The sequence below is a fragment of the Leguminivora glycinivorella genome, chromosome 27 (assembly GCF_023078275.1).
Source record: "Leguminivora glycinivorella isolate SPB_JAAS2020 chromosome 27, LegGlyc_1.1, whole genome shotgun sequence".
In the NCBI taxonomy this organism is placed as follows: Eukaryota; Metazoa; Arthropoda; class Insecta; order Lepidoptera; family Tortricidae; genus Leguminivora; species Leguminivora glycinivorella.
Window position 1 is genome coordinate 624,490 of NC_062997.1, and position 144,179 is coordinate 768,668.

Sequence of the window (144,179 nt, forward strand, 5' to 3'; positions counted from 1 at the left end):
CTCGTGGTTCAACTATAGAATCCTTTCACTTGCTCGTTTTTCAATTCCACACTCGGCGTTAAAATACAACTTTGCCCCCTTGTATAACAAATAACTATATCAGCTTTAGAACATGACATTACTTATACCATTTTTTACATTTATACTTTCGTACAAGATTTTAAAATGAAATGTGAAATGTTTTGCTCAAATAATTTTAAGTTTAATAAAGAATTTATTATATAACTATGTTTGATTTTATTTAAAACTAGCTTTTTCCCGCGGCTTCGCTCGCGTTAGAAAGAGACAAAAAGTAGCCTATGTCACTCTCCATCCCTTCAACTATCTCCACTTAAAAAATCACGTCAATTCGTCGCTCCGTTTTGCCGTGAAAGACGGACAAACTAACAGACACACACACACACTTTCTCATTTATAATATACTAGCTTTTGACCGGGGCTTCGCTCGCGTTAGAAAGACACAAAAAGTAGCCTATGTCACTCTCCATCCCTTCAAGTATCTCCACTTAAAAAAATCACGTCAATCGTCGCTCCGTTTTGCCGTGAAAGACGGACAAACAAACAGACCCACACACTTTCTCATTTATACATACATACATACAATCACGCCTGTATTGACGCCTGTACAGTGTTTGACGGTGTATGATTAGTACCAATAAATGTATCTATCTATCTATCTATCTATCCCATAAAGGGGCAAGCAGAGCACATGAAACCAATAAAGCCTCAGTGCCACTCTTGGCAAAGAAGGGGTTGAAAGAAAACGGAACTGTGACATTGCAGTGACAGGTTGCCAGCCTCTTGCCTACGCCACAATTTAACCCATATCCCATAGTCGCCTTTTACGACACCCACGGGAAGAAAGGGGGTGGTGAAATTCTTAACCCGTCACCACACAGGCACATTACATTCTCATTTATAATATTAGTATAAGGAATTAAAACAAAGTATACGAAGAAGCGATTTATATTTATAATTACAACACAACATATATAAAACCACTATATACAAACAAGATATTTAGACTTATTTTGTACAATCTACATCATATATTACTGTAACTTATATTTCATCATAGGTACTGAAAACAATAAAATATAAATCCGATCAAAATATTATTAACACAAATAAACATTAGTATTATTATTTAGCCAAAATCATAATAAATGAAATTGTTTTGAATGATTCACGGTTATTTTCATTAGACTTACATTGACCGGGATATAGACCGTGATTACCTTTTTGACCTTTTTGTCGTGGGAGCTCGACAAAAATCAAAAAGGTAATCACGGTCTATATCCCGGTCAATATAAGTCTAATGAAATTGTTTTTTCCCCTCACTAGCTCGGAAACACGTGTTTTGTCCTTTAATACCAGCGGGTAAAAACGCATTTTATCCACTAGTGGGTAAAGTAATTTGACCTTGAATAAAGTTAAAATAACTGCTTTAAAATTGATAAAAGTTGGTGAATCTCGTAATAAAGATGACTTACCACCTGTGGAACTACTGGAAGCAGTGATTAAACGCATTTTTTGTGTTGTGGTTTCCTCGCTATAGTGAGGGGAAAAGTTTTGTGTTACACTCGAGTGCAAATGTATTTTACTTCTCGTGTGTTAAAAAACTTGCAAGTTCAGGATTCTATTCTTGAACCACTCGCTTCGCTCGTGGTTCAACTATAGAGATTCCTTGTGAGATTCCTTTCGAGACGAGAGAATCCTTTCACTTGCTCGTTTTTCAATTCCACACTCGGCGTTAAAATACAACTTTGCCCCCTTGTGTAACAAATAACTATTACAAAACCATATTAGGTTAAAATAAATAAGTAATAATATTTTTTTCATAACCATAATTGAGCGAAAATGTTGACGATAATAATATATAATATAAGTAAGTATAACATAAATTAAAACCGGCCAAGAGCGTGTCGGGCCACGCTCAGTGTAGGGTTCCGTAGTTTTCCGTATTTTTCTCAAAAACTACTGAACCTATCAAGTTCAAAATAATTTTAATAGAAAGTCTTTATAAAGTTCTACTTTTGTGATTTTTTTCATATTTTTTAAACATATGGTTCAAAAGTTAGAGGGGGCGGCGCACTTTTTTTTCCTTTAGGAGCGATTATTTCCGAAAATATTAATATTATCAAAAAACAATCTTAGTAAACCCTTATTCATTTTTAAATACCTATCCAACAATATATCATACGTTGGGGTTGGAATGAAAAAAAATATCAGCCCCCACTTTACATGTTTTTTTTTTGCACTTTGTCGGCGTGATTGATATACATATTGATACCAAATTTCAGCTTTCTAGTGCTTACGGTTACTGAGATTATCCGCGGACGGACGGACGGACGGACAGACAGACATGTCGAAACTATAAGGGTTCCTAGTTGACTACGGAACCCTAAAAATGATTATACGAAGGCTACATATATACATGAATTGTGTACAGTCAACATTAAAACTGAATCTAATCCCCTTATTCATAAACGTTGACTAAAGTCACAGTACAATAAAGACTAATACTATCGTACAGTATGGCCACTCCCTCTCCCCGCTGAAAGTGCCGCCCACCCCCTCTCGATAACCTCACAGTTACCGCCTGTCAAAAACGCGAAAGGTCGACCTGTCATATCTCACTCATACAAGCATGGTACGCGTTCACCTACACGAGCTTAGACTGTGTGCTAGGAACGCGCCTCTTTCATATATTTGATCGCCAGTGTCCAAGGTGTGCTTAAGTTATCAAGCCGATAAAGTTCGTTTGTCCCTTTCTATCACAACAATACGTTGGAAAGGGACAAAAGAACTTTATCGGCTTGATAACTTTAGTGAACGCTTACGAATAAGGGGGTAAATGTTTTGTTGATCTGTGAATATTTTTTTTTTATTAAACTGAGACTAATCATACAACTTAATAACTTAGTCTCTGGAGACATTGTATCAAGGATGCTGGCGGCATTTCCTCGCTGTACCGCAAAGCGTTGTGCGAGGAACCTTTTTTTTATACCACATAGTGGCAAACAAAAGCATACGTCTCGGTTAATGGTAAGCAGTCACCGTAGCGTATGGACAACATGTCTTTGGACATGTGAGATGTTTGTTAGTGAATCTAGACACCTTTGAGGTGTAGTTTGGTGTGATACTTCTGTCACGCCTCGGACACTGGCGATCAAATTCGCGTTCCTAGCACACAGTAAACGATGCGGTGTGCTGATGACGGGAGGACTTACGGAACTGACTTATTCCGTCTATTGTCCTTTGAGTCGTCGGCAACCCGAACCCGCCTTGGAACTTGTGCACTCCTTTTTACTGTGTATTTACACAGCAAAAGGGAATGTACAAGTTTCTAATTGGGTGGCAAAGCGCATGTGACACTCTTTGAGTTGCGCAGGCGTCCATAGGTTACGGTGACCGCTTTCGATCAGGCGGGCCGTACGCGTACCATGCTTGCATGAGTGAGATATGACAGGTCGACTGTTCGCGTTTTTGACAGGCGGTAACTGTGGGGTAACCGAGAGGGGGTGGGCGGCACTTTTAACGGGGAGCGAGAGTGGCCATACTGTACGATAGTACTCTGTATTATATTTATTTTACTTATTTATTTATTTAAACTTTATTGCACAATACAAAAAAGTACAAATGGCGGACTTAATGCCAGATGGCATTCTCTACCAGTCAACCATGGGCTAAACCGAAAGATTAAGTAGGTGCAGGGTCCTAGTACAGTAATGGAAAAGAATTTAAGATACAAACAATATCCATATATGCTGCATATAAATATATATATACAGACCTAATATTATACTGTACTTTTGTTGCCGACCGTACACAATAATAGATAGCTTTTCTATAATAGATAGATTATATTATTATACTTGGAATACATAAATTAGGCCACAATTTTTGATAAATATTAGTGCGAAGGCACAGAGATATCAATTTAGACCTATATTTATGACAGAATATTCAATTTTTTATTCAATCTGTCAAATTGTCTTTGAAAGTCATTGAAAACTCTAAGATTAATACCTATTATTACAAGTAAGGTCCGACCGAGAACGATATTTTTGTCTCGGCCGAGAACGAGACCGAGACCGAGATTCAATTTGATTCTCGGCCGAGACCGAGACCGAGACCGAGAATTTATAAAACAGCGAAAAACATGCAATTTTTGCAAAAAATGTTTTCATAACCGAAATTCGCCTATTAATCAGGAATCCAGGAGCATGTCGGGCCGTGTTTAGTGTTTGGTTCCGTAACTACCCAAACCTACCGCACCCCTTAACTATCTACCGTAGCAAAATAGACTACATCAGTGATAAACAAGTATACGGCTCGCCTGATGGTAAGCAGGCGCCATAGCTTATAGAGAAATATTGATAAAGAACCTACCAAAATCACTAAAATCGGGATACCAAACGGGCGAGGTAATCAAAGGGTAGCTAAAAACCGATTGGACGCGAGTGCGCAATAAATTCAAAATCTGAGTCTCGGTTTCACCGAGAATCTCGGCCCATTTGGGCCGAGAGCCGAGACCGAGATCTCGGCCCGATTTTCGGCCGAGAATGCCGAGACCGAGACCGAGATCTCGGTCGGACCTTAATTACAAGTGGCTTATTTCCACCACAAAATAATCCATATAAAGCCTAACCAGAAATATATGACTACTAGTTTTAGCCTGCGACTTCGCTCGCGCAAAGAGGATCGAGTATTATAGAGAGTTACTGTCGAAGTAAAATGTGTAATCACAGTGCACAGACTGCCATCTCTCGACACAGGCTTAAAACTTTTGAACCTCAGTTTTGACAATTTGGCCCATATTATTAGCTTGATATGTGTTAAAATGTCAAATATTTTTATTAGCGCCATCTAGCCGAGCGTTCCCCAAAGGCGTAACGCCATCTTGGCCACCGTACCTTTTTCTCTATGGCTTTGAGGCACGTTTTTTCCTTAGACCTTATCCGTTTATACGGAATTACATATGTCTTTGATTCGCGCTAGAAAGAGACAAAAAGTAGCCTATGTCACTCTCCATCCCTTCAACTGGAGATATCCACATAAAAAATCACGACAATTCGTTGCGCCGTGCGTTTTACCGTGAAAGACGAACAAAGAAACAGACACACACACTTTCCCATTTATAATACATGTTCGGGCTACGGGCGAGTAGCGCAAACGGTCCGGCGTTTAGGTTGCACGGAAATAATAAAGCACCACGTAAATAAATATATTATTTATAATATTAAAGAAAATTTGTTGACATGACAGTCGAATGAAAAATATTAAGTAGGAAAAAAAGAACACGTCAATGTCATAGCATAGACTACTGTAAGTAAGGCAGCCAGCAAGAAACCTTGCTTTTGGTATAAACCTCAATAATACATATCAGTATGGATTGTCAAGAGGGCGCTGCTGTTATTCTGATGTGTGCGGTCACAGTTCAGTTTAGTCTGAAGATAACCCAACCACAAAATTAAAATTTTGAAAAAAACCCCCTACCGCGACATAGTGGACCGATTTTCATGAAACATGGCTAAGAACACTCCCGACTAACTCAGCTTTCAAACAAAAAAAACTAAATCTAAATCGGTTCAACCGTTCGGGAGCTACGGTGCCACAGACAGACAGACACGTCAAACTTATAACACCCCGTCGTTTTTGCGTCGGGGGTTAAAAATAGTTCTTAAGGAAATGAAATCCATAACATGGCGCGTTGTCATATATTTCTGGCCAGGTACCGTAGCCGAATGGCAATTCTGCGACGCGGTTCTGTCGCGCCAATAAGCAAGAGCGATAGAGATGGATGTCTACGAGCGTTTGCGTTACGCACCCAGGCGTTACATTGTGTTGCCGTCACAAAAAGGAACTTATGGATAGGTACCAGTGGCGGAGCGTCGATACAACTCGATTCCCAACGGGTTCCCTAGAATTCTCTACTATCTGTAGAAGTCCATACAAAACAGATTCCAAAAACTCCTCCGGCTTTGCCAACGAAAATTCTCACGCCCCGCCACTGATAGGTACTTACTTATTCTAATATTAACTACTAAAATTGTTCTAAATGATGAACTTTCTTTAAAAAGAGTATATTTTGAATAAATATTAAACAAATTTTATTCAAAATATACAATATTTTGTAACTTAAACATGTAAAACAACAATACATACAGGTTATTAATTTGTCACCTGCAATAATTTATAGTGTAAATGCATAACGAAAAGAAATTACTATCGCTATAAGAACTTAAATTTACACAGCAAAACAGTATAAAAAAATGTATGGAGCTGGTTACTTAGTAAAATTTGCTCAGTACAAACGGTCAACAAAATCTTGGCACTAAAAAAGGCAGCGAATTTGATAAATGTAGGTCTCACCGGCCAATTGTCTTCATGAAACGCTTGCCTGCCTAAACCAAACTGAAAATCAGCGCTGGACACCTGTTCAGCACATGCTGAGTTTGGTACCCATTGCCATGCTTATGTTATACCGAATTTATTATAATTAGATTAGATAAGTTATAAACAAATGTAATGTAAAGTAATCAATAAATTAATCATAGTATACTAGAGGTAATATTATGTTTATTTTATTTATTTATTTAAACCTTTGGGAAACAAACAGGCAAAACAATACATCTAGTAAAATCAGATTACACATTCACAAGCCACACAGTTTCCACTAATGAATAATAACAGTTATGTTGCTCAGAAGTTGACATTGTAACAATTAGTTAAGTTTAAGTTTATTTTAATTGTAACTTGTTTAAAATGTAAAATATAATGTACCTACCTACTTACAGTTCGTGTATTGCATGTGAATTATAGCAATAAATGATTTTTAATTATTTTTTTTAATTTAAACCTTGACGTTGGCGGAATCATCGACGAGCCATAACACTTAAAAATTGATTGAAAATGTAGAGGGCGAAGGTTTAATTTTGTTAAAATTTGAACTTCGTACCTTTTTTGGTGCTAAGATTTGGTTGACCGTTTATATAATCGTACATATTATCGACACTACTTTTAAAAAAACTTGTATCTTCGTCTGTCAATGAAAAAAAAATTGTAGTATGTATGGAATGCATATAGACTTACTGCGTTTTAACTTTGAGGAACAGCGTGAGATACGAGATTTTTTAAAAGTAGTGACGATATTAACCTCTTAAATTTTTGCAAGTGATTAAATAAGCAACCTGTATGATTTCGACTAAAATTGTAACTACCCTGTAATAAAAAATGAACCCAGTTTATAACCTCGTCCTGCCCGATGTGATTTATAAAGGACATATTCCATTTTTCGGAAGTTATGAATTAAAAGCATGAATAAGCAAAAAATATTACCTAAATCGTGGTACAAAGAAAAATCTACCCTATTTATTCTCTAATTTGGCTTAAATTTCAATGTCTCAAGCTGTATATGGGCCTTTTTTTTTTAAAGTTGTCCAGCCCACTTTTTTGAAACATGGGTATTTTTTACGCGATTCATACTCGCGAATCGCGAGGTCTTTCGATCCTGATAGGAGAAAAAAAAATCCAAAAAAAAAAGTGGGGTGGACAACTTCGAAAAAAAAGAGGCCCATATGGTGGGCATGACGAGTAATTAGAAAATTGTCTACGAAAATGCATTGGAATATAGACCATACTTTTTGTCATTAGGTACGTATTTTTTTCAAAATTTTGGCAATCTTCTTTAACCTAGTCCGCTTTCCTGCTCAGCCTTCTCCGCTTTGCCCGGTCTTTGGCATCCTGTGGTGAGAGATTCTCTTCCATGTCCGCTGTCACGACGTCCAGCCAGCGCTTCTTACAACTAGTAAACTAGTAAACTCATTTTCAGTACAAATGGTGTTTTTTTTACGCACTAGTGCGAGAAGTCGTTCATTAATCATTATATTATGTCAGGCCGAAACTTCGGAGGGCCATCTGTACTGAAAAGCGTCGTACGATACACGTGCGAAAAGGAAATTCGTAACTCGTGTCGATTTAAAACACGACTGAAGGAGAATTTATCGCCACTCGTTTCGAACTTCTTATTTTCCGCACTTGTATCGTAATGTACTACATATTAATAATGATTATTTCTACTTTTTTATTCTTTAAATCAAATATACATCACATGAACACGTTGAACCAGCGACGCGATTTCTTTTTTGTCCTTCGGTTGAAAAATGTCACTTACGTCCCGCTAAGCGAAGTTACCAATTCTGGAAAGAAAAATAGAAAATAAATCACCGCCAGGGATTATAATATTGACTAGCTTTTGCCCGCGGTTTCCCGTTAAATTCGAAAATTGCGGAATGCTCCATACAAGCTTACCCCCCCCCCCCCCCAAATTAGGGAAGTGTGGGGTTAGAAAGGGACAAAAATTTGCCTATGTCACTCTCCATCCCTTCAACTATCTCCTCTTAAAAAAACACGTGAATTCGTCGCTCCGTTTTGCCGTGAAGGACGGACAAACAGACAAACACACATACTTTCCCAGTCACACAGCTGCAGGCCGCCGAAGCCTTTAGGGACCTCTCCTACTAGTGCTGGCTCTCTCACTCTCACCGCGGCACTAGCACTATCTCTGTCACTCTTCATTGTAAACATCTCGAACGAACAACGAGTGTTCTAAATTCAAAATCTCAAACAAAAGACGGGGAACTTCAGAGCGTTCTCGAACGCCGAAGAACAACTTGAGAGCGTTCTATATTCAAAATCTCAAATAGCCGGAAAACAAAAGCGGAGCGTTCTAAATTCAAAATCTCAAACTAAAGATGGACAACTTCAGAGCGTTCTAAATTCAAACATTGGAACGCCGACGTGACGAGCATTTTTTTTAAATCTGTCCGATTGTCAGTTGTTATTAAAAACTTAATTCATTCTCTTTAGTGATATAGCGTGGAACCAAGGTAACTGTGCACGGACCACGTTAATTATGCACAGTTTCCAATTCTAGTGTAATAATGACGTCAATAATGACAAATATTACTGTATTATGACACTCTGTTGTCACAGTATAAAACCAGTAATAACTCTTCTTACAAACTTCACGCCGCGCGGTGTGTCCCCCTCCCTCCCCTCGCATGCGGCGAAAACATGCGAAACTGGTGATTATTGGGCTGGACAGTCGGGGCCGCGTTTGCGCGCTGTGTTGACGTGTTGAGTTCGGGAGAAAATGACGTCAGCACCGAAGACATATTTTCGTTACTGTAGTGTTTATGGGTGTATGGAAAGTTCTCAAAATGCGGAAATGTCATTCTTTAGAATTCCTAGACACCCAGAAAAGTAAGTGGTTGTTATATATTTGCAGTGTTAGGTACATTATTGCTTACGTAAATGGCGTAAAAGTGAGATTTAAAGCTAGAATGACACATTAAAATCAATAAGGATTTATCTGTAACGACATTTAGGTAGATGCTGCGATCTATCTAGCTCGAAAGTTTGGTACCTACTTAAATATTGTGCAAACATCTATTCAAACATTTTATGTAAATATGATTTCGTCAGTATTTAAGAAACAAATACGTACTTGAATCTTTATTAGATAAAAAGGTAGAAAGAGCGTTGGTACTAGCATAGCGCCATACACAGTTACTAATACGAGTAGGACAGTAGGTACCTACGTTTCTAGTTCAAACGAATCTTTTTTTTATTGTGATGGATTGGGTGTATTCTAGAGAAAACATATAAAATGAACACTTAAATTAACGCTTTTGCAATTATTGTTACACAATCTACTATTGCGCGTATGAGAGTAATATATTTATAATGATTTTTTGTATCTTCAATACTGACTAATGTGGTGTCATGACGTGGTATTGTTATACTAAAACCTACTTACAGTTAATAGTACCTATTAGATTTACAACAACTTACATTGTACGAAGTCGATTATAGTAACGTTGTACAACCCTGCGTGACCTTGCGCAGTAGTAACGACCGCGCCGCCGCTGCCGGAGATTAACTACTGATATATCCTTATACTGTGCTGTTGTGGTCAAGTGGGACCACTTTAACTATGCACCGTTTCCAAATTTTCATATACCGCCTTGTGCTTCGACCAGGCTATCTCTGCACGGTTTTGTACGCACCTAATGTTCGTGTCCCATGGTGAGTAGAGCCGGTAAAAGGACTGTCAGTATAATCACTTCGCACAGCTTCAGGCAGCCGAAGCCTTTAGGGGCCTCTCCTAGTAGCAGTGTCTCTGTCACTCTCACCTCGGCACTAGCGCTGTCTCTGTCGCTCTTCATTGTAAATATCTCGAATAAACAACAAGTGTTCTAAATTCAAAATCTCAAACAAAATACGGGGAACTGCACGGTTTTGTACGCACCTAATGTTCGTGTCCCATGGTGAGTAGAGCCGGTAACAGGGCCCCGACTGTCAGTATAAGCACTTCACACAGCTGCAGGCCGCCGAAGCCTTTAGGTAGTGCTGGCTCTGTCACTCTCATCGCGGCACTAGCGCTATCTCCGTCGCTCTTCATTGTAAACATCTCGAACGAACAACGAGTGTTCTAAATTCAAAATCTCAAACAAAAGACGGGGGACTTCAGAGCGTTCTCGAACGCCGAAGAACAACTTGAGAGCGTTCTATATTCAGAACCTCAAATAGCCGGAAAACAAAAGCGGAGCGTTCTAAATTCAAAATCTCAAACTAAAGACTGAGAACTTCAGAGCGTTCTAAATTCAAACATTGGAACGCCGACGTGACGAGCATTTTTTTAAATATGTTCGATTGTCAGTTGTTATTAAAAACTTAATTCATTCTCTTTAGTGATATAGCGTGGAACCAAGGTAACTGTGCACGGACCACGTTAATTATGCACAGTTTCCAATTCTAGTGTAATAATGACGTCAATAATGACAAATATTACTGTATTATGACACTCTGTTGTGGTCAAGTGGGACCACTTTAACTATGCACCGTTTCCAAATTTTCATATACCGCCTTGTGCTTCGACCAGGCTATCTCTGCACGGTTTTGTACGCACCTAATGTTCGTGTCCCATGGTGAGTAGAGCCGGTAAAAGGACTGTCAGTATAATCACTTCGCACAGCTTCAGGCAGCCGAAGCCTTTAGGGGCCTCTCCTAGTAGCAGTGTCTCTGTCACTCTCACCTCGGCACTAGCGCTGTCTCTGTCGCTCTTCATTGTAAATATCTCGAATAAACAACAAGTGTTCTAAATTCAAAATCTCAAACAAAATACGGGGAACTTCAGAGCGTTCTCAAACGGCGAAGAACAACTTTAGAGCGTTCTATATTCAAAATCTCAAATAGCCGGAAAACAAAAGCGGAGCGTTCTAAATTCAAAATTTCAAACAAAAAACGGAGAACTTCAGAGCGTTCTAAATTCAAACATTGGAACGCCGACGTGACAAGCATTTTTTAAAAATCTGTCCGACTGTCATTTGTTTTTAAAAAACTTGATTGATTCTCTTTAGTGATATAGCGTGGAACCAAGGTAACTATGCACGGACCACGTTAATTATGCACAGTTTCCAATGTTAGTGTGATAATGACGTCGATAATGACAAATATTACTGTATTATGACACTGTTGTGGTCAAGTGGGACCACTTTAACTATGCACCGTTTCCAAATTTTCATATACCGCCTTGTGCTTCGACCAGGCTAACTCTGCACGGTTTTGTACGCACCTAATGTTCGTGTCCCATGGTGAGTAGAGCCGGTAACAGGGCCCCGACTGTCAGTATAAGCACTTCACACAGCTGCAGGCCGCCGAAGCCTTTAGGTAGTGCTGGCTCTGTCACTCTCATCGCGGCACTAGCGCTATCTCCGTCGCTCTTCATTGTAAACATCTCGAACGAACAACGAGTGTTCTAAATTCAAAATCTCAAACAAAAGACGGGGGACTTCAGAGCGTTCTCGAACGCCGAAGAACAACTTGAGAGCGTTCTATATTCAGAACCTCAAATAGCCGGAAAACAAAAGCGGAGCGTTCTAAATTCAAAATCTCAAACTAAAGACTGAGAACTTCAGAGCGTTCTAAATTCAAACATTGGAACGCCGACGTGACGAGCATTTTTTTAAATATGTTCGATTGTCAGTTGTTATTAAAAACGATTCATTCTCTTTAGTGATAGCGTGGAACCAAAGTAACTGTGCACGGACCATGTTAACTATGCACAGTTTCCAATTCCAGTGTGATAATGACGTCAATAATGACAAATAATACACTTTGCTGTGGTCAAATGGCATATAAAGTAGGACCAAATTCACTATGCACAGTTTTCAATTCTTAATATACCTATATACCTTGTGCTTCGACCAAGCTAACTCTGCACGGAGTACGTACCTAATGTTCGTGTCCCATGGTGAGTAGAGCCGGTAACAGGGCCCCGACTGTCAGTATAAGCACTTCGCACAGCTGCAGGCCTCCGAAGCCTTTAGGGGCCTCTCCTAGTAATGCGTGGGTGTGGGAAGAGTGGGTGAGCTCGGGTAAGACGTGTACCGTGGCCACGTAGAGGAATGTACCCGCTGAGAATAACATCGCTATACCTGTGGAAAAGGGGGGTGGGTTAGTATTTGCAAGGATGATTTATACACCGTGTTTTTATTGAATTCCGTTAACTACGGCATATGAATGAATGAATAAAGCTTTATTATATTCCATACAGATCATTTTTACATAAATAATTTGAGTTTTTTATTTTTATTTTTTAACTAACATGCTTTGTTGTACATAACAAAAATTTCGTTAATTAAATTTATTGATAAGTATTAATTTTTTTTTTTTAGAGAATGTAATTCGAATATAAATTAGTAACACATTTGAATAACAGCATGCAATATATGTTTTATATGTGATATTTCAATTGGGTATGTATTTTACTATAGATTAACATTTTAATTATGTATATTATTATGTATATGCTAATTATTATTCTTATTAATCTGTGTGGACCCCCTTCGGGTGAAAGCTACTACGGCATATAGTAAGGTCCAAGTCCATTATAGGAAACAGAATGGCATAGTTAGTTTTCTTCAATTCGTTTTTTTTTAACCATACACCTGCGATCGATGTTAACTTCGATTGCTCCTGAGATCCGTATCTCAGGAGCAATTGACTTGAGGAGGTTTACAATTAACTCAAGCTAAGTAAGTGTCAAAACTATGACATGTCAATCGCATATCGAATACACAAAGCCCGTTTCTTAACAGAAATTAACATAACATCTATCGCAGGTGTATGGTGTTTTTCAGAAAAATGTTACGAATTGAAAATATAATGGACCTAACTAAATGCCGAAGTTAACGGAATTAAATAAAAACACTGTGTATAAGATTTACAATCTTGATACTAAGAATCGCACCTCATTTTTAGCGCCACCTATTAACATACATACATACATACAATCACGCCTGTATCCCATAAAGGGGTAGGCAGAACACATGAAACTACTAAAGCTTCAGTGCCACTCTTGGCAAATAAGGGGTTGAAAGAAAACGAAACTGTGACATTGCAGTGACAGGTTGCCAGCCTCTCGCCTACGCCACAATTTAACCCATATCCCATAGTCGCCTTCTACGACACCCACGGGAAGAAAAGGGGTGGTGTAATTCTAAACCCGTCACCACACATGCCACCTACTAAATACTATCATAACTACGCTGATGTTGCCTACACATTATTATTTTTGTAGCGTTGAAGTCGTTAAGCGTTTGTTTGCTCTCGTTCCCTATTCCTAAGTATGTGAGAGAAGATCCTACAAACGCTCGGAAAACGCTATTAGTGTGGCGACTCTCATACTAACCAGTAGCGTTGAAGTCGTTAAGCGTTTGTTTGCTCTCGTTCCCTAGCCGAAGTATGTGAGCTGACGCTCGGAAAACGCTATCAGTGTGACGTCTTTCATACTAACCAGTAGCATTGAAGTCGTTCAGCGTTTGTTTGCTCTCATTGCCTATGCTGAAGTATGTGAGCAACGCGAGCAGAGATTAAGTGCCAACGCTCGGAAAACGCTATCAGTGTGACGTCTTTCATACTAACCAGTAGCGTTGAAGTCGTTAAGCGTTTGTTTGCTCTCGTTGCCTATTCCAAAGTATGTGAGCAACGCGAGCAGAGATTAAGTGCCAACGCTCGGAAAACGCTATCAGTGTGACGTGTTTCATACTAACCAGTAGCATTGAAGTCGTTAAGCGTTTGTTTGCTCTCGTTGCCTATTCCGAAGTATGTGAGCAGAGCTAGTAGCGGGGCCGCGCACGAGAAGATTAGAAGATGCTTGCGAATACGATTTCTGAAACGAAAAAATATCGTTAAACATTTTCGAAGGGTCCAGTGACCCTGCCTGGTAAGTCGCGGTCCCGGGTTCGAATCCCGGTAATTCCGTGCGATGAGCACAGATATTTGTTCCTGAGTCATATATGTATGTATTTATCTATTGAAGTATGTATATCGTCGCTTAGCACCCATAGTACAAGCTTTGCTTAGTTTGGGGCTAAGTTGGTCTGTGTATGGTGTCCCCCAATATTTATTTATTATATATATATCGTTGTCTGAGTACCCACAACACAAGCCTTCTGGAGCTTACCGTGGGACTCAGTCGATCTGTGTAAGAACATCCTAAATATTTTTTTTTTAAAGAACCAAAGAATATAATACTCACTAGAAGAAGAACGCCAACTCCAGACAAAAAATGCCCCCTTCCAATCACACACACACTTACACACCTTCACACGTTTATACTAGTGGCGGTCTCATCAAATTCCAACGGACATTAATGGAACTAAAATTGACAACCGGTTTAGCGCATGCGCCCCTCCCCCGGAAGCCTAGATTGGCCATACAAATAGACCACGTGACTAGGGTTGCAAAGAGAAAAAAAAACATTTTTTTTTCAGATTTGTGAAAAAAAAAACATGAAAAAAACCGAGCTCCATGGTTTTTTTTTCTAAATATGGTTTTTTCTTTCAGGTGAACAAATAATTCGACAATAACGGTTTTTCGTGAGTTGTAACGTGTTTCAATAACAATAACGTACATTTTAATTCGATTATCATTCAGTCAGTATACAAACGTTTATTGGGGAACCCCCGATGCGGCGTGCAGCGTGGAGAGGCGGTGGTGTTGCCAACAGAAAATAGTGATAACTAACAACTACAGATTTCGTAAAATATTACTTTTATAAGACCAGAAATTAAAGTTATTTGATTAAATTCGTTTAATAGTTAACATTAAGTCTAAAAAACCGTATAAAAGTATTAACTGCTTCACAAATTTTGAGATTTCGTACTAAACTACTAAACATACTCCAGAAAAAAAAACTGGTTTTTTTTTCATGTTTTTTTCAAGCCAGAAAAAGACCGTTTTTTTGCAACCCTACACGTGACTCCCCGTGACTAGTTACACGTGCGAAAAGGAAATTCATAACTCGGTTCTATTTAGCACTCCCTTCGGTCTTGTTTTAACACCACTCGTTTCGAACTTCCACTTTTCCGCACTGGTACCGTAATATATTACCTGTCCAAGCCAGCGTGTAGCAAAAATGTCACCAGTCCGAAAGCCGCAGGCGCCTTGTGCAGCATGATGGCTAGGAACACTATAATTTCGACGTCTCGGTGAGAAGTGGTAGCGGCGGCGCCTAAGGCCACACCGTCAGCTAGAAAGACAAGTTATTTGTCAGAATATTGTATTGTATTGTATTGTATTTATTGTCTACATGTACAGTACAGTTCCATCTATCTCCCGTGGAGATGGAACCTGGAGGCGCAGGAGAAATAGAGAGCTGGAAGAGCTTATGGCGGTGCCTAATATAATTGGCGAGATCAAAGCCACACGACTCCGCTGGCTTGGCCACCCGGAAAGGATGGGAGAGGATCGTGGTGTGAGAAGAGCATATGTGGGACGCCCAGGTGGAAAACGTCCGCGTGGGCGTCCCAGATATCGCTGGTGCGAGGAAGCCCTGAAAGACCTGTCCGCACTTGGTTTACCCAACTGGCGTGAAGTGGCGCAGGATAGGGCAGAGTGGCGATCTCTTGTGTCGGAGGCCAAGATCCTTTTTGGGTCGCTGAGCCAGTGAAGTAAGTACAGTACAGTGATGCATCAAGTTACATGGTATTGGGAATAATGTCTAGAGATAGTACATGTTACCCTGTGAGGGCATTACAATGTCAATTTAAATCTTAATCATTTAGGAATTCATCTATGCTATAATAGCATTTTCCAATTGTCATTTTTCTTCGGTTAACGCGAAAGTTAACCCTTAAATGCATGACCTTGACAAAGATTTATTCAAAGGAGGGTGGGCTAATTGGCCTATTGACCAATAAGGACATGCGATATGTCACTGAATAGCTTATTCTAAGTTCTAAAACTTTTACTATGACAGGTAATCCCAAATCTTTGTGTGAAAAAAGTTATCGCTGCATAAAAATAGTTTAATGAGTTGAAACGTTACTATGTAACTTTTTTGATACTGAATATTCCTATATCGCTTATTCCTATTCGTATTGGCATACGTAGGATAGCACAATATTACTGCACTTGTTTGACAGGGCGTCGCACTATTGGGAGTTGTGCACATGTAGTATCTATAGTTTGGTACCTTGGTGCAGGAAGACACGAACTATATATTCTTCCAGCTGGGCACTTAACACGGCTCATAATTGATGAACCTTTTGCTTGAAAAAAAACCGGCCAAGAGCGTGTCGGGCCACGCTCAGTGTAGGGTTCCGTAGTTTTCCGTATTTATCTCAAAAACTACTGAACCTATCAAGTTCAAAACAATTTTCCTAGAAAGTCTTTATAAAGTTCTACTTTTGTGATTTTTTTCATATTTTTTAAACATATGGTTCAAAAGTTAGAGGGGGGGGACGCACTTTTTTTTTCCTTTAGGAGCGATTATTTCCGAAAATATTAATATTATCAAAAAACGATCTTAGCAAACCCTTATTCATTTTTGAATACCTATCCAACAATATATCACACGTTGGGGTTGGAATAAAAAAAAATATCAGCCCCCACTTTACATGTAGGGGGGGTACCCTAATAAAACATTTTTTTCCATTTTTTATTCTTGCACTTTGTTGGTGTGATTGATATACATATTGGTACCAAATTTCAGCTTTCTAGTGCTAACGGTTACTGAGATTATCCGCGGACGGACGGACGGACGGACGGACGGACGGACGGACGGACGGACGGACGGACGGACGGACGGACAGACAGACATGGCGAAACTATAAGGGTTCCTAGTCAAATACGGAACCCTAATAGTGGTCATTATTTGATGGCATATCGATATTTAGTTGTTTTCTTATGTTTATTTATATGATAACACGTTTAAAAACCGTTGTACAGAACAAAAACCCTATAACAGTAAAAAAAAAATACTTATTGATGGAATGTTTTTATTTTGCCATAACTTGTTTCACACAGCGATTTAAGATATCCCGCCATACAAAAATTTGTAGAATATGAAAAAACCTTTCAAATGACATATGACTTGTCATTATTGGTTTTTAGGCCAGTGTCCATACAAAACTGCCCATCCTCCTTTGAATTTTGACATGCTGTCAGTAGAGTGAAAAGTACATGATGCATATATACATCACTATGCATTTAAGGGTTAACCTAGGAACATACATTCTTAGTCTTTAAGAATAACCACTGTACACTTATGTTATTCATAATAAATGATTTGTATTTGTTATTTGTATACTACGCGGACGTCCGCGACCGATCATTGTGCACGGTCTTCGGGACGTGGCTTCGGCTGACCAAAACATCCAGCAGCGAGCCAGATTTTGATCGGACTTCCGTGCGCTCAAGGCCACGTCCACGACCGACGACCGATAGTTTGCACGGTTAAGTGTATATTCATTGTCTAGATCCGCGTCCGCGGTCGCGTGACGGCGGACGTCCGCGTAATATGTTCCTAGCTTTACTCATGAAATAAAACTATGGAAACGGATCAAATCGCGTATAATGAATTTTCAATTCATCTCGACGTTTCGTTCACTTTACAGCGTTTTTAGAACACTACAGCGTTCGTGGTGTCACCCGTTGACCACGAATGTTGTAAAGTATTCGAAACGTCGGGATGAATCGCAAATTCATTATACGCTATATCGTCACTACTTTGAAAAAATCTCGTATCTCACGCTGCTCCTCAAAGTTAAAACGCAGTAAGTCTATATGCATTCCCATACATACTTACTACAATTTTCTTTCCATTGACCGACGAAGATACAAGTTTTTTTAAAAGTAGTGACGATATAATCCGTTTCTATAGATTATTTAATATTTTTTTTATCACTTTTTAAGTTCTTTACCTTAGACGGAATAACCGAATCTTTAAGTGTGTTTTCACAATTATATTTCATTCACATGATATCGGATGTCGGATGAATTTAGAAAGGCTAAAATCAAATATGAATTGTATGCAATATAATCCGTTCCCATAGTTTTATTTCTTGTAACTATCGCGGTAACCGAAGATAACACACATACATACATACATACAATCACGCCTGTATTCCAAAAAAGGGTCGGCAGAGCACATGAAACTAATAAAGCTTCAGTGCCACTCTTGGCAAATAAGGGGTTGAAAGAAAACGAAACTGTGACATTGCAGTGACAGGTTGCCAGCCTCTCGCCTACGCCACAATTTAACTCATATCCCACAGTATACGCCTTCTACGACACCCACGGAAGAAAGGGGGGTGGTGAAATTCTTAACCCGTCACCACACAGGTAACCGAAGATAATATTAATAAATATTATAGGACTCTAAAAATGATAAAATAAAATATTATAGGTCTTGCACCATAAAAATCGAACCTTTACAATTAATAATTAATTAAGCAACGGTGCATTTGGAGTAAAAACATGACTAATCGGAAAATCCTTATCGAGTGTTTCTTAATTCTTCAACATGCAAGCCTTATCGCCATTAAGAACGCATTAAACGAATAAATGAAAACTATTATTGTTTAAATGTCGGGAATTATATACTAGCTTTTGCCTGCGGCTTCGCTCGCCTTAGAAAGAGACAAAAAGTACACTGAGAGAAAATACAACCAGTTTTCATGTTCGTTCAACAAGTTTTTTGGTTAAAATAGCGCCTACGTGCTCTTTGGTTCAAACAACAAGCTACTTACTTGTCATTTGAATCGGCAATATATTTGAATCAACAAGTCGATTTTATAAAAACAACCTGACACATATTGTTTTAAACATACGTTTGGCTGATTCAAACGGATAAACCGCAACAAGTCGAACTTGTTAAATTCACAATGCAAATTTCTCTCAGTATAACCATGTCACTCTCTATCCCTTCAACTATCTCCATTAAAAAATCACGACAATTCGTCACACTTTTCCATTTATAATATTAGTATGGATAAATTGAAATAGATATCATACACGAAAGAAAAAACCGGCCAAGAGCGTGTCGGGCCACGCTCAGTGTAGGGTTCCGTAGTTTTTCGTATTTTTCTCAAAAACTACTGAACCTATCAAGTTCAAAAAAATTTTCCTAGAAAGTCTTTATAAAGTTCTACTTTTGTAATTTTTTTCATATTTTTTAAACATATGGTTCAAAAGTTAGAGGGGGGGGACGCACTTTTTTTTCCTTTAGGAGTAATTATTTCCAAAAATATTGATATTATCAAAAAACGATCTTAGTAAACCCTTATTCATTTTTAAATACCTATCCAACAATATATCACACGTTGGGGTTGGAATGAAAAAAAATATCAGCCCCCACTTTACATGTATGGGGGGTACCCTAATAAAACATTTTTATCCATTTTTTATTTTTGCACTTTGTTGGCGTGATTGATATACATATTGGTACCAAATTTTAGCTTTCTAGTGTTTACGGTTACTGAGATTATCCGCGGACGGACGGATGGACGGACGGACGGACGGACGGACGGACAGACAGACATGGCGAAACTATAAGGGTTCCTAGTTGACTACGGAACCCTAAAAACGGCAAGGCCCACTGGTGGCCGAGCCGGGAATCGAACCCGGGTCTTCAGCTTCCGCGGCGAACGTCTTTACCACTAGACCACACGCCCGCCCTAAAGTGCCTTGCCGTTTTTTCTTTCGTGTATGATATCTATTTCAATTTAATATTTATATTTGTTTTTTCTACATACCGGCAGCGTGTATCGTGATGTAAATACTTTAATTGTATCGCTTAACTTCAAACTCAAAAGCTGCTTAAAGGTTGATTATATAAAATACATATACCTACTTTCTTCATTGTCACCACAGCTAACTTACAAAAGGTCTTAAGCGCCTGCACGTCCAAAGGCGCTTAAGACATTTTTTGCAAATAATCGATATTTTGAACAATTCCTAAAAATACCGAACAAAAATGAATTCATATGTAATATCACTCACACACTCGCAACATTTAATATATTTGGTAACGGGTAGAGATGGCCAACGTTTTTTACATTCAGGCGGCGTGGCGGAGACGTCCGTTGCGCGCCGCAAGACATGCGTCTTGTGAGTGTGGATGGTCCCTAACATATCCCTCTGAATGAATTTACGAAATTAGCATTAGATATAATATCATTTAGACGTAATGAAATACTTTAGATAATAGTTATTAATAGTTACACTATTGTATTAGGTTAGCCTGTAAAAATAGTTGTAAGTGTGGATAATAAATAAAATAAAATAAAAAAATAAAATAAAAATATTAAACCAGGCTTCGTAGGTTGGAGATTAGGTTATGTTATCTACATACCGGCAGCGTGTACGACTAGTCCCACAGTAGCGGTCATGTTCCTCTCCTGGGGGTTGCCAGAGTCGTTGTATCGGGACGACATCTGGTCGACTAGCAGCATAAACACGAACCCTGTAACAAAACATTTAATAGTTATTTGTTATACAAGGGGGCAAAGTTGTATTTTAACGCCGAGTGTGGAATTGAAAAACGAGCAAGCGAAAGGATGCTATAGTTGAACCACGAGCGAAGCGAGTGGTTCGAGAATAGAATCCTGAACTTGCGAGTTTTTTAACACACGAGAAGTAAAATACATTTGCACCCGAGTGTAACACAAAACTTTTCCCGTCACTATAGCGAGGAAACTACGACGAAAAAAATGCGTTTATCACTGTTTCCAGTAGTTCCACAGGTGGCAAATCATCTTTATTACTAGATTCACCTACTTTTATCAATTTTAAAGCAGTTAGTTTGACTTTATTCAAGGTCAAATTACTTTACCCACTAGTGGATAAAATGCGTTTTTACCCGCAGGTATTAAAGGACAAAACACGTGTTTCCGAGCTAGTGAGGGGAAAAAAATTAAACCTTGGGCACACCTCGGACACCGGCGATCAAATATATGAAAGAGGCGCGTTCCTACGCACACAGTCTAAGCTCGTGTAGGTGAACGCGTACTATGCTTGTATGAGTGAGATATGACAGGTCGACTGTTCGCGTTTGACAGGCGGTAACTGTGAGGTAACCGAGAGGGGGTGGGCGGCGCTTTCAGTGGGGAGCGGGAGTGGTCATACTGTACGATAGTACTCTTTATTATACTGTGCCTTGGGCGTAAGTCAAATATTTGACGACCGATCTAGCCTAGCGCGAAGTGACCCTGCCTGCTAAGCCGCGGTCCCGGGTTCGAATCCCGGTAAGGGCATTTATTTGAGTGATGAGCACAGATATTTGTTCCTGAGTCATGGATGTTTTCTATGTATATTAAGTGAGCAATTCCCGAATAATTTGTACATTTGGATCACGTCTCCGATTTGGATAAAAATTGGTAGGCTGATAGAGTCCATGATGCTGAGCAAAATCCACTAGGTTTTCCAAAATGTCCTAGGTTGTTTGTATGAAACCTTCCTTTTTTGTTACCAATTTTCTATACATATTCGGTATATTTGTATGGAGTTTAAGACATCCCATTTTCTTATAGTTCTTCTGAAACTTTCATGATATTTCCAAAAACTTTTCAATTTAGTTGGAAAGTTTCCGCAAATTTTTTTGTTCAAGTTTTTTTTTTAATATACTACGTCGGTGGCAAACAAGCATATGGTCCGCCTGATGGAAAGCGGTCACCGCAACCTATGGACGCCTGCAACTCGAGGAGTCTCACATGCGCGTTGCCATCCCATTAGAAACTTGTACACTCCTTTTTGTAATCTTGTAAGGGTCCCCCCACATCTAGCGTCTTGCGAGCGTAGCGTCGGGCCAACTGTATGAGCAAAGCCTGACGCGGCGTCTTTTTCCATACAGTTGGCCCGACGCTACGCTCGCGAGACGCTAGATGTGGGGGGACCCTAAATATGAATTATACCCACCTACCTTAAGGTTGTGTGGAAGACATAGCTCTTTAGATAAGATCGCCTGTTGTCTACCTTTCTCTGTGTTCCTCTTTATTTTTAACTTCTGATTAGCAGAAACGTCTGCAATCGATGCCGTTAGGCTTAGAATAAATTTAAAAGTTCAAGTCTCACCCAAGGCAGACATTTTCCACTTTTAAATTTATTTCCTCTTTATTGTTGGTTGGGTATGGTTGGTTGTTTTTTTTTTTAAAGCTGTGCAATGAAGAGTGTTTGTATTGTATAGTAAACTCACCAAGTACCAGTGTGATCCCAATAACACTATGCAAATCCTTCGGGGGCTGTGCCGTGAAGTCCTTTTTGACGACCGTCGGTGCGGTGTGTTCGCTGAATAGCGACCGTACTTACCGCTAGGCTACCAGCGCTTCTTATACCGGTGAGCCGGTGACAGTACTATGAATTAATCTTACCAAGAACCAATGTGATCCCAATAACACTGTGATCCTTATCCTCATGAGCCGGGGGCTGTGCGGTGAAGTCCTTAGTGACGAGTGTCGGTGCGGAGTGTTTGCTGAATAGCGATCGGACACCCTCGGGAATGATCGGAAAACATCGAGAATGATCGGAAAACATTGGTAATGATCGGTAGCAAGGAGCGCCCTTGGAAATGATGGCTGTGTCCACTGATGTGCCGACGGAGTTTCCAAAATTGCGAAATTTTCAACGTAGGATATTTCAAAATTCTCAATCTTTCCTCATATTTGTTTGGAGATTGAAACTTTCCATTTTCTTATATTTCTTCTGAAATAGTACAACTCGTGTCGATTTAAAACACTCCCTTCGGTCGTGTTTTAATTTATCGCCACTCGTTTCGAACTTCCTTTTTTTCGCACTTGTATCGAACGACGTTTTTCAGTACAGATGGACTCCGAAGTTTCGACCTGACATATAATGAACCACTTCTCGCACTAGTGCGTAAAAAAAACACCATCTGTACTGAAAAAAATATTTCATGATATTTCTAAAAACTTTTCAATTTATTTGGAAAGTTTCCGCAAATTGCACATCACTAGGTACTTACAAGGAGCCCGGCTCTGAACACTGTCACTTTCTTTTCTTTTTTTCCCCTTTTTATTCGTTTTTTTTTCCTTTTTAAACATAAATCTGTAATTATAACTTAAACTCACCAAGTACCAATGTGATCCCAATAACACTGTGTAAATCCTTTTTTTTCGTTTTTAAACATAAATCTGTAAATATAACTTAAACTCACCAAGTACCAATGTGATCCCAATAACACTGTGTAAATCCTTATCCTCATGAGCCGGGGGCTGTGCGGTGAAGTCCTTAGTGACGACTGTCGGTGCGGAGTGTTCGCTGAATAGTGACCGGACACCCTCGGAAATGATCGGAAAACATCGGGAATGATCGGGAACAAGGAGCGCCCTTGGAAATTATGGCTGTGCCCACTGATGTGCCGACGGAGTTTCCAAAATTGCGAAATTTTCAACATAGGATAATTCAAAATTCTCAATCTTTCCTCATATTTGTTTAGAGATTGAAACTTTCCATATTCTTATATTTCTTCTGAAACTTTCATGATATTTCTAAGAACTTTTCAATTTATTTGGAAAGTTTCCGCAAATTGCACTTCACTAGGTACTTACAAGGAGCCCGGCTCTGAACACTGTCACTTTCTTTTCTTTTTTTCCCCTTTTTATTCGTTTCCCCTTTTCCTTTTTTCGTTTTTAAACATAAATCTGTAAATATAACTTAAACTCACCAAGAACCAATGTGATCCCAATAACACTGTGTAAATCCTTATCCTCATGAGCCGGGGGCTGTGCGGTGAAATCCTTAGTGACGACTGTCGGTGCGGAGTGTTCGCTGAACAGAGACCGGACACCCTCAGGAATGATTACTGCCAGAGCTGTCCCTACTAGGAGGCCAGCTCCGAACACTGTCACTTTCTTGAGTTTGTCCTGAGAAAATAAATAAATATTGGAGGACACCTTACACAGATCAACTTAGCCCTAAACTAAGCAAAGCTTGTACTATGGGTGCTAAACTAAGCAAAGCTTGTACTATACATACTTAAATAGATAAATACATACTGATATACATAGAAAACATCCATGACTCAGGAACAAATATCTGTGCTCATCACACAAATAAATGCCCTTACCGGGATTCGAACCTGGGACCGTGGCTCAGCAGGCAGGGTCACTACCGACCAAGCCAGACCGGTCGTCAAATGAGGATTTGTTAATGAAATGAAAATGAAAATGAAAATGAAAAATGCTTTATTTAGGTATCAAAGTGTCAGCTTATTACATTTACATGAGATGTATGTTATTGCTAAAAGTACTTATGAATAATGGAGTTAATGTAAAATAGCCTTGGAATAGTGTCCTGAGCCCTAAACTAGGTTAACCTGTCATATAGGGATCAGGGAATAAACCACCGCTATTATTATCAATGTTACAAAGGTTGATTGTTTCTAAACATGTTCGAATCGCTTACTTAAGTATCATATTATTATTAGGACATCGCTTCGAATTTTATATACTATGAATATTAAACAATGTTTGTTTATTACATTTTAGAATAGAAACAGTGAGAGATAGTGAGATACATGTATATAATTTTGGTCTATGGGTTTTAGCGGAATTCCGTTGCATAGCTAACAAATATGTTGGTAGGTTATCAAAATCACTCTTATTACCCACCTGGGGTGGGTAAAGCACTAAGTATGTGCACACTACTAAATTAAAACTTGATTACACTCTGTAACATTTAACTTTGCGTCCAAATTCAAAATAGCAATGCAGTCACCAGCATAAATAAGTGATCATGAGTACAATCCAGGTCTCTTTAAAGCAAGAGTAAATAGGTATCTCATAGGTAAGCGTGCTTCACCATAGACCGCATCATCACTTACCATCAGGTGAGATCGTGGTCAAACGTCTACCTATTCATACTAAAAAAACCGGCCAAGTGCGAGTCGGGCTCGCGCACAAAGGGTTCCGTAGCAGCAAATATAATAAACTTATTATGTCAATTTATACACCTGCCAAAATTACAGTTAAATCAACCTATCTCAAAAACTATAAGAGATACTTTGATCAAACCAAAAATCGTTGAAAGAGTTAATTAGCATGCATCACCTCTATTTTTTTTAGAATTTTATACCCCGTAGTTATAAAAATAGAGGGGGGGGGACATACTTTTTACGACTTTGAGAGCTGATATCTCAAAAACCGTTCACTTTAAGAAAAATGTTTTTTAGAAAACTTTATATCATTTTAAAAGACCTTTCCATTGATACCCCACACGGGTATGTACATCGAAAAAAAAATTTTCATCCCTCAGTTACATGTATGGGGGGCCCCACCCCCAATTCTTTTTTTTACTATTTAGTGTCATAATTTTGTAGCGGTTCATACAACACATATTCCCATCAAATTTCATCACTGTAGTACTTATAGTTTCCAAGTAAATCGGCTGTGACAGACGGACAGACGGACAGACGGACAGACGGACAGACGGACATGACGAAACTATAAGGGTTCCGTTTTTGCCATTTTGGCTACGGAACCCTAAAAAAGTGATGATTTATGTACCTTATCGCTTTTAACCGTTCAACAATTTTGTAAGATATTTCAAACAGACGTTAAAGTGACAAAGTACAGAAATCATCACTTATTTATGCCAATGACTGTACCTATGTTAAATAAATATTATAGGACATTTTTTACGTAGATTGACTGAGCACCACGGTAAGCTCAAGAAGGCTTGTGTTGTGTGTACTCAGACAACGATATATATAATACTATACTCAGGAACTTTAATATCTGTGCTCATCACACAAATAAATGCCCTTACCGGGTTAACCCGGGACCGCGGCTTAGCAGGCAGGGTCACTACCCGCTAGGCCAGACCAGTCATCAAACATACCTACACACACATATGTTACTTTACATACATATAATTTTTATTTGACAGATAGTTTGATACAACCAACTTTTTTTTTTTTACTGTTGCTGACCTTACTGACAAAGCAAGATTAAAAACTTACAATTAAACGGGTTTCACTAGAATTATAAAGAGTATGAAATTACTAACATCCTGTTATGAACAACAGTATTATGCAATATGATCCTTCCATATTGTTGCTGTTAAATATTTATAGGTAAAGTCAAATATTGAACAGAACTAACTTCATGGCAGTTTCTTTTTTCTTTTTTTAATACTATGTCGGTGGCAAACAAGCGTACGGCCCGCCTGATGGAAAGCGGTCACCGTAACCTATGGACGCCTGCAACTCAAAGAGTGTCACACGCGCGTTGCCACCCCATTAGAAACTTGTACATTCGCTTTTGCTGTGTTAAATACACAGCAAAAAGGAGTGCACAAGTTCCAAGGAGGGTTCGGGTTGCCGACAACTCAAAGGACAATAGATGGAATAAGTCAGTTCCATAAGTCCTCCCGTCATCAGCACACCGCACCCTCGTTGAGCTCTGGCAGCCTTACTCACCGGCAGGAACACAACACTATGAGTAGGGGTGGGTTTCTCCAGATTGAAGATAATATTTATTGTCAAAGCTGTGAAGGTACATAGGTGTTTTAAATATTTATAAAGTTCACCAGCTTGCACATTTCGGGTGTACAATAATAAACTTAACTAATGCATGCAACAAACAAATAATAATAAAATCAATTTTCTATGTACATCAGTCGCCAGCAATATGCTGAGGTGAGGCCATTTCGTGGCTCTTCATATTTTATCTGTATGTCTCGAAAATTGTTTATTGTCTGTGTGCCTACGAATAAACCATTATTCTATTCTATTCTATTCTACATAAAATATTCATTCAAATTGTAGAAACTCGACCCAATGCACCTGCGACACACCGCCGCAAACCATGGCGCACCTACTGGCTTGCCTCGCGTGCCCGCATCACTGCTCGGAGCTCGACCTGAGAGACGCTACACCCAGGGCTGTTAATGCTGCTGCCTATTGGGCATCTACTGTATAAGAAAGGAACCTCGACACGATAAGAAGTAGAAACTTTGTACTAGAAGCCATTTCTTGAGCATGTTTTTAAATCTAATCCCATCTAGGGCCTGAATATACTCGGGCAAGCGATTAAAAATGTTTATTGCTGTGGCATATGTACTTTTGCTCATTACAAAACTAGATGCTCTAATTGTACATTGAAGAAAAGGCTCCTTGACACCACCAGGGATCCTAGGGCTGGTTCATTCCTGGGCCAGAGGATTGGCATTGCCATCCAGCGGGGAAATGTGGCCAGCATTATGGGTACTCTTCCGCAGGGATCAGATTTGGGAGATTTTATTTGATAGTTTAGTTTGTAAGGGAAATTTTAGATGTTAAGGCTGATATGTGTATACTGTGTATTTATGTTTAATTTAATGTGTAATTAATATTTTTCTGTAAATTTATATATTTAATATTAATAAATTGATTGTACATACATCATTTTTATATTGCAGTCTTATATTCTTTTCATCTACTTGAAAATGTTTGAATAGAAATGTATTTTACATCATCATGTGGATGAAAACTAAGCATTACAGAATTAAATTAGCAGAACGACTTACTCTAGTTTAATGAATTTGTCAATTTATCTTTCATAAAATGAAAATGTAGACGTTTAACACTAGCAATATGGAACGATGTTAATCAAATTCACTAGGTTACTGTAGTTTGTAAACATTTTTAAAAGCTGTGCATATATCAATAAAGACATAAATATTTGCACAACTGCTCTACATTCCATAGTTAAACTACATTAAACCAATTAGTTTATTTATTTAATTACGAAATTATTACCAATAGATCAAGTAAATAGACTGTGACAGATGTTGAAAGCAGCTACGAAATACGACTGCTATTTCACAGATTGTAGACTAAAAAGAAAGGACATATGGAATACATACCTCAGACATGGTTACGTTTAGTGGTATACTCCCAGCTACATAGGAACCCACCAGCATCACCAGAGCCAGCAATATAAGCACCCAGGTTCCATCCATATTGACTAGTTAATAAACTATACTATGAATAAGAAATGAAGGGATACTACTATTTGTTCTGAAGGAAAATGAGTTGGAAATACTATCTAGTGTTTATAGTTCATAGCTTAGATCACTAGTTACACATGAATAACAGTAAATTTTGTTAAACACTGAGTAAAATAATCACGTACATTGGCTCAGTAGATTGGCCAATTTTGATTTGACGTTTGCGTTTTTTGACAGCTGAACTGACAACACGACATGAGCTGTATTTTTCTAATAATTAGAATCAGAATCGGTTGTTATAAATATTAAATTTGCATTCATTTTAAACGTGTTGTTGAAAACCAATATATTTATTTCATAATAATTTCATGTTAGAATATGTTGCGTGTTAAAGTGCTGTGTACACATGACCGCACCGCACATCAGTAACCGCACCAATAACGCACCATCATATACCCTGTGAGCGAAAGAGTAATTTTTTTCTCGCTCTCACTTATGTGTAAAGTTTCTAGGTCGCGGTGCGGTGCGATCTCACTACATTTCATAATAATTTTATGCGGACCTCTAAAACTTATATGTTCTTTTACCATTAATTTCATTGTATCTTATTAAAAGCTTCATAAGGCTCCCCACAGACAGTCTTAAAAATTCATAATCTTAAAAAAAAATTGTATGCAATTGACACTGACAGATCTGTCAGTGTCAGTTTGAACTGTCAGATTGCATACAAGTTTTTTTTAAGATTATGAATTTTTAAGACTGTCTGTGGGGAGCCTAAGGCTTCCTACAGACAGTCTTAAAAATTCATAATCTTAAAAAAAACTTGTATGCAATCTGACAGTTCAAATCTGTCAGTGTCTTGTCAGTGTCAGTTTGAACTGTCAGATTGCATACAAGTTTTTTTTAAGATTATGAATTTTTAAGACTGTCTGTGGGAAGCCTAAGACTTTACAAAGGCGCATTGTAATTATAAGTCGGTTTGGTTACTAAGGTTTTGGGGTTTGGTATGTTAGGTTATTATTATCGTTTGAAATAAAATAAAACTTTATTTTGTTCACAAAAGTTGATGTATTATTAACAAAATTTGTTTATTTAAACAATCCAAACTGATGTTATACATGGGAAAGTGTTCGTTTGTTCGTCTTTCACGGCAAAACGGACGAATTGACGTGATTTTCTAAGTGGACATAGTTGAAGGGATGGAAACAACAAAGTCTCTTAATTCGTCGCCAGATGTCGCTGAAGAAATTTTGAAGAGAAATGTAGCGGAATGTACAGAATTCTTCAAATTTTCGTATATCACTCCGAACATAGTTCTTAAGACTTTTAGATCACTGAATTTAAAGAAAACTGAAGATCTATGGGGCCTGTCAGTCAAAGTTTTGCATTCCATTATTGAATCTATTGCACCATATTTAGCTGAGATTTTCAACAGATGCATTGATGTTGGCACTTTTCCAGATATTATGAAACATAGCAAAATTATCCCGTTGTTTAAATCAGGAACGAAGACAGATCCTACGAACTTTAGGCCGATTTCAATACTACCTGCATTAAGCAAAGTGTTTGAGAAACTTATTTTAAATCAACTGCTGTCGCATTTCAACAGAAATAAACTGCTTGATAGCAATCAATTTGGTTTTACCAAAGGTCGATCAACCACTGACGCTGGTGCGGTACTCCTAAAGCACATCTTTGACGCTTGGGAAAAAGCTCAAGATGCTGTTGGAATTTTCTGTGATCTGTCCAAGGCATTTGATTGCGTAGATCACGAAAATTTAAAACGAAAATTAAGCCACTACGGGATAAAAGCCGGTGCCCTCGACTTAGTCTCATCATATCTGTCGGATAGGACTCAGAGAGTAGTTATTAATGGAACTCATTCGGCGGGGTCCCCGGTAGCCCTCGGAGTGCCTCAAGGTTCAATTCTTGGTCCCTTCCTCTTTTTAGTATATATTAATGACCTACCCACTCTTGTTAAAGGCAGACATGATATAGTGTTATTTGCGGATGACACTTCTCTTATATTCAAAGTGAACAGGAAGGAAAATAGCTTCGACAGTATTAATGATGCCCTATCAACTATAGTTAACTGGTTTACGGCAAACAATCTACTTTTGAACGCCAAGAAAACCAAATGCATCAAGTTTGCGTTACCTAACGTCAAGCAGATAAATAACAGCAAAATCCAAATAAAAGGTGATACGCTGGAGTTTGAAGACCAAACTGTTTTCCTGGGAGTCACTTTAGACTCAAAACTGCAATGGCACGCACATATTGCTACTTTAGCTAACAAACTTAGTTCAGCTGCCTACGCAGTAAGGAGAATCAGACAGCTAACAAACGTAGAGACGGCCAGGCTGGTATACTTTGGTTACTTCCATAGTGTTATGTCGTATGGAATTCTGTTATGGGGTAAAGCCGCAGATATTCAGACGATATTTGTGCTGCAAAAGCGAGCTGTACGTTCCATATATGGACTGGGCGCTCGAGCTTCCCTAAGAGAGAAATTCAAAGAGGTGAACATTCTTACCGTTGCCTCTCAGTACATACTTGAGAATATTATGTATGCTAGGAAAAACATCCATGAATACAAGCTTAACAGTGATATCCATAACTATAACACTAGAAACAAACATAAACTTGCCGTGCCCTTCCACCGTCTCCGTAAGGTTAGTACGTCTTTCGTTGGGAACTGTACACGTTTTTATAACAAAATCCCCATTGATGTAGTGAACTTGCCACTCGGCAAATTTAAGTCACATGTTAAGCGCTGTTTGCTAGGTAAAGCTTACTATACGGTAAATGATTTTATAGATGATAAAAATGCCTTTAAGCCAGTAGCTTGATTATGGTAGCAGAAGTTTGTAATACAACCGTACTAGTATCCAGTAAAAATGACACAGCGTAATTTTTCTCATGTGATTGTATTGTATCATTAGTTATGTTAGTAGGACGCTTAGAGACCTTATACACCTCTAAGATTTTTGTTTTCATTATATAGCGTAGTAATATAAAATTTATTTAAAGTATGATAGTACACTGACCCTTAGAAACCTTTACATCTCTAAGTCACGTTGAGCATGTAATTAGTTATGTATAGCTATACTAGGCATTGTTGCCCTCTTTAATGTCACCTACAAGCTTAATGTCGTGTTTCACTGTGTCGATTTTTCTTTTGTCAATTTGCTGTTAGCTTGAACATGTCATGCTCGCTTAAAAGTCTTTGCTTACGGTGGCGTGTTGATCGGGTCGCCACCTTCCCGAATGGAGGTTGAGGGAGGCGATGGCTGAGATACGCGTCATACTCGTGAACGGGTGCTGTTTGTGGAGACTGGTCTGTTCAAGCTTACCTGGGCCACATGTTTTGTTAGATTATTTAACTTTACTTTTGAGCGGATTGCGAGACACTACATTCGGTTCTTGTAAGAATTAAACTTAAGTAAGTAATGTCTTAAGGATGACACTAGAGACCATCACGTTGTCGTTTAATTTAGTTAATTTTAGCTTTTGGACACTTAGAGACTTTATACATCTCTGAGATTTTGATTATATTTTATTTTAAAATAGATTCCTTACTTTAATGACCTTGTTGTCGTTTGATTAAGTTAATGTTAGTTTTTTGGACACTTAGAGACCTTATACATCTCTGAGATTTTGATTATATTTTTAAACTTAATTTGTAACCTTGATTGGCCCTTATTTGTAAACTTGATTTGTTCTTTAATGATTGACAACTAGAGACTTGTACATCTCTTGAAATGTGTAATTTAGCTGTTCATTTTCCGTATTTTTTTTGTATTATTTGACAAAGGTTTTTACTTTTAAATATTTTAATTTTATAAAATTTGACTCTTGGAGACGCTATACATCTCCATGGATTATTTGATTAAGTATAATATTTTTACTTGTAATATTCAGTCTTTTACAACTATTGAAGTATTATAGATTTCTTTTATCTTTGTATCTGTTTGCACTTTCTTTATGTATTGATTATAGTTAGTAATAATATGACATTTAGAGACTTTATACATCTCTAATTCTATATCAGTGTATAGCTACTTTGCTTATGATTAATATTTTTAGTTAATATTTCTATTAATTTCATTTGTTTAACTTTAATGAATACTCTGTAATGTTGACATGTAAAAGTGCCCCCGTGGCCTATTTGCTGAATAAATGATTTTGTATTTTTGTATTTTGTATTTTTAAAGTGACATAGGCTCTTTCTAACCTCCGCTTCCCTAAAATGGGGGCTGTAAATTAGTATGCAGCATTTCACAATTTGCGAATTTAGTTAAGCTAGAAACATATAAAAATGTATGTATCATTGCTGATTCAAGTTAGGTCTGTAAACGCCAACGATCTGAGCGTAGGGTGATTTCTCCTGCGCCTGAGACGAGGTGTATTCGCACGTCGGCCTCTTGAGGTCCAAAGTAACGTAGTTCAATGTAGTCGTAGCCTGGAAAAGTTTTATAAAATGCATTAGAGGGTGCACCCACGGGTGACTTCTCGAAGCGACTTTTTTGTCGCGACCATGGGCTAGTATGAAAGTGCGCTCACGAAGCGAAGCAACTTTTCATACAAATACGTAAGTTGCCGAGCAACTTTGTCGCCCGTGGGCGCGCACCCTTAGGGACATTAGGAATTAGGGCAACCCCAAACCCACATCTAGCATTTCGCGAGCGTAGCGTCGGGTCAACTGTATGGAATAAGACGCCTCAACAACGTCGCGCCGACGCGGCTTCAGGCTTTGCCATACAGTTGCCTCAACTCTATGCTCGCGAGACGCTAGGGGAGCATATGCAAGAAATAGCGATAAAATACGATCAAAAGACAAAAAAATGCACGAATTGAGTTAACTATTCGCGCATGTAGGTAGGGCCCACAGGTCAACTGCCTTTAAGAATAAAACGTGTGCCTTGACGTAGGCGGAATCATCGACAAGCCATAACACTTAAAATTGATTGAAGATGTAGGGCAAAGGTTTATCATGTCATAGAAAACTAAAATTCCGGGCCTTTTTTGGTGACAAGATTTGCTTGGCCTTCTATAGAGTGAGCTTCTATTAATGAGAATAAGTTTTTTTGCAAAAATTTCATTCTTGGCACAAGCTTTTATCGAAGACTGTAGGTACCTTTCTTTCAACAGTCATCTACTGCTCTCCGAGACGTTTCTAAAAACCCCTTCCTCGATGTGGATACGACGTTTTATAACAGAGTTCCTATGACCACCTTTCTTCTCCATCATCAGATCAGATCCATGATATCATAATATTGCATTGTCACGTGATTTACATAAGTGTGCAAAATTTCAGCTCAATCGGAAACCGGGAAGTGGATCAAATTTATAATCTACGTTTTGACCCAAACTAACATACTAACAACTAACAAGGCAAGTTGAATAAAAGCTTGTAAAAACGTACGTAAATGCATTCGTGGTCGTTTTTCGGCGATGTTGTCGCGCGATGTCGCCGTCGACAAACGAGCCACACTGTGGCAGCTAGCAACATCGCAGCAACTACAGCTGGTATCGCGTAGACTAAAGGAGACATAGAACTTTGGTTGACCTTGAGACCTGTAACAAGTATAGGTAATTAATCATTTTAGCCTCTAAAATTAAAAACCGGCCAAGAGCGTGTCGGGCCACGCTCAGTGTAGGGTTCCGTAGTTTTCCGTATTTTTCTCAAAAACTACTGAACCTATCAAGTTCAAAACAATTTTCCTAGAAAGTCCTTATAAAGTTCTACTTTTGTGATTTTTTTCATATTTTTTAAACATATGGTTCAAAAGTTAGAGGGGGGGGGACGCACTTTTTTTTCCTTTAGGAGCGATTATTTTCGAAAATATTAATATTCTAAGAACAAATTAAATTACTTTCATAGAAAATATTTTAACTTGTTATTTTAAGTAGTAACACTTAGTAGGGCGCCACGAGCCTTCGGAAATGTCATATACTTAGAAATTTCGACCCTTGCTTTCGTGGACCGATAGCCGAGTGGTTCTGGCATTCGCCCGGTAAGCGGAGTACGCTGGTTCGATTCCAGCTCGGAGCACTGGAGGCTTTGGTCACTTTTTCTTTGTATATGACATTTTATTTAATGTTTAGAATATTAATATTATCAAAAAACCGGCCAAGTGCGAGTCGGGCTCGCGCACAAAGGGTTCCGTAGCAGCAAATATAATAAACTTATTATGTCAATTTATACACCTGCCAAAATTACAGTTAAATCAACCTATCTCAAAAACTATAAGAGATACTTTGATCAAACCAAAAATCGTTGAAAGAGTTAATTAGCATGCATCACCTCTATTTTTTTTAGAATTTTATACCCCGTAGTTATAAAAATAGAGGGGGGGGGACATACTTTTTACGACTTTGAGAGCTGATATCTCAAAAACCGTTCACTTTAAGAAAAATGTTTTTTAGAAAACTTTATATCATTTTAAAAGACCTTTCCATTGATACCCCACACGGGTATGTACATCGAAAAAAAAATTTTCATCCCTCAGTTACATGTATGGGGGGCCCCACCCCCAATTCTTTTTTTTACTATTTAGTGTCATAATTTTGTAGCGGTTCATACAACACATATTCCCATCAAATTTCATCACTGTAGTACTTATAGTTTCCGAGTAAATCGGCTGTGACAGACGGACAGACGGACAGACGGACAGACGGACAGACGGACATGACGAAACTATAAGGGTTCCGTTTTTGCCATTTTGGCTACGGAACCCTAAAAACGATCTTAGTAAACCCATATTCATTTTTAAATACCTATCCAACAATATATCACACGTTGGGGTTGGAATGAAAAAAAATATCAGCCCCCACTTTACATATAGGGGGGGTACCCTAATAAAACATTTTTTTCCATTTTTTTTTTTTGCACTTTGTTGGCGTGATTGATATACATATTGGTACCAAATTTCAGCCTTCTAGTGCTAACGGTTACTGAGATTATCCGCGGACGGACGGACGGACGGACGGACGGACGGACGGACGGACGGACGGACGGACGGACAGACAGACATGGCGAAACTATAAGGGTTCCTAGTTGACTACGGAACCCTAAAAAAAAAGAAATAGTATATTGGTCTCATATAACCCGGCAACCTTCAAATCAAGAGTGAACAGGCATCTTCTGGGCGAGCTCACTCCATCGTAGGCTACGTCTTTGCCTTTGGCTAGTCTGTGGCCACGAGTAAGCCCATTTATAATTAAAAAAAATGGTCTTTGAGGTTTATACGATCTACATATTATCACTAAACTAGTTTTGATATTTGAAATCTGAGCGATCTGAGCTAACAAATCTTAATTTTCACCACACCAACTGGTAAAGGCTCTCTTGATTATTCGAAAATGGATAGCAAAATTGCATTCTATCCACAAGAGTGCAAAGTAATTTCATACAAATTTCAACTTGATGTCTTAAGCTGGCTGGTAGTGGTAGAATTCAAGAATTGACGTTAACGCGCAAGGTGTTAACAGGTGTTACCTACCTTATAATTTCATTGGAATTTTTAATTGATTATAAAAATACCTTACCTGCCACATTATTTTCTACATTCCCATCGTCTTTTGACTCTTCATTCACCATTTCACTACCCTCATCCACTGTACCTCTATCAGGAATTCCTCGATCTAATAGTTCGATCATGTTAGACCTCACTAGCTCATTGTATCCTTCTATGTAGAACGAACCATTCGGATACGTATATTTGAACTCAAAGTCTTGAGCGCAAAACAGTTTTTTCCTGTGGTATGTCTCGTCTAATTTTAATGGTAGAATATTTATGAACGATGAGTTATCCCATAGTTGAGTTTCTAAATATTTTGGCTTCGAGTTCGGCTCTGGAAAAAAAAATTAAAAACTGAAATAAAGGTACATTACTAAAAAGCTACCAAGGGTCCATTTCTCAAAACTGAAAGTTATAAGCGGAAGTCTCTTTCCAACTTGTCATATTAGACATTGACTACCGCTTGTAAATTGTAACTTGTAGCTTCGAGAAATGGGCCCCTGGTCTACTGGTGGCGGAGCCGAGAATCGAACCCGGGTCTTCAGGATTCGCATCTAACGTGCTTATCCACTACACCACCCCGGCAGCAGGCCGGAAATTTACACTCACAAAAGTTTATTGTATACGCTTTTCCCGCGGCTTCACTCGCGTTCAATTCGAAAATTGCGGAATGTTCCATACAAACTTCAACTCCCATTTTAGGGAAGTGGGGGATTATAAAGAGACAAAAAGTAGCCTATGGCGCTCTCCATCCCTTTAACTATCTCCTCTTAAGTAAATCACGTCACTGCGTCACTCCATTTCGCCGTGAAAGACGGACAAACAAACAGACACACACACTTTCCCATTTATAATATTAGTATGGATAATGTAACAAATACCTTGGATGTACCAATTGAGTTTCCTCCCATCGACTGGCTTGGTCCCGTTACAAATGAAAGTTGTTATGTTTCCGTCCACTTTGAAGATGTAAGGATTAATGTTCGGAGTGACGGTAACTCTGGGTGTTTCTGGAAAAAAAGACGATGGACGTCCGCGTAATATGTTTCTAGCTTAACCGTGCAAACTATCGGTCGTCGGCCGTGGACGTGGCCTTGAGTGCACGGACGTCTGATCGAAATCTGGCTCGCTGGATGTTTTGGTCAGCCGAAGCCACGTCTCGAAGACCGTGCACACTGATCGGTCGCGGTCGCGGTCGCGCGACCGCGGACGTCCACGTAGTATGTTCCTAGCTTTTGTCTTACCTGTCGTCCACTAGGCTCGCCGAGTCGAGTCTCATTAAGTCGCCTCTTGCAATTCTTATGGGACTGCGTCTATTGGTGACGCATCAAATGGCATTCAAATGTATGAGAACTCGATTCGACACGGCTCGATTCCTTCTTAGTGGACGCCAGGCTTAAACAACTTGCCAAGCAGCACGTTTTGGAAACAGTTTATCGAAAGTAGCAAAGTATAATAAAAGTGCTTACATACGATCGCACCGCACCGTGACCTTCGACTTTTTTTCACGCAAGTGAGAGCGAGGAAGAGGTATTTTTTCTCGCTCTTACTTACGAGAAAAACTTCCAAAGTGCGTTTGTTTCGTTTGTTAGCCACTTTATAGTGATAACACACGACCGCACCGCACCAAGGTCATGCACATACTATCAACTTACTCGAAAAGTATCGGTTACGGTGTTTATGTTGTGTGATAGCTGTTTAACCGTTTGGGATCTCTAATAAAATTCTTTATAATTTTCCGTGACATTTTTTCTACCAAGTAATAAAGTAACATGATGGTGTATAGTGGTATAATGAGGTACTTACACTGATATTTATAGTAAATAATCTTATATATTGATTTAAACTTACACGATCTTCACTTTTGGGCAAACTGTTGAAATTATTTATGTATGCATGCGATCTCACTGTACACACTACACAGTTATAACAATAAATGAAATGAAATGATATTATTAATTAAGAAACATCGTTCAATCAAAATGAAGGGCAAGGGATTTCATCTTCGTGGAATCCGGTGATTAGCAAGTGTAAACGTGAAAAAACTTCCGGTCGCATACCACCGGATGTCGTGAGTACCTATAATTATTACCATGGTTGCAATAAAGTATTATGAATTATTATGAGTGTTGTATGTAGGCAGAGTGGCAGAAGTGACTAATGACAATCAAGTGCGAGTAGTTCGAAATACTCGGTCAGCTAGAAGATGTTGATACAACTCCCAGACAGTCTACCCGTGACCAGGGACGTAATGTCATATCCGAAACGTCGGGTTAAGTATAAATGTAGGACTTCCGGTGCGAATGCCATCTTAGTGTTGTGAATAATTTCTTTTTCTTTTGCTCATTAATGTCATAGTGTAATATCGATAGCTTATTAAACAGTAAACTAGTAGTTCTAGTGAGGAGCTGAAGAAGAATTAATCTCGAAACGCGTATAGCTACTTTTTTGTCGTCAACGGCCGGTAGTCCACGTGCTCTTGTAAAATCTAGCTATCAATTTACAAGTGCTAAATTGCTAATTCACCGTACACTGTCGTACTTACCGTACAAAAATTATTAATAATTTGCTCATATCACCTTGACGCTGGCGAAATAGTCAAAACGGACTGAAGCCATTTAATTTTAAAAACTGAACTGAACTAAAATATAAATTCATTTAAATTAATCTTACCAATAAAATGGTTAAGTTTTGTAAAGGCGATCATAATTTTCTCGCTTTCTTCTCTGATTGTATTTCCCGCCAAATAGGTATCCTTTCTACAGTATATATGTGTCCCATAGTCTTGCTGCTTTAGGGTCAAACTCATGGTGAGGCCCAGCATAGATCGTGAACTCGTATGTTGGACCTTTCGCAATAATATATGATCAGGGCCTGCAATCATAAATAAACATAGGTTGACTGTATTTCTATACAATTTCGAAACTGTCCACACACTGTCTTATTTTTTAAGATTATGATTTTTTCAGATTGATCTGACAGATTCCGAATAATCTGAATTTTAAGAATGTGTGTGGCAAGGCAGTCGATCTAATTTATGTATGTATAAGCTTTATTGTACATAAAGGAAACAAAAGAGACACAGTTACAGAGTCAGTAATATACAATGTAGGCGGACTTATCCCTTAATGGGATCTCTTCCAGTCAACCTTTGAGGAAATGAGTAGAAGCGAATTAACGACGAGTAACCAATTTAAAAATGTAATTTTATAAGGTTATGATTTTTTTACATTATGAAATTTAAAAATGTCTGTTGCCAGCTTTAATTTCTATCTTTTTGGTCAAACTGTAAGACGCTTCCATAGAGATCGAACTGATCGAAGGTTTGTTGATTTAGTCGCGCCGCGCCATCACGCGACCATCGTCGTACACGCAAACCACGGCATAAAAGTGCTAACACATGCCCGCACCGCACCAAGGGCATCCATCTTTAATAGAAATTATGTTTATCTACTATCCTATAGGAGAGAGCGAATAAGTCATTTTTTCTCGCTCTTCCGTTACATGAAAAAAATTCACGGTCGCGGTACGGTGCGGCCGTTTCTTTGCTACTTAACTGTGCTTACGTTACGTCACACGACCGCACCGCACCTCACTTATAGGATAGTAACACATTCGTGGACACGTATGTTATAGCATGCGCGTAGTCATTTTTTTCCTTTGGTCTATGACAGATGACGTCACTAGCTGTCCGTGAACGTGGTAATTGGATGAGCTTGGTGCGGTACGGTCCTCGTACGGTCGTGCGTTAGCGCCTTAAGAGTAGCTAACACACGGCCACACCGCACCTGTAAGTGGGCCCCCACTTACAGGATTGTAATTGGATGACCTTGGTTCGGTACGGTGCTTGTGCGGCCGTGTGTTAGCTACATTAGCTACTTAAGTTTTTACCTTTAATCTGGTACCAAGACAGCACATCCCCTGGATTAACAAATGCTTTGCAAGTAAAGACAAGTGTGCCAGCTAGAAAATAATCTTGATGCAGTTCGAAATTCGATACTTTTTCGCCTAAAACAAAATATACATTTTGATAAAACCCCCGACCGCGACATAGTGGACCGATTTTCATAAAACTTGGCTAAGAACACTTCCGACTATTTCAGCTTTCAAACAAATAAAACTAAATCGGTTCATCCGTTCGGGAGCTACACAGACACACACACAAACAGACAGACAGACACGTCAAACTTATAACACCCCGTCGTTTTTTCGTCGGGGGTTAAAAATAGGTATGATTTAGATACTCACAAATAACATCACAACGAAATAATATCAACACTTGTAAAAAACACAATTTTAAGTTAAACATGATTTACTAAGCAACCACGATAACTGAAGCTATTACTCCTTCAAAAATATATGATTTAAATTAGTGAAAATATTTTTTAAGTATATGTATTTTCAATAAATGAATATAACATTAACTGATACATAATGAGTTACACAAGTAGGTTCTACTATAGCCAGGAAAATTATTGAAATAATGACGTTTTAAGGAATATGTTATATCAAGGAAAAACCAGAATATAAGTTTATTAAGTAACAGATTGATTGCACTACCGTAATCCCTATACTATAGCCAGTATAAATTATGATTTGGTTGACCGTCTATAATAGGCTAGTTTCCTGGTAGTCAAATCAGCTTCTTTTTAAGAACTGTCAAAACAATTTGCTAATATTGAATTACTAAGAATAATATTGAATTACTCCTTAGAACTTGTACACCTTTTTGCTGTGTACTTAACACAACAAAAGGGAATGTACAACTTTCTAATGGGGCGGCAACGCGCATGTGACACTGTTTGAGTTGCAGGCGTCCATAGGTTACGGTGACCGCTTTGCATCAGGCGGGCCGTATGCTTGTTTGCCACCGACGTAGTATAAAAAAAACTATGAAATACTTAGTGACGTCACGATTAATTCATTTTCTTTATATATCTTTCTCTTTGATTTATTAAATAGAAATTAAGTTAAAACCTAACTACTGTCCATATTTTTCTTCCAATTATGTGGTGCTTTATTTCGTGCACTGCAATATTTTATTTTAAGTATAGGAAACTAGCCTATTCTATTACAATATTTTTAGATGATCCTTGCTTTATGCTTTAAATCAGGGGAAAAAAACAAATTTTTAACTTCTGATTAGCAGAAACGTCTGCAATCGATGCCACTAGGCTTAGAATACGCCTCTGGATCGATACTACAGCGCTCTGCCAACTGAGCCACCAAGACTTCAACCAAGCTGGCACGGTTGCGATAGATGTCGCTACGGGTCCCATTAAATAAAAAAAAAATTCAAACAAAACGTATATTTTCTTCAGTCTCATCACATACCCACATTTTTAATGAATCAACACTAACATAAACTGGTCAGGCTTTAGGCACTGGTCCCACCGCGAGCTAGTAAGCTATGAGCTCCCGGCTATAAAAACGAACAAAAGATAATCACTCCCGCGCAAATAAAAGAGACACGGCGACGTTTATAGTTACTCGCCCAGCGGTGAGCTATCAATATCGCCGTCTCTTTTATTTGCACGGGAGTCTTATCTTTTGTTCGTTTTTATAGCCGGTAGCTCATAGCTTACTAGCTCGCGGTGGGACCAGTGCCTTATAGGTTATAACCTGTAATTTAATACAAAATGGAGAAGTAAAAGTAAACATTGGGGAGGAAATAATCATTTTCATTTGAGTACAAGAAATTATCTTTGAAACTTCACATAACCTTACTAAACTATGTTTATGTACTATGTTTCTGAATGCTTACGCCTATGGTAACTTAGCCTTCCGCTTGTCGTGAACCGCATCGGGCACATTTCACAGCTATAAGGTTTGTCACCCGTGTGTATCCTCTTATGGCTTGTTAATACTGAGTTTGAAATAAAACCCTTGCTGCAAAATTCGCATACAAAGGGCTTTTCACCAGTGTGTGATCTCTCATGAATAGCTAAATGCGATTTGCGTGTAAACTTAGTCTCGCAAAACACACAGGAATAAAACGTTTTTCTGATATTATTGTAAATACCGTGCGTTTGTAAATGGTCACCCAAAGTGTTCTTGTATTTCAATCGCTTTCCACAAACTTCGCACTCAAAAGGTTTCTCTCCCGCGTGAGACTGTTTATGACTGATCAAATATCTTTCTCGCACAAATTTCTTATTACACACGTCACATGAAAACGGACGATCGACCATGTGATTAAACACATGGGCTTTCAAGTTTTTCTCTGTCGAGCATTCTTTATCGCACAGTTCGCATTTGAACAATTTCTCCACTGAATGGCATTCCTTATGATTACGTAAAGACGAAGGGTATAAGAATTTCTTTTGACATATATCACAGCAGTAAGATTTGTCTCTTTTGCGTTCACACGCTTTATTTTTTAAGTGTTTAATTATTGTTTCTTTCTTAGCGTAGTGTTTGTTACAATTGTTACAAATATATACTTGGTTATGAATTTTACGTATGCAGGTTTTTCTTTGCCTCTTTTCTTTGTGTGAAGAATGTATTTTTTTAAGATTATCAATTGAAATTCTTTGGAGTTTGACAATACAGTCCTGCTGTACTATTTGCTGCATACAACGTGAAAACTCCGGGTTTGTCTCTTCTTTAATCTGAATGTCAGACAGCGAATCCAGTACTGAAACAAAGCATAGACAATAAATAATAAAATAATACTGCCATATAGATAATCTAACCACAAAATTAAAATTTTGAAAAAACCCCAACCATAGTGGAACGATTTTCATGCAACATGGCTAAGAACACTCCCAACTAATTCAGCTATCAAACAAAAAATAAGTCTAAATCTAAATCGGTTCATCCATTCGGGAGCTACGATGCCACAGACAGAAACGTCAAACTTATAACACCCCGTCGTTTGTGCGTCAGGGGTTAATAACCTAACCACAAAATTAAAATTTTGAAAAAACCCCCGACCGCGACATAGTGGGCCGATTTTCATGAAACATGGCTAAGAACACTCCCGACTAACTCAGCTTTCAGACAAAAAAAAAACTAAATCTAAATCGGTTCATCCGTTCGGGAGCTACGATGCCACAGACAGACACACACACAGACAGACAAACAGACAGACAGACAGACAGACACGTCAAACTTATAACACCCCGTCGTTTGTGCGTCAGGGGTTAAAAATAGTAAATTACAATACAAGTATGGAAACTCGTGTCGATTTAAAACACTTCCTCTGGTCATGTTTTCATTTATCGCCAGTCATTTGAATTTTCTCTTCGTACATACGATGAGTTATAGTAGATAGAACAAGCGGTTGCATATATACACAAGACAAAAACAATTATAAAACAATTATAAAAAACCTATTGTTGCCAAGTACAGGTGCGCACTCGGGTTGTTTGCAAACGACCAGCTAAACTGAATGCTTATTTCCTTATTAATTAGATAAGAACTGTTTAATTACCTACTTAGATATAAATTTACCTCTTTCGAATAAAAAATACCTACAGTGTAAACGAGCGACAACAGCGGCAGATAAACCGTTAGCGGTTTTCGCTCGCTGTTCCAATGTAAAAAATAGTATGTAAGTGTTTTTAGATAAATAAATTAAAAAATATAAGAGTGACTTTACGTTGTTTTGACTTTGAATGCTCCGTCTAGTAGTTGATTAGTGTCTGTCATGTATGGAACCGGTCTTTATGATGTATTTATAGATTTTGCTTATTCTATGTAAGGAACAGCGATGTTGATTAAAACATGGATGGATTTAGCCAGTTGTTGATAAGGATTTAGACAGGTCATAAAAGAAGTGTCGGTCAGACTAATAGGTGTCTCGGGGGACTACAGGGCAGGGACTTTCTTTGCCAAATAACCTAACCACAAAATTAAAATTTTGAAAAACCCCCGACTGCGACATAGTAGACCGATTTTCATGAAACATGGCTAAGAACACTCCCGACTAACTCAGCATTCAGTTTCATCCGTTCGGGAGCTACGATGCCACAGAACACAGACACAGACAAACAGACAGACAGACAGACGGACAGACAGACACGTCAAACTTATAACATTCCTTCGTTTTTGCCTCAGGGGTTAATAATTTAAGTTTAGCGGTGCAAAGGGGCAACGCCGCCAGGATGGGTTCACTTCCATAGGTCGGTTCTCTAAGTGAGATTTTTTATATTTAGTTTTAGCATTAATTTTATTCGACTATGGCTATGTTCGAAGGCGACTATGGGATATGGGTTAAATTGTGGCGTAGGCGAGAGGCTGGCAACCTGTCACTGCAATGCCACAGTTTCGTTTTCTTTCAACCCCTTATTTGCCAAGAGTGGCACTGAAGCTTTAGTAGTTTCATGTGTTCTGCCTACCCCTTTATGGGATACAGGCGTGATTATTATTATTATTATTATTATTTTGCTAATGCACAGGCAGCTTAAAGCTGATACGTGCACGTCAATGTCCTGATGCACTTGTGTTTTGTCCATTCAATAAATATTTGTCTAGTCTGTTTTTAAAAGAGTTCACTGTAGGTGCACTGATTACGGTTTCGGGCAAACTGTTCCACACTCTCACTACGCGGTTAGACAAGAAGTGACGTCTAGGGTTTGTATGTATGTATGTATTATTTTATTTTTGGTTGTGTAAAATATTTATATTTATTGTTTTATTAATAGTTGTAGATAAATTATATGCGCCAAGTAGTTGATAAGGTGAAACGTAAGTTAAATAGTTATTTACAAGGGAGCAAAGTTCTTGTTTAGCCGCACATGCCAATATTGATACCCCAAATCTTATACATAATACCAACCTGACGTGTAACTTTGTTATTAATAAACTATTTCATTTCATTTCAAGATTGGAATCTTTCACTTGATCAGGTATTGCTATGCTTGCGGTATCTTGAGCGTTGCGAGGATTTTAAGGTTTAACAAATTTTGCCACAGTGAAACGCCAAAATGAAAAGAAAGGAAAATATTAACTGTGAAACATCAAACTATTAAATTCATTAGCTTTTTTAATATTTTTGATGAATAGTCTTTATCAGTTGATGTGATGAAAATTATTTTGGTATACAAGATCTTTTGGTTAGACTTTATGTATTTTGGTTAGATTCATATAATATTTGAATTGAAGCACACAAGTAGAGTATAATATATTATTATATAATAAGATAACTGATCTAGCCTAGCTATTTATTTATTGGTAAACATGATTGCCGGTTTTTCTTTTGTGTATGATATCTATTTCAATTTATAATTTATATATACTTGAAAAAATAAAAAATCAAAAAATATTCAATAAAATCATTTGATTTGTTCCCTAGTATGATTACATAACTTTACAGTTAACCACTACGTTACATATGCTGAGGTGAGGCCATTTCGTGGCACTTTATTCTCCTGTCATTCATAAATATTGTTTATTGTCTGTGTGTTTACGAATAAAACTTTTTCTATTCTATTCTATTCTACATACCTTAGGCTGACACAACAAGAAAAAGAAGTAGACATATACATTTACAATAATAGACATACACCTAACAGAACCCTTCAGAACAGTTGAACGCCTCACATCCATCGCCTCACATAATCTCAAGTAGAGATGGGCCGAATAGTTCGGTTACATTGCTGAATATTTACCGAATAAACAAAGTAAATAACTTATAAAGATCTTATGTATTCCATTGGATAATAAGTCCTATTTTAGTAGCTTTCTAAGGAACTATTAAAAATGCAAAATATAAACACAATTGTTTTGTAAAAAAGTTAAAAAACCGTAGTTTAAGAGTTGAGAAAAGTTCAGAGTCGTTTTAACTAAGTTTTAGTTACCCACTTAATCATAAGAATATAGTTGTAGTATGTATAAACATTATCAATCATTTCATAGTTTCAATCTTAACATTCGCTTTAAAAATTTGGCATAACCAAATATTCGGTTCGTTAAGAGCTGAACCGAATGTTCGGCCAAATATTCGTATTCGGCAAAGTCCATATTCGGCCCATCTCTAATCTCAAGCATTCACTACATATTGGCCACTTCAATGAAATGTGCAGTTTTCCCGCCGAACCTTTACGACATTTACAACAAACAATTGTTGACATGACAGACAGTGTTATTGTGACATGTGATAATGCACATGATAATTTTTTTTAGACGAAATTATAATTAATTTTTTTGTTAGGAAAATGAAATCAAAAGAGTTACATAAAAAGATTTCTTAAGTTATATTTAAAGTTAATTATTTTAATGTAAAGTATCATATGTTAAAATATCTGCAACTAATAAATTAGGACCTTATATATGTATTTGTATTATTTATTTATTTATTTAAACTTTATTGCACAAATTTATAAAAAAAAACAGTACAAAAGGCGACCTTAACGCCTTGAGGCATTCTCTACCAGTCAACCATTGGGCCAAACAGAAACCAGTATGCGTCGCGCTCTCGACATGTAAAGGCGGGGTGTCGCTACTCTTGAGAAAGGCTCTCGAAATTGAGCCGAAACATGTCGAACGCTATATCGACTTAATACGTGAGTAACCCGCTTAAAATATTTTTAAATATGTATGAGTCTCACGGGAGTTTTATAGTTAAAATAAACAGAAACCGTTTGGTGCAGGATTTTTTAAAATTAAATAAGAAAACACAAATCAGTACTCATATTATATATATCGTTGGCTAAGTAATTACCACACAAGCCCTCTTGAGCTTACCATGGGACTCAATCAGCATAAGAATGTCCTATAAAATTTAATATAAATATTTATTTTAACTGTATGTATACTTACTGAGAGCATTTTCAGGCCGTAGAAATTGGTCCAGCTCATTCTTCACCTCACGGTATCCAAGAATCGCATCTAAATCCTCCTTACTCTCTGATTCATCTAGGTCCAACTCCGATTTTATACGGAATTCAAGCTCAGCCTGCCCATTTGTAGCTAGGTCATGGTCAATATCGCACTTTAGTTCCTCTTTTATGTACTTCTTTTCGTCTTGAAGACGTAATTCTTCAAGCACCATGTTTTTTATCTCTGAAGGCAAGTCTACAGTCCCTTGAATCGCCGGGCGCACTTCATTTGACTCGTAATGTGGATGTAATTACGCAAAATACTACGTATTCCGTGTAAGTAGCTACATTTATTCTGTACACAATTTAAATATACTTGCAAAGCAACGAAAACCATGCCGAATTTATATATTTTTTGCATTGATAATTAGACATTGACACTATTGACAGTGAGCGACCTGCTAAGTATGGAGATTAGAGATAAGGAGCAAAAGCTTTAAGTATCAGAAGTGCACACATAAAAGAAAAGATAGGTGGCGCTGCAGTTGCAGGTACTCTTGCTCCTGCACGGGAAGCATGGTCGCGCGATAGACGATAAAATAGCAGGCCGTCCCTATCACACTATTTGTAAGTGCGATAGGGACGGCCTGATATTTTATATTCTATCGCGCGACCATGCTTCCCGTGCTGAATTATTTTATTTTTTTAATACCCAAAAATATTTTGTTTTGTTACAATTTTTCGAAATTTCATTCGCAAGACTTACAACATTACCTAAGAATCCTAAGATGGGACAAACAATGTTAAAGGGCTTAAGTTGACATATTTGTATAAATAAAACAATTACTAAACACAATTAAAATACACAAAAAGGAAATTAAAATAAAAAAGAAACAAAAACAAAAAGATCGCTGTCAGGATCGAACCTGAGAACATCTGCATACGAAGCCAGCGCACTGCCATGGGACTACGTCTTGACTTAGTTCGACAAAATCCGCCTAGCGAAAAGAACGTCTAATGTCATGTCACGTCGCTGATCATTGAGCGAGACATGCGCTCCACGCGGAGAGATTTGTAACTGCAATTAAAGGGCCTCAGCCGGTCATTTTTGCTACTTTTCTACTTCGACAGATTTTCCTCCCTACCTCTATTCTCCCTGCTGCTAAGAATCATATCTCGATTTTTTAGCGCCACCTAGCCACAGATTGATGTAAATAACCGCTGATGTCTGTAAAGCCCTTTTCAGAAATTACGTGAAACGAAAAAAATTATGTCACTCATGTCACTGTCAAATTGTCAATGTCACGATGCACTTGTACATGCAGAATGCAAAAATTGCAAAATCGTCATGTTTTCACCAGAGAAGCGAACAAATTAACTGAATTGAAGTGAATACAACGCAATAATTTTGAACATTTTATTGACAGTGTTTCACAGTATACTCCCGTGGTCTTCTCTTAATTTTCAGTTTTATCTTGGCGCTGTAGTAAAATAATTTTCTCAAACATGCATTGAAATATTGTCTTTACGTTCCTTAAAATGGACTGGGAAGTATCGCTTTTTGGGCGCAACAACTCGAGAGGACTGTAAAGGGATTTCATATTATTTTTCAGGCCTAGGCCTGCAAAGTAACTTTTTTTAATATAGTACATTACATCAGAGGCCGGGAAAATGAGGATTTCCGGCCAAGTGGGTATATACGGCTGAGCGAGCGTGCGAGCGAGGCCGGATAGGGATACGAGGCCGGGAATCCGTTTTCACGCCGAGGCATGTATAGTGCTTTTCTCAAACATACAATGAAATAAAAAAAATGCTCTAAAGGACAATATTTTATAAAAAAAAGTTACTTTGCAGGCCTAGGCCTAAAAAATAATATGAAATCCCTTTACAGTCCTCTCGAGTTGTTGCGCCCAAAAAGCGATACTTCCCAGCCCATTTTAAGGAACGTAAAGACAATATTTCATTGCATGTTTGAGAAAAAATATTGTCCTTTAGAGCATTTTTTTTTATTTCATTGTATGTTTGAGAAAAGCACTATACATGCCTCGGCGTGAAAACGGATTCCCGGCCTCGTATCCCTATCCGGCCTCGCTCGCACGCTCGCTCGGCCGTATATACCCACTTGGCCGGAAATCCTCATTTTCCCGGCCTCTGATGTAATGTACTATTGTACCCATTTTGTACCTACATTGGAATACCCGATATCTTTACTTTCTTTACGATTACTATATATGTAAGTGTGTACTAGGCTTGTGCCGTTTCGTTCGTTGATCGGAGCGCTCCGATCTCGTGCAGTTGCTCCCACGAACTAGTTCGCTCTTTTAGGTCTTTTGCTCATTTAGTTCAGCCAGACCAGCGACCACTGCGGTCGGAAAGATCCATGCGCGGATCCAGGGGGGGGGTCATGGGGGCCATGACCCCCCCTGGAGCTTAAGTTGGCCATACAAATAGACCACGTGACCCCCCCTGGGGCCCCGGGCCTTTACCACGTGACCCCCCCCCTGGGCACGAAGCTGGATCCGCGCTTGGAAAGATCAGGACTCGGTCGGCGCAGTCACACATTCGTTCTCGATCCAAACCGCTCGCGCTCGCCGATCCTGTACTGAACTAAATGAGCAAAGACCGATTCTCAGAGCACAGAAAGATTCAGTTCATTTCCGTCATTGATGGGATTTTATTCCTAACAGTTCATAGTTCGTGAACGACACAAGCCTAGTGTATACGTTTTCTCGTATACACTAGGCTTGTGTCGTTCACGACGTGGTATAAAAAAAAAAAGTCCCACTTTGTCGATTGCTATGAAGCCGGTTTGTCAGTTTATTCATATAAAGATACAAGTAAATCTCGCCTTTATGTTAACTGACAAAGTGGGACGTTTTAGTAAACACACTCGCATATAATTACAAAGTTCTTAGTGCCATTACAATATTACTTTACGTACAAAAAGTGCCGAAAAGTACTATTCCCGTTATTCAAAAGCATAGCATCAATTATGGAAGGCCTCGAAGTCCGAGTAAAAATAGAAGGAATTAGTGTTAAGATGGAGCCACATTGGAGCGATAGCGAACTAGAAGACAACAAAAATGAGCCTGAATATGACGAAAATGTGACAGACCCTACAGGACTTTACGTTGACCATCTTGTGAAACATGAGCTTGTACTCGGCCCGGAGATTATTCATCGACCTAGCAGTGCCTACGCAGTTTCAAGTAAGTTAATGTTTCGCATAAATTGACTTTGCATACTGTTTAAAACAGCTGAAGTGGTGAAACAGTCTTCTTACACCTGACACATGTAATCCATACTCTTTTTCTGCAAATGAAGTATTGTTTGTTAGTTTTGTTGATAAATCTGATCTGATCTCGGGGTTTGTGGAGTAGATGGCTCTGGGGTTCAATCCTGATAAGGACTTTTATTTGTATCATGAACACAGATATTACTTCTTGAGTCATGAATGATATCTATGCATTCAAGCTTTAGTTATACTAGTGATTTTGTGTAAGAATATTCCTATAATATTTATATTTAAAATAAACATGTGTTATTAAAGGTTCTTCATATTTATTTCATAATATCTCATGTTGTGGTCTGTAATCTCATTATCGCAGATAAATATTCTAAGTTTCAGTTCTATTTTGTTTTTGATATATTTATTGTATTGCCACCACTTCCAATGACCAGCTCATACCGACGTCATCATCATCAAGTGTTTGAGATCACTAAACTGGAGTGTTTTCTAGTTTTTCCAATCCTGTGCCAGTTCTTTGACTTTCTGATACGACACATGATTTAAAAAAAAAAAAAACAAGATACTCGTAGCTTGATCTCTAACTAATGCTCTCCATTCATCATTAGATCATTACCAACATCTTCGCCGAAACCTCATGACTGAGGGTTGTAATCACCATAAGTCGCTGTACATTGCATTGCTCTCCACTGAGGCCGATTACCAACATGTTATCTGTATCATTGCTCCTCTTTTATTTTCAGATATTCTTGATCTGATACAGTTGAAAACATGCAAACAGGAATCAGGCGAGGAGTCTCAATGCGACCAGTTGCTACCAAAACCACATCTCACGGACTGTTCTGTAAGAATCGAGCAAATACCAACACCAAAAATCAAGCTTCCAAAATACAAAGAAAAAACTCTCTCATGTGATGTATGTAACAAAATGTTTCATTATGAAGGACCTCTACTTGCTCATAAAAGGTGTCATACTGGAGAAAAACCATTCCCTTGTGAAATATGCGGGAGGAAGTTCAGCGCTACAAACAATTTAAAAAAACACAAACTTACTCATAGAGCTAATATGAAGGAGCGACGTTACTGTTGTGGTATATGTAGAAAAAAGTTCATTCGTAAAGATAATCTAATGAACCACAAACGTTCACACACAGGAGAGAAACCTTTTGCGTGTGAAATTTGTAATAAGAATTACAGTTACAGAGAAAGCTTAGAATACCACTTAGCAACGCATTCTTCTGGAATTCCAAAGTCTTATAGCTGTGACATATGCGGGGGGAAGTTTCGAACGAAATCACATATAATAAGACATATGCTCATTCATGGGGGAGAGAAATTGTTTCGCTGTGAAATATGTACAACGCCTTTCAGACACAAATCAACTTTAACATGTCACATGAGAACACACACCGGTGAGAATGAGAAGCCGTACGAATGTGCAGTGTGCACAAAACGGTTCATATCAAGTCGCACTTATGATAAACATAATCTGAAAGTACATAAGAGACATAACATTTCGAAGTAGGGAACAAGTCAAATTATTTTATTAATTTTATGTTGTTCCCTAATTATGTTAATTTAACTTTAATTGACATAGATTACTAATTAATATTACATATTTGACATCTATTTTTTTTACTTTGTGAATAATTAAATATGAGTAATATGTAAAATGTCTGCCATTGTCACCAAGTATATGGCCAATCTGGCCAGTGGGGCCATGGACAGACTGACAAACTCGTGAACGATCGTATAAGGGTGGCGTTTTATTAGGAACACATAAACCGTGCACATGGAACCCTTAAAAAGCCCTTTCATTTGAAATGAAGTGTAAAGTCTAAATAAGGTTAAAAACGCTTAAGTTTTTTTGTGACTTTCAAATCCTGAAACTTTTAAAAACTATTTTTATACTTTTTAGGTCCTGTATTTTTACAAGCTTTTATTCAACTTGCCTTGTTAGTATGTTAGTGTGCGTCAAAACGTAGAAGCTAAATTTGACCCACTTCCCGGTTTCCAATTGAGCTGAAATTTTGCACACATATGTAAATCACGTGACAATGCAATATTATGGTATCGTGGAGCTGATCTGATAGGTCAAGTCAGGTCATAGGAACTTTGTTATGAAACGTCGTATCCCCGTCGAGTAAGGGTTTTTTAGAAACGTCTCGGAGAGTTGTAGATGACTGTTGAAAAAAGGTACAGTCGGCGATAAAAGCTTGTGCCAAAAATGTTTTTTTTTTCAAAAAACTTATTTATGACTTATGAGCAAACGGATCGCCTGTTGCTAAGCGATGGCTGTCTCTCATAGACCTTTTCGTTGTAGATGTGACGGGTGACAAAAGGGCTGGACAGTATTTTGGTCAGAGAATAAGCATCACCATTCGCCATTCAGCGAGGCAATGCGGCCAGCCTTTTGGGCACGCTGCCTGTTGGGGGCGACTTACAGGGTATTTTTGAGTTGTAGGTGTGTGTGTGTGTTTTTTTAAGTACTTATGTATTTTTTTTAGGTATGTAGGTTTAGTTTACTGACGAAGCTTGTAGCTAATAACGGAATTTGTATTCAGCTGACGAAGCCTGCTTTGCGGATTTGAGAATATGGTCTCTGAATAAATGGGATTTCATCGGAAATAAAGTTAACTTAGTTTAATAAAGATAAATGTTAAACAATTACTGGAGTTTTAATTGAAGACACCATCATTTTAGTATAAGCAAGGACCATATAATAACGGGACGGAAAGCCTATACAAAAAAGCGTACCCCTCAAATGAATGGGCCTTTTAGGCTTAAAACTAGATGGAGCTGTTTCGTAGCCTGGAAGTGGCCAAAATCATATTTTCCCCAAATATTTTTGCGTGTTTTTATTATTTATAAGAAAAAATGACATGCTTCTTTATTTTAATGTCATGATATCAATGTGCCAATACACATTTAAAAAAATTGGTAGTCATCATCAGTGTAGTTATGATAGTATTTAATAGGTGGCGCTAAAAAAATGAGGTACGATTCTTACTATGGAGATTGAACGGTCTGGCGCAGTCGATAGTGACCCTGCCTGCTACGCCGCGGTCCCGGGTTCGAATCCTGGTAAGGGCATTTATATGTGTGATGATCACAGATATCTTGAGCTTACCGTGGGCCTCTGTCAATCTGTGTAATATTAATCTCTGGTAATATATTTAAAAAAATCCTATATAAATAATTCTTGGTACAAGTAAGCTAAGCTATGTTATAGATCGTGTCAATCACGATGTCGGCTGAAATTAGTTTGGTCTAATCTTGAAATGACTAATAATTGAGGAGTGTCTTTTCAAAAGGACTTATTTCTATAAGTCAACAAGGTTTATTTCTCTAGGAAGACATAGATAAAAATAACCTCTGTTGACTTATAGAAATAAGTCCTTTTGAAAAGACACTCCTCAATTTCATTTCATTTACTTTCAATCCTTGCGTCGTGGTAACTTACTTCCGATGGCGCCACAGCCCTTTGTGGGTCTTGGCCTCCTCCACTATCTTCCTCCAGTGGCCCATTTCTCAGAACTGAAAGTTACCAGCGGAAGTCTCTTTCCAACTTGTCATGTTAGACATTGACTAAGGTAACTGTCCCATATTACGGGAACTTAAGACGTTTCCTACTTTGAGTGAGGATTGTAAAAAAAATGTGAATTTTTTAGTCGTGTTAATTATTTTATTTTAAGGATAAGTCTTCTACAATGGATTTAAGACACTATTTTGCATCGTAACTTCTAATTTATAGAAATTACCGTTGTTTTACTTAACCCTTAGTTTGCCCATTATTCCGGGATACAATTTTGGTATGGCTTCAATTCCGGGAGTCGTTGTACGTAATTACGGGATACCTTTAAAGTCCACGTTGTTGAAGCATAATGTAAAAAAACGAATTAAAAATATTGTTTACATAAATATATAAATGCACATATCGTTTTGTTAGATGCTTATACAGAGTGTATTTTTTATAATTGGCAATGTTTTGATGGGTTGGGGTGGGATGGGAAATATGATATTTTACGGTATAACTATTGTATGATGTAATGACAGGGTGTTATAAGTTTTACTGTCTGTCTAAGGCATCGCTTTCGAATGGATGAACCAATTTAGATTAGTTTTTTTCGTTTGAAAGCTGAATTAGTCGAGAGTGTTCTTAGCCATGTTTGATGAAACACTCTCGGGGTTTTTTTTTTTCAAAATTTAATTTCAATCCAGAAGCTATTGCCGGTTATAAAAATTGCACGGTACTCGTGAAAATTTCAGTTTTTTGGTACTGGTGATCACTGAGCTACACCGTATACATATATGGTGGTGATACGTTATTCAAGTATACTCAAAAAATAAATATTATAGTAATATATAGTAATAGTACTCAATAAATAAATATTATAGGCCGTTCTTACACAGATTGACTGTCTGACTAATTTGTACTATTTTATATTTATATATGTCTATCCTATTATGTATTATCCTCATGTAAATTTTAGCTTTCTAGTAGTAATAATGATTGAGCTAAATCGTAGACGGACAGACTGACTGACGGACAAACCAATATGCGGTATAAAGATTTTTAGTTAACTAAGGAAGTTTAAAAACATAATAGTCGGGTCTCTATACCTTATTTTGTGTTTTTATATTTTAATATACTTTATATAGGCATACCGGAATAAGACACACTCATATAAAGTCGTGTACTTAATTAATTACGGCAGTCAAAACGAAGGCTATATTAAAAGACAAACAAGATTTTTTTCTTAGTACATTGGAAGATTATATAACAATTATACTCAAAACATCGAAATAAGTAACCTTTGTGCTTTAATTTTGTGAAATAAAACAAATTTAATGTCGATGCCACACTCCAATATTTCGCACGTATTACTCAACGAGTATACATTTCGTACTCAATTATGAGACTAAAATCTAAAAAATATATGTACCGTAATTATGTCACTATAATCTGTAATCTTTACTCAATAAATTTACATCAAATATATAAATATACTTCACCGCAAATAATAATAAAACATGAAAACATTGCGGACTGTGTTTCCGTTATTCCGGGATACTCCCGCAATTATGTACACCGCGTCAAAATGGTGTACATTATTCCGGGAGCGGGTACTTTAATTAAAATATGCTTTAAATTAATTTGAAAAGATGATATAAATGTCTTTTAATAACTATAAGACAATTATGATACAAATTTAATATAAATAAACTTACCCGCATCACAGTAAACCCTTAAGAAGTTCCGCTGCCGCGTTAAGCTCACCGTCAAACACGCCCATAGAAACCACTGCGTGGTTGGGACTGACGCGTTTGGAGGTACCTCACGGCTTCAAAAGATATGATAGATATTCGAAAATCGACTTTTTCGGTTCTATTTGATCTATAGTTAATAAAATACTGCCTTAAATTAAGATTTTACTGATAGTTTCCTTATTTTGCGACAAAAACCAAAGTATCCCGGAATAATGTACCACATTTTACTATCCCGGAATAGTGTACAGTTACCTTACCACTTGTAAATTGTAACTCGTAGCTTCGAGAAATGGGCCCCTTTTGTCGCGATCTCTGGCAACCCTCCTCCAGTTGGTATATTTCCTCATTCTCCTAAAGGTCCTCTTCCGCCCAGTCAAGCCACCTTTTCCGAGGTTAGCCCTGGGCCTTTTTTGTTGCGGTGTCCACCTGGTCATAATTTTAGGAGCCCTCGTCGTAGTAACACGATCTATATCGCTTTATAACATACATACAATCACGCCGGTGTCCCATGAAGGGGTAGGCAGAGCACATGAAACTACTCAGGTTTCAGTGCCACTCTTGGCAAATAAGGGGTTGAAAGAAAACGAAACTGTGACATTGCAGTGACAGGTTGCCAGCCTCTCGCCTACGCCACAATTTAACCCATATCCCGCAGTCGCCTTCTACGACACCCACGGGAAGAAAGGGGGTGGTGACATTCTTAACCCGTCACCAACGCTTTATAAATCCATATTAATGTAATAAATGGGAAAGTGTGTGTGTATGTTTGTTTGTCCGTCTTTCATGGCAAAACGGAGCGACGAATTGACGTGATGTTTTAAGTGGAGATAGCTGAAAGGATGGAGAGTGACATAGGCTACTTTTTGTCTCTTTCTAACGCGAGCGAAGCCGCGGGCAAAAGCTAGTAATAAATAATTGACCCTATACACTTCCCACTGCTGGGCACATGCCTCCTCTCACGAGTGAGAGGGCTCTGGCTATAGTCCCCACGACGCTAGCCCAATTGGGGACTTCACATACACCTTTGAATCTCTTCACAGATGTATGAATGTTTCCTAACGATGTTTTCCTTCACCAAAAAGCGAATGGTAAATATCAAATTATATTTCGCACAAAAGTTCCGAAAAACTCATTGGTACGAGCCAGGATTTGAACCCATGACCTCCGGATTGAAAGTCAGACGACATAATATCCACTTTGCTACTGCCGATACTAATTATAACTATGGCATGAAAACCCGAAAATCACTGGGATTGATTCCTCGTAAGAGCATTTAGTTTGTATTTTTCTACTTATATATTTACCTGGGTTACTTATATATATAAAAAAAAAAATTTACCTGGAGTGGGTTATAAATAAATATTATAGGACATTCTTACACAGAAGATTGAGTCCCACGGTAAGCTCAAGAATATAAGTATTGATTATAATATAATGGATTTGAAAACCCCTTGATTATAATTTGTTTCTCCGTTTTTAAACTCTCGTGTCTTTCGAGCCTGGTCATTAAGGCGTGTGTGGGGATATAGATCCAACACGTAGAGGCCGTTTGGAGATATTTGATGGCATGTAGAACGCCTGCCTTCATTATATATTTAAAATATTAAGTAATACACACTTTTTTTATGGCTCTCATGAGCCGTGGCAATTGCCGGGATAACGCAAGGAGGATGAAGACACACATTTTTTATTTGTACTATTTATTTGTACATGTTTGAGTTGGTGACAAATTATACATGCAAATATTTTTCTGGTTTCTGGACATAAGTCATGCTTTATTGTACGATGATTGGTGTTATCTAAAATGTTTTTATTTTGCTTTTTAAATTTTGTAATCGATTCGTCGTCGTTTTTTTATTCCTCTGCAGCTCACTTATGCGTATTATACTTGTCAATGGTTATAACACACATAAACTATGAAACTTACAAGCAAAATAAACTTAAAGTTAACTATGTGCCTCTCGCTTATGCTTATTGTAATTACCACTAGACGTGAACCGTTTTGAACACACCGCACATTTGTACGGCTTTTCACCAGTGTGTGTTCTCATATGACACTTTAACGTTGAATGGTGTCTGAAGGACTGTTTACATATGTCACAACTATAAGGTTTCTCTCCACTATGAATGAGCTCATGTCTTGTTAAGTGAGATTTGATTCTAAACTTGTGTCCGCAAATTTTGCAGTGGTGAGACTTGTGACTCTTGTGAGGCTTTTTAATGTCAGTTCGAGGAGAATGCGTTTTTAAGTGGTACACTAGACTGTCCTTACGTCCAAAATACTTGTTACAAATTTCGCACGCAAAAGGCTTGTCCCCTGTGTGTAAACGTTTGTGACTAATTAGATGATCTTTACGAATGAACTTCTTTCTACATATATCACAGGAAAAACGTCGCTCATTCAAATTTGCTGTGTGAGTAAGTTTGTGCTTCTTTAAATTGTTTTTAGTGGTGAACTTTCTACCACATATTTCACAAGAAAATAGTTTTTCTCCAGTATGAGATCTTCTATGAGCAAGAAGAAGTCCTTGATAGGGAAAGTTTTTGTTACATATATCACATAAGAATTTTTCTTTTGATCCATCATGCATTTGTATATGAGCAACCAAGGAAGACTTGTGTATGAAATCCTGCCCACATATGTCACAACTGTATGGCTTTTCACCCGTGTGTATACGATTATGTTTGTCCAAAGCGTATGTGCTTGAAAATGTCTTGTCGCATATTTGGCAAGTAGTCTCTCTTAAATGTTTTCGAACATGTGTGATTAGTCCAAATCTTGATGCAAATTGTGCGTTGCAATTACTGCAAGTGTTGCTTTTCGTATCAAGAATATGTACCAATGCGTGTCTTCTTAAATGGGTTTGGTCCGCGAATGAAAGTTTACACGATTGGCATTTATACGGCCTAGACTGGCTGTAGTGCTGTTGTAAATGGTCGGTAAACAGTCTTTTTACTGAGAATTCTTCTCCGCAAGTCTTGCAACTATAAGTCTTAGCACTTGTAACTTCGTTTTGGTCATTTTTAAATCTTGGTGTACTGTCACGTTGTCCGTGAGTATACTTGTGTCTGGCGCGCTGAATTTTTGAGGTTGGGAGTCGCTCGAGTCTCACAAAACAGTCCCGGAGCTGCGGTTGTGGCACTTGGTTGCTTTGAGACTCCAACCCTGGTTCCTGCTGGCAATTTTTCAACAAGTATGAGTCACGGACATCTGTAAAAATAAGAAAAATAATATTATTACACATTGTAATGTGCTTTGCATAATATGAAGTTGTGTGGGATAATAATGATATATTATTAGACTTATATTGACCGGGATATAGACCGTGATTACCTTTTTGATTTTTGTCGAGCTCCCGATATTTCGACGCAGTTGCATGCATCATGATCACGGAAAACCGTTTTCCGTGTTCCGGTTTTCCGTGATCATGATGCATGCAACTGCGTCGAAATATCGGGAGCTCGACAAAAATCAAAAAGGTAATCACGGTCTATATCCCGGTCAATATAAGTCTAATGAAAATAACCGTGAATCATTCAAAACTCTTAATGATATATTATTTCATTAGACACCACCACCCGATCATCTTATTCCATTAGAGCACATGGTATAAATATCTACATGCTCTTTTGTCACTTATAACTTTAATAATAATTTAATGAACATTGGACACCTTACATACTAAACAGTACATAGAACAATCCCCAAACTAAACATAACATGAACAATAAATTAAACTTGAAAATTGTCAATAGAATATGATCGAATCAATTGAGCACATCATATATGAAATGAAATGAAATAGGAGGAGGGTAGATCGACGCGTACGCGATAGCTAGCTTATGCTGTGCTCTGTGTTCAAATAAATAGTTAGAAGTGTTTTTTAAGGAATATACCAGCAAGTTACTGTGAATTACAGTGAAATACTTCACCACTAGTGTTATCCAAGCAAGACAAAAACAAAATAAGGACAATTTGTGCATAAACTTAAAATAGTGTATTTTTTACCCACAACTTTGAAAATATAAAAACCAAATAATTTTATTCAATAAAACAGACTTAAATAATTATCAAAACAACCATGAAGTGTTCCAAATGCAATAAAGCAAGCGGTGCTAAGTGCTTAATAATTAGTTGTGACTCATGTTCGACCAAACTTTGCCAAGAATGTGCAGGACTTTCACCTACAGAGGTGCGCGTGTTTGAGCTAAAAACTATCCAAAGAGTGGTTCAGTTCTTGTGCATGGACTGCAAGAAAGCTATGCGTGAGCTCCCGCGCATTCTGGAGACTCTTCAACAGCTTCAAAAACAGGTTGAAGACCTAAAAAGGCGCAATGACATTGCAACTCGTGAAGACTTGAAGAGGTCATTCAGGAGCTGATTGAGCGGAAAAAGCGGGCCAAAAATGTCATAATCTTCAATGTACCGGAAAGTTGCTCAAACCAGCCCGAAGAAAGGATACAGCATGATGTGCGAGAATGTGAAAAAATTGTAGCAACTATAACCGGAGAAGTAAATATGTCTGGGGTCAAGGTCGTGCGGCTGGGACGCCCGGATAACAGATCATCCAAACCGAGGCCAACGAAAGTCATGTTTAACAACAAACATGACGCATTGAAGATTCTTAAAAACAAAGGCAGGCACGCCAATGGCAAGAACATCAAGTCTGACCAAACACCTACCCAGCAAGAATACCTAAAAATGCTACGCACAGAATTAGAGGACCGCACAAGAGAAGGAGAGGACAACCTCACAATTAAATTCATTAATGGTTGCCCCAAAATCATTACTCTGGCAAAAAACCAAGCCACCCAACAATAACATCTTGCAATAATAAACAAAACTTCACAAACCTATCTATTTTAAGCAATATCATCATATACACTAACTTAGGCTCATTACAACCAAAATTTGATCTATTTCATGCTCGTGTTCTTACATGCAAACCCAAGCCGATTATCATAGCTGTGACTGGAACATGGTTGAATGCGAATATACCTAACAATCTAGTGAGTATTCCGGGTTATGATCTATATAGAAAGGACCGTGGTGACCGGAGAGGCGGAGGCGTCGCCGTGTACGTGGCTCAGGAGGTATGTGGACTACAAGTAATAGCTAAGTTTAATACCAGCTACTCGTCCTTGAAGTCTATTGATACGCTATGGCTAGACATAACTTTAAACCAATACCATCTACTATTTGCATGCATTTATCGACCGGATGATTCTTGTATATATGAAGAAAAAATATTATTAAGTGAAATAACTTCTGCCTCCATATCACAAAACGTCATCATTACGGGAGATTTCAATTACCGTGAGATAACTTGGCCACTAACAAACATTCAACACAGTGAAAGTAGAAGAGAGTTTATGTTTGAAGATATGTTCGTGCAAAGCAATTTATATCAATTGGTCCAGAAACCCACCCGACACCGAGAAGGCAATCGATCATCGCTTCTCGACCTTGTCATGACAAACGACGAAAACCTGATTGTAGATGTTGAGCACCAACCACCTGTTGGTAAATCAGATCACGATTTGTTGCTACTGTCAATGCAGCTGGAAAACAACAATAAGCTTAGTAAAGTTAAAAAAACAAACAGAAAAAACTACTTTAAATCTGACACGGGAAGTATAGACTTGGCTTTGTATGAAAGCAATATTTTAGACTTAGTAAAAACGCGTAATACAACAAACTGTAAGTGGGAAACATTTGAATCCACCATACTCGAAGTAGCAAACAAGCACACACCAAACATGAGACCACCACGCAAGCCACCACTTAAACCTTGGATCGACAAGGACATAAAACTAAAAATACGGGAAAAACGAAAAGCATGGGACAAATACCTACTTACGGGAAGCAAAGACGATTACAAGCACTACAGGACACTTAATAACTCACTTCTAAATATAACTAGGCGATCTAGAACTGAATATGAAAGCCGTATAGTAAACCTCGGACCTAAAGCTTTTTACGCGTACATTAGAAAACAGCTATCTACTAAAGTTTCAGTTCCCCGAGTTATGCGCGACGGAGACAATACAGTAACATGCGAGGTTGACATAGCAAATGCCCTCGCCAAACGATTTGAAAGTAATTATGTTAAGGAGTCAAATGACCCAGTACCTCTAGTTGCGTGCCCTCGCATTCAGGAATCTTTATGTAACATTACCATTACAGAAGACTTAGTCTGGAACAAACTGAAAAAGCTGCGCGATGACACTTCCATGGGCCCCGACGGAATTCCAGCGATCCTACTAAAGAAATGTAAAGCTATTCTGCCACCACTGACGCACATTATGAAAGAATCATTCAACACATCAACCGTGCCGCAGAAGTGGAGGAACGCCATAGTGACACCTCTTTACAAAAAAGGAGACAAGCTCAACCCCAATAACTATAGACCTATCAGTCTAACTTGTCTAGCCGTTAAACTAATGGAAGCGATTATAAACGACGAAATAAGACAATTCCTAGATAGTAACCATATCATCGTCGATCAACAACATGGATTCATGAAAAGGAGATCCACCGTCACCAACCTATTAGCATGTGTCAAAATCTGGTCTCACCATCTGGATAACGCGGAACCAATCGACGTGATATACCTAGACTATGAAAAAGCCTTTGATAGAGTGCCTCATCGCAGACTCCTGGCTAAGTTGGAACACTTCGGCATAAGGGGAAAGCTTCTACAATGGATAGAATCATTTCTAAAAGACAGAAAAATTCAGGGTGCGAATAGCTGACAGCGTATCTGACGAATTTGATGTCTGGAGTGGTGTTCCGCAAGGATCGGTGATCTCAACCACCTTGTTCAATATATTTGTGACTGACTTACAAACCGCCATCAAGTCCAACTTCAGCTTCTTCGCGGACGACTCCAAGCTGTTTGTTAACCCAATGATAGACCACAGCAAGCTACAGTTAGACCTGGACAGAATTAAGGACTGGTGCCTCACATGGCTTATAAATTTGAACGAAACAAAATGCACAGTTCTGCACATGCACAAAAAGAACCCAAATTTGCCCTATACTTTAAATAATGTACAGTTAGCAGATACTGCGACCCAACAAGACCTGGGAGTTATTATGTCTAACGACCTGAAGTGGGAACCGCATATTTCCAAAATGGTAAAAACGGCCAACTCGATAGTTTACATAATTAGAAGAGCTTTTCGTATCCTTACTCCTGAAACAATGCTAAAAATATACAAGACCTATATAAGACCTATTCTGGAATACGGTTTTCAAGTATGGAATCCGTACTTCAAAAAAGACATTGATATGATCGAGCGAGTGCAGCGTAGATTTACTAAAATTCCCGCACAACTAAAGTCACTCTCCTACGAAGAAAGATTAGTGAAGCTGGGCCTGGGCCTGACGTCACTGCAAAAGAGGCGTGAACGTGGAGATTTGATCGAGACCTTTAAAATCATTCAAGGGTACTATGACTGTCCAGAACTAGTCGACCTGTTCACTCGAAATTCAAACACGCGCACAAGAGGACACAACATAAAACTTGTAACAACAAAGCACAAAACAAATATCGGTAAAAACTTCATTACAAACAGAATAGTGCAAGCTTGGAACAAATTACCCTCTGAAGTTGTGAACTCTACCAGTGTTAATCAATTTAAAAATAGACTAGACAAACTATCTAAGTAGTGAAATCGTGCAAAGTGAACTATGATTTAGACGTACCAGCATCAGCTGCCTGTCTAAAACGAAATAATAATAATAAATAATAATACACATCCTGCCCCGCCCACGGCTCCCGCTGCCGGTGGTGTAGTGCGTAGCCATGACGTGGACTCGACAAATAAACGAGAACGTCATGCGCGCCTATTACGGGGCTACAGAGGGGGGAACCCGGCTATCCGCGTACCGTTCCAAGATGCTACCTCTGTTCCAGGCACTCGAGCCATCCATCACCGTATCGGAGCAGCGTCTATCGGATCAGGTGCGCGTCATTCAGCGGTCAAAGCGACTGGATGACGCCACACTTGATCGGCTTCGCCAGGAAGCTCTCACTGCTCGCGCGGACCCCGCCTCGGGGCGGGATTTGCCCGCCATGTCGCCGGACCCGGTGCCCGAACCCGACCTGGCACCGGAGGCGCCGCGGGTTGATCCCGGTAACGACGGCGGGGACTTCGCGAGTCAGAGCGTGAGTGAGCCTGCCAATGAGCAACTGAGGAGGTCTTTGGAAGAGGCGATTACGCAGTATCGCTCCACAAACAACTCTAGGCCGCAATTACCACGTCTGCCCACGCAATCTAGCGCTAATAGGAGCCTTAAATGCTTTGCTAGAGCCATATATACGGACTAGTAAAGATCTAGATGATACACACTCGATCATGTACTGCGGGGCCATCGCGGCGTGCCGTGTTGCTCGAGTCAAGTTTCCGGACGCTGACCGTGCACCTAGGACCGTCGCAGGTGTCCCTGCATGGCAAGTACGGATCGAGCGTCGTATCAGCTCGTTTAGGACTCTCATTGCGAAGCTGATCTGCTTCAGGGGGGGTAACAATCGCCCCCGAGTAATGCGCTTTGTGAACCAGGCGTTCGCGGAGACGGACATCAGACCCCGCGACTATTTGGCCAATGTCACAGAGCGCATCGACTTTCTGAAGCAGAAAGTCTATGCATGGGCAAGCCGTATTCGCCGCTACAGAAAGCGAGTGGACCGATTCCAGCAGAATCGTCTTTTCCAAAGCGACCAAAGGAAGGTATACCGAAGATGGGAGGAAGCCGACCCCCGCGTGTCTGACGTGCGGCTGCCGGATGCCACTGCCATGTCTGATTTCTGGCGTAGCATCTGGTCGGTGCCCGTTGAGCACACGGAGGGCGAGTGGATGACCGTTGTCGAACGTGCATGTGAGAACATTGAGCCTATGGGGGCCATCACCATCAGCCCCGAAGACGTAAGTTGTGCCATCCGTACGGCCCAGAACTGGAAAAGTCCTGGACCGGACGGTTTGCACAACTTCTGGCTAAAGTGGTTTCAATGCTCGCACTCGCGGTTGGCAACGCAATTCCAACAAGCCCTTGAGCTTGGTTCTCTCCCACCTTCCCTAACAACTGGTGTTACCTTCCTGCTCTATAAGTCCGGTAGTACCACGGAAGCAAAAAACTACAGACCCATTACGTGCTTGCCTACACTCTACAAGCTCCTTACATCCATTTTGAGAGCAAAAATTAACGCGCATATTGTCGCAAACAACATTTTGGCCACCGCTCAAAATGGATGTAGCGTCGTATCAGCTCGTTTAGGACTCTCATTGCGAAGCTGATCTGCTTCAGGGGGGGTAACAATCGCCCCCGAGTAATGCGCTTTGTGAACCAGGCGTTCGCGGAGACGGACATCAGACCCCGCGACTATTTGGCCAATGTCACAGAGCGCATCGACTTTCTGAAGCAGAAAGTCTATGCATGGGCAAGCCGTATTCGCCGCTACAGAAAGCGAGTGGACCGATTCCAGCAGAATCGTCTTTTCCAAAGCGACCAAAGGAAGGTATACCGAAGATGGGAGGAAGCCGACCCCCGCGTGTCTGACGTGCGGCTGCCGGATGCCACTGCCATGTCTGATTTCTGGCGTAGCATCTGGTCGGTGCCCGTTGAGCACACGGAGGGCGAGTGGATGACCGTTGTCGAACGTGCATGTGAGAACATTGAGCCTATGGGGGCCATCACCATCAGCCCCGAAGACGTAAGTTGTGCCATCCGTACGGCCCAGAACTGGAAAAGTCCTGGACCGGACGGTTTGCACAACTTCTGGCTAAAGTGGTTTCAATGCTCGCACTCGCGGTTGGCAACGCAATTCCAACAAGCCCTTGAGCTTGGTTCTCTCCCACCTTCCCTAACAACTGGTGTTACCTTCCTGCTCTATAAGTCCGGTAGTACCACGGAAGCAAAAAACTACAGACCCATTACGTGCTTGCCTACACTCTACAAGCTCCTTACATCCATTTTGAGAGCAAAAATTAACGCGCATATTGTCGCAAACAACATTTTGGCCACCGCTCAAAATGGATGTAGGGTTGGGTCCCGTGGTACTAAAGAGCTCCTCCTCATAGACATGACCATTTGCCAACAAGTTCGGCGGAACAAGGGGGCCATCTCGGCCGCTTGGATTGACTATAAGAAGGCCTATGATTCGGTGCCTCACTCATGGCTGAGGCGGATATTGGAGCTGTATAAACTTGATACAGCTCTAATATCCTTCCTGGCCGCATGTATGAGGCAGTGGACCACAGTCCTTCGTCAACCAGGAGGTAGGGATGCCCCCCTGGTCCGCAGGACTTCATAAGGATTGAGCGAGGTATATTCCAGGGTGATAGTCTGAGTCCTTTATGGTTCTGCCTAGCTCTGAATCCCCTCAGCACCCTGCTGAAGGATTCTGGGCTAGGTTGCCGGCTTCGGAGAGAGGGTGAAGTCATCTCTCACCTTCTGTACATGGACGATCTCAAACTATTTGCACCGAACACCCAAGACCTGATGGTGCTACTGAAAACCACAGAAGTTTTCAGTACCGCCATCAGAATGGAGTTTGGTGTCGATAAGTGTGCGGTTATGCATGTACAGCGGGGGGAGGTTGTAAATTCAGAAAATTTACAACTTTCTGAGACGATGTCGTTCAGATCTATCTCTGAATCAGAAACCTATAAGTACCTTGGTATGTCACAGTCGTTGGGTATTGAGGATGTTGGCATTAGACGGTCGGTGAAGGAGCGCTTTTTCAGTCGGCTGACAAAAGTCCTTAACAGTCTTTTGTCAGGAGGCAACAAAGTGCGCGCCTTTAACGCCTGGGTAATGCCTCTACTCACATACTCCTTTGGCATACTAAGGTGGACACAGACCGAGCTGGACGCCCTGGATCGGAGGGTCCGGTCACTGCTTACCACACACCGTATGTTACACCCGCGCTCGTCTGTTATGAGATTGTACATCCCACGGAAGTGCGGAGGTCGAGGCTTCCTAAACGCCAAAAATCTCCACAACCGTGAGGTGTACAATCTCAGGAATTACTTCCTTAACAACGAGTGTGGGATGCATTGTGATGTGGTGGCAGTGGACGGAAACCTCACGCCGCTCTCCTTGGCGAAAGAGAACTGGCGCAAACCTGTGGTACTAAGTACTGCGGACCGCAAGGCGGTATGGGAGAGCAAGCAGCTACACGGGCGGTTCTACAAGGCCCTCACGGGACCCGATGTAGACCTGCTCGCATCGGTGAACTGGTTACGATTCGGGGACCTCTTCGGAGAAACTGAGGGTTTTGCCTGTGCAATTGCGGACGAAGTTATGATGACGAACAACTACCGGAAATATATCCTGAAGGACGGCACGGTCGACATTTGTCGGGTGCCGCCGTCCCGGAGAATCACTCAGGCATATCATTTCCGGTTGTTCTCATCTTGCTAACGGTGAGTACTTGCACAGGCATAATCTCGTAGCCCGGATCATTCACCAGCAGCTTGCTCTTCAATACGGCCTTGTGGACCGCGAAGTACCGTATTACAAGTACTTACCTGCGCCAGTTCTTGAAAATGGCCGTGCCACGCTCTATTGGGATCGATCTATTATCACTGACAGGACTATTGTAGCCAATAAGCCTGACATTGTGATAATAGATCGACCGCAACGCCGGGCCGTGCTCGTTGACATCACCATCCCCCATGATGAGAATCTCGTGAAAGCCGAGAAGGACAAGTCCAGTAAGTACCTAGACTTGGCTCACGAGATAACCACCATGTGGGATGTTGATTCAACGATCATTGTCCCGATAGTCGTTTCAGCGAACGGTCTCATAGCGAAGAGTCTCGACCAACATCTTAAGAGACTCTCGCTCGGTGGTTGGATCAAGGGCCAGATGCAGAAGGCGGTGATTTTGGACACAGCGCGGATAGTCCGACGGTTCCTCTCTCTGCAGCCCTAACCACCGGCAGCTTGGGCCCTGCCCCGCTGCTGGCGGCACCCTAGGTTAGATTTTTTATAATGTGTTTATATGTTTTATATTGTTTTGTAAGTGTTTTATTTTATTTTACTTTTATACTCATATTGTAAAAAACCTAATCTAAGAAAAGAAATAAATAAAGGATAAAATAAATAATAATAAAATATTTATTTTTCAAGTAGGCATATTACAATGCGCTCATGAACGTCAAATATAAAAATAAAAATTAATTATTGTAATACCGGCCTAAAGTGTAAACGAATTCAAGAATAAATTAGAAGAAAGCACATCAAATATTTTATATTTTATGTTGTGTAGGTAAATTACATATTTAATGATATTGAGATTCATATTATCTTTTTCTTCTGTGACAATTTGATATGTTTTCTCTGAAGAAGAACGACGTATTATTAAGCAATAATATAATTTATTGAAATTAATTTCCATAGAGTACCTAGTCTGTTCATATTCTTTGATGAATACTTTTGCATGTTAAATTGTATCTTGTTATTTAATGCATAGTTATAAGATGTAATGTTTTGAAAAGAAGTTGCCCGCCGAGTTTCTTGCCGGTCCCATAGTGGATACCCCCCTCCCAACTGAGGGGGGACTGAAATCTTCTCGAGGCTGAGGCGTAGGGTTAGAGCCGGCGTAGCTTTATTTGACGTTCATATGCGCATTGTAATATGCCTACTTGAAAAATAAATATTTCATTTTCATTTTTTTTTTTCAAGCACATTGCTAATTCCACATAACACCTGAAACCTCTGCCGACAACTGGATACAGGCTTTATCAGTTGCTACAACTGCCTGCCTGCTTTACAAATAAATAAATAAATAAAAACATCCATTACCGGTGTTTATTTATTTTATTTATTTAAACTTCATTGCACAAAAATGTACAAATGGCGGACTTAATGCCAAAAGGATTCAATACAAATGGTGCAGAGAGAAAACAAAAAGGTGATGTACTAAGAAGAAAAGCAAACTATATGTATAGACTACATATACTTTTACATAAATAGATATTTACAATAAATATTTTAAATATTACATATAATAAATACAATGAAATAAATATAATATTGATGGATATTATTCAAATTCTTGTTTTAGCAAGTGCTTCCGTAACGCTTAAATGAAAACTTACTTCAGCGGGAGTGAATTTCAAAGGCGACTAGCCTAAACTGAACGGCAAAAAAATTTGTCATAAAGTCAGTGCAGTGCGGAGGTATGGTAAGTCAGCTCGTATCCCAGGCTAGGAGCATTGAATAAGAATCAGGTATTCATACCCAGGCCCCTTTGTTTGCCCCTGGATCCGCTCATGATTACTGGGATTTGAACCCAGGACCGCAGCTTAGCAAGCAGAGTTAATATGCACTGGCCAGGCCATTATTGTACATCAAAACCAAAGAAGAACCTCTTTTGAAGTAACTCTAAATGCTGAAATGTAGCTGTGTCAATCAACTATGTACGACTGTGTATCATATAACCTGACAACTTTCAAAATCAAGGGTGAACAGGCATCTTCTGGGCGTGCTCGCTCACTTCATCGTAGGCCACGTATTTGCTTTAGGCTAGACTGTGGCCAAGAGTAAGCCCATTTAAAACAAAAAAAAAACCGGCCAAGAGCGTGTCGGGCCACGCTCAGTGTAGGGTTCCGTAGTTTTCCGTATTTTTCTCAAAAACTACTGAACCTATCAAGTTCAAAAAAATTTTCCTAGAAAGTCTTTATAAAGTTCTACTTTTGTGATTTTTTTCATATTTTTTAAACATATGGTTCAAAAGTTAGAGGTGGGGGGACGCACTTTTTTTTCCTTTAGGAGCGATTATTTCCGAAAATATTAATATTATCAAAAAACGATCTTAGTAAACCCTTATTCATTTTTAAATACCTATCTAACAATATATCACATGTTGGGGTTGGAATGAAAAAAAATATCAGCCCCCACTTTACATGTAGGGGGGGTACCCTAATAAAACATTTTTTTCCATTTTTTATTTTTGCACTTTGTTGGCGTGATTGATATACATATTGGTACCAAATTTCAGCTTTCTAGTGCTAACGGTTACTGAGATTATCCGCGGACGGACGGACGGACGGACGGACGGACGGACGGACGGACGGACGGACGGACGGACGGACGGACAGACAGACATGGCGAAACTATAAGGGTTCTTAGTTGACTACGGAACCCTAAAAAGACACACTACACTTCAATACATTATTTGTACATTCTCCTGTGGAAATTGTTGTAAGTGTGGATAACAAATAAATAAATAAGTTACTACGAAAAACTTTAGTGTTGAACTTACTTGGAACTGCAATATAACGATGAAAATTCTCTGGGCCGAGTACAAATTCATCTTTCACCAGATGATCAACGTACAATTCATCGGAGGCTCTTGTACCCTCGTCATTATACTCAGGTTTCTTTCTGCAATCTTCAAATCTGTCGTCCCACTCTGGCTCTTTCTTGACATTTATTTCTTCCACCTTTACTTGTACTTCGAACGACATGGTTTTGTCTCTTAAGTTGTTTGAGTTTACAACTAAGATCCCATTATTTCACATCTGCACCATATTAACACTGTTACATTGAAGAAATCACCACACGAGTAAGACTTTATACCGAAAACAGCGTTTAAATTATTTGCTTTCTGTTCAAAGTTGAAATTTGAGTCGAAACCGAAACGAATGCGCTTGCGCTCTTTTGGCGGTTATGCATGTGACAGTGACATTGACATTTAATATTTTTTTCGTTTCACGTAGTTTCCGTAACGGGCTCTACATACACATCAATATCGTGATAGTACTCTTTATTATACCAAATACTATGTAAACTCTACGAGTTAATACGTGCAGGCCGTGCAGAGTGCCAAAATTGGCAACATGCGATACTAGCGCCCCTAGCGGCATGAGTTGATCAAAATAGTTTCCGTTCATACAGTATAAAATTAAAAAAAGTCACACATTCTTATTTTTTTGTTTTATTTCGTCTAAAAATGTTAAAGTAGATCAAGTAATCGCATTTTCTATTTTAATTTACTAAAATAAAAGGCTGACAAACTACTTTGAACAACTCGTACCGCTAGATGGCGCTAGTAAAATTGTTGCCGCTCCATTGTATGGGAAACGTCAGAAGCTGCACGTATTAACTCTAGAGTTTATATAGTATTTGATTATACTGAGTTAATATAATAATATTTACAACCCGCGCCCGTGCCGTGATATCGCCGTGGAGGGCGCTTATAGCGTGGAGGGCGGTAATATTAATATTACAATATACAGCCTGGTAAAAGACAGTAGAAATTAAAAAAGTGGCCAGTGGCAACACAGTGGCAAGCGGTAGTCTGTTAGGGCATTTTATTTAATAATTTCTCACAAACGGATAGATATCCGTGGAGCCCTTTTCAGAAATTGTGTGAAACGAACCAAAAAAATCATGTCACGTCCCTGTCAACTGTCAATGTCACTCTGAGCAATTAGCTTGGCGGTTACACCGAATGCGTGTTAATTTTTCGAATTTGTGTTTGTTTGGTTTCTTCTAGTCCGCAGTTTACCTCTACTGTCGTCAGCAAAGATTTACTGAGTTACCAGTATCCTGCATCCTCTTGGTAAATAAAATAATGTCTCTGGTGCAAGTTAAGGAAGAGTATGAAGATATATTTGAGGATGTATACTGCAAAGTGGAACCAGGGTTAGATGAGGATACGGAGCGAATCGAATTGTACGCTGACCATGAAGTGAAGGATGAGCTCGTGCTTGGCCCGGAGACAATGTTCCCTGCAGACAAGGCCCGTGCGGCACAAGGTAATTAATACTACTATCATTAGATCATTACATATCCTCGATCTGCCCGGTGTGCTTTTTAAAGGACATATTCCATTTATAGATAAATACATACATACAATCACGCCTGTATCCCACGAAGGGGTAGGCAGAGCACATGAAACTACTCAAGTTTCAGTGCCACTCTTGGCAAATAAGGGGTTGAAAGAAAACGAAACTGTGACATTGCAGTGACAGGTTGCCACGCCAGCCAGCACTTAAAAATAGTAAATAAATAATTATTATAGGATATTCTTACACAGATTGACTGAGTCCCACGGTAAGCTCAAGAAGGCTTGTGTTGCATGTACTCAGACAACAATATATATAATATACAAATATTGTATAAATAGAAAACATCCACGACTCAGGAACAAATATCTGTGCTCATCACACAAATAAATGTGCTTACCGGGATTCAAACCCAGGACCACGGCGCTATGCCAGCCACTATGCGCTAGGCCAGACTGGTCATCAATTTATGGCCTTGTCATTTAGGTGGTTAAAAATAGTTATAGTCTTTGTTTAAACCAACCTTATTAATAAAGTATGCAAAGCGTTTGAATATAATTATAATTAATCAATCAATCAATCAATCAAAATATTCTTTATTCAAATAGGCTTACAATAAGCACTTTTAAATCGTCAATAGTGTACAATATTCATCTTATTCTAAATATCAGAGCAATTTATTGGTGCAATAAACAATATTGTTTTAAAACTACATTGATTTAATAAAATGATATCAATCTAAATTGTATAAAAAAATATTAGTATAAAACTTCTAGAATAAATTCTAAATGTCAAAAAAATTGTGTAAAAATACATTGAATTATCAATATCATCATTAATAAGCTATATAATTAATGGTTTTCAGCAATACTTGTATCCCACAGTGTTTCATCATTCATGTAGTCTTGTGTGCTATAGTAGGCTTTAGAGATCAGTATACGCTTTACATAATGTTTAAATCGATTAAAAGACAGTTCAGTGATGGCATTAGGAAGTTTGTTATAAAATCTTACACAATTACCCATGAATGATTTTTTAATTTTATGGAGCCGAGTGAAGGGCACTGCAAGCTTATGCTTATTTCTAGTGTTTATATTATGTACATCACAGTTTTTCTTAAATTTACAAATGTTTTTATGTACATACATAATATTCTCATAAATATATTGACAATGCACTGTCATTATATTAATGTCCTTAAACTTATCTCTAAGTGAGTCTCTATGGTTCATTTTGTATATTGCTCGAATAGCCCTCTTCTGCAGAACAAATATGGTATTTATCTCTGAAGCACTGCCCCATAGTAAAATACCATATGACATAATGCTGTGAAAGTAACTAAAATAAACTAATCGAGCTGTTTCCACGTCTGTTAACTGACGGATCTTGCTCACTGCAAATGCTGCAGAGCTCAGTCTATTCGAGAGGGTAGCAATATGGGGACCCCACTGAAGTTTAGAATCTAAAGTTATGCCAAGAAAAACTGTACTATCTACCAGTTCCAATTCCTCATCCTTCACAACGACACTTGCTTGTTCATTTTTAGCATTACTCGTTACAAACTTAATACATTTAGTCTTTTTCTCATTTAACAATAAGTTATTAACACTAAACCAATTAACTACTTCGGAAATAGCATTGTTTACATTTTCACAAGTTTGTTGCTGACGTTTGACTTTGAAAATAAGGGAAGTATCATCTGCAAACAATACTATATCATGGTGGGTCTTTACAAGATATGGCAGGTCATTAATGTAGATAAGGAACAGGAAAGGCCCCAATATTGATCCCTGCGGTACACCCATAGAGACTAGTGACCCCGGTGAGCGCTGTCCATTCACGTCGACCCTTTGTATTCTATCGTGTAAGTAAGATTTGACTAAATTCAGTGCCGATCCTCTCACTCCATAGTAGTGCAATTTCCTGATCAGTGTTTCATGACAGACGCAATCGAAAGCCTTAGATAAATCACAGAAGATACCCAAGGCATCCTGTGACTCCTCCCAGGCATCGAAAATCTGTTTGATTAGCTCAACACCAGCGTCGGTTGTTGAGCGACCCCGTGTAAAACCAAATTGTTTATTGTGCATTAGATTATTGATGTTAAAATGTTGCAATAGCTGAAATAACACTAACTTTTCAAAAATTTTGCTGAATGTCGGTAACACTGATATCGGTCTAAAATTAGTGGGGTCGGATGTGCTACCAGATTTAAATAATGGAATGACTTTACTGTGTTTCATAAGATCAGGAAACTCACCACAATCAACACTGTTATTAAAGATAACTACCAAGTCAGGCGCTACAATTTCTATTAAAGATTTAACACCATGGACAGAGACTCCCCAAAGGTCACAAGTTTTTTTAACATTAATTGATTGAAATGCCTTAATTATATCTGAGGTACTAACATGTTCAAATACAAGGTCTCTACTACATTCTGTGACATTATCTTCTAACAATGTAACGGCAGATGCAGGTGATGAATTTAAGTGCCTAGTTGTGGAAACTGGTATATCAGTGAAGAACTTTTCAAATTCTGTTGCTACTTCTAAATTGGAATCTACAATTTTGCCATCAATTTTTAATTTCAGTTCATTTGTTCTTTGCTTTGATCGACCAGTCTCCACGTTAATTACTTTCCACGTTGCTTTAATTATATCGGAACTACTTTTAATTTTCTTGCTTAAATAATTACGTTTAGCGGTATGACAATCTAATTTAAACTGTTTCGAAAATTGTTTGACATGTTCTTTAAATTCATCACTCGTATTAAACCGCCGTTCCTCATACAAGGCATACAATGCACGTCTTCGTTGATGTAACTCTGCAGTTGCCCACTCACTAAAAACTGATGCATCACTAACCGTGACCGTTTTTGTTGTAAATATCGTATTATAATTTTCCATATATGTGTGAAAGAATGAATTATACATATCATTAGGACTCATGTTTGGAGACAGAACGGGTAGCGCCTGAACTAAACTCTGTTTCATTCTTTCCACGCGGTCCGAGGTTACTGGTACAAAAGTTATCTGTTTTTTCAAGGTATTTTTCCTAGCAGCTTCAAATACCATTAATTGACCTAAATGGTCGGACTCTAAATTGCTGATTACATTTTTTGTAATAGGAAAAATATCTGTGAAAATATTATCTATACAGGTTGCACTAGTAGCAGTCACTCTAGTAGGCTCCATAAAAATGTGGTTCAGATTACATGATTTGAAAAAATTCAACAGCCTACAACTTAATGTCGAATTTTCTAAAATATTTACATTAAAGTCGCCGCAAATAAGTAATTTCTTGCTGGAAGGCGATATTTTCAGTAGCACAGATTCCATTATGCTTTCAAATAATTCAAAATTACTTAATGGCGGCCTATACACGCACACAACAATAAATTGCTCCAATTCTACTGCACTTAGTTCTATAGTCCGTTCAACAGACATGGACACAATATCCTTGCGTTCCTTAAATTTTAACTGATTATTTATTATAATTAACGACCCACCATGTATGGAACTATGCCTGGTGAACGAACTTCCTACCTGGTGATTAATAAATTGAGGCATTAATTCATTATTTTTTAACCAGTGTTCAGTAATACATAAAATATCTATATAAAAATCCTTCATAAAAAGTTCAATTTGTAAATCTTTACCTCTAATACATTGAATATTTTGATGCACCAGGTGGATATACTTCCCTTGCTTACAGTTTTTTTCCTTATATTTACTTAAGTCTAGATTGCCAGAGACAGAATCTTTTGTCTTAAAAGCTAGTTTAAATCATTGGTTATGACTGGAACCAATTCCAAGTTCATACTTTGCTGCTCAATAGGAGCAGAATTGTCTGCCAAATTTTTGGCAGAAATGTCAAGTAAATAGGATAGCGATAATGCTATTTGTCTTTTGTAATAATTTGAAAGGTAACAATTACCTTTAGTCAAAAATACCATAGGCATATGGTATTTACTAACAAATTTGTTAGTGTCAATTATGCTAACCTTACTACTATATGTACAAAGATTATATAAAGCTATATTTAACTTATGTCTAGTGTTATTTTCTGCCTCTGACATTTGGGAACAGTAGGGGAATGTGAAAAAAATAATTTTATGCACTGCCATTGAGTTTAACTGTTCAAAGTATTTGACCAAATTATTTTTGTTCACATTGCCCCTATTTCCCATAAAGATAAGCAGTGTCGTCTGAGAATGAATATCACTGTCATTTAAAATTTGTTTTAAAATATTTTCAAAACTACTATGAGGCAAACAATGGTTGATTGTACTAAGTCCCTTTAAGTAAAAGTTTAGAAATGAGCTCATATCGCTTCCAATTTCATCACAGTACATAATAACATTAGGCTTAGGTATACATTTTAGAGAAGTGTCGAAAGAGCTACTACCACTTATATGCTGTTGTAAACTGTCATACAGGCTTGGGTAGAGTGTGCTGGTTGACAAATCCCCGGTCACCTGCTTACATGCACATGACTGGGCATTGGTCAACGACTCAAAGCGGTCTGAATTATGCTTTATCTGGGATATTAAGTCATCCATAGCCAAAGAATATTCATTAATAACTTTTTTTGAACTTTCATTTATGCCTTCCAAAGATTTTATTGAATCCTCCAAAGTCTGAATTTTTGATTTTAACGCCTGTGTGTCAGTTTCATACTGTAATTTACTATTCTCTAACTGAGCAGAATACAAATCCAACTTATCCACTAAGCCTATATTAACTTTACAATATTTTAATTTTTTAAAAAACAATTTATTTATTTTTGACAGTTTTTCTTTTTTTCTAATGACTTTATTCAATTTAATATATTTCTTTAGTTTGTTTCCGCTGCAATTTACTAACCTTGGTGTGGTGGTATCATTGGCTAAATCTGTAGTGACCAAAGGGATTTCAATTGCTGCGGTAACCAACTGGGAGTCAGGCCGGACCAGTTCCTCGAACAAGGTCTGAGTGTGTGCCGCAGCTGCTTGGTTTTGGGCCTCCCGTAGCTCGTAGATTTGTTCGTGGGCGTCGTGCAGTGCTCTCTCCAATGAGTCGATGTCTTTCAGGGCCTGTTCATATGCAGCATTGCACTCCATAAACCTGTCAACCGTCTCCTGAAGCCGGGCCCGCTCTGAATTTACATTATTGTAATCACTCTCTAATGTACACAGTTCCTTTTTCAACTTATCGTTCCTATCAATTACTAATAATAGCTCTTTCTCACTGTCTTCTCTTTCACTGAGCAATTGAGCACTAAATTCCTTGGATTGTTTTAATTCCAGCAAGGTAAGTTGGAGCTTATTACACTTTTCAGGCTCCTGCTGGAGAGCCGCTGCTGTAAACTATAAACATCATAAGTAGCTATAAACATCGCCATGTCTCTTTTATTTACACGGGAGTGATTATCTTTTGTTCGTTTTTATAGCCGATAGCTTATAGCTTACTTGCTCGCGGTGGGACCAGTGCCTTAGGCAGTAGACTTGGCACAATAACCATAAACATGTTTATATTTTATGCACAGTTGGTGCTTATTCTTACTTAAGGTAATTTCATATTAATATTTTAGATACTTGCAAATAGCATAACCTTCTAAGCGACCTATATTTTGCTAACTCACATTAGACGAGTATCGCTATCTCATTCTCAAGCCGTGTTTAAGCAAACTTAAAAAAATGTTAGCACTTTCAAACACTTTGGAGCGGAAAAACAATTTGCAAGGTTTAACATTTCTGGCACACCTTGGACAAATGGCGATCAAGCATATATAAGATGCGCATTCCTACGCACACAGTGTAAGCTTGTGTAGGTGAACACGTACCGTGCTTGTATGAGAGAGGTATAGCAGATCGACTGGTCGCGTTTTTGACAGGCGGTAACCATAAACCATTCATATTATGGTGCTTATGGAGTCTCTCAGAGCACCACAAGGGATATTTTAAAAACAATTAGAGCTTCGATGTTAAAATGGACTGTATTTGGTAAATAATTCTTTGGTAAATATCGTGGAGACCTGATCGAGACATACAAAATACTAACCCAACATTATGACCTCAAAGATTTTCAGAAATTCTAGAACGTAATAACAACACCCATCTGAGAGGTCATCAGTATAAACTGGTCTCTCGCAGGTCATACAACAATCCTCATAGACATTTCTTTAGTAATAGAGTGGTAAAAGCTTGGAATCAGCTCCCGGAGGATGTAATATCGGCCCAAAGTGTAAACGAATTCAAGAATAAGTTAGACAAGCACAGTGCTAATTCCACATAACACCTGAAACCTCTAACGACAACTGGATACAGGCTTTATCAGTTACTATAACTGCCTGCCTGCTTTACAAATAATAATAATCATTACTTTAAATTAAACTGTCTTAAAGGGCCTCTGCGCTGTTGGCTTCGGCCCCACGCACGCCTCCCAAAAGTCCGGGACCCCATGGTCCCGAGAACTGGAAAAGACAAATAATAATAATAAATATTTTTTACTGCGGCCAACATGTCCATTACGACATTCGGAACTTCCAGCGTCGATTAGCAAAAGGGTCTAGCAGGCTAACCTAAGAAGATTGGCCCCCGCAGGGGATTTGGTTGTAATTTGAGGTGCAGTAGTGGCAGGCCCTAAGAACACTATATGCGTAATATCAACCCTCGAACTTCTTTTGTTTTAGACTTATTTACAAAAATGTCAAAAAATCATGGTAATTTTTAAACTGCGATGTTAGCTAAACCAAGTAAGCTAGAGTAACCAAATAAATTCGGAGAAAAAAAAAGCATGAAATAAAATTCATAATGTATATTTTTAACCCCCGACGCAAAAACGAAGGGGTGTTATAAGTTTGACGTGTCTGTCTGTCTGTCTGTCTGTTTGTCTGTCTGTGTGTGTGTCTGTCTGTGGCATCGTAGCTCCCGAACGGATGAACCATGTTTCATGAAAATCGGTCAACTATGTCGTCAGGGGTTTTTTCAAAATTTTAATTATTTTTTTGCCACTTCTGGAGGAGGCACAACTACCAAAAAAATTACTTAATAAGCCACAACTGGCAACTACGTATACATTGAAAAGATTTTGAAAAATAATGGTGCGTCATGTAAAAAAAAAAATATTTACTGCACCTCAAATTACAACCAAATCCCCTGCGGGGACGAATCTTCTTAGGTTAGCCTGCTAGACCCTTTATTATTATGTCTAGCAGATTTTTTTTTTAATTTATCGTATTTATAAGACACTAATGTAAGTGTTTTATTATTGTGTTATTTAAATAAAAAGTAGCATGTTAATATTTTCTCTTTAGAAATAAATAATGCGTTAAAGCGGGACAAATCTGGACTGATGGGCAGTTGTAAGTAATCCATTTCTCCATTATTACACTATGATGTTGAGTTCTACATGTATCCACTGAACACGCCTATCATATATAACCGGTGGACACTGTAAAGTATGGAAAAAATTTACCAGTTACATTTGTCCTCCAGTCGAGATTTTCCCTGCTGTACTTTATGATATTTTTATACTAATGCTCTTTATTTAACTATCTACTTTCAGTTGCCCTGGCAATGGAAGGTATGAAGGATTCATTCCCAGGAAAAACCAACCTTGAACTGGACCTGCCTTCAAAATCTGCTGAAAAACAAATTGAACTAAAAGACTGTTTTGTGCGACTTCAACGCTTTCCCTTTACACCTCTTCATAATGTCAACAGAGATTTTGAGTCCAGACAAAGACTTTCCCAAAGTGATAAAAAAATAAATAAACCAAGAAAAAACACAAAAACTGCAAAAGTGAATAAATCCAAAGTGTACATTTGTGATACATGTACAAAAACGTTCCGGTCAAGACATGCATTTCGCAAACACTTGCGTATACATGATAAGACTTACGCTTGTAATATATGTGAAAGAAAGTTTGCTTCAACAAAATACCTAATAAGACATGAATTGGTGCATTCAGAGCGGCGTTTTTTTTGCAAAGTGTGTAACAAGCGCTTTACAATGAAGAATAGTTTAATAAGACATGAATTAACTGTACACGAAGCGGAGAAGATGTCTTGTGATGTATGCGGTAAAAAATTCACGTGGAAAAACAGTTTGATCAGGCATAGACTGCTACACAGCGGGGAAGAACCATACCACTGCAAAGTATGTAACATGCGTTTCAGATACAAGCCAGCATTAGTTGTTCATATGAAACAACACAATGGTGAGATGTTATACTCCTGCCAAATATGCGACAAGACGTTTTTATCTGAATACAATTTAAGCCGCCATAATTTGATACACACTGCAAATGAGAAGTGCCGGAAATGTGGCAAAAAGTTTTTAAATCCTTCATCTTTACACAATCATGAAATTAATCAACACAACAACAACACCAGAGAAGAAACATTTCAATGTGATACCTGTAAAAAAACATTTACCACTAGGAATAATTTGAAAAAGCATTTGTCAACGCATTTGGAGGTCCGACCTCGTCCTTTTTCTTGCAATACGTGTAATAAATGTTTCTTTAGTAAAAATACGTTAACTAAGCATGAGCTTATTCACACAGATGAAAAAAAATTCGTTTGCGATATTTGTCAAAAAGCGTTCAAGTGCCAACAATATTTAAATCATCATTCCCGAATTCACGATGGAGTTGGAAAAGTAAAACGTCACAGTTGTGAAATATGTGGAGCCAACTTTATACGGATATCACATTTAAGGATACATCGGATGATACATACTGGGGACAAACCATATAGTTGTGAAGTATGTAAACAGTCCTTCAGACACGACTCCACGTTAAAGGTTCATATGAGAACACACACTGGTGAAAAGCCTTACCAATGCGCAGTATGTAAGAAACGATTTGCGGCGAATAGTAAATATAATGCGCATAAGCGAGAAGCACATAAGAAACGCGACTTTAAAATGAAATAAATATCATATACACTGTCGGCCTGAATAACGCGAAAGATTTTAACTACGCATTTTTAATGTAAAACAAGCAAAAAATGTTACATGACTTTTGTAATTAGTGGGAAAAAATATTTGAGCTATTTTTTACATTAATTTACATGGGCTTTAATATGTCATAATCAAAAAATAAAGTTTTGGACTTATTTTCACTATTTTTCTTTTTTAACCCCCGACGCAAAAATGAAGGGGTATTATAAGTTTGACGTGTCTGTCTGTCTGTGGCATCGTAGCTCTCGAACGAATTAACCGATTTTGATTTCGTTTTTTTTTGTCTGAAAGCTGTATTAGTCGGAGTTCTTTGTTCTTTTCTTAGCCATGTTTTATGAAAATCGGTCCACTAGGTCGCGGTCGGGGGTTTTTCAAAATTTTTGGTGACAAGATATTATGGTTGGCCGCCGTCCATAATTGTAGCAGCTATACATACCTAGATAATTTTCTAGTACAAACGTCAAGTTTTAAGTGCTTGACAAAATAAAAACATCGACAATCCTTTTATCTGTAAAATAGCCTTACATGAGAAAAGAAAAAAAAAAACTTTCTTTCTTTGTGAAAAATCGTCAGGTCAACAAGTCTGCCGTGGCTGAACATTTGTTAGAGTCAGGGCCAAACCACTGGATCGAACTACATGACCCTAAACCCTAAAGTCCGTCCGGAACGCCATTTCTACAGTAGAAAAGTGCGCGAAGCCATTGAAATAAAAAAACATCGCAATTTCAATCGGGACGAAGGTTTTAGGATCTCATCCACATGGAATCCTGTCATTAATAAGTGTAAGCTGAAAATAATATCGACAGTCGTTAAATCGAATATCGTCAGTGTTGTATGTCGACAGAGTAACATCCCTAGTGCGCAAACAGTTCAAGTTGATAATCAAAACCAAGTGCGGGTAGTTCGAAAAACTCGCGCGGCTGTCAGAAGGTGTTGATGTCATTTCAAGCCAGTCTTCTCCGAGACCACGGGGACAACGCCGTCCTTGAAACGTTGGAGGTCAGTTTAATATGTAGTTATACGCGATTAAGTCCCGATTTAAAAATAATTAAGCCTTACATGAGGTTAATAATTACCACTATTAATAACCTCTAAAATCTTGAATAATGTAAGTACTTATGTTAACTATTAAAAATAATGTTCGTTTTATTATTATTTTCCATTTATTTTCAAACACGTGACATTTGTATAAAACATTAATTTTATAATTTCAAGCCTATATTTCCTAAACGAGGTAGGCAGAACACATGAACACTACTCAAGATCCAGTGCCACGGCAATAATTAATAACATAATTATAATTAATCAATGACATAATAATATTATAATGTGAGTTATCGATGAACTAATAAGGAATCGTAATAAGGAAGTCACTAGTGTCACTTCGTTCATGCTAGAAAAATATCTAGGTATAGTAACAGCCGAAGCCTACATGCTTCGAGAATATACAATGAAATACAATTCGGCATTTCCATTAAATTTGCAATAAAATTTGTTTATTGAATCAAAACCGAATGAAGTTATAAAAATGTGTAACTGCATAATAAAAGGTGATGAAATGTGTTGGAAAACTCAATATGTCAAAGACTGACCGGGGTAAGAATATAGTTTTTTTTTTGTAGAAATAGAAAGAAAACGTTTATTTGGTGTATTAAAAGAATTAAAACTTAACCTATTATATTCATACATATATATAATCACGCTTGTATGCCATAAAGGGTAGGCAGAACACATGAGCTACTAAGTTTCAGTGCCACTCGGCAAAAAGGAATTAAAGAAATCCAAATTGTGACATTGCAGTGACAGGTTGTCAGCCTCTCGCATACGCCACAATTTAACCCATATACCACAGTCGACTTCTACGACACCCCAAGAAGAAAGGGGGTGGTAAAATTCTTAACCTATTACATCTTAGTCTTTTAACACTTAATGCACCAAAATGGTTGCCACTCAGCATATGCCGATGACTAAGTTAGCCATGGCGCTGGTTTTCAGGGCAACCAACTAAGAACATGTCTACTAATCTACTTATACATATAACTGACTGATTTATCAAAACAGAGCCGAAACTACAAAAGCTAGATAGTTGAAATTTTAACATTAGTACAAGAGAACGAAGCGATTTATATTCAGTTAAATTTCAAATGTAGGTATAAACCTACATTTGAAATTTAACTGAATATAAAATAGGTGTAATTAAATAAGCACTTTTGACATTAAAAATATTTTACCCCTAAAGAAGCGGTTAAAAAGGCTATGAAAGTTGATAAGGAGATCAAGTTTTATTTTGAGTTAGGGACTTGAAATTAATTGAAAAGTTAATAACTAAAAATATAAGAAAAATATTTTTAGCGGTTTTGGATGTTTATCCCCCAAGGGGCTTAAAAAGGGGTTGAAAGTATGTACAGTCACTATATATTGAAAACCGCAGAAATATCTGATACGGTCTTATGTGTAGAGCCATGCTATTGCAGGTAACTGTATCATAAACCAGTTTTATTTTAAGCTAGGATCTAGAAACTTCGTGTTTTAGGATCTAGAAACTTCGTGTTTTAGAAGAGGGTTTCGGTGTTTTTGAAAATTCATCCCTAACGGCGTTAAGAAGGGGATGAAAGTTTGTATTGGAATCAATAAGTAGAGTAGTTTACCTATAAAATGAAATCTATTCTAGAATCATTAATATATAAAATCTACGCGAACAAAATTGTGAGAAAGAAAAAGGTATAACTTTTTATTATCTTTATCCTATACAATTGCAAAAAAACAATAGCGATAACGAGAGGAAAATAAATGTAGAATTAAATATTGAAGCATGTTTTTGTTTCAGCTGTAATTTTAACAACCATCTTCGTAGCGGTTCTCAGCGTAACTCACTCAAACAGGACTACAGATGCCGTTCCCAACGTTCTTCAAAAAGTTCTCATGAAATACGAAGTTAACTTTAATAATTCTGCTAATAATAATGAAACAGTTATGCGAAGATCTTTAAATGATCCAGATATCAAAGATACCATCCGTAAAAAAATAGACGAATTGAAGCCTATGCTTGACGACGACAAAGTACATCACAGGAAAGGAAAATCATTTGATCGCAATAATAGAGAACCAACAGATTCTTCCCACGAAAGTAAAACTGAACACGTCGATACACCAAACCAGAAATATAAGAAACTGAGGAATGAAATAGAAAAGCATTTAAGAGCTGAACCGATATCGGAAGAAACTAAACGAATTGTCGTTGAAGCTTTAGATCAAATTGAAAGTGAATTGAAAATGAATGATTGCGTTATGGAGCATTTTTCAGGAGAAACTGTTATGCGAAGACGTCATTCCCATGGCAGTGAGCCTTCTATAGTTATTCCAAAGAATATGGAACAGTCAGAGAAGACCATGAGACACATAAAAGAAAAATGGGATAAAGTTGTAAGTCAATACTCGTCGCCCGATGAATCTAAAACCCACAATGATACGATTAGACAATTGGCGTTCGTCTTCTTAACACGACTAAGGCAATTTGTTTTTGATGTTCATGACGATTATACAAAACTACAAGACAAGTATGAGCTTAAGTGCCATTCGTCTAATAAACAAAAAGTACATCACCCAACCTTCAAACAAACAAAAAAACTCGATAAAGATGACACGTGCCATGACCTTATTATTTGTTCTGCCGAATTATTAGATTTCTTAGCTGATTTCTACAATCAGTTGAACGAAACATATTCTGACGTATTCAAAAACTACATAGAGATGTATATAAGAGAAGTTAAAGCAGCTAAAGATGAGAAAGAATCTTTTAAAAACGTCCTAGATCTTATTTTAAGTCACGCACGAGATAAAATAAAGAAAATGTTTTCAAAAGAATTAGAGAAATTGAACGATACTTTTAATAACCGTTCTAAAAGAACTGCCAGCATTAAAAACTTAATTGATAGAGTGATAGATAAAAGTAAAGAGTTAATATATGCTTCGCTATCTGTGAAACTAAAGAAATTGAAACCGAAACTTCGTTTAACTATCAAAGAAGATATAGACGTTTCAATCGGTATAGAATTAGGGAATCTACAAAAAATGTTCAAGGATAAAATGTGTTTAGTATTCAAAACTTGTAACGGCGATATTGCATTGAGGAAAAGTAACACAATTCACAAAAGACATTTAGAGTATCTAGATCCAAACAGCATTAAAATAAGACTAAGATTAGGACCTGTCATATCACATAAGAGAAATTACAAAAGAAACAATATTGATAATAATATAAAAAATGCGTATGTGAATGATACAGTAAGTGCAAGAAAAATTAATCCTTTAAAGCGTTTTAATATCAGTGAGTATACGCGTTCGGTAAACGTTACAAGAACGACATATGCTGTTACGGAGACGACCGGAAAAGCAACAACACAGCAACTCACAACATTGAGTATAGGAAGATCTACGCAAGAAGAAGTAACTGAAAGTGTAGATCCCGTAGTTATCTATTTTTAGTACAAAAATAAAGTTGTGATACGTAAAGTGCGATCTCATTTTGACAGTCGGTGGTGACGCTGCCTGCTGAGCCGCGGTCCTGGGTTCGAATACCGATAAGGGCATTTATTTGTTCCGCAGTCATGGGCGTTTTCTATGTATATAAATATTTGTATATTATATGTATCTTTGTCTGAGTACCCACCACAAGCCTTTTTGAGCTTACCGTGGGGCTCAGTCAATCTGTGTAAGAATGTCCTATAATATTTATTTGTTTATCTTTTCTATAAGTTATTAACCCCCGACGCAAAAACGACGGGGTGTTATAAGTTTGACGTTACTGTCTGTCTGTCTGTTTGTCTGTGTGTCTGTCTGTGGCATTGTAGCTCCCGAACGGAGGAACGGATTTAGTTTTTTTGTTTGAAAGCTGAGTTAGTCGGGAGTGTTCTTAGCCATGTTTCACGATAATAGGTCCACTATGTCGGAGGTTTTTTTAAATTTTAAATTTTGTGGTTAGGTTAGTTATTATTAGTACCATAGTTGATTCGAGTGTTCCTTCAATTTCGGCATTCTTTCGGATTCTCCAACTGTCATTGTCTCTTTTCACGGGTCCCAGAATCTTCCTGAACGCCTTATACCTACGTTCTGTTACTAGTAGGTAGGTAAGTAGTAACGGCACAGTATAATAAAGAGTACTATCGTACAGTATGGCTACTCCCGCTCCCCGCTGAAAGTGCCGCCCAACCCCTCTCGGTTACCTCACAGTTACCGCCTGTCAAAAACGCGAACAGTCGTCCTGTCATATTTCATTCATACAAGCATAGTACGCGTTCACCTACACGAGCTTAGACTGTGCTAGGAACGCGCCTCTTTCATATATTTGATCGCCAGTGTCCGTGGTGTGGTAACGGTATGATGAGCTATTTGAAATAATATTTATTTATAAAACAGTAAAAAATCGTCAACAATCTAAATATTATCCTTCAAACCAGTATTTTAAACCGACAGATGCATCGATTCCATAGATCTTTCATTCTATTTGATCTTAATATTAATTATTCTTCCGAAAAGTGTCAAATCGGCATCTGACTCACTTGTCATACGTATAAAAGAGCTTAAAACCCACTTAAAAGAAAAACGTTATATTATCTATTATACTATAGATAACTTACATTCTTTTGGCGTAAAAAGTCTAACGATACACTATGATTTCAATATAATATACGTCCAAAAAGTCTTCAATATAAAGTATGCCTTAAATCACACTTTATAAGGTCTAAAATACACATGCGGTTAAAAGAGTTAGGCCGTTTCAAGGGCATTGAGTTTTTTTGTGCCTCAGCGGGATTCGAACCCGTAGAGGACGTCACTGCTGATTAATGATGAATGACCCATCGGGATTCCGATCGCATTCAGTAGAGTTCCGTATAACTATTTCGGTGCTACGTTTATCTTCGGCCCACCAAGGTGCATAAAACATAAAAAAAAAAATTACGGTCAAACCAAATCTTGGATTAGAAAACCGGCAAAGAGCGTGTCGGGCCACGCTCAGTGTAGGGTTCCGTAGTTTTCGGTATTTTTCTCAATAACTACTGAACCTATCAAGTTCAAAACAATTTCCCTAGAGAGTCTTTATAAAATTCTACTTTTGTGATTTTTTTCATATTTTTTAACATGGTTCAAAAGTTAGAACGGGGGGGACACACTTTTTTTTCCTTTAGGAGCGATTATTTCCGAAAATATTAATGTTATCAAAAAACGATTTTAGTTAACTCTTATCTATTTTTAAATACCTATCCAACAATATGTCACACGTTGGGGTTGGAATGAAAAAAACAAACATCAATCCCCACTTTACACGTAGGGGGGGTATCCTAAAAACATTTTTTTCCACTTTTTATTTTACCACTTTGTTGGCGTGATTGATATACATATTGGTACCAAATTTCAGCTTTCTAGTGCTAACGGTCACTGTCTGTCTGTCTGTGTGTGTGTGTATTTGTCTGTGGCATCGTAGCTCCCGAACGGATGAACCGATTTAGATTTAGATTTTTTGTTTGAAAGCTGAGTTAGTCGAGAGTGTTCTTAGCCATGTTTCATGAAAATCGGTCCACTATATCGGGGTTTTTTTCAAAATTTTAATTTTGTGGTTAGGTTATGTTTAATTTGTATTATTAACAGAAGCAATTGGACCAGCTTTCCAACAGTTATAGTATCGACTCCGCTGTAACCCTAAAAACCACAAACTGCTACTAATCTATCACACATGTCATTTAAGTCGATTAGTCACGACTACATCGGCTGACGATTCCAAAATCGCAGGTGCAAACCGAATTAAGGCCATTCAGTCGAGTTAGATGTATTTGCTGTGTCATTCTTTCCACGGGTGCCATTATCATCCTCCTTGCGTTATCCCGGCATTTACCACGGCTTATGGGAGTCTGGGGTCCGCTTTGACAACTAATCCTAAGATTTGGCGTAGACACTAGGTTTACGAAAGCGACTGCCATCTGACCTTCCAACCCGAAGGGTAACTAGGCCTTATTGGGTTTAGTCCGGTTTCCTTACGATGTTTTCCTTCACCGAACAGCGAAATGACGAATAAACTGCATAATAATATAATGTATTAATGATTTAAGACGTTTATAACCCCCGACGCAAAAACGACGGTGTTGTAACTTTGACGTGTCTGTCTGTCTGTTTATCTGTCTGTCTGTCTGTGCGTGTATCTCTGTGTGTGTGTGTCTATCTGTGGCATCGTAGCTCTCGGACGGATGAACCGATTTTGATTTAGTTTTTTTTGTTTGCACGCTGAGTTAGTCTGGAGGGTTCTTAGCCATGTGTCATGAAAATCGGTCTACTATGTCGCGGTAGGGGTTTTTTTCAAAATTTTAATTTTGTGGTTATTTTATCAGTGGTGGGTCTGTCAACTTAGGTTGGTCTCACTCTACACACGAGATTTATTTAGCAAATGTCATAGATTTGCTTATTTGGCGCTATCATAGTTTATCCACAATCACACTTGACGATTTTGTTGCAATTTGGATTGACAAAAATCATCGATCACATCGACCATGTGTGCGATCTCTATTGGTCCCATAAAGTCTTATGTCCATATTTTCGTTAGTCATAGGATCGCCATAAAACTAACCTAACCTATCTATAGATGACCTTAATAAAAACTTAGACTTATATTGACCGGGATATAGACCGTGATTACCTTTTTGATTTTTGTCGAGCTCCCGATATTTCGACGCAGTTGCATGCATCATGATCACGGAAAACTGACGAAGGCGGGTGAAGGTGGGCGGGTGGGTGGGTGAAAATAACCGTGAATCATTCAAAACTCTTAATAAAAACTTGTCGGTGAAGGAAAACATCGTGAGGAAACCGGACTAAACCCAACAAGGCCTAGTTACCCTTCGGGTTGGAAGGTCAGATGGCACTCGCTTTCGTAATAACTAGTGCCTACGCCAAATCTTGGGATTAGTTGTTAAAGCGGACCCCAGGCTCCAGTGAGCCGTGGCAAATGCCGGGATAACGCAAGGAGGATGATGAATAAATACCCTGAAAAATTAACCGACTATGACTAATGACAATCTGGCAATCATTACATTATGACTTTCAATCATTTATGTCAAACAAAGGGATCCGAATTCCGATGTGCACTTACTACCTACCAAAGAGGATTATAGACAGTTACTGTCAAAGTAAAATGTGTAATCACAGTGCATAGACTGCCATCTCTCGACACAAGCTCAATTTTGAACATCAATTTTGACAATTTGGACCATATTCTTAAGCTTTATATGTGTTAAAATGTCATATATTAATATTAGCGCCATCTAGCCGAGCGTCCCCCAAAAGTGTAACGCCATCTAGGCCACCGTACCTTTTTCTATATGGTTCTGAGGTACGTTTTTTCTTAGACTGTAGCTGTCTATACGGAGTTACTTAATTTATGTCTTTGGTACCTACCTATGTATTGTGTAGACATAGTTATAAATGTCTACACAATCCAAAACACAAGTCGCATAGCCCCTCGCTCCGTTCTACGAAACTATTCATCTGCGAATGTTCTCAGACAATCATGCGTCAAATTAAAACATTTTAAATTAAATTTACTCGTTTAATTCGGTTCGACGAATCCACGCGCAAAAACGGCCGCCGAAAGCCGGCCAACCAATCATGGCTGCCGGCGGCAAAAAGTCGGTAATTAAAAATTCAAAATACAAAATGGCGTCGTGTCAGTACAATTTGTTCGAGCACAGTTTTGCTTATTTGGGAATGTTGCTTTATCTGTTGTTGGCATTTGGTGCTAAGTTTTACTGAGTTTCTGTTTGGAGTATAATGCATAACCGTCTCAGTTGAAATTGCAATCTTTTTTACGAAATTTGTCATTAATAAAATAATATTTTGATATTCGTGATAACTTTGGCATAGGTAATTTTTTGTTATTGCAAATGCTACGAAGAAATAGATTAGTTAGTACTTATTGTCTTATTTATTATAGCAAAAGTTAAATAAAAAAAAAAAATGCCTTTATTCCATTCATATTTTCCAGAGTTTCAAAATTCTTTAAATATTTAATTTAATTTATAGATATAAATTAAATTAAATTGTTTAGTAAATGAGTTGTTAACTTAATTTCAAGAATATGTTATCAGTTGCCAATTTGATGAAAACAAAAAAAACCTTCAAAATTACACAGTGTCCAAGCGTACAAAATCGTGAACAGATTTAAGCATTGGAAGCTTTGTATAAATGAGATACTTAAACTTCACACACGTTCACAGATACTTCAGTTTTATTAACCCCCGACGCAAAAACGACGGGTGTTATAAGTTTGACGTGTCTGTCTGTGTGTGTGTGTCTGTCTGTGGCATCGTAGCTCCCGAACGGATGAACCGATTTAGATTTAGTTTCTTTTGTCCGAAAGCTGAGTTAGTCGGGAGTGTTCTTAGCCATGTTTCATGAAAATCGGTCTACTATGTCGCGGTCGGGGGTTTTTTCAACATTTTAATTTTCAGACTTATTGTACTCTGCCCTCCCCTTTTGGGTATAGACACATGCCTGAATTTAAGCGTATTTGCCTCATTATAATAATTCACTAAATTCAAATGCCCCGCCTACAGCCTCTGCCAGTAATATTGTCTCCAATATCATTAGACAACGGGGCGTGTAACAATAACATGCATTTGTAAGGCGATCCCATACTTCCGGGCTTTTGTATGGCATTTTGTGTTGTTTATGGAAAGATTATGGGACACGAAATGTAATGTGTGGCAATTTTGAGGCGTTTCCGAGAGGGTATATGATGTTTGTGTTTATTTGTAGGCAGTTTTTCACCCTAAAAGAATGCATATGCAATATGATCATAAGACTTGATTGATCGAGTACCTAGTAATATCTATCAATAGGTAAGTATACATACCTTTAAACGAGCAATTACTATTTATTTATTGATATAATAACATAATAAAACATTAGGGACATAAAATTATCTTACAATAAAACTAACTATTAAATCTAAAATAAAATAAAATAAAAATTAAATTAAACTAAATAAAACTAAAATTAAACTAAAGTAAATCTAAAAACGGCCCCTGTGGCATAGTACCGAAGACGCTGGCAGCATTTCCTCGCTGGATTGTCAAGCTAATACGCTGAGCGAGGAAGCTGCCAGCTCTTCGATCGCCGGTGGCGTCTCTTAGTCTCTTCAACGAGCAATTCTTGTATATTTATTTATTTACATATACCGGCAATACCGGCTCTAACGATTTTGCTGATATTTGTGGGGGTTTTCGGGGGTGAAAAATCGATATGGATTAAATTGTGGTGTAGGCGAGAGGCTGGCAACCTGTCACAGCAATGCCACAGTTTTGTTTTCTTTTAACCTTTTATTTGCCAATAGTGGCCCTGAAGCTTTAGTAGTTTCATGTGCTCTGCCTACCCCTTTACGGGATACAGGCGTGATTGTATGTATGTATGTATGAAAAATCGATCTAGCCGAGTCTTGGGTCCCTGGAAATGCGAATTTTCGACTTTACATGCGTTTTCCTTTCCCATTATGAAACGCAAAATACGGTAAGTATCATCAACAATCAGAAGACAGAAATCTTAGCGACACTTGGTCGTTCAGGTACCTACTATAATTGAACTTTCCATTTCATTTAAAGATGACTTAACAAAACCACAAAATTAAAATTTTGAAAAACCCCCGACCGCGACATAGTAAACCGATTTTCATGAAACATGGCTAAGAACACTCCCGACTAACTCAGCTTTCAGACAAAAAAATCTAAATCTAAATCGGTTCATCCGTTCGGGAGCCACGATGCCGCAGACAAACACGTCAAACTTATAACACCCCGTCGTTTTTGCGTCGGGGGTTACAATACACCAAAATCAAGCGGTCGAAGTTCAAAACTCGGTCCCCTGTAGCGATCCTGTGTTCGCCACTTTGGCCGGGAGACAAAAACTTGCATTATTTAGTGGACACGGGACAACCTTGAGTGATGGCCGTTAGGAGAATATTTTAGACACGAACAGGACAATTTGAACGCACTGGCTGGATGATATTTGAATCGTGGAGAAAAAAGTAGAAACGGAGCTATTTTTAAACCACGACATAAAAACGAAGGGGTGTTATAAGTTTGACGTGTCTGTCTATCTGTGTGTGTATCTGTCTGTGGCATCGTAGCTCCCGAACGGATGATCCGATTTAGATTTTTTTTTGTCTGAAAGCCGAGTTAGTCGGAAGTGTTCTTAGCTATGTTTCATGAAAATCGGTCTACTATGTCGCGGTCGGGGGTTTTTCAAAATTTTAATTTTATGGTTATTTAGACTACTATAACTAAGTATTATAATATTTCATTTCATTTATTTGTTGTAGTCATGTACAATAAAATTAGGATGTTACATAATAAGGTACAAGTAAGGCCATGACACCCTGGAAGGGCATGCAACAGAAACTTAAAACTAGACTAAAAGCTAAACTTTAGGTATTAGTATATAATAACAATTAATTTAATGATTTAATTTGATTACATTCAATAAATACAATTCATTTAATATTCTAATATTATTTGAAAGATTATGGTATGCTATCCAAACTATTGTCATTAAGGAAATCCTTAACCGAGTAATAGCATTTATCAATTAGTAATTTTCTAAATTTGCTTTTAAATAATTCATTTCTAGGTTCTAATTTGATTGCGTTAGGAATTTTATTAAATATCAAAATGCATTTATATTGGGGACTATTTTTACACATTTCTAAATTAGTTTTTGGTAAAAGGAGTTTATTCCTGTATTGCGGTCTAGTATTTTCCTTATCTCGTTTTAATACGAATAAATCTGAATTTTCCCGGACAAAAAGCGCAGCCTGTAATATATAAATGCAGGGTAGGGTTAACAGCCTGTATTGGATAAAGTATGGGCGGCAACTGTTCGGGATCCGGATATTAGCTAGGATACGAACACATTTCTTTTGCATCACGAACAGCTGATCGGCCTCGGCGCTGTCCCCCCACAGCTCCACGGCGTAGCGGAGCCACGCGAACGCATATGAGTAGTAGGCTGATAACGCACATTTAAAATTTGTATTTCTTTTTAATACACTAAGTGCATATAGAAAACTAGACATTTTTGTTTTAATTTTTTGGATATGTCCTTTCCAATTAATTCCGGAGTCTATTGTTATGCCTAAAAGGTTGAATTCTGTGACTTCCTCTATATTACACGAATTGCTTTCTAAATTTAACTCAATAGGTTTTTTTTGTGCAGGTTTAAATTGTATAATTTTGGTTTTATTCAAATTAATTTCTAAATTGTGGTCACTGAGCCAGTTTTTTACCGTGAAAAAAATATTTTTAAGCTGATTATTACATTCTAAACTATTATTGCATTTAAACAAAAGAGAAACATCATCGGCAAACATAACGCAGCTCGTGTTCGTGTCTATGTTTTTTGGCAGGTCGTTTATATACGCCAAGAAAAGGAGACATCCACAAACGCTTCCCTGGGGGATAGAACAGGTTATATTTCGCATGTTTGACGTAACTGTTTTAATAGCTTCGGATTTTTCGTCGTAAAATTCTATTTGTACACATTGCATACGGTTTTGAAGGTATGATTTAAACCAGTTATGAGCGAGACCGCGTATTCCCATGCCATACAGTTTATAAAGTAATATTTCGTGGGATACTTTATCGTACGCTTTCGTCATATCCAACAGAAGCCCTACACTATATGATTTATTGTTTATATGCTCAAAAATGTTTTGCATATATTTATAAACCGCTAGTGACGTTGAATGATATTTTCTGAATCCAAATTGGTTTTTATCTAATATGTTAAATTTCTCTAAAAAGTTATAAACACGATTTATCATACATTTTTCGAAAATCTTTGAAATGGTCGGTAAGAGGGCTATCGGACGATATTGGGTAGGGTTTTTGCATCACCGCCTGGTTTTAAAATAGGTTTTATTTTTGCGATTTTTAGTACATCTGGGAATTTTCCTTCGTTAAATGATTGATTGATTAACCATGTAAGAGGGGTCGCTAACTCTGTTGTACATATTTTTAATAGGACTGGTGGTATTTCGTCCATACCGGAACTATACTTATTTTTGAGCTGCTTTATTAATTTAATTATTTCGCTTTCTGTGGCGGGTCGTATGAATATCGAATTATTAACGGGGGTATGCACACAATGCGCGCGCGACGGATCGGCGCCGGCTCCAAGGTCCGTCTCGCCGACCGACGCGAAGTACTCATTAAACACGTTAGTTATCAGCTCCGGCGATGTTACTAGCGCGTCAGCTGTTTTGAGAGACATGTTTTTGTACGCGCTATTCTTCTGTTTCTTTTTTATATTATTTATTATGGACCACATAGTTTTCATTTTATTTTTTGATGTATTCATAGCTCTGGCGTAATTAATTTTTTTGGACATTTTTATACTACGTTTTAGAATCTTTTCATAATTTTTATAATGGTTACGAACTACTTCATTTTTATTTTTATTTGCCAAGACTTTGAGTTGCCTTTTATGTCTACAAGATATACGCAAACCTTTTGTTAGCCATGGTTTGGTGCGGTTTGTAGTTGAACATTTAATGCGCTTTTGGGGTACATGTTCATTTAATAATGTTTGTAGCGTACAATGAAATAAATCATAGTTAACATTTATATTATTGTTTAGAGAAAACATGTTATTCCAATTGATCTCACGTAATGCTAGTCTAAATGATGACATATTTTTTTCGTTAAATATTCTTTTTGTGGCGTAAAAATTATTTTGGGTTTTTTTTACTTGCATGTTTTGAATTTTATACATAACACTTTTATGGTCTGATATGCCGTGGTCCGTAACTTCAATTGAATAAGATTTAGTGTTGGTGAATACGAGATCTATACAGGAACTAGAATTATTACTTTGTCGAGTTGGCACATTTACGACTTGTACTAAATTATTACTTAACATTTCATCCGAAAGTTTTGTCGTGGTGGTATTATTTAAAAGCATATTTATATTAAAATCTCCAACTATAAGTATGTTTCGTTTTTGTTCTTTCTGTTTAATTTTTTGAAGTATGCTATTTAGACAATCGAAGAATACATTAATGTCCCTATCTGGTCGATACATATTTATTAAAATTATATTTTGTTCTGGAATTTCAACAGCACAACACTCAACTATACACTCCCGCGACATTTCTGCGATTTCTGGTATTTCACGAAATTTAATGTCTTTTTTTGTGAGTATTGCAACGCCGCCGCCTTGGTGATGTTGACGGTAGTAAGATGCCGCGAAGTCGTACCCGTCGATGGAAATCGAATCCTTCTGCATTAATGAGATCCAGGTCTCTGATAGACAGGCTATGTCGACGTTTTCATCTCGTAGGAATGTCTCTATGATATCACATTTGTTTTTAAGGCTTTGCGTATTCTGAATCAATATTTTGAATTCATGTGCGAAAGGAATTACGCGTGCCGCTGTTATTCGTTTCTGAGTAGGGTGGAGGAGTCAATGTAGGTATTGTTTCACTATTTATTGCTTTTTGCGTGTCGTCTGATTTGTTCCTTGTTATCTCGAGTTTGGAAGTATCCCTTTCAATATAGCTGTTATGTTCTGGGACGTATTCTTTTCCATTTATGTAAAGTTTATTTTGCCTTATAATAGCGTAATGTCCTTCCCGGCGAGCTTTCACGAGTTCGGTTTTAAGGTGTCGTCTGTGATCCAGCTCCGTACTGTCCATAAACATAGAAACAGCAAATCCCGTATTCCTAAACAAATGGGAATTTTCAAGTATGTAATTTGTCATTCGCTTGCTTAGCAGTTCTATTTGTAGGGGGCGACGATATCCTTTTTTCCTATCCGTGAAACTCCTTCAATGAAACCGTTTATATTTATGTTTAGCAAGTTGTAGAATACATCATCAAGTCGGTGGCATAACTCCGTCTCCGTTTCATATTTATGCTCATCCATTCCGAAAAAGACGATTTTTCTACTGTTTTTTTCATTGCTTATTTTTGGACATTGAATTTTCTCATTTAATTCAAGAAGTTCACGTTTTAATTCTAGATTTTCCTTCTGTATTTTCTCAATTATGGTAGTTGCATTATTTATCTCTGTTTTTAAGAACTCTTGTTGTGTATTTATGGTGTTTATTTTTGCTTCAACATCCTGTTTTAATGTATTTACGGTACTATTTATTGCCAATTGGAAGGTTTTTTTCATTTCTGCAAATATGGTCCTATTATTACTTTCCAGTTTGCTATCGAGTAATTTACTAATTTCTTCTAGAGTAATTTGCTGGCTGCTGCTAGGGGTCTGGACGGAGGGAATTCTATTTTCGGTTACATCAAGTTCAGAGTATTCTTCTTGATTCAGGAGCTCGTCTACTGACATTGTGGTATCATTTAGCTGCACTGTTGCTGGGGCTCGTATCGGGGCCCGTATAGGTGTACTGTCGTCTGTTTTCCTGCGCGTAATTCCTTGGTTGCATGTAGGACATCGCCAAGAGCCAATAAGCTCATGAGCGTGTTCTCTATAGTAGGCAGATGTCATATGGACGCACCTGTAGTGGTATGGTTCTTTGCAAGCTATGCATATAAGTACTTCTAATTGGCTTATTTGGTTGTGACAGCTGAGGCAATTCATTTTGACGAATAAATCTTCCGATTTCACGCTTTTGAACTTGGTTGATTGGTTTATTAGGCTTACGTCCCTTGCTCCTGTGTCAGTGTCCGCCTCGATCGTATGTCAGCGGCCGCAGCGAAGCGAACGGTAGCAGCGGCGTGTACCGGTTTCGTGTGACTCATCGACTTAACGCCGCGAATATTGCAGAAGACGTTACTTTTATTTAAAATGTTTTTTCACATAACTTCAAATCTGTTAACTCTTTTTAAAAACTGTTTTTTGCATTGTGTTCACTGGTTCACTGGCTTTAAAATAAGATATAATTTAGGTACGGCACTTGATTTTTTGTACTTAAATTAATTTAAAAGCAAAGGAGAGACGTATAACACGACTTTCTTGCGCTAGCGGCGGTGGACGTAATATGTGTTATAGGTAAACGTAACTCGTTTCCCATGGGAACTACTATGTTGTCAGTGAATGATGAAGACATACATCATGTCTCAAAAACTGACAAAGACTAGACAGGGACAAAAAGCCAAAAACTGACAAAGGCTAGACTGGGACAAAAAATCCGTTTCCGTCGGCAACAATGGGTCTGAGATGAGGTCTGGGACGCACAGGGAGCTTACGGGGAAAGGTGAGCGTCAGGACCCCTGGACCACTACAGATATTTGATGTTTAGTACATACTAAAATTTAGTACCTATTTGATACTATTTGGTACCTGAGTACATATATTTGGTACCTCCACTGATATCGAAAAATCGAGCGAATAAAGTGGCCAGACAACCAGACATTCTGACGTCAGGATGTCTGGACCATTTTTGGTTTACATAGTTCTAGGCAACACTACTAATTGATATCTTAGTCAATATTTACTACCTATTTGGTACCTGTCAATATATTTTTTTCAATTTTTTTTGGCGTACCAGAAAAAAGTTATGACGGAATTTAAAGTTGTGAGCCCGGCCGTGCCGTTGAAGTATATAGCGCCTGTCAAAAGTATAGAGGCAAATCCGCCTGCCCTCCTGCGCGCGTCAACTTATTGTAAATAGGAATTTAGTTTTAGGCACTAGCACATCATCTCTACTACTGGCATTAATATAGTCGAAATATAAAAGTAATTAGTGTAATTACACTAGTTTTCCATTTTACTCCTGAGAGACCTAAACACGTGGCAACAGTTGGGCAAATTCTAGGGGGGAAATAGCATAAACTGTTATAATTAACAGCGTCATTGGTAATATTGGTATATAGGATGTATTTTGATGATGTGGACCATCTATGGTCCACGAGCTCCGTTATAGGGGTTTATCATATAAATAAACCACTGCTTTCGGTAACATTTGTTTTTTGCATCGATTAGTGTCAATTATGAATTAAGAGTAAATACAAACATCAAATCAATCATCTACTATCAGTACCTACAACCACAATGCCGCCAAATCTGCCATACAGCTCTACAGCTGCTGAACAGTCGCAAAAATGACCGGCTGTCAGGGGTAAACTGATTTACAAATTTCTCCGCCAGATGTCTCTCAGGGACATGACATGACATTAGACGTTATTGAGACTGTAGGAGGTTCTCTCAGGAGGAAAATGGAAAACTAGTGTAATTACACTAATTACTTTTATATTTCGACTATATTAATGCCACTAGTCAGTAGAGATGATGTGCGAGTGCCTAAAAATAAATTCCTATTTAAGTTGACGCGCAGGAGGGCAGGCGGATTTGCCTCTATTCTTTTGACAGGCGCTACATACTTCAACGCCACGGCTGGGCTCACAACTTTAAATTCCATCATAACTTTTTTCTGGTACGCCGAAAAAATTTTAAAAAAATATATTGACAGGTACCAAATAGGTAGTAAATATTGACTAAGATATCAATTAGTAGTGTTGTCTAGAACTATGTAAACCAAAAATGGTCCAGACATCCTGACGTCAGAATGTCTGGCCACTTTATTCGCTCGATTTTTCGATATCAGTGGAGGTACCAAATATATGTACTCAGGTACCAAATAGTATCAAATAGGTACTAAATTTTAGTATGTACTAAACATCAAATATCTGTAGTGGTCCAGGGGTCCTGACGCTCACGGGGAAAGAAAAAAAAAAAAAAAGTCATTTATTGTCGCAAATAATTTTAAGGTACAATTACTTAAGTATTTATTTCTATCATGCAACTAAGAGTAAGCTACGCTATGATACAGTACAATCATGTCTATATTATATATTAGCTATGATCACAACTTTGAGGACTATAAAACCGCCTTCAAAAAAAAGCGCGTTACAAAACACGTAGAAACTAAAAAGCAAAAAATAATAAACCTTTGAATTCAGATTTCTTATCGTATTGCAATAATCTAAACATCCAAATTATAAACAAATCAATTATTTTTGTAGTCGGTGCCAGACCTGTTCGTCGCCTTGCTATATTGCCTGTTTGGCCCCACCCAACCATACTCAGGCTGGCCCCGACTCCAAAAATAATTGATTTGTTTATAATTTGGATGTTTAGATTATTGCAATACGATAAGAAATCTGAATTCAAAGGTTTATTATTTTTTGCTTTTTAGTTTCTACGTGTTTTGTAACGCGCTTTTTTTTTAAGGCGGTTTTATTTTTTGTTAAAAAGTTTATTTATTTGTTGATTTTTAGTGGTTCCTATTGATATTATATGTATCAATCCGAATATATGTACAGTAGTGAAAGAATTATCCTTTAACTCCTAACCATTGAGGAGTTGACCTTCCATCATCAGCTCAGCCACATAAAATTATTACCATCAGGCGTAAATACTGGTGTACCTTTGAAAAATACGTTCAAAACATTACATGTGCCTATAACATCTGAAGAGTTCCCTCGATTTCTCCAAGATCCCATCATCAGACCCCGACTTGGTGCCAATGGGACCATCTCGGGGTTATACCCGTTCGATCAAAAAAAAAATTTTGAAAATCGGTCCACAATTCTCGGAGATATCGAGTAACATACATACAAAAAAAAATAAAAAAAAAATAAAAAAAAAAACATTCAGTCGAATTGAGAACCTCCTCCTTTTTTGAAGTCGGTTAAAAATAACTAAGTAACTACCAACAGTTAAATACTAGGTGCGACAATAGGCTCGAGACTCAGCTTGTGCCGCGAGTCTAGTGACTGCACAGCGCTGTTTTTCAGCCCGTACCTATTTCTTTGAGTGTATGAAAAAAACCGGCCAAGAGCGTGTCGGGCCACGCTCAGTGTAGGGTTCCGTAGTTTTCCGTATTTTTCTCAAAAACTACTAAACCTATCAAGTTCAAAACAATTTTCCTAGAAAGTTTTTATAAAGTTCTACTATTGTGATTTATTTCATATTTTTTGAACATAGGGTTCAAAAGTTAGAGGGGGGGGGACGCACTTTTTTTTCCTTTAGAAGCGATTATTTCCGAAACTATTAATATTATCAAAAAACGATCTTAATAAACCCTTCTTCATTTTTAAATACCTATCCAACAATATATCACACGTTGGGGTTAGAATGAAAAAAAATATCAGCCCCCACTTTACATGTAGGGGGGGTACCCTAATAAAACATTTTTTTCCATTTTTTATTTTTGCACTTTGTTGGCGTGATTGAGATACATATTAGTACCAAATTTCAGCTTTCTAGTGCTTACGGTTACTGAGATTATCCGCGGACGGACGGACGGACGGACGGACGGACGGACGGACAGACAGACATGGCGAAACTATAAGGGTTCCTAGTTGACTACGGAACCCTAAAAAAAGAATTGCTAGCTATCAGGGGTAATGACTTCTAACCCGCGTTAACATTTGAATAGCTGCTCACAGGAGTTAAAATAACAATTTATAATAAGTACTAATAGCAATTTAAATTTTAAATTTTTGCCCATAAAGTTTTACATTGTGTGAATAGTACTAGTATTAGTATTAACCCTTAAATGCATGATTCTTCTTTTAATGAGAAATTAATGTATGTGATAGACAATGTTTTTTTTAACACTAGGAAAAATTTTACTACAGTTAGAATGTACAAATATATGATGCATAATATACATCACTATACATTTAAGGGCCAAGTAATATATATTTAATAAATTTATATTAATATTATTCATGAAATTCACGTATCTCCGTCTAGCAATCGGACCCTATAGTTAATTCATTTTCAATGTAACAATATAACAATATTATTCAATGTAACAGTATTATGCACTATGCAATTAATCATCGTTCACATTTTTGTGTCATTAAAAGAGTTCTTTTAAAGTTAATTTTGAAGGTTGGTATTGATAAATTAGTACGAAGAGGGGGTGGCAAATCATTCCATATTTAGGAATTAAAGGAACTTACCTTGTGAAGTTCAATTCCAATTATGCGAGAGCTTCAACCGAAGACGATTTAAGTTTACAAGGCAGCAGTACACGGAATGATGCTGTCTCGGTCACACATTTAGAGCCCAACGCAAAAACTAGTTTTTCCGTCTCACTCGCACGCTCCTGGTGGTAGTGGGAACCGGGGCTCGCGCCATTATTTTTTAGAGGTTTAATGTAGTTTTTTTTTTTTTTTTGGGTTAAGGGTGGGAATGCTAATCGTCTTCGGTTGAAGCTCTCGCATAATTGGAATTGAACTTCACAAGGTAAGTTCCTTTAATTCCTAATTATACTTCGAGCTTCAACCGAAGACGATTTAAGTTTACAAGGCAGATGTTTAGAGTTTCACTGCAAGTGGGGAGAGAGAAAAAAAAAAAAAATTAAACACATTCACATAATCAATAAATTTATTGAGTGGGCCTCAATATTGATTGATTTTACATTTCTTATATGTAGACACCCTAATCATTTAGTAGGTTGTATGTCAAAAATTGCATTAGCAAACTCGTTATTGGAGTAGTTAATTGTATCTCTCTTATAATATTTTAAGAATACGTTTGATTTGTCACTCCAACCTGCAGCTTTTCTCAACACATCTAGGCTAACGCCAGCCTTGTGGGCAGCTGACGTAGAAGCGTGGCGGGTGCTATGCGCACCAAACACGCTCACATCAATACCACTGTCAGCCAATATCTTTTTAACCCAGTGGCCAATTGTTTGAGATCCAACTTTTTTGTACGGCCTCTGGATACTTATAAAAAGGTGATCGTCAGACTGCTCACGTAAGGTCGCCGTCTTATCAATGTAAGTTTGTATTGCCAGTGCAGGGCATATATTAGGATTTTCGCGAATAAAGGGTAATTTAATCATTGGTTGAAAAGCTCCAGGTCGGGAAGTTTTAATTAAATCTGGCACTTTAATTACAATGGCATCGTTATCAATAGAAATATTTTTTAATTTAATCAGACTCAAAGTTTGCATCCGCTGTGCGGAAGCGATGGCCAGCAATGTGGCACACTTAAAAGCTAGGTCCTTAATCGAAATACTACTATACGGGTACAACTTTGATAGGTAATTTAAAACTTTAACAGGATCCCATGTTTGATCATATTTAGGTGTAGGAGGATTTAATCTGAATGCTCCTTTCAGAAACTGATTTATACAATAATTTGTGGTTATTTCTTTTCCGAGAACAATCGATAGTGCTGATCGATGAGAATTAAGTGTACTATAGCTGCCACCATTCTCAAATGACTCTGTTAAAAAAGATAAAAGTTGAGAAGGTGTAGCTTCGTAAAAATCATAATCATTCCTTTGACAAAATGTCCACCATGATCTTAATGATGAACTATACTGAGAAATGGTATTATCAGAAAAAGAGGCCAAGACAACCTTTAGGGAGCTATGAGGTGTTCCTCTCCTTATAAACGACTGCCCGATAACTTCGCGGCCACCAGGGAAAGGCTTGAGTGCAGTGGGTGGCAGGCTCTGAAAGGACAATGTAAAAGATATTTGTCAGGATCAAATATTAATTTATTTGATACGATTAATTGAGACCACAGCGGGTACCACGGCTGTGATGGCCAATTAGGTACTACTACAATGCCTTCGGCTTTATCGGCAATAATTTTGTGTAAGACTTTTATAATTAGGCAAAACGGCGGAAAGGCATAAAAAAATATGTTTTGCCAATTAAAAGTGAACGCATCTATTAACTCAGAGTGAGGGTCAAGTTTCCATGATGCAAACCTTTTACATTTGTTATTCTGTGAGCTTGCAAACAAGTCAAAGTCAGGTTTGCCAAATGACTTTATGATCTTTTTAAATGCATAATCGGAAAGTTCCCATTCTGTGTCTATCTTTATTTGACGTGACTCGCGATCTGCGATTTTATTATCTTCAGATTTTATATAAGAAGCAAAAATGTGAATATTTCGAATTTCACACCACTGCCAGATCTCTCTAGCTATATCATTCAGGTGGGTATGTTGAATACCCCCCATTCTGTTGATATAACATATGGCAGTGGTATTATCTATCCTTAATAAAATTTGACAGTCGCAATAACCTCGAGCAAACATTTTTAACCCATAGAAAGCGGCCTTCAACTCTAAAGCGTTAATATGCCAATCTAGTTTAGACTTGTCCCAATGCCCTCCTGTCGACTGGTCACCGCAGGCCGCACCCCAGCCTGTAGGGCAGGCATCAGTAAAAATCACGAGATCATAATGATTACTATTTATGGGACATGAAGATTCCTCAATATTATTAATCCACCACTGAAAATCTTTGTTTAGGTACGATTTTAGATTCATTGTTTTACTATAATTTTCAGTATAATTTAAAGCCAAAAACTTTTCTCTCTCAAATAATTTTGTATACAGCCAGCCATATCTTACAGCTGGGCAGGCTGAGGTTAATAAACCTATAAACTCGGCCAATTGCCTTATAGAACACTTTTTTAATTTTGAAAATTGTATAGCTTTTTCCTTCACACGTTTCTTTTTTTCATCTGTCAAGTTAATTGTCATATTTACATACAAAAACCATGCGAAAAAACCATGCGAATCGCAACTTTGGAAAATTCTGGAAAAATACCGCTAAATTGAGTCCGGGATCGAGCCTTCCTGTGAGTGTAGCCGACTATTCTGACCCTGCCGCGATTGCTAATGCTTTCCAGCGCCACTTCACAGTCGAACCCACTCTCCAAGCGCCTGAGATGCTGGATGCTGAGGCTGAAGATGATATCCCCCTTGTTAGATTTTCTGCCAAGCAAGTTGCTTCTAAAATTAGTAAGATGCATAAGGGTAAATCGCCGGGATATGACGGCCTCAGTATTGAGCATCTCAAGTATGCAGGTGAGCATCTTCCAATAGTTTTGTCAATGTTTTATAATTTATGTATTAGTCACAATTACTTACCTGATGAACTCATGAAAACAATAGTTGTGCCTGTCATAAAAAATAAAACCGGGGATGCTTCTGACATTTCCAATTACAGGCCTATATCGCTCGCCACTGTTGTGGCAAAGGTATTGGACGGTTTGCTGGACGACATTTTGGTTCAAAATACAAAACTAAATGACGCTCAATTCGGATTTAGGCCGGGTTTATCAACTGAAAGCGCAATCCTATGTCTTAAGCAGACCGTCCATTACTATACGTCACGTGAGACGCCGATATTTGCCTGTTTTCTGGATCTGTCAAAAGCGTTTGACACGGTGTCGTACGACCTACTATGGCGGAAACTACTTAAGGACACGACGGTCCCCCGTGTTATCATCTCATTGCTTCGGCATTGGTATGGGAACCAAAAAAATTGTGTCAAGTGGGCGGGCGCCTTGTCCGAGGAATACGTGATGCAGTGCGGGGTCAGACAGGGTGGTTTGAGCTCTCCGTTATTGTTTAATGTTTATATGAACGGCCTCATCGAGGAGCTCAGCAGCGCTTATGTCGGCTGTCACGTAGAAAACATATGTGTTAATAATTTAAGCTATGCTGATGACATGGTGTTGCTGAGCCCCTCGATGGGTGGTCTAATGAAATTGTTGAGCATTTGCGAAACGTATGCTGGGGCCCATGGGCTCAGGTACAATGCCTCGAAGAGCGAGCTCCTGCAATTTAAAGCAGGTAACAAAAGCTACATTATGCAGGAGGTTAAGTTGTGTGGAACTCCATTAAAGAGAGTGGATAAATTTAAGTACCTGGGCCACTGGGTCACAGACACACTGTCTGACGTCGAGGACATCGAGAGGGAACGCAGGGCCCTTTGTGTCCGCTGTAACATGTTGGCCCGCAGGTTTGCACGTGCTAGTAAAGAAGTGAAGCTCGTGCTGTTTAAAGCTTTTTGTCAAACTTTCTACACGTGCGGTCTGTGGGCTAACTTTACGCAGCGGGTATATAGCGCTCTAAGAGTCCAATACAACAATGCATTTAGGATGCTGTTTAGGCTGCCGCGGTATTGTAGCGCCTCAGCAATGTTTGCAGAGGCTAGAACAGACTGTTTTTACGCAATCATGAGGAAGCGTATCGCGTCACTTCTCACACGCAGTCGAGGCAGCACAAACGGCATCCTAAGTACATTGGCGCAGCGGTGTGACTCGCCCCTAGTCAAGCGGTATGTGCAGCTACACTCACCTGTAGCTGTGCTGCCGCGAAACTTGTAAATATATTAGGTTTTTGTTTGTTTCCGTCCTTGTATCTGTTTTGTTTAATGATTGTATCTTTTCTTGTTACTAACAATAGATGTATAGGTTGTTGTATTTACTAACCCTATGGACTTGATGGTTCGAAATAAAGTTATTTATTATTATTCCTCTTTATTTCTTTCAAATCTTAGGCTAGGCTGTTTATAATATGAATATAAAAGTAAAATACAAAACCACTTACAAAACAATATAAAACACATATAAACACATTATAAAAAACCTAACCTAGGGTGCCGCCAGCAGCGGGGCAGGGCCCAAGCTGCCGGTGGTTAGGGCCGCAGAGAGAGGAACCGTCGGACTATCCGCGCTGTGTCCAAGATCACCGCCTTCTGCATCTGGCCCTTGATCCAGCCACCTAGCGAGAGTCTCTTAAGATGTTGGTCGAGACTCTTCGCTATGAGACCGTTCGCTGAAACGACTATCGGAACAATGATCGTTGATTCAACATCCCACATGGCGGTTATCTCGTGAGCCAAGTCTAGGTACTTACTGGACTTGTCCTTCTCGGCTTTCACGAGATTCTCATCATGGGGGATGGTGATGTCAACGAGCACTGCCCGGCGTTGCAGTCGATCTATTATCACAATGTCAGGCTTATTGGCTACAATAGTCCTGTCAGTGATAATAGATCGATCCCAATAGAGCGTGGCACGACCATTTTCGAGAACTGGCGCAGGTAAGTACTTGTAGTACGGTACTTCGCGGTCCACAAGGCCGTATTGAAGAGCAAGTTGCTGGTGAATAATCCTGGCTACGAGATTATGTCTGTGCAAGTACTCGCCGTTAGCAAGATGAGAACAACCGGAAATAATATGCCTGAGTGACTCTCCGGGACGGCGGCATGCCCGACAAATGTCGACCGTACCGTCCTTCAGGATATATTTCCGGTAGTTGTTCGTCATCATAACTTCGTCCGCAATTGCACAGGCAAAACCCTCGGTTTCTCCGAAGAGGTCCCCGAATCGTAACCAGTTCACCGATGCGAGCAGATCTACATCGGGTCCCGTGAGGGCCTTGTAGAACCGCCCGTGTAGCTGCTTGCTCTCCCATACCGCCTTGCGGTCCGCAGTATTTAGTACCACAGGTTTGCGCCAGTTCTCTTTCGCCAAGGAGAGCGGCGTGAGGTTTCCGTCCACTGCCACCACATCACGATGCATCCCGCACTCGTTGTTAAGGAAGTAATTCCTGAGATTGTACACCTCACGGTTGTGGAGATCTTTGGCGTTTAGGAAGCCTCGACCTCCGCACTTCCGTGGGATGTACAATCTCATAACAGACGAGCGCGGGTGTAACATACGATGTGTGGTAAGCAGTGAACGGACCCTCCGATCCAGGGCGTCCAGCTCAGTCTGGGTCCACCGTAGTATGTCAAAGGAGTATGTGAGTAGAGGCATTACCCAGGCGTTAAAGGCGCGCACTTTGTTGCCTCCTGACAAAAGACTGTTAAGGACTTTTGTCAGCCGACTGAAAAAGCGCTCCTTCACCGACCGTCTAATGCCAACATCCTCAATACCCAACGACTGTGACATACCAAGGTACTTATAGGTTTCTGATTCAGAGATAGATCTGAACGACATCGTCTCAGAAAGTTGTAAATTTTCTGAATTTACAACCTCCCCCGCTGTACATGCATGACCGCACACTTATCGACACCAAACTCCATTCTGATGGCGGTACTGAAAACTTCTGTGGTTTTCAATAGCACCATCAGGTCTTGGGTGTTCGGTGCAAATAGTTTGAGATCGTCCATGTACAGAAGGTGAGAGATGACTTCACCCTCTCTCCGAAGCCGGCAACCTAGCCCAGAATCCTTCAGCAGCGTGCTGAGGGGATTCAGAGCTAGGCAGAACCATAATGGACTCAAACTGTCACCCTGGAATATTCCTCGCTCAATCCTTATGAAGTCCTGCGGGCCAGGGGGGCCATCCCTGCCTCCTGTTTGACGAAGGACTGTGGTCCACTGCCTCATACATGCAGCCAGGAAGGATATTAAAGCTGCATCAAGTTTATACAGCTCCAATACCCTTCTCAGCCATGAATGAGGCACCGAATCATAGGCCTTCTTATAGTCAATCCAAGCGGCCGAAATGGCCCCCTTGTTCCGCCGAACTTGTTGGCAGATGGTCATGTCTATGAGGAGGAGCTCTTTAGTACCACGGGACCCAACCCTACATCCATTTTGAGCGGGAGCCAGAATGTTGTTAGCGACAATATGCGCGTTAATTTTTGCTCTCAAAATGGATGTAAGGAGCTTGTAAAGTGTAGGCAAGCACGTGATGGGTCTGTAGTTTTTTGCTTCCGTGGTACTACCGGACTTATAGAGCAGGAAAGTAACACCAGTTGTTAGGGAAGGTGGGAGAGAACCAAGATCGAGGGCTTGTTGAAATTGCGTTGCCAAACGCGAGTGCGAGCATCGAAACCATTTTAGCCAGAAGTTGTGCAATCCGTCCGGTCCAGGACTTTTCCAGTTCTGTGCCGTACGGGTAGCACAACTTACGTCGTCGGGGCTGATGGTGATAGCCCCCATAGGCTCGATGCTCTCGCACTCGCGTTCGACAACGGTCATCCACTCACCCTCCGTGTGTTCGACGGGCACCGACCAGATGCTACGCCAGAAATCAGACATGGCAGTAGCATCCGGCAGCCGCACGTCAGACACACGAGGGTCGGTTTCCTCCCACCTTCGGTATACTTTCCTTTGGTCGCTTTGAAAAAGACGATTCTGCTGGAATCGGTCCACACGCTTTCTGTAGCGGCGAATACGGCTTGCCCATGCATAGACTTTCTGCTTCAGGAAGTCGATGCGCTCTGTGACATTGGCCAAATAGTCGCGGGGCCTGATGTCCGTCCCCGCGAACGCCTGGTTCACAAAGCGCATTACTCGGGGCGATTATTACCCCTCTGAAGCAGATCAGCTTTGCAATGAGAGTCCTAAACGAGTTGATACGACGTTCGATCCGTACTTGCCATGCAGGGACACCTTCGGCGGTCCTAGTTGCACGGTCAGCGTCCGGAAACTTGACTCGAGCAACACGGCACGCCGCGATGGCCCCGCAGTACATGATCGAGTGTGTATCATCTAGATCTTTACTAGTCCGCATATATGGATCTAGTAAAGCATTTAAGGCTCCTATTAGCGCTAGATTGCGTCTATTCATGGGCAGACGTGGTAATCGTGGCCTAGGATTGCTTGTGGAGCGATACTGCGTAATCGCCTCTTCCAAAGACCTCCTCAGTTGCTCATTGGCAGGCTCACTCTCGCTCTGACTCGCGAAGTCCCCGCCGTCGTTACCGGAATCAACCCGCGGCGCCTCCGGTGCCAGGTCGGGTTCGGGCACCGGGTCCGGCGACATGGCGGGCAAATCCGCCCCGAGGTAGGGTCCGCGCGAGTAGCGAGAGCCTCCTGGCGGAGCCGATCAAGTGTGGCGTCATCCAACCGCTTTGACCGCTGAATGACGCGCACCTGATCCGATAGCCGCTGCTCCGATACGGTGGTGGATGGCTCGAGTGCCTGAAACAGAAGCAGCATTCTCGAACGGTACGCGGATAGCCGGGTTCCCCCCTCTGTGGCCCCGTAATAGGCGCGCATGACATTCTCGTTTATTTCTCGAGTCCATGTCATGCGACGCACTACACCACCGGCAGCGGGAGCCGTGGGCGGGGCAGGATGTCCCGCAGGCCCCAAGCGTGCCGGCAGCGGTGGCCGCCCTCGTCGCGCAGGTGGTCGTGGCGGCGGCGGCGGCGGCCCGCTCTCGTCGCTCGACTCGCTGGTGTCGGCCGCGGTGGCGAACTCGTCACTCGACGGCGGTTGCGAGGAGACGGACGAGGCGGGCGAGGGTGGTGGGCGTGCGTTTACTCGTGGTGACGCTTGTAGAGCTCGTGTTTTACTTCTCGTAATCATTTCTGTTCTATGTACATGTTGAACTTATTTCTTTTGCAGCTTCAAGCCCAATTTTGTGATGGCATCATGTCATGTCCGGGGCAATATTTTCCACATAAATAAGATTAAAAAGCAACATGTAAACATAAAATGTAAAAAATTATAGAAGAGAATTTCGAAAACACGTCTGACGTTGACAGCGTCATTTTTTTTTTTTTTTTTTTTTTTATTATTATTATTATTATTATTATTATATTTTCAGTATTAAATAAAAAACCTAAGAAAATACACGAAGTGTTAGGACGCATTTTACTTTTTTTAGTATTGATAATGTTACGATATTTAATTTTATGGGGGGTTTCCTTTAGCTAACGCCAAAATAAAAAAAAACAACAGTTGAAGAGGAACCAGGTATTTATTGAATTCAGGAAAAAAAATCTAAATTGTTTATGCTAATTTGTTAACCTAGATACACGGTAACAATTGTTTGCCGAGGGCTAGCTCACGAGAACAATAATGTTGAGTTTATATTTTAAGGGAACAAACGTGGGTCAGCGAGCTCTAAATTATCATTACTGATAGAAACGGATACAGCGGTCAATATATATTAAGGTAGTTACACGGAAGGGCGCCAGAACCGAAAGGCCGGTTCATTCAGTCAATAAGTAAACGTGGAAAGATCTGACCTCGAAACACCACAACTGCCACGTCAGCAGCCTTGGGGTGAAACGTCGGGAGTAGGTAGAACAGCAGCAAACTGCTGCCCACAAGTTACCGGAACACCAGGGGGATCTCTCGCGGCCGGCGCGAGGTTTAGGCGACGCGGCGTGAACCCTGGAATGGTTATACCAGTCTGTAAGTAAAATTCCTAAAGATGGTGCCCGTAAGGGGGGTTTATACCGCCCGCAGGACACGGGGGCTACCTTGGAATTTAAATTTCGAACGACAACGCGTTCCGTGAAACGACCTACTGCTAATTTGGAAGATATACATAACCTACGGAACAAGTTGGCTTCCAACAAGGTTTAAAAAATGTATGACTTACCGTTGATGGAGAAAGGGCCAGCAGAGGGCAAAATTGCACCTATTTCGACATCCGGGCACGCTGGGCGTCGCCTATCACCATCAGAACATGGTTTTATTCACGTCCGATTCCGGGGCTGGAAAATATGCAACGCTTCGTTAGAAACTAACCAACTAAAAAGAAATACACAACCGAATCACTATTGAAACTCACTCAAACGGGCGATTGCGCCCGATTTTAGCTTGGGCCAACGATATCCCTTCAACTCTCTCTCCGGCAAAAAGAAATCCCATCTCATTCGCCATTTTGGACGGGACTAGTGTTGCCAAGCCTAAATCGGCTCGCACCGCAAACAGCCGGCTCCGGACGTTCAATGGAAATTAAGTCAACAATAAAATATAATACTGAACTCTTCGCGATTAACGCGGAGCTAAAAAAAAAACCCATAATTAAGTCTGGTTACGAATAAAAGGAAGGAAGGCAAACGCCCGATGACGATTTACTTCTATTTTTCAAAATGGCAACTATGATCCACGTAAGTCCATAGAGGAATACAAGAGTGCAGCTATCCCACGCTAGATGGCGCAAGAAACCGATCAGGTATCCTCCGGTCGAAGACTTCCCGCCTATTTCCGACAGAGGGCGGTAGAAGGCGTAACCTACGCCTTGCATTCTTAAATTTATTACTTTATTAAGGAGAATGAAATTTTATTGTTACAATACTCCCTTCCCCAGAGAAAATTTTGACGTAGGCAAAATTTTGAGCTGGTCTCCAGCTCCAACTACAGGAAATATCGGTAATATAACAGCTACAACTTGAAATCTAAAATCGATAATAAAAAAAAACCATCAAAATCGAACCCACGCACTAAACCAGATAAGAATACCTTTTTTTTTTTTAAGTAAATTACTACAAAACGTCGCATCGTCTATATTTCTTGGCGGCACAGCGAGCTGTACCAGACAGCGGGCTGTACGTCCAAGCGATATAACGGAAGACGGCTTATAGCTAAATGAAATTTCCCTAACTAATATCGGTGACAGCTAAGAATACGAAAATCAGACAATAACACCAGGACAACGAAGCGTATCTACCGGCAGCGTCTATCTACGACACAGGACGGAACGTTTCGACACAACATAATACATACAAAGGTTGACTGCACAGACCACGTCTCAGGCGACGCAAGTCTGTCGGTCCGACAACACAAAAGAACGTCAACGTTCACGCATATGATTTAAGCCATACCGCAAAGCGTCAACAAGGGTACAACACTGCTATTAAGAATTCTCCGTTTAAATCCGCAAGAATCCGACCAGCCAGTGAAGCTGGAATGCTGGTTTAAAACGCCAGCACCCAGAAAACTACGTGAAGAGAACTTTTAAATCGTTCACTCACCACCAAACATCAAAAGGTAATACGTTTGTGTACAGACGTAACCGTACCATCTGGACACAACGTAAGAACTCCCACTCCCAACACATAAAAGGAAAAACGCCTGCCTTCATCGAAACAAACACACAACACAATCACCGATAAACTGGTAAGCCAGTAACCGACTACTTCGTAAACGTCGCTAAAGGTAAAAAATAATCTCGATTTAAGTCGAGAAAAAGGGAAAAAGCAAAAGAAATAAGTACCAAATAACTCTCAGTTTATTTGGCCTTTGAACTCCAAGATAAGATTCAACTTTATATTTTATGAATAAAAAAAAAGTTAAGAAACGCCTCAGCAATAAATGTGCCTGACTATACACACACTGCACCACCCATTAGTAATAACATAATATTAATTTTATTTTAAATTTAAATCTCCGCCAGAAAATAATATTAAAAAAAAAAATGCTCCGCTGACCGACGTTGTTCCCCCATTACACTTATCATGAGGTGCATACTTATTTAGCTACCTACTTATAAGTACAAAAACTTTCCCTAAGGGAATAAAATTTTAATAAAGTTAACTTAAATTATAAGGTTTAACACCTCTGCATAACTGTCCATCTCAAAACGATGCACCTTTCTAACTATTCAACATCCAACGTTAACTTAAATTAAGTTAAAATTTTTATATATTTGAAGTCTCCACAGTCCAATATGAAAAGACATCCTGTATCAAATGATACAGTAAATAGTACATGCAAATTTTAAACACTGTAAGTAATTACCGAAATATTTATAGTAAGGTGGGCATTGCCACATGATATTCAAACTCATATTTATGTAATAAATTATAACCGCTACTAATAATTACTGTAACCTCCCACAAAGGGAGAATAATAACATTATCAACTTTTAAATTTAAAACGTAACACTTTTTCTTTACACAACCGTCCGTTAACATTAAGGCACCTTAGTTATGGTTACCCAAAATGCATACAATCTCTAAATATAAAAAAAAATAGAAATAAAATTGTTACAACTCCACACTGGGTCCCGGTAACCCATAAAAGAATAAAATTATTTATACGAATAGTAATGTATGTAATTAGTAGTAAGTATTTAAAAAAAAACTATCTTTCCAAACACTGAAAATATTATCGGAAATAATTCCGCACAACTATTAAGAGGTACTTGCAGCTACAATGGCACACAATTACTTATAATTAAAAAAAACAAAAGTACCTACTTAATTACAATTATACAAGCCGCACCGTTTCTACCAGAAATTCCTCTAGCTAACAATGTGACTAAAGAGGCTCGCTGATATAACGCCCCACGTTGGGCGCCACTGTTACGATATTTAATTTTATGGGGGGTTTCCTTTAGCTAACGCCAAAATAAAAAAAAACAACAGTTGAAGAGGAACCAGGTATTTATTGAATTCAGGAAAAAAAATCTAAATTGTTTATGCTAATTTGTTAACCTAGATACACGGTAACAATTGTTTGCCGAGGGCTAGCTCACGAGAACAATAATGTTGAGTTTATATTTTAAGGGAACAAACGTGGGTCAGCGAGCTCTAAATTATCATTACTGATAGAAACGGATACAGCGGTCAATATATATTAAGGTAGTTACACGGAAGGGCGCCAGAACCGAAAGGCCGGTTCATTCAGTCAATAAGTAAACGTGGAAAGATCTGACCTCGAAACACCACAACTGCCACGTCAGCAGCCTTGGGGTGAAACGTCGGGAGTAGGTAGAACAGCAGCAAACTGCTGCCCACAAGTTACCGGAACACCAGGGGATCTCTCGCGGCCGGCGCGAGGTTTAGGCGACGCGGCGTGAACCCTGGAATGGTTATACCAGTCTGTAAGTAAAATTCCTAAAGATGGTGCCCGTAAGGGGGTTTATACCGCCCGCAGGACACGGGGGCTACCTTGGAATTTAAATTTCGAACGACAACGCGTTCCGTGAAACGACCTACTGCTAATTTGGAAGATATACATAACCTACGGAACAAGTTGGCTTCCAACAAGGTTTAAAAAATGTATGACTTACCGTTGATGGAGAAAGGGCCAGCAGAGGGCAAAATTGCACCTATTTCGACATCCGGGCACGCTGGGCGTCGCCTATCACCATCAGAACATGGTTTTATTCACGTCCGATTCCGGGGCTGGAAAATATGCAACGCTTCGTTAGAAACTAACCAACTAAAAAGAAATACACAACCGAATCACTATTGAAACTCACTCAGACGGGCGATTGCGCCCGATTTTAGCTTGGGCCAACGATATCCCTTCAACTCTCTCTCCGGCAAAAAGAAATCCCATCTCATTCGCCATTTTGGACGGGACTAGTGTTGCCAAGCCTAAATCGGCTCGCACCGCAAACAGCCGGCTCCGGACGTTCAATGGAAATTAAGTCAACAATAAAATATAATACTGAACTCTTCGCGATTAACGCGGAGCTAAAAAAAAAAACCCATAATTAAGTCTGGTTACGAATAAAAGGAAGGAAGGCAAACGCCCGATGACGATTTACTTCTATTTTTCAAAATGGCAACTATGATCCACGTAAGTCCATAGAGGAATACAAGAGTGCAGCTATCCCACGCTAGATGGCGCAAGAAACCGATCAGGTATCCTCCGGTCGAAGACTTCCCGCCTATTTCCGACAGAGGGCGGTAGAAGGCGTAACCTACGCCTTGCATTCTTAAATTTATTACTTTATTAAGGAGAATGAAATTTTATTGTTACAATAATGAATCCTAAAGATTCTAAAAACGACCTTGTCATCTGAACATTTTGTAAGCAATCCCAGTAAGACTTGCCTATACAAAGAAAGTCGTCTAGGTATTGAACCGACATCAAACCTAGGTTTCGTAAATGTTGCACAACAGGTTTTAATAGTTTCGTAAACATATACGGGGCGGTGCAGAGGCCGAACGCTAATACGTTAAATTCAAATAATTGTGAATTCCAACAGAATCGTAACATTTTTCTATCATTTTCGGCAATAGACACCAGAAAATATGCATCTTTAAGATCAATGGTTGCCATAAAGTCATTATAATTTAACAATTTTAAAACAGTACGGTGGTCTTCCATCTTAAAATGTTGCACGTCTACAAACTTATTTAAATCTTTCAAATTTAAAATAAATCTACAACTACCGTCTGGTTTCGGAACCGTAAAAATAGGTGAGATAAATTGACCTTCACACGGTTCACAGGGTGAAATAATTCCATTTGTTAACATATCAGTTATACACGCATTGATTAATTTGGTTTCGTTACTAGAATAGCAACGATCTTTAGGTAACGAAGATTGAGTAGGCTTATCCTTAAAGGGTATAGAATAGCCCCTGATCCATGATAAAACCGTGGGATCTTGTGTTAACTCACACCAGTTTTTATAAAAATATTTTAATCTCCCCGTGAGTGGAATGTCATGGTAGTGTACCTGCGACGCGGTGCTCAGCGTCTCCTCCCTCGCTGACGATGATGGTAGCTCGAGCGGCTCGTCGACGGTTCGTAGCGGCGATCCCTGCCATCCCTGGTCGTCGGCGCGGGCGCTGGTTGTCTGCGGGCAGCGGCGTACGGGCGTGTCTCGGCGGCTGCTGTCCGCGACGCCCCCCGTGAGTTTAAAGCCCCTCGATGAGGTTGAGTGGCTGGAACGACCCTGGATTGCACCCGCGGCGTGTACACGGGCTTTAATTCTAGTCCCGATTTCTCAATTGCCTTAGACGACTTCAAGTGGTCGGCCAGATCAGATCCAAATAGGTATTCGTCCAATTTACTGTCTCTGATAGTATCGCGAGTCTGTTTATTCAGAGTATTTATTATGGAGTATCGACGTGATTGTGATTCTCTGTAGTGGTAATCGCATAACAAGCGTCCTGCATCGCTTAGGTATTTTATTAGGTCTTGAGAAGACGGGTTGCTACCAAATGCGACGCTTAATGCTTTTCCTAGGGCTGCAATACCGCTAGACAGCTGATTTTGCTTATTTTCACTGAAGTTATCTTTTTTCAAATTCACTTCAGTAAGTGCCGCCTTTATTTCTAAATTAAGTTTTGGCGCCTTTAAATTACTACAATTTTCGGGGACAGGGTATAATTTAATCAATTCAGATTTTATTTCCTTTTGTAGCCCGTTCAACAAAATATGTTGCCATCTAGTTGAAATATCCTTGTGTAATTTTTCGCCAAAAGTGGTCTGATTTTGGGGGTCATCTCCTAAGATGCTTAAAATATTAGGGTCCAACTCAGGTTCCACGTTCGTAGTCTGCTCGGCGTTATCTACATTGTTTTCATTTACACAATCTTCATTTTCGATATCTTTATTATCTGCAATGCAAAAAAAACAAAGCGCTGACATGCATGTAACAGCAAACAGCAATGTCTAAACACTCAAGTTGTAGGTAGAAATTTTACACTACCTACGCACCTTTGCGATTCAACAATTAATGGCCATAAAGGCACCTATGATTATCAACGCGATATACGCGGAAATTATCAAATAACAATCCATATAGGATGTTATTGTCAGGTCATTTAAGTAGGTACTCAACACTATTACAAGTGGAGATTTAACATTCCGTATAGGAAGTTAACTTGTATTAAGCCACACGATATACGTGAGCCAATACGTAGGTACATCGAAGATTAAAAGATGAAAAATAACTTTTCTTCGGAATTATATGTTTTTTTTTGGCGGTAGATTACTAATCAGTCAGCACTACCTACCTGGTTCAGTAAATTCCATGTCGCGCAACGGCGACTGCACTTCCGATTGATGACCGTCTATATTCACGTCTATATTTTCCTGTTCAATGGACGGCGAGCGCGAATAACTTCGTCGACAGTTTTGTAACCGTTTTTCCAGTTTTTTAACTTTCTTTAATATACTGTCGTAATCGTCGTCCCTTGAACGCGATCTTTTTCTTTTTCCCATGGCGATGACGAGATCTTTTTGTGCGCGTACGAAGTAGGGAATACGATAAATTAATAACTGAATATTATATATACGTGTGACCTCGACCGCACAAAAACGCGTAATGGCGCGAGCCCCGGTTCCCACTACCACCAGGAGCGTGCGAGTGAGACGGAAAAACTAGTTTTTGCGTTGGGCTCTAAATGTGTGACCGAGACAGCATCATTCCGTGTACTGCTGCCTTGTAAACTTAAATCGTCTTCGGTTGAAGCTCGAAGTATAATTTCGAAGCACGATAGCGGAAGCTTCCCTGGAACCCCACAGATCTATGCTTTGGCACAATCACCTGAAATGGCAAAGTCCGCTAAATTTGGAAGAATAAAGTGACAGAATGGAGAAGTAACCAGCAGAGTTATAGACTACTAGCTTTTACCCGCGGCTTCGCTCGCGTCAAATTCCAAAATTGCGGAATGCTCCATACAAACTTCCACCCCCCATTTTAGGGAAGTGGGGAGTTAGAAAGAGACAAAAAGTAGCCTGTCACTCTCTATCCCTTCAACTAACTCTACTTAAAAAATCACGTGAATTTGTCGCTCCGTTTTGACGTGAAAGACGGACAAACAAACAGACACACACTTTCCCATTTATAATATTATTATGGATCAACCAAATCTTGGCACTAAAAAAGATGGCAAATTTTAATTCATATCGGCCAATTGTCTTAAAGCGCGTGACTACCTAAACCTTGACTGGAGGAAACATCAACGAGCCATAACATTTAAAAATTGATTGAAAATGTAGGGGTGAAGGCTTACCGTCACTGGAAAAAAATAAATTTGCGCCTTTTTTTGGGGTTTCACCTTCCGCCGTACGTAGGCAAAAAGGTACAAAAGGAACGCTTATTTTGCGACTCTGTCTGTCGATCTGTCTATCACATTACTAAACATCTCGAGAACTACTAATGCTATTCGATTTTTTAGTGACAAGATTCGCTTGATCGTCTATATTTGTCAATTTACAATCGACCCTACATACTCCACTGTGCCCCGGGGCTGCAGTGTGGGTAATAGCGTGATTTACGGCGCCAACACGGATGCAGGCGCATTCACCAGCTCACGTCACGTGTAGATATCGGAACTGCCGACCTTTAGGTAAATAGACTTGTAGCTCTGCCGGCGTAGCCGAAAGGCAATCGCTGACGCCAGGCGCCGACAGAAATGCAGTCTGGCTGGCTCTGAAAGAAAGAGAAAGAAAGAAAGAAAATATTTATTTGCTTAAACATGGTAATTGGATACAGATGTTTAAAGTAATTACTAATTAAATTGTATCACATGCTTAGCCAAAACAAATATGGCATGCAAATTAACTTAAAACTAAAATATAAAGATTGTACATAATCACACGCAATTCAGAGTTCAATATAAATACATTATAAACACATTTAACTAACAATAATTACATTTAATAAATAATAATACGCAATCGCATTTAATAAGAAAGGTCAAATGAAATTACAAGAAGAAAGTCGCTCCAATACGCAAGAGCGATAGAAGATAGCTACGATGCAGATCACAACACACGAAACAGAACAGATCGTGAGCGTCTGTGCATTTGGCTACGTACCTATAATGTGTTACTCGATAGACAAACGTGTATATAGCAAAATCATTCATTCATTCGTTCATTTATTATTCATTCATTCAAGCACCCAGTGTGTCCCTGGACTGTGTGTGTGGCTAATATCGTTGTTTTGCGGCGCCAACACGGATGCCGGCGCATCCACCAGCTCAGGCCACGTGTAGGTATCAGAACTGCTGACCTTGGTGCCTTTCCTCTCGTCTGCTATCTGCCGAGAGAGAATTATATGTAAAATCGCTGTCAATAGAAATTGTCAACAATATAAACAAACCATTATGTAAAATATCAATATTTTAGCACAATTTCATTATTTTGAAGGTTGAGGATCATAAATGAAAATGAAAATGAAATATTTATTTTTCAAGTAGGCATATTACAATGCGCATATGAACGTCAAATAAAGCTACGCCGGCTCTAACCCTACGCCTCAGCCTCGAGAAGATTTCAGTCCCCCCTCAGTTGGGAGGGGGGTATCCACTATGGGACCGGCAAGAAACTCGGCGGGCAACTTCTTTTCAAAACATTACATCTTATAATTAACATGCATTAAATAACAACATACAATTTAACATGCAAAAGTATTCATCAAAGAATATGAACAATAATGTGATATGAATTGATTAAATTACACATGTATTCAGTACTTATCTGAGCTAGAATGGAAATTAAAGACATTTTGACTACAAGGTTTGTTTACATTGTTCACAAGTTCTATTGACGGCGACTTTACAAAAAAATAATTTCGCGCCCTTTTAACCCCCGACGAAAGAACCTAACCACAAAATTTAAATTTTGAAAAAACTTCCGACCGCGATATAGTGGACCGATTTTCATGAAACATAGTTTCAGCTTTCAGACAATAAAAAACAAAATCTAAGTCGGTTCATTTGACACACAAACAGACAGACAGACACGTCAAACTTATAACACCCCATCGTTTTTGCGTCATGGTTTAAAAAAACGACGGGATGAATTGACCGTGACGTCACTCCTCAGTATTTCATAGTCATTCCATATTAACAAATAGTTTTGACAGTTAAGAAAAGAGCGTACACCCATCTTAAAGGCCGGCAACGCACCTCCAACACCTCTGGTGTTTCGGGTGTCCATGGGCGGCGGTGATCGCTTACCATCAGGCGACCTGTCTGCTCGTTTGCCTCCTATCCCATTAAAAAAAAAAGTTCTTAAAAAGAAGCTTATTTGACTAGTAGGAAACTAGCCTTTTTCCTGTCACCTTAAAAGCCATGTGTCCTCATGTCAAATGACAATAGTCAAAAACGCAACTTCCAACTTCTGTCAGTGCCGCCGGCGAATGTATTGTCAGTCTTTTCATAGCTGTAAATTATGTCCTCTATAAAGGACAAAAACGTTTTTGCTTAAACGGCCGATGTGGCATTTTTATGCGATGTTTAGAGGTAGGACTTGATTTACTAAGCGATTTGAAAAATAGTTTTTTTGAAATGAATTGACTACGGATATCCATGTCACAATGAGTTATAGGTGAAAAACTTAAGACAGTCACCTGTTGTATGTGTGAGTGACGTGTTCGAATAGAGAACACATATTTAAAATTAGTAACACAAACAAAACAATCGCCTGTTCGAACGTCACATAGGCATTGCAAAAAAACGGCTTTTTTTCTGGCTTGAAAAAAAAAAACATGAAAAAAACCATGAAAAAAAAAAGTTTCTTTTCTCGAAATCTCAAAATTTGCAAAGTAGTTAATACTTTTATACGGGTTTTTAGACTTAATGTTAACTATTAAACGAATTTAATCAAATAACTTTAATTTCTGGTCTTATAAAAGTAACATTTACGAAATCGGTAGTTGGTAGTTATCACTATTTACTGTTGGCAACACCACCGCCTCTCCACGCTACACGCAGCATCGGGGATTCCCCAATAAACGTTTGTATACTGAATGTTAATTGAACTAAAATGTACGTTATTGTTATTGAAACACGTTACTACTCACGAAAAACCGTTATTGTCGTATTATTTGTTCATCTGAAAAAAAAAAACATATTTAGAAAAAAAACCATGGTGCTCGGTTTTTTTCATGTTTTTTTTTCATAATTCTGAAAAAAAAAACATTTGTTTTTTTTTTCTATTTACAACCCTACACTCACACATACAACAGGAGACTTTCTTAACTTTTTCACCTTTACCTATTGAGTTTTAAAATCGGGTAGTTTTTCTTTTTGTAGATTGACGTTAAGTGTCACTTTCGAGCCATAAATCTATGTCAAAAGTGACGCTTAACGCCATCTACAAGTATTATCCAAAGCACTGATTTAAACTTTCACGATTATTACACATCATTATTTTTAAAATCGGGACTTTAAACGCCGTCCTTGAAACGTTGGAGGTCAGTTTAATATGTAGTTATATTATCCAAAGCTACAAGACCTTTTTTTGTGGCGCCATCTATGTGTGGTGTAGTGTATGCGCGTTCTTAGGCGGTCGCATTTTTAACCGTGTTATAAGTTTGACGTGTCTGTCTGTTAGTCTGTCTGTCTGTGTGTGTGTCTGTCTGTGTGTTTGTCTGTGGCTCCCGAACGGATGAACCGATTTCGATTTAGTTTTTTTTATTTGAAAGCTACATGTGTTAGTCGGGAGTGTTCTTAACCATGTTTCATGAAAATCGGTCCACTAGGTCGCGGTCGGGGGATTTTTCAAAATTTTAATTTTGTGTTTATAATGTACAGTACAATGTCATTTCATTGATTCCCTTGGCGATGCGTGCATAACTGGAGAATTTGTGAATTTGTTATTTTAGGGGTTTCTAACCCCCGACGCAAAAACGACGGGGTGTTATAAGTTTGACATGTCTCTCTGTATGTGGCATTGTAGCTCCCGAACGGATGAACCGATATAGATTTCGTTTTTTTTGTCTGAAAGCTGAGTTAGTCGGGAGTGTTCTCAGCCATGTTTCACGAAAATCGGTCCACTATGTCGCAGTCGGGGGTTTTTTCAAAATTTTATCTTTTTGGTTAGGTTATAATGTACAGGATACACTAATGCACTTTTACAATTTCACACTTCGTGACAACTATTTATAAAGAGGTTTTTATTCAAAAACTTGCAGAATTTTTTTTTTCGTATCCTGTAATTTGTCAATCCATTCCTGTCCCAGTTGAATAGCGCACTTTGACAATGCGCCATTGTCATTTCATTGATTCCTTTGGCGATGCGTGCATAACTGGAGAATTTGTGAATTTGTTATTTTAGGGGTTTCTAACCCCCGACGCAAAAACGACGGGGTGTTATAAGTTTGACATGTCTCTCTGTATGTGGCATTGTAGCTTCCGAACGGATGAACCGATATAGATTTCGTTTTTTTTGTCTGAAAGCTGAGTTAGTCGGGAGTGTTCTTAGCCATGTTTCATAAAAATCGGTCTACTATGTCGCGGTTGGGGGTTTTTTCAAAATTTTAATTTTGTGGTTAGGTTATTACGCGAGAATTGCGAGGTCTTTCGATTCTAATATGAGAAAAAAATATCTCAAGACTTCCATGTATTTTTCAAACATTCCATTCCGTTACCGCCATACAAAATGTGTGAAAAAATGGTAACGGAACGGGAAAAAACCTTGGGACACTTTTTTATTATTTTTTTTGCGCTTTTTTCTCAGTAAATCCCATCACAATCTTACAGAGGGTAATAAAATAATTATTACCTTTATTTTTATTATTTATATACCAAATAAAGCCTTTCCGCCCGCATACGAAACCACAACAGTTCCCACACAGTTGACGTGTACGTAAGGCACTTATCCCACCACAAGCGCGAATACCTAAGCTATGAAAAAGCGCTGGTGGCCTAGCGGTAAGAGCGTGCGACTTTTAATCCGGAGGTCGCGGGTTCGAACCCCGGCTCGTACCAATCAGTTTTTCGGAACTTATGTGCGAAATATCATTTGATATTTGCCAGTCGCTTTTCGGTGAAGGAAAACATCGTGAGGAAACCGGACTAATTCCAATAAGGTCTAGTTACCCTTTGGGTTGGAAGGTGAGATGGCAGTCGCTTTCGTAAAACTATTAATCTACTAAACGCCAAATCTTGTGATTAGTTGTCACAGCGGAACCCAGGCTCCCATGAGCCGCGGCAAATGCCGGGATAACGCAAGGAGGATGATGATGCAATCGTAGCTCCCGAACGGATCAACCGATCTAGATTGCGTTTCTTTTTGTCTGAAAGCTGAGTTAGTCGGGAGTGTTCTTAGCCATGTTTCATGAAAATCCGTCCACTATGTCGGAGGTTTTTTGAAAATTTTAATTTTGTGGTTAGGTTATATTTACACGGAAGCGACTATCTTGTTAACCCCAGACGCAAAAACAACGGGGTTTTATAAGTATGACGTGTCTGTCTGTGTGTGTCTGTCTGTGGAATCGTAGCTCCCGAACGGATCAACCGATTTAGATTTCGTTTCTTTGAAAGCTAAGTAAGTCGGGAGTGCTCTTAAAATCGGTCCAGTATGATGGGGTCTTCTCAAAATTTGAATTTTCTAGGTTATGTTATGTATTTTTTTTAATAACATATATATATATATATATATATATATATATATATATATATATATATATATATATATATATATATATATATATATATATATATATAAATATGTATATATTTTGGGGACACCTTACACAGATCAACTTAGCCCCAAACTAAGCAAAGCTTGTACTATGAGAACAAATATTTGTGCTCATCACACAAATAAATGCCCTTACCGGGATTCGAACCCAGGACCGCGGCTTAGAAGGCAGGGTGACTACCGACTGAGCCAGACCGGTCGTCTCTGAGCATTTCTTTTTTTTTTGCCATGTTTGATTTTTGATTTTTTTTAGGGAATTTTAGGTCAATTGTACTCAGAATCACGAGTACTTTCAATCTCACTGGGAGACAAAAAGTGTCCCAGAATTTCCATACATTTTTGTTACTTTCCTCTTTTGTTACCCCACACAACATGTACGGAAAATGGTAACGCAATAAAAAAAAATTGTATGGGACAATTTTTTTAACTACTACGATTGAAAAAGCTAGTGATTTTAACTAGAAATAGCATTTTTTTTAAATATCACATTTCATAAAAGTGGCGAAAAAAAGAAATGCTCTTCTATCGTCGATACTCGTAGCTTATAGCAGGGGCGGCTCACTCCGCGATTCTATCGCCGCGCTACAAGTACATGTCAGCGGCCGCGAGTTCGCGGCCCATTCATTGGACGTGCGGTCCGTTTGTTAATGTAGGTAAGAATTTAGATTGGCGGCATTTTGTGAACATCAAAGGAGTGAGCCTTCTGTACTTGTACTATTATATATTCTGTGGTTAGGTTATGTTAATTTCTATCGCGGATACCTCATCGCTGACTCGCTTGTGGTGGGACAGTGCACTGAACGTATGTCCTTTATTATGGACGCGGGGCTCGGGAGGTTTCTGAAGGAGGTAGCACTTGTTTTATTACAAAGATGGCGGCTCATTTGCGTCGTATTGTGTGAGGGAACATGTGTTCTCTGACACAGGAGCGGAGAGGACTGACAAACGTGCACTTTTTCACACGAAATGTTTTCATATTCATATATTATTTTATTTATAACCGTTTATTTGGATTTTGTTACTGCAAGCAGCATTTCGCAAGGTGGGCCATTTTTTTTTTCAAAGTTGTCCACCCCACGTTTTTTTTGGATTTGGAAATGTTTATGTGGTTTCCACTCAGAATCGCGAGGTCTTTCAATTCTAATAGGAGAAAAAAAGTGTCCCAAGGTTTTTTTCCCATTCCGTTACCATTTTTTCATACATTTTGTGTGGCGATAACGGAATGGAAGGTTAAAAAAAATGTATGGAAATCTTGGGACATTTTTTTTCTCCTATCAGGATTGAAGGAGCTCGCGATTCTGAGTATTAATCGCGTAAAAAATACCCATTTTACAAAAAAAGTGGGGTGGACGGTTTTGAAAAAAAATGGCCCAGGTCCACAGTCCACAGGCTGAAGAGTTATTTGAAACTTTTTAGCGCAATATAATCAAAATACGATGAAGGTGATATATTTAATTATAAACGATATTCCGGAATAACGGAAAATTCACCTGTACCCATGTGACGCAGCGTAGAGGGATTCTGATCATATGTAACCTATCCACAATCGACCGACCGATTTTCATGAAATATGGCTAAGAACACTCCTGACTAATTCAGCTTTCAAAAAAAAAATCTAAATCGGTTCATCCGTTCGGGAGCTACGATGCCACAGACAGACACACACACAGGCAGACACGTCAAACTTATAACACCCCGTCGTTATTGCGTCGGGGGTTAAAAATAAAAATAAATTTGAACGACCATGCTAGTGTTTTGGCATTGTGGATCTCAGAAACTGCTCTACCGGTTTCGATGCATGTTTCTCTCTGGGTTTGGGTAAAAAAATCGATACAACATCTATTTGTAATGTTTTGAAAAGAAGTGGCCCGCCGAGTTTCTTGCCGGTCCCATAGTGGATACCCTCCTCCAACTGAGGGGGGACTGAAATCTTCTGGAGGCTGAGGCGTAGGGTTAGAGCCGGCGTAGCTTTATTTGACGTTCATATGCGCATTGTGATATGCCTACTTGGAAAATAAATATTTCATTTCATTTCAATCGTGTGCCATTTGGTTAGAATTTGATCGATTCAACACGAAGTCACGTCGGGTGGTGTCGCATTAAGTATCTTCTTCTTCTTCTTCCTCCTACCCTTATCCCACGTTATGTGGGGTCGGTACAACACGTCTTCCTCTTCCATTCTCCTCTATCTTTCGTCATCTCAACACTCACATCTTTCTTCCTCATATCCTCTTTCACACAATCCATCCAGCGTTAAGTATATCGCATTAAGTATATCGTTTTAATAATGAAATTCCGGGTAAGCGCCGGTGGCTTAGCGGTAAGAGCGTCCGACTTTCAATCCGGAGGTCGCGGGTTCGAACCTTGGCTCGTACCTACCAATGAGCTTGTCGGCAACTTATGTACGAAATGTCATTTGATATTTGCCAGTCGCTTTTCAATGAAGGAAACATCGTGAACAAAATTAAAATTTTGAAAAAACCCCCGACTGCGACATAGTAGACCGATTTTCATGAAACATGGCTAAGAACACTCTCGACTAACTCAGCTTTCAGACAAAAAAAAAACTAAATCTAAATCGGTTCATCCGTTCGGCAGCTACGATGCCACAGACAGACACACTCACAGACAGACAGACAAACAGACAGACAGACAGACAGACAGACAGGCAGACAGACAGACGGACAGACAGACAGACAGACAGACACGTCAAGCTTATAACACCCCTTCGTTTTTGCGTCGGGGGTTAATAAACCGGACTAATTAAGGCCTAGTTACCCTTCGGGTTGGAAGGTCAGATGGCAGTCGCTTTCGTAAAACTAGTGCCTACGCCAAATCTTGGGGTTAGTTGTCAAAGCGGCCCCCGGGCTCTCATGAGCTCGGATGATGAATGAAATGCCGGTTTGAAGCTAGGAACACACTACGCGGACGTCCGTCGTAAATCGACCGCGGACGGGAATCTGGACAATGGAAATACACATAACCGTGCAAACTATCGGTCGACGGACGCGGACGTGGCCTTGAGCGCACGGACGTCCGATCGAAATCTGGCTCTCTGGATATTTTGTTCCGTGCACACTGATAGGTCGCGGTCGCGGTCGTTTTACGACGGACGTCCGCGTAGTATGTTCCTAGCTTAAATGTCCGATCGGCTCGTGTGTACAATAGTGTCAGTAATTATGATATTGTGCCAGGAGCCATTGTGTCCACAGGACACAAGTATCCAAACATTTATGTTTTCTTAAACTAACAACTTTAATACAAGAACTTTCATTTGGTTTCGTACAATTTTACTATTATACCGTAATCGATAACTACAAAATTAAAATTTTGAAAAAACCCCCGACCGCGACATAGTAGATCGATTTTCATGAAACATGGCTAAGAACACTCCCGACTAACTCAGCTTTCAAACAAAAAAACTAAATCTAAATCGGTTTATCCGTTCGGGAGCTACGATGCCATAGACAGACACACACAGACAAACAGACACTTCAAACTTATAACACCCCGTCGTTTTTGCGTCGGAAGTTAAAAATATACGACGGCAAAAAATGTAGGTAAGTACGTATTTGACGACCGGTCTGTCGTAGTCAGTCTGTGGTGACCCTGCTGCCGATAACCCTGGGTTCGAATCCCGGTAAGGGCATTTATTTGTGTGCTGAATGAGCACTAGAGATGCACCGAATATTCGGTTACTATTCGGTATCTGGCCTATTCAGCCCTTATTTTTATATTCGGCCGGATACCGGATAGTAACGTACTATCCGGCCGAATACCGGATGTGCTGTATTTGATTGAATGATTTTGGGGTAAACATATTAAAGTCAAAAAACAAAACAGTTACGGTTATTTATAATACTTATAATCATAGCCCTTTATTAAAAAAAAAAACATTTAAACAAAAACGGACTCCGCGCGAAGTTCACTACGAAACAAGTCAAAACCTGCACGACGCGCCCGCTCTCTGCTTAAATTGTAGGTATTGTAGGTAAAACTCTGCTATTCGAATATTCGGCGACCGAATACTGATTATTCGGCAGATGGTTGGGCCGAATATTCGGTATCCGGTATCCGGCCAAACTACTATTCGTTGCATCTCTAATGAGCACAGATATTTGTTTAGAGTCATGAATGTTTTCCATGTAATATATGAATTTGTTTATTATGTATATCGTTGTCTGAGTACCCACAACACAAGCTTTCATGAGCTTACCGTGGGACTCGGTCAATCTGTGTAAGAATGTTCATATATTATTTACTAGCTTTTGCCAGCGGCTTCGCTCGCGTTAGAAAGAGACAAAAAGTAGCCTATGTCACTCTCCATCCCTTCAACTATCTCCACTTAAAAAATCACTACAATTCGTCGCTCCGTTTTGCCGTGAAAGACGGACAAACAAACAGACACACACACTTTCCCATTTATAATATTAGTATGGATTTCTCTGTCGCTAGGCTCACAGGACATTGGTTTATGTAAACCACAAATTGCTTCTACAAACCGTACATACAATTAGCAACAATGTCTGCGTATTTAACCGACAAAATGGAAATTGGTTAAACAACAATTAACGGGCAGTTAAATCATACAACCGCGTGCCAACAGGCCTTAAAGACGGACATGACATTTCGGGCGTTCGCGAGGTGTTGCCATGGGGATGGCTATAAAACGCCGGAGTACGATGCAAATACCACATTTTTTATTGCAGTTTGCTTTTGTCAGTTTTTGTTAAAGTTTTAAAAATCCGGACTACAATAAAAATACCACATTATTTATTTTATTGCAGAGTTTGGTTCTGTCAATTTTTTTTAATGTTTGGTAATCAAGATGAGACCCCTAGTCAAGGTGGCTATTTGTGTTACGATAATGAAATAACGCTTTGTGCTTTACCAAACTGTAGTTTTAAACAACAATCTCCACTCTGCCCTAAAAAAAATTCGAAAAAAAAAACGAAAATTTATCAATAATCAAAACGGTTTCTTTCGTAAATAAATTCAAAAATGTGTTTTAGTATTGAAATCTGCCGAGAATGCATACTGACAAGCTCTGTACACTTGTCAACATTAAAAAATAATACGTCAGCGATGAAAATAAATAGTATCTAATAATGTTATTATATCGGGGCTATATTTCAGAGCTCGTATAACCTGGCAACCTTCAAATCAAGGATGAACAATCATCTTCTGGGCGAGCTCCCTCCATCGTCGGCGACGTCTTTGGCCAGGCTAGTCTGTGGCCAAAGGTACACCCATTTATACTAAAAAATATAATATTATTTGTAACATGAACCCAACTTTAATATAATAAATAAATAAATAAATATTACAGGACATTCTTACACAGATTGACTGAGGCCCACGGTAAACTCAAGAAGCCCAACAAATATAAACCCAACTTTGTTATTTTTTATATACAGTTGTGGCCTAGCTATACAAATACAGAAAAACCCTTAAATTTTCAAATTCTGGCAACACAGCATTCATACGCGTTACTTCAACCAACCTTTTTGCTCCGCGGATTTTTTTAATTACACATACTGGCCGGCTGTAATTTGGTGACGCTCCTCCTTGCACACTAAACTGAACCATCTTAAGGTTGCTTTAAGGATGGGGGTTGAAAATTTTTAAAAAGATATGTCGCCCAGTTTTTTTCGGCGGCCATTTTGGAAAATGGCGGCCGCTTTCCCTGTGTTTAATCGTGTTCCCCGTATTGGTCGGTTTGGGGGAAACGTTGATTGCGCTTGATTACGAAATTAAGTTGAATTTGTTCTGGGGATATGGTCGGCGTTTTGATTAATGTTTTTGATGATAGATATAAAGCCAGGCCCCGTAGCCGAATGGCATTTCTCCAACGCCAAACGAAAGCGATACGCCGCTGGCTCTGTCGCGCCAATACGCAAGCGCGATAGAGATAGATATCTACTAGCGCTTCGTTTCGTGAGCGTTTCATGAGTGATTGTGCCATTCGGCTAGCCACCCTGGTGCCGTAGCCGAATGGCATTTCTGCGACACGAAACGAAAACGAAACGCCGCGAAATGTAGTCTGGCTCTGTCACGCCAATACGCAAGAGCGATAGAGATAGATATCTACGAGAGTTTCGTGAGCGTTTGTGCCATTCGGCTGCGTACCCTGGCCAGAAATATATGACTAATTGCCGAGAGCGAGAGGGCGTTCTTATTCTGATGTACATGCGAAAAGATTTGCCTTCGTATTGTTACGGAAACGTACGAACGTGTCATGCTATTTCAGTCAGTCTCAGTACAAGATGTACTGACATTGAACTAGCATGACAAATACGAACGTTTTCGGAATAACCACAAAATTAAAATTTTGAAAAACCCCCGACCGCGACATAGTGGACCGATTTTCATGAAACATGGGAACACTTCCTATTAACTTAGCTTTGAGACAAAAAAAAACTAAATCTAAATCGGTTCATCCGTTCGGGAGCTACGATGCCACAGCCAGACACACACACAGACAGATAAACAAACAGACAGACAGACACACACACCGTCGTTTTTGCGTGGGGGGTTGAAAATACGAAGGGATACCTTTTCGTACTGAATCTGTATGCGGCGACTGTTCAGTCAACATCATCATCCTCCTTGCGTTATCCCGGCATTTGCCACGGCTCATAGGAGCCTGGGGTCCGCTTTGACAACTAATCGAAATTTCAGCTCAATCGGAACCGGGAAGTGGGTCAAATTTACCTTCTACGTTGTGACGCACATTAACATACTAACAAGGCAAGTTAAATCCATACTAATAATATAAATGGGAAAGTGTGTGTCTGTTTGTTTGTCCGTCTTTCACGGCCAAACGGAGCGACAAATTGACGTCATTTTTTAAGTGGAGATAGTTGAAGGGATGAAGAGTGACATAGGCTGCTTTTTGTCTCTTTCTAACGCGAGCGAAGCCGTTGGTAAAAGCTAGTATTAAATAAAAGCTTGTGAAAATCGCCTAGCCATACGGTCCATTTTTAAGGGCCAAACAAATACCTCTACACAAAAAGGGCTTAATTTGATAAGCAATAATATAAACAAATACGAGTCACTGACAAAAAAAATATAAATTCCTTCAAACGACCATATTTGTTTAACTTATAAATTAAAACTTCAATGAAGCCTACTTAAACAGGTCCTCTGTAAACATCGCGTTAAGAGAATAGGGGAAGTAACGTGACCGCTTCTGTATAGAAACTTAGTTCCCATTTTCCTCCCAAAAAAAAGGACATTCTTACACAGATTGACTGAGTCCCACGGTAAGCTCAAGAAGGCTTGTGTTGCTCAGACAACGATATATATAATATACATAGAAAACATCCATGATTCAGGAACAAATCTGTGCTTATCACACAAATAAATGCCCTTACCGGGACTCGAACCCAGGACCGCGGCTTAGCAGGGTCACTACGCGTTAGGCCAGACCGGTCGTCCAAATATAAGTGCACGCCCAACAAGATATCCAGATGATCTGAGACCAGTAAAATGTAGATTAAATATTACAAAAAAATGTCCTAAGATAATGGCTCAGAAATTATATAATAAGCTACCAAAACGAACTAAAGCCGAAACTAATGTCAACACTTTCAGTCGCCAAGTAAAGAAATTGCTACTAGATAAAACATTGTACAGCATAAAGGAATACTTAAATAATGAATACTAATGCCACTGCAAAAATGTTTAAATTATGTCACATTGATTATATTGTAATTGCAAATAAATGATGTCTATTGTATGTATTAATAATAATAATCTTGTTAATTATCAAATATTTAATAATTCTATATTTCTGACGATCTTAATATGTACTCATTTTTATATTCGTTTGTAATAAAAACATGTAATACTTATCACTATCACTATCACTACATAGTATAAAACAAAGTCACTTTTTCTGTCCCTATGTCCCTATGTCCCTTTGTATGCTTAAATCTTTGAAACTACGCAACGGATTTTGATGCGGTTTTTTTTAATAGATAGAGTGATTCAAGAGGAAGGTTTATATGTATAATAACATCCATTAAATAGTGGAGAAGTACTGTTATTTTTGAGGTTTCTAATGTGATATCGTAAATAATTACATGCGGGTAGATTATATTTATTTGTCTACCCCGAACATTTATATAAATTAATATCGGGTAGTTTTGTGTTGTTTACATCTCCGGTGACATTTTGCTGGGACGTCAGTCTTCCGCGACCACGGCCAGTGCAACCTGGCCGAAACGTTGGGAAAAAAGGTAAAAATAATGTTAATTAATCGCATTCGACCTGTATGTGACTTTAAATATGTGTACAAAGCGCGAGAACTTAGTGTTATCTTGATAAGGGATAGGGATAGCGATAGGGATAGCGATAATCGTAAATTCGTAAATAAACTTAAAAATAAACTTATGCTTGAAGCGTATTACACTGTTGACGAATTTTTCAACGACGTGCACTCTTGAACTGGTTCACTATACCAACCATTTTGAATTATAAAATTGAAATGTATCTTCGACAGCATGTTTGCATTAACTATGTAACTTATAAGTGCCGACTGTAGACACTTAATAACAAAAAATAACAAAGAAGAATAATTGTATTTATATGTAATTTTGTTGACATGTAAAACTATGTTTGATAAAGGAATAAATGAATGAATGAATGAATGAATGATAGGGATAGCGATAGGGATAGCGATGTCACTACATAGTATAAAACAAAGTCGCTTTTTCTGTCCCTATGTCCCTTTGTATGCTTAAATCTTTGAAACTACGCAACGGATTTTGATGCGTTTTTTTTTAATAGATAGAGTGATTCAAGAGGAAGGTTTATATGTATAATAACATCCATTAAATAGTGGAGAAGTACTGTTATTTTTGAGGTTTCTAATGTGATGTCGTAAATAATTACATGCGGGTAGATTATATTTATTTGTCTACCCCGAACATTTATATAAATTAATATCGGGTAGTTTTGTGTTGTTTACATCTCCGGTGACATTTTGCTGGGACGTCAGTCTTCCGCGACCACGGCCAGTGCAACCTGGCCGAAACGTTGGGAAAAAAGGTAAAAATAATGTTAATTAATCGCTTTCGACCTGTATGTGACTTTAAATATGTGTACAAAGCGCGAGAACTTAGTGTTATCTTGATAAGGGATAGGGATAGCGATAGGGATAGCGATAGGGATAGCGATAGCCATAGCGTTAGCGATAGCGATAGCGATAGGGATAGAGATAGGGATACGGATACGGATACGGATAATATGGGTATCGTTAGAGGGATACGGATAATCGATGTTTATAAAGGTTTCCCCAGCGTATATAGAATTACCTACGCTGTGATCGATGTGTAATATTTCTACAACCATTGCAAGCAAAAGTATTATGTGCAATCGAAATAATCGCAGATAAATATACCAGAGAAACCTAAGGATCCAAATGAAAATCTTAATGAATACTTTTATTACGCGGGCGAAGCCGCGGGTAAAAGCTAGTTAAGAAATAAATGAATCTGAATCTGAATCAAACAACAGTACTAGTATAGCTGTATTATACAGTGAAACCTGGTTAAGTGGGACCTGGATAAGTGAGAAACCTCTTTAGTTGGGACCTAAGGTGTGGTCCCGACACTTTCGTACCGATTTACCTCTATTAGTGAGACAAAACAGACCTCTATAAGTGAGATCAGCCTTTTCGATTTTATAGTCACATTTCCCTCTATTAGTGAGACAGAGTGTGTATTTTACCTCTGTTACTGAGACTATATTTGAAATGTATATGAACTTAATTCTTTGTTAAGAATTTTATAGGAATTGACCTCTGTATCTGAGATACAGTCAATCTATGACCTCTGTAACTTGGACTTCATTGAAAATCTACTTCCATATTTTTAATAATTCTTAGCCTATCTTTAAATTACGCAACTGATCCTTTTTGATGAGTGTAAAGGTTTTCTTGATTATTTGAAGTAATTAAAACTAAAATCTCGATAAATTACATAAAAATATTTAAAAAAAATACTTTCATAATACACCTATAAAAGTTTTAAGACACAATGACGTTAGAGTCTTATATTTTATTTAAAGACAAGGCTTATTTACCTTTTCTTTTAAGTAGTATGCAACTAATAATAACTATATGCAAAACACCTTATTTATCACCTCTATAACTGACATACCCTCTATTCTGGCCTCTATTAGTGATACCCTCTGTAAATGAGACAAACATTTTATTATGCCTGTCTAACTGAGACCCTGAATAAGTGGAATACCTCTTTAAGTGAGATAAATTTTGTCGTCCCTTGAAGTCTCACTTATCCAGGTTTCACTGTAGTATTTTACGTGTCTGTCTGTCTGTGTGTGTATGTCTGTGGCATCGTAGCTCCCGAACGGATGAACCGATTTGTTATATACGTTTTGTTTTTCTATATTCACCACCCAACTTTTTAACCCTCGACGCAAAAACGAAGGGGTGTTATAAGTTTGACGTGTCTGTCTGTCTGTCCGTCTATCTGTCTGTCTGTCTGTCTCTTTGTCTGTCAGTGGCATCGTAGCTCCCGAACGGATGACCCGATTTAGATTTTGTTTTTTTTTGTCTGAAAGCTGAGTTAGTCGGGAGTGTTCTTAGCCATGTTTCGCGAAAATCGGTTTACTATGTCGCGGTCGGAGGTATTTACAAAATTTTAATTTTTTAATCTGCCTGTATAAAGGCGTGTACACACGCCGCGACGCGACGTGCGACATTCGTCGGCAAACACGCAAACACAGTCGAAATCACACGTCGCTAACCAACGCCGACAACACTGCGACACGACATGGGAGCCGATCTTGAATAATACATATACATATATCATCATCATCCTCCTTGCGTTACCCCGGCATTTGCCTCGGCTCATGGGAGCCTGGGGTCCGCTTTGGCAACTAATCCCAAGATTTGGCGTAAGCACTAGTTTTTAACCCCCGACGCAAAAACGAAGGGGTGTTATAAGTTTGACGTGTCTGTCTGTCTGTCTGTCCGTCTGTCTGTCTGTCTGTTTGTCTGTCTGTATGTGTGTTTGTCTGTGGCATCGTAGCTCACGAACGGATGAACCGATTTAGATTTAGTTTTTTTTGTCTGAAAGCTGAGTTAGTCGGGAGTGTTCTTAGCCATGTTTCATGAAAATCGGCCCACTATGTCGCGGTCGGGGGTTTTTTCAAAATTTTAATTTTGTGGTTAGGTTATTACGAAAGCGACTGCCATCTGACCTTCCAACCCGAAGGGTAAACTAGACCTTATTAGAATTTAGTCCGGTTTCCTCACGATGTTTTCCTTCACCGAAAAGCGACTGGCAAATATGAAATGACATTTCGCACATAAATTCCGAAAACTCATTGGTGCGAGCCGGGGTCCTATCCCGCGACCGACGCAATTTAACTTTTGGAGCGATTATTTCCGAAAATATTAACAATAATTATCAAAAAATGATTTTCGTTAACCCCTATTCATTTTTAAATACATATTTAGAACAATATATCACACGTTATGGTTCAACAGGGTGGCTAGCCGAATGGCACAATCGCTCACGAAACGCTCACGAAACGAAGCGCTAGTAGATATCTATCTCTATCGCGCTTGCGTATTGGCGCGACAGAGCCAGCGGCGTATCGCATTCGTTTGGCGTCGGAGAAATGCCATTCGGCTACGGGGCCAGTCCCCACTTTAGGTGTAAGGGGGGGGGGTACCCTAATAAAAAAAACCACTATTGATTGCAGTGATTTATATACATACTAGCTTTCGCTCGCGTTAGAGAGAGACGTAAAGTAGCCTATGTCACTCTCCATCCCTTCAACTGAGGGGGGACTGAAATCTTCTCGAGGCTGAGGCGTAGGGTTAGAGCCGGCGTAGCTTTATTTGACGTTCATATGCGCATTGTAATATGCCTACTTGAAAAATAAATATTTCATTTTCATTTTTTTCATTTTCCACCTACAAAATCACGTCAATTCGTCGCCCCGTTTTCCCGTGAAAGACGGACAAACAAACAGACACACACTTTCCCATTTATAATATTTGTAAGTAAGTAAGTATGAATAAGCACCAAATTTCAGCTTTCTAGTGCTAACGGTCACTGAGATTATCCGCGGACAGACGGACGGACGGAAACTGTAAAGGTTCCTAGTTGACTACGGAACCCTAAAAAGGCGCGACATTATAGTTTTCTACAGATGATAAATGTTCACCCCTGCATTTTCATTAATTTTTAGGGTTCCGTACTAGGGTTGTAAATAGAAAAAAAACCAAATGTTTTTTTTCAGAATTGTGAAAAAAAACATGAAAAAAAACCGAGCACCATGGTTTTTTTTCTAAATATGGTTTTTTTTCAGATGAACAAATAATACGACAATAACGGTTTTTCGTGAGTTGTAACGTGTTTCAATAACAATAACGTACATTTTAATTCAATTAACATTCAGTATTACAAACGTTTATTGGGGAATTCCCGATGCTGTGTGTAGCGTGGAGTGGCGGTGGTGTTGCCAATAGTGATAACTACCAACTACAGATTTCGTAAATGTTACTTTTATAAGACCAGAAATTAAAGTTATTTCATTAAATTCGTTTAATAGTTAACATTAAGTCTAAAAAACCGTATAAAAGTATTAACTACTTTGCAAATTTTGAGATTTCGTACTTTAGAAAAAAAACATACTCCAGAAAAAAAACTGTTTTTTTTCACGGTTTTTTTTCATGTTTTTTTTCAAGCCAGAAAAAAAACCGTTTTTTTGCAACCATATTCCGTACCAAAAAGGTACAAAAGGAACCCTTATGGTGCGACTCTGTCCGTCTGTCTGTCTGTCACATTTCTAAACATTTTCAAGTGTTATGGCTCGTCGATGATTCCTCCAAAGCCTAGGTTTAGGAAGGCAATTCTGGTGAGCCATATATTTTTCAAATTTGCCGCCTTTTTAGGGTTCCGTAGTCAACTAGGAACCCTTATAGTTTCGCCATGTCTGTCTGTCCGTCCGTCCGTCCGTCCGCGGATAATCTCAGTAACCGTTAGCACTAGAAAGCTGAAATTTAATACCAATATGTATATCAATCACGCCATCAAAGTGCAAAAATAAAAAATGGAAAAAAATGTTTTATTAGGGTAACCCCCTACATGTAAAGTGGGGGCTGATATTTTTTTTCATTCCAACTCCAACATGTGACATATTGTTGGATAGGTATTTAAAAATGAATAAGGGTTTACTAAGATCGTTTTTAGGGTTCCGGAGTCAACTAGGAACCCTTATAGTTTCGACATGTCTGTCTGTCCGTCCGTCCGTCCGTCCGTCCGTTCGCGGATAATCTCAGTAACCGTTAGCACTAGAAAGCTGAAATTTGGTACCAATATGTATATCAATCACGCCAACAAAGTGCAAAAATAAAAAGTAAAAAAAAAAATGCAAAACAAGGCATAAACAAGGAAAGACCTTGGATCACAAGCCTTCGAGATGCAAATGGAAAAAAATGTACTAGCAGGGACCAAATCACTGAAATTGCCACAACTTTTTATAAATCTTTATACTCTTCCGATTCATCACTTTTATTGCCCATAACAAAAAATAAAACCGCCTTCAAAAATAAGCGCGTTACAAAACACGGAGAAACTAAAAAGCCAAAAATAACAAACCTTTGAATTCAGATTTCTTATCAGATTGCAATAATCTAAACATCCAAATTATAAACAAATCAATTATTTTTGAAGTCGGTACCAGACCTGTTTGCCCCTCCCAACCATACGCAGGCTGGCCCCGCCTTCAAAAATAATTGATTTGTTTATAATTTGGATGTTTAGATTATTGCAATCTGATAAGAAATCTGAATTCAAAGGTTTGTTATTTTTGGCTTTTTAGTTTCTCCGTGTTTTGTAACGCGCTTATTTTTGAAGGCGGTTTTATTTTTTGTTAAAAAGTTAATTTATTTGTTGATTTTTAGTGGTTCCTAGTGATATTATATGTATCAGTCCGAATATATGTACAGTAGTGAAAGAATTATCCTTTAACTCCTAACCATTGAGGAGTTGACCTTCCATCATCAGCTCAGCCACATAAAATTACTACCGTCAGGCGTAAATACTGGTGTACCTTTGAAAAATACACTAAAAACCTTACATGTGCCTATAACATTTGAAGAGTTCCCTCGATTTCTCCAAGATACCATCATCAGACCCTGACTTGGTGTCAATGGGACCATCTCGGGGTTATACCCGTTCGATCGAAAAAAAAATTTGAAAATCGATCCAGGATTATCGGAGATATCGAGTAACATACATACAAAAAAAAAAAAAAAAAAAAAACATTCAGTCGAATTGAGAACCTCCTCCTTTTTTGAAGTCGGTTAAAAAACTGTAACTCCAGTCCGAACCCCGTCTTCCCAATAACAGACTCCGAAGTAAACGCCGCTCTCAAGAGCATGAAGTACCAAAAAAGCCCTGGAGTAGACGGCGTTACAACCGAAGCACTCAAGACGGGCAAGGTTACTTTGTTACCTCACTTAACAAAATTATTTAACTCCGTTCTTTACACTGGCAAGGTCCCTTCCAAGTTTTGTCATTCTGATATAGTACTTCTGCACAAAAAAGGAGATAAATGCGATATAAATAACTATCGTCCAATTAGCCTAACATCCCATTTGTATAAATTATTTATTAAAATAATTGAAAATAGAATTGCTCCATTGCTGGACAAACATCAGCCACCCGAACAAGCCGGATTTCGACCTAGCTTCTCAACCACTGACCATCTACACACCCTTAATCAAATAATAGAAAAGTCCAACGAGTTCAATGTCCCCCTATACCTTGCTTTTGTTGACTACAGCAAAGCTTTCGACAGCGTGAAACACTCCTCCATATTCTCCGCCATGCAGAATCAAGGTATACACCCGGCATATATTGAACTCGTTGGAACTATCTACAGTAATAGCACCGCTAGCATTAAATTGCACGCACCCGGTCCCGTATTTAGCATAGAGAAAGGCGTCAAACAGGGCGATCCGCTATCTCCGAAATTGTTCACCAGTTGTCTCCAAGAGATATTTCAGAAGCTGGCGGTCTCATGGGAGACTAATGGGCATAGAAGTCGACGGCAAGAGGCTGACAAACCTGCGCTTTGCTGACGACATAGTCCTCTTCTCCCATACGTCGTCACATCTGCAACAAATGCTGCAAGATCTTAGCACGGCAAGCCTTGAAGTAGGACTTTCAATGAACAGAGCAAAAACCCAGTTGATGACCAATCAAGCTGAGGATAGAATAGTGGTAGATGGGCAGGATATACAATACGTCAAGGAGTATGTTTACTTGGGCCAGATAGCATCCTTCGAAAACAGGCAGTCTGTCGAAATCGATAGACGTATCAAGAATGCCTGGAAGAGCTTCTGGTCCATGAAAGCGCTAATGAAGGGTGACCTTCCTCTGTGTCTTAAGCGCAAACTCCTTGACATGTGCATCCTGCCTATCATGACTTACGGGGCACAAACTTGGTCATTAACTGAGGCTCTAAAGTTGAAACTCAAGGTTTGCCAGCGAGCGATGGAGCGTAGTATATTATTAGACTTATATTGACCGGGATATAGACCGTGATTACCTTTTTGATTTTTGTCGAGCTCCCAATATTTCGACGCAGTTGCGATGGGCAGTCCAGTGGCACCAGTTGTGGCTAACATCTGGATGGAACATTTTGAGCACAAAGCCCTCGCTGCGCCCCCAGTTCCCGTTAAAATTTGGAAGAGGTACGTGGATGACGTGTTCTGCGTAATAAAGGGTAGCAAGGAGGAAGCTGATCTGTTGTTACGACACCTGAACAGCGTGCATCGATCCATGTCGTTCACATTGGAAATGGAAAAAGATAGGGGTATTGCATTTCTTGATGTGAGCTTGAAGGTTGGAGCCGAGGGCATGCTGGGACACTCTGTCTATAGGAAACCGACGCATACAGATCGTTACTTGCATGCGAGCTCACACCATCATCCCAGACAGTTAAACTCGGTCGTAACATCACTAACCAATCGAGCACACGCTTTGTGTGACTCCTCTCACCTTGTACAGGAGTTGAACCATGTTCAGAGAGTCCTGAGGAGAAATGGTTACCGAGTTAACGTTAATAAACGGGATGCAAAACCCAAGCACCTCACTCATCGCGTAGAGAGACAACCAGCGTTTATGCCGTACGTAAAGGGAGTGACAGATAAGATCTCTAAAATACTAAACAATTACTCTGTAAAAACTATCTTCACCCCACACAGGAAAATTGCACAGTTCTTGCGGTCACCTAAGGACAATTTTCCTCTGGAAAAACCTGGTGTGTACAAAGTTGAGTGCAGTTGTGGCAGTTCTTACATAGGGCAGACCAAGCGCACTATTGCCTGCAGAATTAAAGAACACATTGCTGCAGTCAAAAAGAACGATACTCGCAAGTCTGCTATTGCTCAACATCTCATTGAGTCGGGTGCAAATCATTGGATCGAGTTGCATAGTCCTAAGGTAATTTCGACGGAACGCCACTACATACCGAGATTGGTAAGAGAAGCCATTGAGATTCACAAATATAAAAATTTCAATCGTGAGGATGGCTTCAAACTATCTAATGTATGGAATCCAGTGATTTGTTTGTGTAAAAAACCGGTGAAGTCAGAATTGAACAAACGTAGTGACACTGTGAGTATAGTGTGTTTGGACAGACCATCGAGTGTGAACGCGACCAGTGGTAACGCTGAAAGTGAACGCAGCCGACGCGCGCGAAGGAGGGTAGATCGCGCGCTGTCTATACAACTTTAACATCCACCCGCCTTCGTCAGTTTTCCGTGATCATGATGCATGCAACTGCGTCGAAATGAAATGAAATGAAATGAAATGAAATGAAATGAAATGAAATGAAATATTTATTTTTCAAGTAGGCATATTACAATGCGCATATGAACGTCAAATAAAGCTACGCCGGCTCTAACCCTACGCCTCAGCCTCGAGAAGATTTCAGTCCCCCCTCAGTTGGGAGGGGGGTATCCACTATGGGACCGGCAAGAAACTCGGCGGGCAACTTCTTTTCAAAACATTACATCTTATAATTAACATGCATTAAATAACAACATACAATTTAACATGCAAAAGTATTCATCAAAGAATATGAACAGACTAGGTACTCTATGGAAATCAATTTCAATAAATTATAATTATTATTGCTTAATAATACGTCGTTCTTCTTCAGAGAAAACATATCAAATTGTCATAGAAGAAAAAGATAATATGAATCTCAATATCATTAAATATGTAATTTACCTACACAACATAAAATATAAAATATTTGATGTGCTTTCTTATCTGAACTGTGTCCTCTATACATAATACAATTATTTTAATTGCTATTCGTTTTTTGTAGTTTCTGGTTCGGGCCATGCATGTTTGTCTGTCAAATAGTCCTCGACTCTGTAATAAGCCTTTAACATCAATGATTTTTTTAAGTAGTTCTTAAGAGCTGGGAGGGGTAATCTCAAAGCAGTGTCAGGTAACTTATTATAAAAATGAATGCATTGCCCAACAAATGACTTCTGTACTTTACGGACACGAAACTTCTTTATGGCAAGCTTATTTTTGTTTCTAGTGTTATAATTATGGATATCAGAATTCTTAGTGAAACAGTCTAAATTCTTAACAACATAAATTATACTATCATAAATGTATTGGGAAGCTACAGTTAAGATATTAATTTCTTTGAAGAGTTCTCTTACTGATTCACGTGTTCCTAAGTTGTAAATAGAACGAATGGCTCTCTTTTGTAATACAAAGATAGTCTGTATGTCAGCTGCTTTGCCAAAATCGAATATTGGGAGCTCGACAAAAATCAAAAAGGTAATCACGGTCTATATCCCGGTCAATATAAGTCTAATGAAAATAACCGTGAATCATTCAAAACTCTTATCGTAGTATATTAGGTGTTCGTAGAACTGACCGAATCAGAAACACGGAACTACGCTCCAGAACTGGAGTTGCAGATGTGGGCGTCAAGACCGCTAAGCTAAAGTGGGACTGGGCTGGACATGTCTGCCGCATGCACCCGGAAAGGTGGGCCAAAATATTTACAGACTGGGATCCGCGAAACACCATAGACGGGGCAGGCCGGGGTGCAGGCAGACCAAAAAGGAGATGGCGGGACGACCTGGACGCATTCTACCCGAAATGGTGGGAAAATGCCAACAACAGGGTCGAGTGGAGAAAGCGAGGGGAGGCCTTTGCCCAGCAGTGGGACACAAAAGAGGCTAATTAAAAAAAAAAAATGTTTTATTAGGGTACCCCCCCCCCTACATGTAAAGTGGGAGCTGATATTTTTTTTCATTCCAACCCCAACGTGTGATATATTGAGCGTGGCCCGACACGCTCTTGGCCGGTTTTTTTGCCAAGATTTCACTGCTTGGAGCCTTTGCGCCTCAATTTTTGTTGATGGAAGATGAAATAATATTTTATGCAGTGCACGAAATAAAGCACCACATACCTACTTAGAAGAAAAATATAGACAGTAGTTATGTTTAAACATAATTTCTATTTAATAAGTCAAAGAGAAAGATAATAATTATAAAGTAATAAATTGGCCGTGACGTCACTCCTCAATATTTCATAGCAATTCCATATTAGCAAATCGTTTTGACAGTTCTTAAAAAGAAGCTGATTTGACTAGTAGGAAATTAGCCTATTATCTAGTTTTCTATTCAAGAATTTGTCGTTTGACACCTTTGGCACTCCTAAACAAACTTACATTTAACATTCTACCACAACTTTAAAAAATCATTTTAAAGTCTATTATCAATCAACAAGAGTATTTCTTTAAAAATGTCCAACTCTTCTACAAAATTAAATATGCGATTTATTGACACTTTATTATAAGTCGATAGAGTTTATATTCATTCGTCATGATGGAAAAAAATATATAATTAAAATTATACGCTCATAAACTTTCTGTGATAAATAATTCAAAATGGCCTCTCTAATAAGACAAATTATGTTGACTAATAATTAAATAGACACATTTGTCTGTATTAGTAGAGACGAGTTAATTTTAAAGACTGGTAGAAATTTATTTTGCATAAAGTTTATTATTGCTTCGCACGCGTTAGAAAGAGACAAAAAGTAGCCTTTGTCACTCTCCATACCTTTAACTACTCGTATCTCCACTTAAAAAATCACGACAATTCGTCGCTCCGTTTTGCCGTGAAAGACGGAAAAACAAACAGACCTACACACTTTCCCATTTATAATTATTAGTAAAGTTTATCATAAACTTTATTATTGTGCTAGTGTTTGCCCGTGTCTTCGCACGCGTTAGAAAGAGACAAAAAGTATCCTATGTCACTCTCCATCCCTTCAACTATCTCCTCTTAAAAAAATTCGTGAAAGACGGACAAACAAACACACACACTTATAATATCAAGTAGCGGTAGGCAAAGCAAATGAAACTACTCAAGTTTCAAGGGGTTAGTCCAGCGTTCTACTGTGACTACCGATTTTTTTCATTATATCCCATACATTAAAATGCGACCGCCTAAGAACGCGCATACACTACACAACACATAGATGGCGCACACAAATGCCTTGTTGCCATCGATTATTTGTAGATTGGCGTTAAGTGTCACTTTCGAGCCGTAAATCTATGTCAAAAGTGACGCTTAACTATAATAGTGTATGATGCGCGTTCATAGATGGTCGAATTTTAATGTATGGGATTGGGATGGTGTGTGATCTTTCTATATGAATTAAGAGGGCTTTCGTGTGAAAAACAGTGAAATCGCAACCGAGCGCTCGATCATACCGTGTGTGGTATCAAATTAAAGGGCTTTGCGAGTGGTTTACAAATATATATCACATTATAGGACTTTTTCTACTTGGTCTAACAAAATATGAGAAAATGTCCAAAAGTGGTAACAATTGTACCGGTGAAGGCTCGTTTTCAAAAAATTGCCAAAAATTAATAATAGCAATTTATAATTACTAAGGCATAAAAGCAATTTAAGTAAACGTTGCAGATTAATTAAGTACAAAAATTACTTCGATGTGATGTAGATTTTCAAAGAAATTGACACTTAATTTTGGGTGATTTCTGAAAAAAATTGAATTCGTCTTAGCCTCGTTTACTCTTTTTCAAAACCTTATAATAAAAATGTAGTCTGAGAAGATTGCAGTACAGGATATACTAATTATAAATTTACCTGTTTTAGTATTCAAAATTGTCCAAATTTTACAAATAAGATCGACTAATTCCGTTCTATATGTGAGTTTTTCTAAACGTGCATCAGAGAAAAATTCATAATTAATTCAGTGAGTTAGTTTTCAAAAATCCAGTCTTACAAAAATCAAGATAATAAGACGCTCTAACTGAAACTTGAAGTAAATAAATCCATTGGATAACGGAAAGTGTAGTATTTCACCGACTAAAACTATCAATTTTACATTATTTTGACGTTTTTTTTGAAAGCAGCCTTAATATGTATATGATTAATACGAGTCGGTTGGAACATTTGGAACGCTTTTGTGCCATCTACCGTTAGAGTGTTTTCACAGCATCCGATCCGATATCTGATGTAGAAAGGATGTCAAAAAATGACGCCTTTAATATTTTATATAGGACATCACCTGATGTCGGATCGGATAATGTGAAAACGAACTTAGGGTGTTCTAACATTTAATGCCTTTATTTTTCTCTGGTCTCTTCCTAATATAATTATGAAGACCCATTTGTCTGTATTAGTAAATTTTGGACACAGCAGTGGGTTGTGCCTATTGGCATTTGGTGCTAATTTGACCCCCTGGCGGTTTAGGGGACAGTCGGGTAATTCCGTAAACTATGTGGCTGACTAGTAGCAAAGACATATAACTCCGTATAGACGGATATAGTCTAAGAAAAAAACGTACCTCAAAGCCATAGAGAAAAAGGTACGGTGGCCTAGATGGCGTTACACCTTTGGGGAACGCTCGGCTAGATGGCGCTAATATTAATATTTGACATTTTAACACATATCAAGCTAAGAATATGAGCCATATTGTCAAAACTGAGGTTCAAAAGTTTTAAGCCTGTGTCGAGAGATGGCAGTCTATGCACTGTGATTACACATTTTACTTTGACAGTAACTCTCTATATTTCTATAATACTCGATCCTCTTTGCTAGTAGCAATGCATCGAAATAGTAAATTACGATACAAGTGCGGAAAAAGGGGAAGTTCGAAACGAGTACGTAGAGTACGACGTACGTTTTTCAGTACAGATGGCTCTCTGAAGTTTCGACCTGACAAAAAAATACCCGCTTCTCACACTAGTGCGTAAAAAAAAAGAATCTTTCAAAATTGCGAATATTCAAGGAAATATTGTTCTTTGCATTTTTAACCCCGACGTAAAAACGACGAACTTAAAGTTGGACGTGTCTGTCTGTCTGTTTGTGTGGGTGTCTGTCTGTGGCATCGTAGCTCCCGAACGGATGAACCGATTTACTTTTGTTTTTAACCCCCGACTCAAAAACGACGGGGTGTTATAAGTTTGACGTGTCTGTCTGTCAGTCCATCTGTCTGTCTGTCTGTCTGTCTGTCTGTGTGTGTCTGTCTGTGGCACCGTAGCTCCCGAACGGATGAACCGATTTAGATTTTGTTTTTTTTGTCTGAAAGCTGAATTAGTCGGGAGTGTTCTTAGCCATGTTTCATGAAAATCGGTCCGTTATGTAGGGGGTTTTTTCAAAATTTTAATTTTGTGGTTAGGTTAGTTATGAAACTCATGAACAATCTTTAGGGTCAATTTATATGACGTTTGATGAGGTGTGTAACTCAAGCATGAAACGATTCGATCGTCATTTGTTTGGAACATTGCGGTTTCATTGGAATCTCCCACGAACGCTCCGGCTGTGGAATGAGCTCCCTGCCGAGGCATTCCCGATGAACTACAGTATGGGGTTCTTCAAAAAAGGAGTGTACAAGTTTCTAATGGGTCGGCAACGCGCATCTGACACCCCTTGAGTTGCAGGCGTCCATAGGTTACGGTGACCGCTTTCCATCAGGCGGACCGTATACCTGTTTGCCACCGACGTGGTATAAAAAAATACACCCTTCTCTTTAGGAGATTGTTCTCAATGGAAACTTGCATGAAAAATTTCCTGAGAAACACTAGCTTTTCGGTGAACAGTTGAAGTTCAACTGTTCACCGAAAAGCTACTATTAAATCATCATTTTTATTATCTCTCTATCTCTAACACCGTGTAAAAATAATAAAAACATAATTAAAATCTCAATCTGCACTAAAGCCATTCTCCAAATATTTGGACACGCCGTATATCTTGTTGCACGTCTGTCTGTCTAACAGTCTAACTGCGAAATTATTCTAATGAGCGAGTTAAAGTATAATTTATTGTCCAAATCAATGAACGGGCGGCGTTATGCCGGAGAGAGCCAGCGGCCTATTTGTTTTTTAAAAGCTTTTATTCTACTTCACTTGTTAGTATGTTAGTGTGCATCAAAACGTAGAAGCTAAATTTGACCCACTTCCCGATTTCTGATTAAGCTGAAACTTTGTACACATATCAAAACCCGATGACAATGCAATATTATGGTGACTTAAAGCTGATCTGATGATGGAGACTGGAGATGCTTATGAGTACTCTGTGATAAGATAGCGTAAACTTACTAT

General features: G+C 38.8%; 8 protein-coding genes and 1 non-coding gene across 11 annotated transcripts; 3 read left to right on the top strand and 6 right to left on the bottom strand.

Moving 5' to 3' along the window:
* Positions 1–7,992: 7,992 nt before the first annotated feature.
* On the bottom strand, positions 7,993–28,491 carry LOC125240286 (zinc transporter ZIP9-A). 2 transcript variants are annotated; one of them, XM_048148154.1, is made up of 8 exons: positions 28,219–28,491; positions 24,038–24,236; positions 20,711–20,821; positions 15,466–15,604; positions 14,166–14,242; positions 13,996–14,037; positions 12,304–12,506; positions 7,993–8,204 (listed from the first exon to the last, which is right to left on the bottom strand). In XM_048148154.1, exons 1-7 carry the CDS (start codon positions 28,312–28,314, stop codon positions 12,304–12,306), a joined length of 867 nt encoding a protein of 288 aa, XP_048004111.1. In that variant the 5' UTR covers positions 28,315–28,491; the 3' UTR covers positions 7,993–8,204. The 2 variants fall into 2 exon arrangements, with proteins under 2 accessions (XP_048004111.1, XP_048004110.1); XM_048148153.1 differs by lacking the exon at positions 13,996–14,037 and having other exon boundaries at positions 14,124–14,242.
* Positions 19,959–20,030, bottom strand: Trnap-cgg. Its single transcript has one exon. It is a non-coding gene; the product is annotated as a tRNA-Pro (tRNA).
* A 4,027-nt stretch (positions 28,492–32,518) lies between the features above and the next one.
* Positions 32,519–40,203, bottom strand: LOC125240353. 2 transcript variants are annotated; one of them, XM_048148254.1, is made up of 7 exons: positions 40,074–40,203; positions 39,717–39,833; positions 38,499–38,699; positions 36,707–36,835; positions 35,854–36,159; positions 33,728–33,879; positions 32,519–32,764 (listed from the first exon to the last, which is right to left on the bottom strand). In XM_048148254.1, exons 1-7 carry the CDS (start codon positions 40,132–40,134, stop codon positions 32,630–32,632), a joined length of 1,101 nt encoding a protein of 366 aa, XP_048004211.1. In that variant the 5' UTR covers positions 40,135–40,203; the 3' UTR covers positions 32,519–32,629. The 2 variants fall into 2 exon arrangements, with proteins under 2 accessions (XP_048004211.1, XP_048004212.1); XM_048148255.1 differs by lacking the exon at positions 38,499–38,699.
* A 1,172-nt stretch (positions 40,204–41,375) lies between these two features.
* On the bottom strand, positions 41,376–47,008 carry LOC125240352 (oocyte zinc finger protein XlCOF26-like). The gene is made up of 2 exons (XM_048148253.1): positions 46,590–47,008; positions 41,376–42,462 (listed from the first exon to the last, which is right to left on the bottom strand). The coding sequence occupies exons 1-2, from the start codon at positions 46,819–46,821 to the stop codon at positions 41,570–41,572; spliced, it is 1,125 nt and encodes a 374-aa protein (XP_048004210.1). The 5' UTR covers positions 46,822–47,008; the 3' UTR covers positions 41,376–41,569.
* A 2,303-nt stretch (positions 47,009–49,311) lies between these two features.
* LOC125240354 (zinc finger protein 431-like) lies at positions 49,312–51,924 on the top strand. Its single transcript, XM_048148256.1, has 2 exons — positions 49,312–49,797; positions 50,579–51,924. The coding sequence occupies exons 1-2, from the start codon at positions 49,581–49,583 to the stop codon at positions 51,358–51,360; spliced, it is 999 nt and encodes a 332-aa protein (XP_048004213.1). The 5' UTR covers positions 49,312–49,580; the 3' UTR covers positions 51,361–51,924.
* Positions 51,925–56,874: 4,950 nt separating this feature from the next.
* LOC125240315 (zinc finger protein OZF-like) lies at positions 56,875–69,718 on the bottom strand. The gene is made up of 3 exons (XM_048148195.1): positions 69,700–69,718; positions 69,383–69,619; positions 56,875–58,317 (listed from the first exon to the last, which is right to left on the bottom strand). The coding sequence occupies exons 2-3, from the start codon at positions 69,585–69,587 to the stop codon at positions 57,053–57,055; spliced, it is 1,470 nt and encodes a 489-aa protein (XP_048004152.1). The 5' UTR covers positions 69,588–69,619; positions 69,700–69,718; the 3' UTR covers positions 56,875–57,052.
* An 858-nt stretch (positions 69,719–70,576) lies between these two features.
* On the top strand, positions 70,577–80,016 carry LOC125240314 (zinc finger protein OZF-like). The gene is made up of 2 exons (XM_048148194.1): positions 70,577–70,880; positions 78,461–80,016. Exons 1-2 carry the CDS (start codon positions 70,697–70,699, stop codon positions 79,831–79,833), a joined length of 1,557 nt encoding a protein of 518 aa, XP_048004151.1. The 5' UTR covers positions 70,577–70,696; the 3' UTR covers positions 79,834–80,016.
* Positions 80,017–81,413: 1,397 nt separating this feature from the next.
* On the top strand, positions 81,414–84,372 carry LOC125240347. The gene is made up of 2 exons (XM_048148243.1): positions 81,414–81,456; positions 82,688–84,372. The coding sequence occupies exons 1-2, from the start codon at positions 81,414–81,416 to the stop codon at positions 84,343–84,345; spliced, it is 1,701 nt and encodes a 566-aa protein (XP_048004200.1). The 3' UTR covers positions 84,346–84,372.
* A 15,903-nt stretch (positions 84,373–100,275) lies between these two features.
* On the bottom strand, positions 100,276–115,358 carry LOC125240289. The gene is made up of 3 exons (XM_048148159.1): positions 115,091–115,358; positions 113,806–114,691; positions 100,276–101,338 (listed from the first exon to the last, which is right to left on the bottom strand). The coding sequence occupies exons 1-2, from the start codon at positions 115,296–115,298 to the stop codon at positions 113,820–113,822; spliced, it is 1,080 nt and encodes a 359-aa protein (XP_048004116.1). The 5' UTR covers positions 115,299–115,358; the 3' UTR covers positions 100,276–101,338; positions 113,806–113,819.
* Positions 115,359–144,179: the final 28,821 nt, after the last annotated feature.

Excerpts from the sequence above, each read along its gene's own strand:
- LOC125240289 (XM_048148159.1), bottom strand. The coding sequence starts at position 115,298 with ATGGGAAAAAGAAAAAGATCGCGTTCAAGGGACGACGATTACGACAGT. Across the intron at positions 114,692-115,090 it reads CATGGAATTTACTGAACCAG|ATAATAAAGATATCGAAAAT; the intron begins GTAGGTAGTGCT and ends TTTGCATTGCAG.
- LOC125240353 (XM_048148254.1), bottom strand. The coding sequence starts at position 40,134 with ATGTTTAACTTAAAATTGTGTTTTTTACAAGTGTTGATATTATTTCGT. Across the intron at positions 36,836-38,498 it reads AAAACTTAACCATTTTATTG|AAACACCCAGAGTTACCGTC; the intron begins GTAAGATTAATT and ends CTTTTTTTCCAG. Across the intron at positions 36,160-36,706 it reads ACTCAATTGGTACATCCAAG|AGCCGAACTCGAAGCCAAAA; the intron begins GTATTTGTTACA and ends TTTTTTTTCCAG.
- LOC125240314 (XM_048148194.1), top strand. The coding sequence starts at position 70,697 with ATGTCTCTGGTGCAAGTTAAGGAAGAGTATGAAGATATATTTGAGGAT. Across the intron at positions 70,881-78,460 it reads CAAGGCCCGTGCGGCACAAG|TTGCCCTGGCAATGGAAGGT; the intron begins GTAATTAATACT and ends ATCTACTTTCAG.
- LOC125240286 (XM_048148154.1), bottom strand. The coding sequence starts at position 28,314 with ATGGATGGAACCTGGGTGCTTATATTGCTGGCTCTGGTGATGCTGGTG. Across the intron at positions 14,243-15,465 it reads CTACACGCTGGCTTGGACAG|AAATCGTATTCGCAAGCATC; the intron begins GTAATATATTAC and ends TTTTCGTTTCAG. Across the intron at positions 12,507-13,995 it reads TAACGACTTCAACGCTACTG|GTATAGCGATGTTATTCTCA; the intron begins GTTAGTATGAAA and ends CCTTTTCCACAG.
- LOC125240315 (XM_048148195.1), bottom strand. The coding sequence starts at position 69,587 with ATGTCGTTCGAAGTACAAGTAAAGGTGGAAGAAATAAATGTCAAGAAA. Across the intron at positions 58,318-69,382 it reads TCGTTATATTGCAGTTCCAA|ATGTCCGTGACTCATACTTG; the intron begins GTAAGTTCAACA and ends TTATTTTTACAG.
- LOC125240352 (XM_048148253.1), bottom strand. The coding sequence starts at position 46,821 with ATGGTGCTTGAAGAATTACGTCTTCAAGACGAAAAGAAGTACATAAAA. Across the intron at positions 42,463-46,589 it reads ACGGCCTGAAAATGCTCTCA|TACTGGATTCGCTGTCTGAC; the intron begins GTAAGTATACAT and ends GCTTTGTTTCAG.
- LOC125240347 (XM_048148243.1), top strand. The coding sequence starts at position 81,414 with ATGAAATGTGTTGGAAAACTCAATATGTCAAAGACTGACCGGG. Across the intron at positions 81,457-82,687 it reads TATGTCAAAGACTGACCGGG|CTGTAATTTTAACAACCATC; the intron begins GTAAGAATATAG and ends TTTTTGTTTCAG.
- LOC125240354 (XM_048148256.1), top strand. The coding sequence starts at position 49,581 with ATGGAAGGCCTCGAAGTCCGAGTAAAAATAGAAGGAATTAGTGTTAAG. Across the intron at positions 49,798-50,578 it reads CAGTGCCTACGCAGTTTCAA|ATATTCTTGATCTGATACAG; the intron begins GTAAGTTAATGT and ends TTTTATTTTCAG.